Here is a 128,323-nt window from a genome sequence, read left to right as displayed (position 1 = left end):
CTGTGAATAGCTACTAATCTTTTGACTTCCTCTCTAAATTTGGTAGGATCCTCTGAGACAGGAGATAAAAGGGTTTTTATAACTTAAAGGGTCCCTGGCTGGCCCAGCTGGTAGAATGTATGGCTCTTGTGCTCAGGGTCGTGAGTTCAAGCCCCATGGTGGGCACGGAGCCTACTTAGAAATAAAGAGGGGGGTGGGGGAAGAAGTAAAAGGTCTACTGCTGTCCAGAGTACATGAACTCTTTGCAGCCAGCATCCAGGATATATCTGTGAAGGGCACTGCATGGGAGTGTCAGAAAACAGGAGGAAGGAAAAGGCAGCGCAAAAGGAGCTTTACTGTCCCTCCTGGGTGCTCTTACTAGATTCAGTTCCTGACATTCAGCATTTACCCAAGAAACCTGCATTCCCTGTGCCTGGAGATCCGGCTGAGGCGCTCTCTGTAAAGCTAGTAAGGAAAATGAAGTGACAATAGGCAGCTGGTTCCCTGAGGGTTCTTTGGAGAGGTTGGGGTTTTAGGATTTAAGGAAACTGACTGAGGAGCTGAGGTTGGGTTTGAAAGGGGAGGTCTAGACAAGGCGCCCAGAGATCCAGAAGTCAAAAGATTTTCTGGAGGGTCAGGCATAGGGGGTTGGGAACAAAGGGAGGTATAAGAAGGGGGTTTATGTCGGATTTGTCTTTTGGTTTTTCTTGTGACTTCTGTTCTTTCATTTTATTAAGGGATTCCCTAAGGCCAACCGTTATACTTTTTTTGTGTGTGCGTTTTCCTTTCAATTTGATCTTCCCATAAATACCAATAAGGCAGCTACTTGTAACAAGAGCTCTCTACAATTTTTTCAAATATGGACGTTTTTGTAGTTCAAAAGACCCATCGTCTGGCCAGTGATGAGTGGGATCACGTTAGAATATTTATGCTAATAGCAACTGAATCCGGTAAGTCTTTTCATGGAAAGACGTGGAGGCAACTTTCCAGGCTTAGAATAAATCTTTACCATGGATACAAGAGGGGTCCCTGGAGAGGGCATAGACGATGTAGCCCCATGATCCAACATTGACCCCCAAGAATAGCCTAAGAAAGCGAAGACCTTTGTTGCATACGTGGTAAGAGAGGTGTAGGGAAAAAGGGGTCTCCAATGTCCCATGAAAACGTGAGACACCTCCAGTCACAGACCCGCTGGTCTGCGACACCAGGCAGGTGCTACCAGAATGAGACTTTCTAACGCTAACGAACAGTGAGGGTTGAGATGACAAAGGCCTTTATGGACTGGGACCTCTCGGGACAAACTTAAGTAAGTACACGCTCTGGATGGCAGAGACCAGAGAGAATGTTCTCGCTGGTCACAAGCTCTTAGGACACAGAACACGACCAAAGGGGAAACCTCATCCAGTTTTCAGAGGGAAGCCACAGCAAAGTTTGTCAGACAGACGCAGATCTGCACTCAGTGGGCTGGGAGGTTATGGGGTCTGTGCCTGCGTTCTGCTCTGCGGTGATTCCTTTCTAGGACAGAGGACACCAGAGGCAGACAAAGGAAGGCAAAGACCATCTCTGGGAGGATTAGTAACTGAAGGGTACTCTACCAAATTTTTGCCAAGGGTCGTGAAGCCCCAACGAGTTCCACAAGATTTCATCCTGCTAATCTAAATTCAGAGACAGAAAAAAAACAATTCTCCCTACTCTTGCTGCACTGGACCCCACAGACAGAGATTCTGGGAGGCCGACACGGTAAGAAATCTCCCCTTCTGCTGGCTGGACGTCAGATGTCCCGGGACCTCTGGGCTGTGTCTGGGTGAGTGGCGTCCAGTGAGTTAAAGGATCCTGCCCGCTACGCTGGTCATAGGGGAGGGAGAAATCTTACTCGTTCTCCCTGGATTCTTCGAGCTGGCTTAGGAATTAAATCGATCTGAGACAAATTAACGGGAGGGAAAGCCAACGTTTTATCACGTGTGCACGGAGGCCCAGCAATGAAACCGAGACCCAAAGAAATGACCAACACAGGCAGTTTTTATACATTTTAGCAAGGAGACAATACATTTGTGAGGAATTGACGAGATAAAGGAAACCGGTGCTTGGAAGTTTTAATTAGTAAGGGATTCTAAGCAGAATTTAGGCCGATGGATTAGAAAAAAACCAGTAGGGTTGTTTCTACAGCTTTCCTGACTTTTTTTTTTTTTTAATGTTTCTTTTTGAGAGACAGTGTGTGTGCATGTGCTAGTGGGGGAGGGGCAGAGAGAGGGAGACAGAATCCAAAGCAGGATCCAGGCTCTGAGCTGTCAGCACAGAGCCCGACGCGGAACCTGAACCCACAAACCGTGAGATCATGACCTGAGCCGAAGTCTGACACTTAACGGACTGAGCCACCCAGATGCCCCAGCTTTCTCAACTTTCAAGTCCCTCACTCTGGTGAGAAGGATGTCTTTTTACTTCTTAGTACAGGGAGGGTGTTTCTCCTGTGGGAGATTCACATCCTGCTCCCAGGGGGACAGAGGAGGGTCCGAGTGACTTTGTACCACGGGTTGTTTTAAGTAGCTTCAATTCAAGGTAATCAATATGTCATTTTGGGGTGGCCTGCCTGGATCCTTTTGGTGGCCACCTGCAAGCCGAGGAGAGAGACCTCAGGGGAACCCAGACCTTGATCCAGGACTTCCAGCTACCAGAACTGCGGGAAAATTAATTTCTGTTGTTTCAGCGCCCCCGTCTGGTATTTTGTTACAGCAGCTGGAGCAGACTGATACACAGGTCAGTTACTTTGTAAACCATCTCTCGGCTTGGTTCTGGATCATTCTTAGTTGTCTCTTCTTGCCATCCAAGATGCCCTGGATGGTTCCTCTAAGACATCGCTCCTTTATCAAGTGAAAATTTATTCGAAATTTTGCTCACCTTGCGGAATACACGCAGAACTAGTTACTTGCAATCCAGAGTTCCACTGTATCTGTATTTCAGGGCTCGGCTGACTCAACACCACTTTGAATGAAGCGACTCTTAGGACTGCTCCCCACACCGGGCCCTTCTTTCCTTTTTGGAACCTATTGGGATAATAATAGCTATTATTTGTCGCTGATCTACTATATGCTAGTATATAAATATAATTCATTTAATGCTATAACAACGCAACCTAAGAGGGTACAAACCCACTTTACAGATGATGAAGGCAGAGGAGAACTCACCTGTCCAGATCTTACATAAGACTGAGTGCTTCTCCAGGATGGGGCTGGGTGGCTTTGTGAGCACGTGACCTATGTGGTCACACGGGGCCCCACACTTAGAAGGCCCCCACGCCTGGTTTGCCATTTTGAAAACCCTAGTCATTTTTGAGCAAGGGAATGCATTTTCATTTTGCACCGGGCCACAGGGCAGCAACCAGTCCTGTGTTTGGCTCCCGTGACCTTGCATTATTTCCGCTCTGCACCCAGTGAAGCCACTGGAGTGCTAGCAACACTTGTTTATTCACGTGAGTTTTCCTCCCCAGCCTGGGGCTTAGGAGACGGCAGGAATGATATCTGAATCATCTCCTGTCCTCAGCGCCCAGGACAGAGCCCCGCACGGTAGAGATGAGCAGGAAATGTTTGTTGAACGAATTGACTAATGAATCAACTATTGATTCAAGACAAAGGAGGGCCAGCATCCAAGGTAGGGGTGTTCCCCCAAGGCTGGCTTGGCAGTAACAGTCATGTGCCACGTTGGCCTCTTACCTGTCTCCAGAATCAGACTGGGGAGAAGGGCAAGGGGAGTGATCTGGAAAGGACTGCCTCTGTGAAAGAGACAAAGGCTTCTGTTGTGGATGGGGGGGCGGGGGGGCGGGGAGGAGGGAAGTGCCTGCTGTTCCGCATAAGAACCCGAGCTGCTCTCCAGTCACCCAAGCTGCGGGCACTCCTCCTCCTGGAAGGCAGCCTGGCTTCAGAAAGCTCACCTGCTTCCTGGCTTCCAGCACACAGATGCTGTTTTCAGAGGGTGCAGAGGCCAACCAGAGAGCCCCCGATGGATGGATGCTGGAGAGTCAGCCCGTCCTTCCTCGTTTTTCAAGCCCTGGTTGAATGCCACCTTCTCCCCGGGGGCCTCCCAGATCTCTCCGAGGCAGAGTGGCTCATCGTGTCCTGTGTGTTCATCGCTCTGGGTTTCTAATGAATTCTAAGTGCTGGTTTTGGGCTGCCTTCACAAGAATGGATGCCCAGGATGGTGAGGATACCAATTATCAGCATGGCTACGTTTGATTCTGACAAAAAGATCCTGCAAGTAGGGATGACCGCAACGTACCCAACCCCTAAGCCCCCAAACCTCTCCATCTCTACCAGCCTTACTCCCTTACCTCTCCTGTCACCCCCTCAGTGAGGCCTTCTTGGAAGCCCCATTAACCCTGTGATATCGCCTTGCCCCGTTCTGCACCCTCCACACACACTCTTTTTCCTTCTTTGCCTTATTTCCTCAGTTGCACGTCTCATCGGACTCACTATATTTAGTTTGTTGTCTATTTATTCTCCGGATCTCTCTGCTGAGAGTCTCTGAGTACAGGAATTTGTCTGCTGCGATCCCGGCACCTAGGGCAGGGCCCAGCCCATAGTAGGTGCTCAATAAATACTTACTGGGTGAGTCAATTCCCACTCTACAAGACAGGAAACTGAGGCTTGGGAAGGTCAAGCCACCAGGCCAAGGTCATGGGACTTGGTGGGGGGGCATCCAGTCTTTCTTTAACCCCTGGGGGGCCTCAAAAGTTTCCACATGGAGTTCCCGTGTCCTAGCAATTCCGCTCCTAGTCACACACCCAAGAGAAATGAGAAGGTATGTCCACACAAAATCTTATATGCAAATGTGCATAGCATTATTCATAATAACCAAAAAGTGGCTCTCAGCTTATGAAGGGAAAAACAAATGTGGCACATCCATATCCTGGAATACTATTTAGCCTTAAAAAGAAATGAAACCTTGTTACATGCTGCAACATGGGTGAATCTTGTCAACACGTATGCCAAGGGAGAGAAGCCAGACAGTGAAGGCCACACATTGTAAAATTTCATTTATGTGAAATGTCCAAAAATAGGCAAACCCATAAAGGTAAAAAGCAGATTAGTGGTTCGCCTGAGTTAGGGTGGAGGGTGGGGGAAAATGGCAGGGTGACTGCTAATAGATACAGGGCTGATTTTTTGGAGGGTGATGAACATGTTCTAGAATTGACTGTGAAAATGGTTCCGTGATCATGTGAATATACTAAATACCACTGAATTGTACACTCAAAATAAGTGAATCGTATGACATGTGCATTATACCTCAGTAAAGCTGTTATAAAAAATACTCCCCGGGGAAGGGGTGGATGTCCAGCAAATCTAGGCAGAGACCCTGCCCTCCCATCTCACATGTGGTGAAGAGACAGACACAACTCACTGGTCACAAAAGCAAATCCACACTTGTGGGGATGTCCTATAGGAGAAGGTGGGGTGTAGCGTGTGTGGTGGGGAAGAGGGGATTTGCCCAGGGCAGGTGGGGTCAGTGGTGTTGAGGAAGCCATACTCGAGAGGAGAAGGCCACCTAGGATCCCTGTCCCTCACACTTAGAAGCCTCAGGTTACACTGTCCCCAGGGGACCAAGCAACTTGAGGAACTGGGCTTTGTGTCTCTTGACCTCCACCTGGGGTCGGCAGGGGCCCCTCCCTAGGGGCTGGCATCTGGGCACCTGTGGGGGTGCCTTATGCTCTCAAATCCTACTGGAGGGAGTTGAAAGACGACCCCTTGAAAGATATGCCCACATCGTCATCTCCTGGATGTGGCCTAATTTGGACAAAAAAAGTCTCTGCAGATGTGCTTAAGCTAAGAATCTAGATCATCCTAGATTACCCAAATGGACTCGAAATCCAATGACAAGTGTCCTTATGAGAGAAGAGAGGTGCACAGAGAAGAAGAGAAGCTTCAGGAAGGAAGGCAGAGGCTGGAGCGATGCGGCCTCAAGCTGAGGAACCCCTGAGCTCACCAGAGGCTGGAGGAGGCCAGGAGTGATTCTGCTCCAGAACCTTCCCAGGGAGCATGGCCCTGCCCACACCTCGGCTTTTGGACTCCCTGCCTCTGCAACTGTGGGAGAATAGATTTCTGTTGTTTTAGGCCGAGTTGGTGGTAATTTGTTACAGCAGGCCCTAGGAGACCCATACACCTGCCTTCTCCACTTACCCACTATTTTACCCGGAACACATTTCTTAGTGCTGCTGAGCCTGGGTTTCCACGTCTGTGAAGTTTCTACATCAGGGACACGTGAGGACGTGAGGTGATAGGGCTGAAGCTCTCAGAGAAAGGCCTGGCACCCCCTCTGGGCCCCTCGCTTGGCAGCGAGCATTTAAGGTTCTCCTACTGACCAGTTCTGTCTCCTGCGGGGGCACAAAGGAACTTTAGAAGCCCCCATACCTGCCTCCTTGCATGGTTTGTCACACCTAAGTCAGGACCCGGGCTCGTCAGGGGCTCTGGAGGCTGCGTGGTATGAGAGGGTGATGATGAACCATTGTGACGTCATGATTAGCCCCATGAAAGGGATGGCAGGATCTCACAGTGGTCAGAGTATGCGAATTGGTGGCAGTGACCCCAAGGATGCCATTTTTAACACCCATGAAAGGGATGGCAGGCTTTCACAGGTGGTCGGACCACAGTCTCTGGGTTAGATTCCTTGCTTTGCTACTTCACTTGCCACATGGTCTTGGATAAGTTACTTAACCTCTTGTGCCTCAGTTTTCTGACCTGAAAAATGGGCATGATGTTCATTATGCTGCTGGCCTATAATGTTTCTAAATGCTTAGATTCGTGCTAGAGAATGCTATGTTGTTGTTAAACACGTATCCAACTCAATAAAGAGGACATTCCTTTGAATCTGAAATCTAACTACATTCCCACTTGAGGCAAAACTGCCTCTTCACTGCTCGCCCCACCTTGCCTCCAAAGGGGTGGTCACCCCTGCCCCCCACCCCCCCCACCGGAGGGTTCTTGGCTGGGTTCTTGCTTAGGGTTTTCCCAGCCAACACTTCTGAAGGCTGGGAGAAGTGGATAATTGCTCTGGCCCTTGCCCCAGCGTGCCTGGGTCTCTCTCTCTCTGAAAGAAACACCCGGCTTCGAGTTGCGAGTTGCACCTGCCCCCTGAATTCTTAGAATTCTTGGCTATCCAGGAGTGTCCCCAAGGGGTCTGCTTCCAGGGCTGGGTCCGCTGGGCTGACTTACATTGCAGGGGGCTCAGGCTTCAGTCTAGGGAGGAGGATGGAGTGGGGAGGGGGCATGTAGGACAAGGATTCCCATTGTCCCGTGAGGCCCCGGCATCTGGGCTGGGCTCAGGCCCCACCTCATCTTTGCCAGCAAGTTGACATTCCAGGATTTCACCCTGTGCAGAGAGGGTGGGTGGTGGGCACCACGCAGCCCGGGCACACCCCAGAAGACACTGCACCACTCCTGAGGGAGGGACCCCGGGCCCTTCGAAGAGGGAGCGAGGCCCTGGACTACTGCCCACTGCTTTGCTTGTGATCCGGGCAACTTTCAGCCTCCCAGAACTTCATCTTTTCACCGGTAGAATGAGGTCCGTGACATCGCCCCTCAGCACGGGGTGGGATTCTGGGCCACCACCTCACTGTTCTTGGCGTCCCCAGGGGACTCTGGGGCTGTCTGGGGAAGTCAGGGTGAGGCCCGTGCCCAGCCAGGATGCCCTGTCCTCACAGCACGATGAAGACCTCGGCTGGCTGTGTGTGGGGACGTTCTGATCTGCCACCCAGAACTCCCTGTGTTCTCCTCCCTCCGGAGTTTGTTTTGGGACCTTGATTCCAAACCCTGCTGTGATCAGGGACGCCCCATGTGTCTCCCAGTCTCGAGTTCCAGAAAGCCACCCACTCACGAGTTCAGGCGTGTTGAGCCAGCTTCAGAGAGCATCTCTGTGCGGGGCACTGGCCTCGGAGGCAAGAGAGTCCTTGAAGGTAAGCTTCCTTCTGTCCATGTGTTTGTCCATCTGTCTATCCATCTATCCATCAGAGAAAGGATGGGCTGAGCCGTTCTACTTCCTGGGTCTGTAATATCGGTGTCCTCATCCGTTCAGTGAGGATTACATCAGTACCTACCTCTTGAGGTGCTTCTGGGCATTAAACAAACTCCATACAGCTGTGCCTGGCTTACCGTAGGCACTAAGCCAACGGCGGACCTTATTTTCATTACTGTTGTGAGCGTTGATATTAGCACTGTGTTGCTATGGGAACCTGCATAAAGTTAACACACAGCCTCGTGCACTTGGTGGGAGCTTCTTCAACTTTGGCTGTAATCTTGGGAAGCCGATGATAAGGGTCTGCTTCTTATCAGTTTGTTTACCCCAAATGGCTCTTGGCAGGACCCATGCTTGGAGGTGCTCAGTCAATGTCAATGGTTTACCGGTTGCACTGCTGCCTTGACCGCCCGAAGTTCTAGCCTCAGCAGCCCCCCTGATGTGCTCCTCAAACAGCCTGCGCTTCTCCAGCAACGCTGGCTTGGGAAATTTCAAGACGACACCACATAGTCCCACTGCTGTCCCCTCGGCTCCCTGACCCATGTCCCCCACCCAAGCTGGAGCTAGGGTCTCAGTGAAGCCACACGGGGTGGAGGTTGTGGGAAGAGAATGGTCTGGGAGTTAAAAACCCCAAAGCTCTGAACTCTCCTTGTCCTGTTTGTCCCTTAGAAACTCTATATTGGGAGGAAGAAAGACTCTTGGTTAAGGTTGTGGACTCAGGGTCAAGCTGCTCAAATCAAAACCCCTGCTTCTAATGCTTATTAGTCCAGGGCTTCCCCTCTTTTTGCCTCAGTTTTCTCATCTGTCAAATGGGGATGAGAGAATATGTATTCTCCGGGCTTCTACTGAAGAGTCAATGACACGACATTCTTTTAAAAATTTGCTTAATGTTTATTTTTGAGAGAGAGACGGAGAGCGAGCAGGGGAAGGTAAGAGAGAGAGGGAGACACAGAATCTGAAGTAGGCTCCAAGCTCTGAGCTCTCAGCACAGAGCCCGATGCGGAGCTCGAACTCACGAGCCTTTCAGCCATGAGATCATGACCTGAGCTGAAGTCGGCTGCTCAACCAACTGAGCCACCCAGGTGCCCCTATGACATGACATTCTGAAAGAACGTGGTGCGGTGCCTGGCGCTTCATAGGTGCTCAGCGAATGCTGTTCTCTAGTAGGTTCAACCCCAGCCCTTTCTTCTCTGGAACACAACATGGCAGAGGGTTACTGCCCTGTCTGCTGTCCTTTCTGGGTCCAGTGGCTTCTTCCTCCATTTCCGGGCGTCTCTTCCCTGGGAGGGAGCCCCCCTGTGTCTCAGGCACCCTGAGGGAGCTTGCCAGACTGAAGCCACAGCACATGCTAGTGTTTCCCAGACAGGGCTCCACTCCGCACATCTCCCATGCCTCCCACCACCCATAATGTGCTAACTAACCCCCTCTGCTTCTAGGCTGCAAGTTATTCCTTCACCACTAGTTATTTACCTCCGAACTCCCACGGAAGAGCAGGAGGTGTAACTACCTCGACCAATGTGTGTTGTCTTATTTGATACAATGAGGCACTATTATTCCCACCTTACAGATGATGCAACTCAGACACAGGGGGTTAAGTACCTTGCTCAAGGTCTCAAATATAGTCAGAGGTGGAGCCTGATACAAACGAGCTCACGTTCTTGATTCCATACAAATTTTAGGATTATTTGTTCTAGCTCCGTGAAGAATGCTGGTGTTATTTTGATAGGAGTTGCATTGAATAGGTAGATTGCTTCGGGTAGTATCGACATTTTAACAATATTTGTTCTTCCTATCCAGGAGCATGGAATCTTTTTCCATTTTTTGTGTCTTCTTCAATTTCTTTTATAAGCTTTCTATTGTTTTCAGTGTATAGATTTTTCACCTCTTTGGTTAGATTTATTCCTAGGTATTTTATGGGTTTTGGTGCAACTGTAAATGGGATCGATTCCTTGATTTCTCTTTCAGTCACTTCACTGTTGGTGTATAGGAATGCAACCGATTTCTGTGCGTTGATTTTATATCCTGCAACTTTGCTGAATTCATGAATCAGTTCTAGCAGTTTTTTGGTGGAATCGTTAAGGTTTTCCATATAGACCTTATGTCATCTGTGAAGAGTGAAAGTTTGACCTCCTCCTGGCCGATTTGGATGACTTTTATTTCTTTGTGTTGTCTGATTGCAAAGGCTAAGACTTCAATACTATGTTGAATAACAGTGGTGAGAGTGGACATCCCTGTCTTGTTCCTGGCCTAGGGGGAAAGCTCTCAGTTTTTCCCCATTGAGGATGGTATTAGCGTTGGGTCATTCATATATGGCTTTCATGATCTCGAGGTATGCTCCTTCTATCTCTACTTCCTTGAGGGTTTTTATCAAGAAAGGATGCTGTATTTTGTCAAATGCTTTCTCTGCATCTATTGAGAGGATCATATGGTTCTTGTCCTTTCTTTTACTGATGTGATGAATCACATTAATTGTTTTGTGGATATTGAACCAGCCCTGCATCCCAGGTATAAAAATCCCACTTGGTCGTGGTGAATAATTTTTTTAATGTACTGTTGGAACCAGTTGGCTAATATCTTGTGGAGGATTTTTGCATCCATGTTCATCAGGGAGATTGGTCTATAGTTCTCCTTTTTAGTGGGGTCTCTATCTGGTTTTGGAATCAAGGTAATGCTGGTCTCATAGAAAGAGTTTGGTAGTTTTCCTTCCATTTCTATTTTTTTGGAACAGTTTCAAGAGAATAGGTGTTAACTCTTCCTTAAATGTGTGGTAGAATTCCCCTGGAAAGCCATCTGACCCTGGACTCTTGTTTTTTTGGCAGATTTTTGATTACTAATTCAATGTCCTTACTGGTTATGGGTCTGTTCAAATTTTCTATTTCTTCCTATTTCAGTTTTGGTAGTGTATATGTTTCTAGGAATTTGTCCATTTCTTCCAGATTGCCCATTTTATTGGCATACAATTGATCATAATCTTTCTCTTATTATTGTTTGTATTTCTGCTGTGTTGGTTGTGATCTCTCCTTTTCATTCTTGATTTTATTTATTTGGGTCCTTTCCTTTTTCTTTTTGATCAAAGTGGCTAGGGGTTTATCAATTTTGTTAATTCTTTCAAAGAACCAGCTCTGGTTTCACTGATCTGTTCTACTGTTTTTTTTTTGGTTTCGATAGCATTAATTTCTGCTCCAATCTTTATTATTTCCTGTCTTCTGCTGTTTTGGGGTTTTATTTGCTGTTCTTTTTCCAGCTCTTTAAGGCATAAGGTTAGGTTGTGTATCTGAGATCTTTCTTTCTTCTTTAGGAAGGCCTAGATTGCTATATACTTTCCTCTTATGACTGCCTTTGCTGAGTCCCAGAGGTTTTGGGTTGTGGTATTATCATTTTCATTGGCTTCCATATACTTTTTAATTTCCTCTTTAACTTCTTGGTTAGTCCATTCATTCTTCAGTAGGATGTTCTTCAGTGTCCAAGTATTTGTTAGCTTTCCAAATTTTTCCTTGTGGTTGGCTTCGAGTTTCATAGCATTGTGGTCTGAAAATATGCATGGTATGATCTCGAGTTTTTTGTACTTGCTGAGGGCTGATTTGTGTCCCAGTATGTGGTCTATTCTGGAAAACGTTCCATGTGCACTGGAGAAGAGTGTATATTCTGCTGCTTTAGGGTGAAATGTTCTGAATATATCTGTTAAGTCCATCTGGTCCAGTGTGTCATTCAAAGCCATTGTTTCCTTGTTGATTTTCTGATTAGATGATCTGTCCATTGCTGTGAGTGGGGTGTTGAAGTCTCCTACTATTATGGTATTACTATCAATGAGTTTATTTATGTTTGTGATTCATTGATTTATATATTTGGGTTCTTCCACATTTGGTGCATAAATGCATACAATTGTTAGGTCTTCTTGGTGGATAGACCCTTTAATTATGATATAATGCCCCTCTGCATCTTTTGACACAGTCTTTATTTTAAAATCTTGGGGCACCTGGGTGGCTCAGGAGGTTAAGTGTCTGACTTTGGCTCAGGTCATGATCTCGTGGTCCATGAGTTTGAACCTTGCATCAGGCTCTTTGCTGACAGCTCAGAGCCTGGAGCCTGCTTCAGATTCTGTGTCTCCCTCTCTCTCTGACCCTCCCCGTTCATGCTCTGTCTCTCTCTGTCTCAAAAATAAGTAAACATTAAATAAATAAATAAATAAATAAATAAATAAAATCTAGATTGTCTGATATAAGTATGGCTACTCCGGCTTTCTTTTGTTGACCATTAGCATGATAGATGGTTCTCCATCCCCTTACTTTCAATCTGAAGGTGTCTTTAGGTCTAAAGTGGGTCTCTTGTAAGCAGCATATAGATGGATCTTGTTTCTTATCCATTCTGTTACCCTATGTCTTTTGATTGGAGCATTGAGCCCATTGACGTTTAGAGTGAGTACAGAAAGATATGAATTTATTGCCATTATGTTGCTTGTAGAGTTGGAGTTTCTGGTGGTGTTCTCTGGTCCTTTCTAATCTTTGTTGCTTTTGGTTATTTATTTATTTATTTATTTCTCTCTCTGTATATATTTTTTCATCTTTTCTCCCCTCATAGAGTCTCCCTTAAAATTTCTTGCAGGGCTGGTTTAGTGGTCGCAAACTCTTTAATTTTTGTTTGGGAAACTTTTTATCTCTCCTTCTATTTTGAATGACAGCCTTGCTGGATAAAGAATTCTTGGCTGCATATTTTTCTGATTCAGCACATTGAATATATCCTACCACTCTTTTCTGGCCTGCCATGTTTCTGTGGATAGGTCTGCTGCCAACCTGATCTGTCTTCCCTTGTAGGTTAGGGACTTTTTTTCCCTTGCTGCTTTCATGATTCTCTCCTTGCCAGAGTATTTTGTGAATTTGACTATGATATGCCTTGTTAATGGTTGGTTTTTGTTGAATCCAATGGGAGTCCTCTGTGCTTCCTGGATTTTGACGTCTGTGTCTTTCCCCAGGTTGGGAAAGTTTTCTGCTATGATTTGCTCACATACCCCTATTTCTCTTTCTTCCTCTTCTGGGGCCCCTGTGATTCTGATGTTCCTTTTTAATGAGTCACTGATTTCTTTAATTCTTAAGTTGTGCTATTTTGCCTTAATCTCCCTCTTTTTTTCTGCTTCATTATTCTCCATAAGTTTGTCCTCTATATCACTGATTCTCTGTTCTGCCTCATCCATCCTTGCTGCTGTGGCATCCATTCGTGATTGAAGCTCATTTATAGCATTTTTAATTTCATTCTATTTTTCACTTCTTTTATCTCTGCAGAAAGGGATTCTAATCTATTTTCAACTCCAGCTAGTACTCTTATTATTGTGATTCCAAATTCTCATTCAGACATCTTGCTTGTATCTGTGTTGATTAAGTCTCTGGCTATCGTTTCTTCCTGCTCTTTCTTTTGGGGTGAGTTCCTTCGTTTCATCATTTTGAAGGAAGAAAAGGAATTAATGAGGTAGAAAAATTAAAATAAAAAAATATTAAAATTAAAAAAATATTAAAATTAAAAAATCAATCCCCCCCCAATTGAGTAAATGATGCTAGATCCTAGATGTGTGTTGGCCTGGGTGTTGCAAGTGGCTTGATAGATTAGAGAAAAAAGGGGGAAAAAAGAAAAAAAAAAAAGGAAAATCATTTGAAAATTTGAAAAAAATCAATACACTGAAGTAGACTAAATTGAAATGATGGAAGTAAAATAGAATTTGAAAATTTTACACAAAATGAAAGAATATAGTAGAAAAAAGTTAAAGAAAAATATTTTCAATAAAAGTTAAAAATAAAAAAGAATTTTTTCTCTTTCTGTATTCAAGAAAAAGAAAATAAATGAAAAATATAAAAAGAAAAAAAGGAAATCTTTTGAAAATTTAAAAAGGTGAATACACTGAAGTAGACTAAAATAAAATGATGGAAGTGAAAGAGTTTGAAAAACTTACACAAAAGTAAAAAAATATATAGTAAAAAATTTAAAGAAAAATATTTTAATAAAAATTGAAGGTAAAAATGAAGTTTTTCTCTTTCTGCATTCAAGAAAAGAAAGTGAAACGAAAAAGAAAAAAAAAGAAAAAAAGGAGATCATTTGAAAATTTGAAAAGGTGAATACACTGAAGTAGACTAAAATAAAATGATGGAAGTAAAATAGAACTTGAAAAAATTTACACAAAAGTAAAAAATATAGTAATAAAAATTAAAGAAAAATATTTTTAATAATAATTGAAAATAAAAATGAATTTTTTCTCTTTCTGTATTCAAGAAAAAGAAGTGTAAAAGAGAAAAAAAAAGAAAGAAAATTGAATAGATGAACCTGCTAACAGATTGAAGTAGGACTGAAATTGCTTCATTTTCCCCTAGAAGTCAGACTAGGAAGTGCTTTATAGTCCATAAATTAAGCCGGCGGTGAGACGTGTGTTCTTAAAGAGCGAGGTTGGCCCGGTTGGGCGGGGCTCGGTGTAACGGCTCCGCTCTCCACTAGATGGCGCCGCCAGCCTCCTGGGGTGGGTTCTTGTGGCGCTCGTAGGTGCGTATGCGCATGCGCGGGAGCGGTGACATGACGCCACCCAGCTACCCGGTCTGTTCTCCCCAGTCAGCAGTCGCGCACCCGTCCTCTGTCTTCAGCTCTCGTCCGCTCCCCGCTTCTTCCCTCTCCGTGACCAGGCCCCAGGCAGTACCTCTCCCCGAGTTTTGTCTCAGACGCGGCTGTTTTCCCCGGCCCCTCACTTCCGAAGGGCTGCGGCTTCAGCCCCTTCCGCCCCTCTGCAGGGGGTCTCCCCGAGCAAGGGCCGAACGCCGGCCGCACCCAGGAAAGTTCGCCAAACCGTGCTGCTGCGAAGCCCAGAGACCGCGGCCGGGTGCCAGCCGCCCCAGAAAAAGTTCGCGAGCTAGCGCAGCAGCAGCCTTTCAGGGATTATGGAAAATCGCAACACGCGTCTGGCACCAGGCTTCACCCTTAAGGACCTTGTTCCAGCACCAGCGATCGGGGCCGTTCCCTGGGGTCTGCTGGGTCCAGGTCGCCTCACAGCCTCTACCGAACGCCCTTCCGGCAGTGGAACCGCTTCTCCCCGTGTGGCCCGAGAACCTCCCGGACCCCGCTCTGCTCCTGGGGATTCGCCCTTCCCGCCAGAGCACCCACCGCCAGGTATCGAGCGGGGGAGTTGCAGCCTTTGCGCTCCCCCTGTTTACAGTCTTAATGGAATTTAAACCCTCTTCTTTCTCCTTTCTCCCTTTTTACTTCAGTCCCTGCGGCTGTTTCCAATTTTCCACTTTCTCTCCAGCTGCTTTTGGGGAGGGGTGCTTTTCCCATATTCTGCCCCCATCTCCGTCGCAAAGGCACCCCCCTGCCCTCCGCAGCTTACCTCCCCCCAAGTACCTGCGCCGCGTACCTGCTGTATTCTGTGGTTCAGGTTGTGCAGATTGTTGTGTTAACCCTCAGATCAGTTTTCTAGGTGTGCAGGATGGTTTAGTGTTGGTCTGGCTGTATTTCATGAACACGAGACACACACGAAACTTCCACGCTGTTCCGCCATCTTGGCTCCCTCCACAAAAGCCAGAGCTCACGCTCTTGAGCCTCAGGTTACATACTGAGTGACCCCATTCTCCAGCAGCAGCAGCACTGCGGGCTGCTGTGAAGATGAACTGAGAATACACACCTCCTGCTAACTCAGTTCTTGTCATATTGGGAAGAGCTCACTGGAACTTAACTCTATGGGGACACTGATAACAACAGTTTCTAGTGTTATGGCTCCTGCCATTCCCACCCCCCCTACACTGAGATCATGTAGGAGCCTTGATCACAGGACCTGCCTGCTGTACATTCCCCATCCTCCTCCCCTATCCAGTTGAGTCCATACATAGTAAACCCCCTGGAAAATGGGCAGGTGCTGGAAGCCTGACTGCAATGCAGAAATGCAGATTTAAGATAAATTTTTTATATTAAAATTTTTAATGCTTATTTATTTTTGAGACAGGGAGAGAGACCTTGAGCAGGGAAGGGGCAGAGAGACAGAGGATTCAAAGCACTGACATCAGAGCACCTGATGTGGGACTCGAACTCATGAATTGCGAGACCACGACCTGAGCTGAAGTCGGATGCTCAACCAACTGAACCACCCAGGTGCCCCAGAAACGCACATTTTCATTAAGTTTAGGAAAATCACAAAATGCTTTCTTGATGAGAAAGTTTATAGTCATGCGATGATTGTAGATCTCAATGCCATTAGATGGAGCCAGTTTATGCACCATGGTTCTGGGGGAGGGTCTGGGAGGTCAGACCTACTTGGCTGTTCAGATTTGGGCAGGAGAAGCCACTGGAGTGGGGTTAGGAGGCTGGGCATGGAGTGTGTGTGTGTGTGTGTGTGTGTGTGTGTGTGTGTGTAAGTGTGTGTGTAGTGGGGCATACATGGAGTGGAAGGCAATGGGGTGGGGTGGAAGCTGGGAGCCAGGAGCCGCATGACCCTCCCTCTTGTTCCTTCGCACCCCAGCGAGGTTTCTGAACTAGCAAGAAGCCGAAAGTAATTGGGTTTCATATGGCAGAGATCGACAGGGCTGAGGCAGAGTTAAGTCTAGACAACACAGTGGAAGGCAGGAAGGCTGGAAAGAAGCAGAAGAAGACATCAAGGATGTGTGAAGCAGGGCTTTGCTCTGGATTGGATGCTTTCAGGAAGGAGGGCAATTCTTAACACATCTTATTTAGAAGCAGGAGATTAGACAGAGGCTAAAGAAGCAGCAGTCACTCATATTAGCCATTTTGGGTCATTATATGGTGACTCAGACCATCTCCATACTTTGTTTGTGTTCAGACATGATTACGGAGGGGTTTTGGTTTTGCATGAATCCATCACGGTCACCGGGTGGACTTGTCTGATGTCAGTGTTCTGTGACTTGTCTATGTTCCTCAGGAAACTACCAAGGCCCGGGTGACAGTTCCAGGGTCACTGGCTCCTGGAGGTCAAGAGCTTCTTGTTTCTTTCTCTGAAGTGAGTTATAGACACTTGCAGAAATCGGGAGGAGACTGGTTTCCACGTGCACTGGAAAGAGATGCACAAGGTGCCTGGCATATGATGAGCATTAAAGTGTGTGCTCTGTATAGTTTGGTATTTTAGTTTTCGCTAAGCGTGTGTCTAGAGTATCTTGTTTTCTCATGGGTGTGCACATCCCCGAATGAGACTTGGCACAGAGTAGACAGTCAATACAATTTGTTGAATGAATAAGTGAGGGAATTTATTTAACCATCCTTCTATCGTTGGACATTTAGGTATTTCTTATTTCTGGTGTAAATTACACAGTGCTTTGCACACATTAAGTAGAACGTGTGCTGTCCAGCTGCCCTAGTCCCCACCACTCCCTATCACCCCTGATGCTGGGATTGTTATATTTCATCATACATGCACCGTGGTTTTTCTTATAGAAATATTACTCTGTACCCATGTCTCTACCAAAAATGGAAAGATAAAAGTAGGACTGAGAGAGTCGTCCATTTCTAGAGAAACAGAAGTGAATCGTTGGCAAAATTGATGAGCATCTTGTGGGTAAAGTACACAAGTTGCGTAAACCGTCCTTGTCTTGTAACCAACTTGCCTTGTCTGTTGGCATATTGCCCTTCACTTACTGGATTTGAAAGAGCATGCTTTGTCTTCTCTGTGTGAGAACACCCCATATGGCAAACACCCAGCTGAACAAGTAAAGCAAGGCCAGCATCCAAAGCAATATCCACCCTCAAGGGCAACCTGTGTCCTGACTTACAACACCACAGGCTAATCTTGCCTATTTGAACTTTATATATGTGAGACCATACAGTTTGCATTCTTTTGTGTAAACCCTGTGTTTATGAGGCTCATCTCTATTGTTACAATTTGTTCGTTTACATTGCTGCATAATATTCCACGGTATACATATGCCATCAGTCATCCATTTCCCTGTGGGATGAACATTTGGGATTTTGTTTCCAGTTATGGCTTCTCATGAGTAAAGCCTTTAGAAACATTTTTATACGTCTTCTGGTGAGCATATGGGTACTTTCTGTTAGATACATTCTTAGGAGTAGAATTAAGCCCGTTTTTTTTTTTCTTTAAGATTCTGCCAAACGTTTTTCCAAAGTGCTTAAATCCATTTGAAGCATTTTAACATGGAGTGTTCATGTGGTGGTAAGTATGATTAGTGTCCCCATTTTACAGATAAGAAACCTCGGGAAGAGAGAGGTGAGCTAACTTGGGTCGTGCAGCTGGGAAAGGCTGGAGCTGTCCTTCATCACACACCATATTGTTTCTCATGAAGGTTCAACCTGGTTCCTATAAAATGTAGTGTCTGAGACATAGGAGGTGTTTAGTGAGGGTTTGTTGAATAAATGGGCCACTGAAAGAATGGGTCCTCCAAAGGAGGGGCTGAGGGGGCCTCTCAGTCTACTCTGGCTCCGCGGTTGATTTTTAGGGAACAGAACAGTTTGGGTTGAAAGATCTGCAAGGGCTGCCATTACAACTGCTTACACCTTTTGAAGAATTTTGGTCTCTTATCTTTTTTTATAAATAAAACTTTTTTTTAGCGTTTATTTATTTAGTATTTATTTTTGAGAGAGACAGAGTGCCAGTGGGGGAGGGGCAGAAAGAGAGGGAGAGAGAGTCCCAAGCAGACTCCATGCTGTGAGCGCAGAGCCCGACGTGGGACTCGAACTCACAACTGTGAGATCATGACATGAGCTGAAGTTGGACGCTTAACCCACTGAGCCACCCAGGCTCCCCTGAAGAATTTTGTCTCTTAAGTCACATAAATAGTACATCATCATTATGGATGTATTGATAACTCCACCCAGAGAGTCACCGGGAAGATATAATTGGTTATTTCCATATAAATAAATGCTGTTATGTAGTTGAGATTATCATTCATTTCCTCTGTGATTTCTGTATTAAATTTTTTTTAAATGTTTATTTTATTTTTGACAGAGAGAGAGAGAGAGAGAGACAGACAGACAGACAGAGCATGAGTAGGGGAGGGGCAGAGAGAGAGAGAGAGAGAGACACGGAATCCAAAGCAGGCTTCAGGCTCTGAGCTGTCAGCACAGAGCCCGACGTGGGGCTTGAACTCATGAACTGTGAGATCATGACTTGAGCCGAAGTTGGACGCTCAACTGACTGAGCCACCCAGGCGCCCCATGTATTTTTAAACATAGTTAGAAAGTTCTTTTCCTCTCCAAAGTTGTAAGAGTTCTTCTGTGTCTTTTTCTGGTGCTTTTACAGTTTTCATTTAAAAAAGTTTATATTTGCCCCATTTGGAGTTTATCATGGGGTACAGCCTATGACATGGGTTCAATTTCATTTATATTTGTCATCTGGTTACGCAACGATCGTACATCGTTTGTTAAAAAGCCCTTATTTACTCAAATTGTTAAGGCTTTGAGATATGTTTTAATATCCTAGCCTGGCCATTTTCCTTCTATTGTTCTTCAGATTTTCCTGGATGAATTTGCCTATTTTCCATTTGAGATTCTGAAGTAGCTTTTGTAAATTTCAGGCAGGGGGTGGGGTGGGGAGGAAGATCTATTAGCATTTTGTTGGGATGTCATTAAATTTTACAATTATACCAGAGGAAATTGGCAACTTTATGATATTGAGTCTTCCCACCCAAGAACATACTATGTAGCCTTCTTTGTTCCTAAGTAGTATTTTAACGTTCTTATTGTAGATTCATGTATGATGTAAGGAAAGGATATAAATTCATTCTTTTGCATGTGGACATCCAATTGTCCTGGCACCATTTCTGGGAGACTGGTTATTTTTTCTCCCATTGAATTATCTTGGCATGCTTGCCAAAAATCAGTTGACCATAAATGAGACGGTTTAGCTCTGGACTCTTCAGTTCTATTCCATTGATTCATATATTTAGCCTCATTATGCCAGGACCACACAGTCCTGATTACTATAGCTTTTTACAAAGTTTTGAAATAGGAAAATGTGAATTCTTTTTTCCAACTGTGTTCTTTTTTTCAAGACTGTTTTGGTATTCTGGATCTGCTTGTTTTCTACAGGAAGTTTAGGAGCAGCTCGTCAATTTCTGTAAAAAAAAAAACCAACATAGTTGGGATTTTGCTGGGGGGATGCATTGAGTCTGCAGACCAAGTTGACAATATTGTCTTCAGTATCATGAACAAGGGGTTAAATTCATTTAAGTGTTTTGTAATTTCTTCCAACAGTGTGTTGGGGTTTTTAGACTACCTGTTTTGCAACCTTTTGTTAAATTTCTTCCTAAATATTTTATTCTTTTTGATGCTATTGTGAATGGAATTGTTTTCTTAATTTCATTGCCAGCTTGCTGAATTCCTTTATTAGCTCTGATAGTCTTTGTTGTGGATGCTGTGGGTCTTTTTTAAATATATATATATATATATATATATATATATATATATATATATGTAGATAGATAGATAGATAGATATAGATAGATGATGTCATCAGCAAATAGAATTAGCTTTGCTTCTTCCTTTTCAACCTGGATGTCATGTATCTATCTATCTGTTTATCTCTATTTCTCTTTCTCTGTCTCTCTAATTATTTGTTTTTGTTTGTTTTTACCTAATTGCCCTGGCTAGAACCTCCAGTACGATATTGAATTGAAATGGTGAAAATGGACTTCCTTGTCCTGTGCCTGGTCTTAAAGCAAAAGCCTCTTACCATGGCAGGGAGAATAATAGCCCCTTCCCTCCCCAAAGATGTTCATATCCTAATCCTAGAACCTGCAAATGTAAACCTTGCATGGCAAAGGAGAATTAAGGTTGCAGATTGCTAATAAGTATAGAACAGGGAGATTATCCTAGATTATCTGGGTGAGTCAAATGTAATTGCAAAGTCCTTAAAAGTAGAAGGAGAAGCAGAGGAGGGGGAACCAGAGAGAAGGCAGTGTGAGATGGACCTTGCCCAGTGTTTTTTTGGCTTTGAAGATGGAAGAAGAAGGTTGTGAGCCAAGGGATGTGGGTGGTCTCTAGAACCTGGAAAAGGCAAGAAAACAGATACTACCCTAGAGCATCCAGAAGGAATATAGCCCTCCTGACACATTGATTTTAGCCCAACGAGATCCATGTTGGACGTTTGACCTCCAGAACTGTATAATAAGCTTGTATTGGTTAAGCCACTAAATTTGTGATAATCTGTTACAGAATCAATGGAAACGAATACACACCATTAAGTGTAAGGTTAGGTATGGCTTTTTCATCAATGTCCTTAACCAGGAAGTTCCTTTCTATCTTGGATTTTTTTTTTGAGTGTTTTTATCTTGAAAGGGTTTGGATTTTGTTAAGTGCTTTTTCAGCATCTACTGAGATGATCACGTGGCTTTTGTTCTGTATTTTCTTGATATGGTATATTATATTAGTTGAGTTTCACCAATTGAGTTAATCAACTTTGCTTTACTGGAATAAATCCCACTTGGTAATTCATCCTTTTTCTATGTTGCTGGATTCGATGTGCTAGCATTTTGTTGAGGATTTGTGTACATATATTCATAGGGGATATCGGCCTGTGGGTTTCTTTTCTCTAGTTGTCTTTGTCTTTGACATCAGAGTAATACTGGATTCACAGAATAATTTGGGAAGTGTTCTCTCCTCTTCCAGTAGAAGAGTTTGTAAAGAATGGGAATTAATTCTTCTTTAAGTGTTTGATAGAATTTCCCAGTGAAGTTCTCTCTTTCTATCGATCACACTTGGAGTTCACTGGGCTTCTTGGATGTGTATAACCTTTCTCATCAACTTTAGAAGGTTTTCAACCATTATTTCTTTGAATATTTTCCTGTTCCTTGTCCTCTCTTCTCTCCTTTGTACCCCCATGATATGTACATCGGTGTGCCTAACGATGTCCCACTTTTCTCGAAGGCTCTTTTCATTTTTCTTTATTTGTTTTCCGTCTGTTCTTCAGGTTATGTAATCTCTATCAAACTACCTTCAAGTTTGCGGATTATTTCTTCTTCCATCTCAGGTCTACTGTTAAGCCCCTCTAGTGAATATTTCATTTTGGTTATTATTCTTTCCAATTCTATAATCTTAGTTTGGTCTTTTAAAAAAATGTAATGTGTATGTCTTTGTTGGTATATGGTATAGAAAATATTGCCACCATACCTTCTTTTATTTCTGTAAGTGTGATATTCTTTAGCTCTTTGAACATACGTATGATAGCTGCTTTGAAGTCTTTGTTAAGACATCTGGGTGCTCTCAAAGGAAGTTTCTGTTGCCTGTGTTTTTGCTTTTTCTTCTGTATGGATCATATTTCCCTGTGTCTTAAAATGTCTCATTTTTTGGTGATGTTGAAAACTAAGATATTATAGGGGCGCCTGGGTGGCTCAGTCGGCTAAGCATCTAACTTCAGCTCAGCTCACGATCTCACAGTTCGTGGGTTCGAGCCCCTCGTTGGGCTCTGTGCTGACAGCTCAGAGCCTGGAGCCTGTTTCAGATTCTGTGTCTCCCTCTCTCTCTGACCCTCCCCCGTTCATGCTCTATCTCTCTCTGTCTCAAAAATAAATAAACGTTAAAAAAAAAAAAAAAAGAAAAAAAGAAAACTAAGATATTACAATGTAGCAACGATAGATTTCCCTAACCCTTCTCAGAGCTTTTTGCCCATATTGTCTGCTTGTTTGTTTAGTGACTTGGATGGACTATTTCAGTTACATGTGTTTCCCTCAGTGTGCAGTTCCTTTTTTTTTTTTTTTTTAATTTTTTTAATGTTTATTTTTGACACACAGAGAGAGACAGAACATGAGTTGGGGAGGGGCAGAGAGAGAGAGAAAGAGAATGAAACACACACACACACAGAATCCGAAGCAGGTTCCAGGCTCTGAGCTATCAGCACAGAGCCCGACGCAGGGCTTGGATTCACGGACCATGAGATCATAACCTGAGCTGAAGTCGGGATGCTCAACTGACTGAGCCACCCAGGCGCCCCAGCTTCTTCTTTTTTAAGTTTATTTATTTTTGTGGGAGGGGGGGAAGGGCAGAGAGAGAGGGAGAGAGAGAGAATCCCAAGCAGGCTCTGCACCATCAGCATGGAGCCGGATGTGGGCCTCACACTCACAAACCGTGAGATCATGACCTGAGCAGAAGTCAGACGCTTAACCCACTGAGCCACCCAGGCGCCCCTCAAGTGTGCAGCTTCTGATGTCACTCCTCAGGGGGTACAGCCTCGGGCCGTGTACCATCAGCCTGGGATGACACTGTTTGCATTAGAGCTCTTTTTGACCTTCGCAGATCTCTCTTTAAGTTAAGCTACCTGCCTCTGTGAATTGCAGGCTGGTGACTACTGCTCTCAACAGCACCCTGGGGCACAAATTGCCTCACAGGGTTCTGCAGGCTCAGCTTCCGTACTGGGGGTGGCTCCTCCAGTCCTCTAATCCCGTAGTGCATGTGGTTGCGTAGTTCCAAGCTTCCGTGGTGTAGACAGCTGCTCTAACCCCGGCTCCTGCGGTAGCTTTCCCTTTGCAGCCCCCGGGGTAGTTTCATTTCAGAGTGCTCCCAGCAAGACACCACCCTGCGGAAGAATGGCTTTAAAACGGCAAGTTTGGAGCTGAGAGGCAATCAATTGATGCCTGGCAAAGACTCAGATGTCCAGCAGCAGCAGAAAGAATAAAAAGTTGTGGTGTATTCATACAGTGGCATGCTATCCAGGAAGGAGCATGGGCGAACCCCTATACACGACGTGGAAGAGACATCCAGCAGGACGCTGAGTGAAAGAAGCCAGACGTAAAGGAGTCCCCTCTGCGTGATTCTATTTATATAAAATTCAGAAATCAGCCACATGAGTGTGGGCTGTTAAAGGAAGGAGAGTGGTTGCCTTTGGTGGGTTTAGTCATGGGCAGGGGGCGGTGGTGATGGGGAGAAGGGACCCCTAGTTGCTAGAGATGTACCGTATCCTGGTTTGGGTGCCGGGTGTTTGGGTGCGTTCACTGTGAAAATTCTTCGAGCGGTATATTGCACGATTTATGCAGTCTTCCACAGGCATTTGTGTGCATACGTTTATTTATGATAGGTAAGTAAGATTTGCTTGAAAAAGGATATTTGCATGCTCCTGTTCTTTGCCGCGCTATTGCCAATTCCTCAGCAGTCTATCTCCTTTCAGAGGAGGGCACCGAGATGCAGAGAATAGAGAGAACTTATCCAAGGCCACCGAGCCAGTAAGCTGAAAAGGCGGGATTCAAACCCAGGCAGGCTGGCATCTGAGTAAGTCCTCTTGACTCTCGGCCATGCTGCCTCTCCCCACAGCCTGGACTTGAATGCGGCCAGGGTGGCAACCTGGCATGAGATGTGCTTTGGCCAGCCCAACCATGCCATGGTGAGGAAAACTGGCCGATTCTGCATGGGAAGGTGAGGCCACAGAGGCCTGCGCAACTATGTGAGGCCTTTCCCTTAGGGGTCTTGGGCAAGACTGGTTTTCTTGGAGCTTTCATTGCTCAGAGAAATAGTCCCTCCAGCTCCCATTGGCCCTGTAAGATGCCACGTTAGCCCACTGAATCACGGCTAAGTCCAAAACCAGTGGGAGCAGAGAGAGAGCTGGTATAGCGGGTCCACGTTCTCCTAACACAAGTGTCCAAGCTCCTTTCTCTGGAGAGGCAGCTGCTAGCAACCTTGGGAGCATGCTCGTCTTGTGCCTGGTGCTCCTGTGCACCTTTTTTGTGGGAGTCTTCGTCTGGACTGTCCTCCAGCATTTCCTCACCGTAGATGTCCCCTCTACCTTGCAACATCCCGCCAAGTTCAGATTTCTGCATTGCCTGTTCCTGTATGCTTTAACTTTGGTGAGTTTGCTCTCGGGCTCTGTAGTGGGTTGGGTCTCCTTTCCTCTCTCCCCATAACTTGCCCCTCCTTTCCTCTTCAGACTCTCCCCAAGACATATTTTGTTACACTCTCTTTAGTGTCTGCAGCTCTGTTTCCCTTCCTTCCCTTCCTCTCTCCCTTCCAGCTCTCCCTTCCCTTCCTCTCTCTGCCCCTCCCTCCTTTTCTTCCTTCAAACACTTACTGAGCACCCGTCACCTGGCTGCTTTCTGAGGATTCTAAAAGGATTGCAGACCCAGCCCCTTCTTCTACAGGGTTTTCAGCCTGACAGGGAACCGAACCGCCTTAAACCACAGCCTCTTTTGCCCTCTGCGCACTCAGCTGCCTGTAGGCTGTCTCCTCTGAATACAGTGTAGGCACATGGAAGGCAGGGACTGCTTTAACTACCTTTGCGACATTGGCCACAGGCACAGACCTGCCACCTGGTAGGTGCTTTCCATTTGCTGATCAAGACATAGGTGAATCTATCCAGCATGTCAGAGGGGTCATGCTGGCCAGGCTCTGAGCAGGGACTAGGGTTGGGGATAGGACGGCACATATTTAGAGCTGCAACAGGTTTGGAAACAAAGGCTTGGCATGTCGTAGGAGGCAGACCACTGGTTTTAACCCAGTGTTCCATCCCCTGGGTGTTATCAGCCCAACAGTTCATACTGCTTACTTGGGATGGAGGGCAACTGTAGAAGGACGAAGACAGAAGGCCTCACTCAGCTGATAGCAGAGTGAAAGGTAAGGAGCCCAGATGGTAGGCAGCCTGCCAGCATGTGCATCCCAGCTCTGGCTGTGCAATCTTGGGCAATGCACTTGACCTCTCTGTGTCTATTTTCCCATCTGCGAAAGGAAACAATGGTGTCCATCTCATCAGGATGGCAAAAGAATTAAATGACACGTGATAAGGGCTTCCTATGTTTGGTAAAGAAATAAAATGTGTTTATGTGCTTCTGGAATGTTCCACCATGGATGTGGATGACTCTTAGAGACATGAACACCTCTAGTTTGTAATTTCAGAAATGTTACTGGCTCAAGGAGACAGGCTGAGGGCAAAACTCTCATCTCTGTTATTTTTCCTGGCCAAGCACTTCACTGGAAGTCGGCCTGTCTCAAACCAGTGGCTGCCATTGCACGGAATTATGGGCCAGTTTGAGACCCAGAAAAAACCAAGGCCTTTCCGACCTTGTTTTCTCCTAAAGAGTAGCCCATAAGCTGCAAGCACCTGCTGATGACCGTGGCTCTGAGGCACTCACAGGAGGCTCGCAGATGGACCTTAGAAGCAACACAGCCCGTTATTCTGCCAGCAAGGTGGGCTTATTCAGGAAGAGTAGAGGAATTGCAATTGGGGACCTGCAAGTTATGGCAAACCCACCTGCGAGTCCAGAGATCAAAGGAGAGAAGCTTCTTTGCGGAGAAGTGGAGGGAGGTGGGAGGGGCTGCTTTGAATGAAAGTCCATTGGAGGAAAGTGTGAGGTCAGGGAGGGGCAGTTTCTCATTGGCTGAGTTGTGGTATCTTCTTATTGGCTGAGCTTGTTGCTGGGCAAGAAGTTCCTTCCTTCCGCCTGTTGGAGGAGGCAAGCAGGCTTCTTCTGCCCACAAGGTGATGCAAGTCTTCTCGCTGGTCTCCAATCACGATGAGCAGCACCACGCGAGGGCTCCCCCTCTTCTTCCCAGGGGGTTTCCTTGTCCAGCTTCACGGCCCTGAAGCTGGAGCTTCGCTTGTGATGTCTCATCCTGATCCCTCCAGCGCTGGCTGGGTGCCCCCAGGACGCACTGCCCATCACGGGGTGTCCATGATGAAGATAATGATGTTCGGTGGAGGGAGACACACGGGTGACCACATCCATGTACTAAAGCCTTGAGGGGTTCTGAAGAAATCTGGGCAGGGTACTTAGGGCCTCCAAGGAGGCAGCAGCCATTGCTGTGAACAGGAGGATACAGCTCAGGGATGGCATCAGTCAATGAGAACATGGACTTGAGCTTGGATATCAAAGTCCGTTTGGTGTTTCTCCACCTGCTAGGCAGGTAGAAAGGCTTCCAGGAAACAATGTGAGCCGAGGGTGAGTACATGGAGCATGGGGGAACTGCAATGGAGGAGGTGAGAGCTGGAGCCCATCTGAGCCGACAGGAGGCATCTTGACGTCAGGGTGCTCGGAGCTGAGCTGGCCAGTGAAGGTCCGAGCTGGCTGAGTACAGAGGCCTGGCGTCCTCAGATGTGGGCTAAGCAGGCCATCTCCAACCAGTTCCTCACCTCACTCTCCTCCAGCTCAAGCAGGGAAATGAAGGTTTTGTTTGGAGTTCTCTTTGGAGAAATCAAAGCCTTGGATGTCTCCACGGAAGGAAGGCACTGGGGCATCCCAGGGGACCTGGGACAAGACCCAGTGGGTGTGAGCAGGGGAAGGACTGGGGATCACGCTTGCCAGGACCCACCAGTGAGACACTCATCGTGACTGGTCACGTCTAATCCCCAAGCCTCCTCCTTGGGCTGTGGACACCATTCTGTTTTGTAAAGGAGGGAAATCGGAGCTCAGAGACGGTTAGTTTGGCGATAAGCTAAAACTTGAGTTCAGATCTTCCTGACTCCAGAATCCAAGCTCTTTCTGGTTTAGTGGTTGAGAACACATGTTCTGCATGTTACTCCTTGGCAGGCAGGGCACTTGACCTTGGTTTGCCTCAGCTCCCCCATCTACAAAAGAGAGCTGATAACTCTGCTTGACTTAGAAGCATCACTGAAAAGTTTCATCCAGTTTATAACCACTCGGACCACTACTGGCATGCTATAGGTGACTCATAAATGATGCACTTCCCTTGGGACACAGACACACTTAATGTGCGGTCCTTGGAAGAGATGATTCCAGTGGTTGAAAGGCAGTGAGTACATATGCAACATGATAACTTGTAACTATATTTCATGATTTATTCAGACATTTGTTTGTTTATAGCTAGAGTGACTATATTAGTTTAAAAACAATGGAATTTTATACACATTTGGCAAACAAATGGCCATGTGCCATTGCACCCTTCTTCTGAGTCAACAGCAGGCATCCCTAATCCCATCACTTTCTTTTGTTGAACACAAACATGGCTTAAGAATCTGTCATGGCGCAGGCTCCGGGCGGGCAATGTTGGGTGTTGACCCAAGTGATGACCCTTTTTGCCATCTGAGGCTGGAGAGCCAAAGAGGAAGGTTGCCTGCCAGTTGCCTTGAACAGTTGACTTTGTTCAATTCAGTGCCCAACCAGTCAGCCTAAACATGGTCAAGATCTTTGGCCAATTCATACCGTTATTCAATCAAGATCGTTTGGGAGGAAGTTCTGAAACCCAAACCCTCTATGGGGACACAATCCAGAGCCTGTCCTTCCTGATGAGCCTTACCCAGATGAGACAGATAAGAAACTGCAAAAACATCCTAGCAATTACAGGTGACAGGAGTCCTCTACGATCCAGATGGGTCCTGACCTCTCCTAATGTCTCCCTTTCTTTCTCTTACGCCTGACAAGGGAATATATTTGAGAGGCTGGGAATCTGCTCCAGGCCCAGATTTACCCAGTTACTGCATAGTTTTGTGAGAACAAAAAGGATGCTAGACTTGTAGTGACTGACCTGTATTTTGGGACCATACCTGTGAGGCTGTTCCAATCCAAGGCAGAGTCCTCTAGCCCCTGGTGAAGCATCATCTTCTTCCATGGAGGAGGCGGGTTCATGGGGAACTTGGGTGAGGTGCTTCCCTGCAGCTTTGTAAAGGAAGAGCTTCATCTGTGTGTACAACTTGGCTCACTCTTCACTGAGAACCTTTTTACGAGTAACTCAAAGGAATCAGCGGTTGGAGGCTTTTTAAAAAAAAAAAAATTATTTATTTATTTAGAGAGAGAGAGTGCAGGGGAGGGGCAGAGAGAGAGAGGGAGACAGAGTCCCAAGCAGGCTCCGCACTGTTAGCGCAGAGCCTGACACGGGGCTTGAACACATGAACTGTGAGGTCATGACCTGAGCCGAAATCAAGAGTCAGGACGCTTAACTGACTGAGCCACCCAGGCGCCCCAGCGGTTGGAGATTTTTTATAGGAATCCCAGGCTGAGTGCTTTGGGCTCAAGTAAGCAGATGACACTCAATCTATGCGAGAAACGTTCTTTTCTGTACTGTAATGGTCTTGGTCAAGGTGAGGCTAGTGCGGTGTCTCAGTGGGGCTTTCACGATGCTGGGGTGTTGACTGCTCTCTTCCCTCGCCACCCACAGCTTTGGCCCGTCTTATCCGTTTTCCACCCACAGTACATCCCAAACCCATGCATGTCTCCCTGGCTCTGCTACACTACCATGATCCAAGACCCCATGTTCTCTCTTGCCTCGGCCCCCTTGACCCTCACACCCCACAACCCCCCACACACACACACACACACTTCTGTCGCCCCTCAATCCATTCCTTCCCTGGCAGCCAGAAAGAGCTTGTAAAACTACAAGTCAGAGCTTGTTGGTCCTGGGCTAAACCTTTCTTGTGGCTTTCCAGTGCCTTTAGATGGAACCGAGCCCTCGAGCCCTGACAGCTTTGGAGGTCCTGCTCACCTTTCCAACCAGGTGCACGGCGTCTCCCTCCTCCCAAAGCAGTTCATTGTGCTCTAGCCACACTGCCTGCCTCTCAGACACTCCAGGCTCCTCCCCTCTCTCTCTGAATATTTGGCACCTTCTGTTCTGGCAGCTTCAGACGATGTCTCTCCCCTCCTGACTTTGCATGACTGGTGGACCCTTATTTGTTCATTCAGGCTGACCTCAAATATCCTCTCCAGAGCGGCATCCCTGAACATCTTACCTAAGGCATAGTCCCTTAGAGTTCCATACCCGTCTCCATCCCTGACATCATCCCTTTAAATTTCCCTCATGACACTTGTCATGGTCTGAATTTATCTTGTTCCTTCGTGTATTTCCTCATTTTCTGTCTGTCTTCCCCAACTAAAAATGGAATCTCCCAGAGTGCCAGGAAGACTTGTGTTTTGTTTGCTGCCTTATCTCCAGCGCCTTCCTTGCCTGTGGATTTTAATTTTTGAATGACTATATGAGTTCATGAACACAAAGATGGATGAATGGATGGGTGAATAACTGGGTGAAAGGATGTGTTCATGGACGAACAAATGGGTGGACGGATGGCTGCCCAAAGTTGCCCAGAACTTCCCTGAGATTAGGGTGTGCTGCCACCTGGTGGTGGAAATAGCAATAGCCGCATTTGCTGCCGGGATGCTCTCCTTTTTTTCAGAAGTTAACAATGGATATCTCCCATCTACCGGCCCCCGAGGTCATGCTTCCCTTTCAGAGATCCCCCGGGAGCACCCCATTAGTTGGCTAGGACTGTTATCCCTCCTCTGTGGGGCATGATGTTATTTTAAAAGTGAAGCGAGGGGGCGCCTGGGTGGCGCAGTCGGTTAAGCGTCCGACTTCAGCCAGGTCACGATCTCGCGGTCCGTGAGTTCGAGCCCCGCGTCGGGCTCAGTGCTGACAGCTCAGAGCCTGGAGCCTGTTTCAGATTCTGTGTCTCCCTCTCTCTCTGCCCCTCCTCCGTTCATGCTCTGTCTCTCTCTGTCCCCCCCCAAAAAAAAAAACAAAACAAAACAAAAAAAAAACGTTGAAAAAAAAATATAAAAAAAAAGTGAAGCGAGGCTTCATTTGGGAAATATTCCCCCGGTATTTACCTTGTGTCATACATATCCTGTTCCAGGTACAGGGGACCGAGTGGAGAACACGAAAAACTCTCATGGAGCCTACTCAAACGAAGAGGCTGAGCAATGAAAGAGAAAGCCAATAAATAGGGTAATTCCACAGAGTTATGGCACAAGATGATGGGATAGAAAATGATTCATGTGCATCTTTAGTTTTTCCAGAGGAAGCTTCTCCAAAAAGGTAGAATTTGAACTCAGGTCCAAGCAACTGATGAGGAGGAATAAGCCCCATAGAGGCTGGGGAGCAGCATTCTAAGCCTGTAGGGATAGGGGCAGGCAAATGGGGCCCTTGCCTGGGGCTCGATATTTAAAGGGGCACCAAGAAACTCAGTCTTCAAGATAATTTTATGCACTATTTTCACCTTTTTAACGTTAATTTATTTTTTGAGAGAGAGAACGAGAGCGAGTGGGGGAAGGACAGAGAGAGAGGGGGACACAAAATCCGAAGCAGGCTCCAGGCTCCAAGTTGGGAGATCATGACCTGAGCCAAAGTCAGATGCCCAACCGACTGAGACACCCAGGTGCCCCCTTTTTATGCACTATTTTGAAAAATTCAATATTAATGCAAAAAATATATGGTGAACAAAATAACAACGTTTATCTAAAGGCGGGATCCAACAGGGCCAGGCGAATTGTACAAATGCAAAGTAGGCTCTTGTCTATGTAAGATTTTCATACGTCCTTCATCACAGATACTCGTGGCATTTGCTTTGATTACTTAAAAGATTGCACCAAAGTATTATTTATCTCAGCTGGAGTGTCTTGGTGGCCAAGACACTTGGTGGCTTAGTTTTGTGCCCAAGGCAAGTGCCTGCCTCACTCTGTCCCAGCCCAGTTAAGTCTAAGCAGAAGAAACAGCAAGTTCAGAGCTCCAAAACAGGGGCTCGAGGGAGAGAAAGAATGTCAGGGCAGCAGAGCAGGGAGGCAGGGGGATGATGTGGGAAAGGCCAGCAGCGGTCTCCACCCTGGCTGTGCTTTGAACCCCCGGGGAGGGGGGGGCTTTGAGTCATACCCACACCAAGGTCCTGCCCACGCCACTGTCAGTCTCAGGGGTGGGGCCCAGGCATCAGCATTTTAAAAAAGCTCCCAGATGGCGCTAATCTGCAAGCTAAGGCCTCCTTGGGAGCTGCCTGTCCCACTCAGTTTTGTCCCCTCCTCCGTCACGTCCCTCAAAGGGTGATGATGAAGCTGGGGCACTTCTCCCGGTCTGCTCAGTCATTCACCACCGCCCCCGAGGCTGGAATTTGGGAACTCCTGCTGCCCGTGCTCCCCACCCCAGAGACACTGGTTCAATTATTTGGGGCTCAGTCTGGGCACCAGGACTTGGAAAACCTCCCTGGTACTTCTATCTACAGCACAGCCAAGGTTAGAAACCACGGAATTAGAGGCTTCTTTGGCACAGATACTGTGTCTGGTGCTGTACCAGGATGGCCAATGGACTGTTGATAATGGACTTGTCTGAGAACCTCAGAGGTACCCCTCGGCTAATAGAAATGGCCCATGGAGTGCCTGGGTGGCTCAGTTGGTTAAACGTCCGACTTCAGCTTAGGTCGTGATCTCATAGTTCGTGGGTTTGAGCCCCACATCCGGCTCTGTGCTGACAGCTCAGAGCCTGGAGCCTGGTTCGGATTCTGTGTGTGTGTCTCTCTCTCTGCCCCTCCCCTGCTCATGCTCTATCTGTCTCTGTCTCTCAAAAATGAATAAAATGTTAAAAAAATTAAAAATAATAAAAATGGCCCATCCAACCATCCCATATTTCTTAATAACATACATTTGTGTGCATGCGTACGTAATTACCATTAATACTTTACAGCAGGCATGCCTACCCTCCCTGGCCTTGGTTTTGTCCGTTTCAAATCGCCAAGCCTTCCTGGTCCTCAGTTTCCCCCCCCACTGTGGAAGAAAATGTTGCAGCTGGTGAGCCCTGAGGCGCATTGGAGTCCCGACATTCAGGAGACCACGGCAGATGTCAGGTGTCTTACATGGCCTGGCTTTTTGGTTTTGCCCAGGCAGAGCCAGCTGGAGTCACTGCAGAGGAAGTAGGGAAAGGAACAGAAAAACAATGTCACACCCAAAGCGGACACTGCTGGCACGTTCTCCTCGGGGACTAGGGTGAACAGTGCTGGGCCCTGCATGGGGGTGTTGACATCCCTGCAGGCCACTCAGGGCAGCAAGACAGACTTGCACCACCACCTGTGCAATTTTCTGGCCCTGGAGACTGATTCTGTGCTGCTGTCTATTGGGTGAGCTGCTGGAGAAAGTCAGTGGGTGTCACTTGGGTGGAAGAAGGTAGGGAGGAGCACGTGGATGATTTGTAGAAGAGAGAGGGGGGCCCTAGCCCCCAAGAGGCACTCTCGCACGTACATGCACGGACACAGGCACAGCGCCGTTCAAGAGAGCAAAAACCCAGAAAGAAGTCAAATGCCCACAGCAGGGGTGTGCACGAACAAACTGGGGCATGAGACAGCAAGTGCTGGTGAGGAGGTGGAGAAAGGGGAACCCTCACGCACTGTTGGTGGGAATGCAAAGTGGTGCAGCCACTGTAGAAAACACTATGGAGGTTCCTCAAAAAGTTAAAAATAGAACTACCCTATGATCTAATAATTGCACCACTGGATACTTACAATTAAAAAGGATAGATGCACCCCTGTGATTACTGCAACATTTTTTTCAATGGTCAAATTATGGAAGTAGCCCAAGTGTCCACCGGCAGATGAATGGATAAAGATGTGGTGTATATACAACGGAGTGTTTTCCAGCCGCAAAAAAGAATGAAATCTTGCCATTTGCAATGATGTGGTTGGAGCTAGAGGGTATTATGCTAAGCAAAACACTAAGTGACACTATATTAAATGTACACACAAGTGATTCAGCACTTACATATAACACCTAATGCTCATCAGAACAAGTGCCCCCCTTAGTACCCATAACCCATTTAGCCCATCCCCCACCCACCTCCCTCCATCAACCCTCAGTTTGTTCTCTGAGCCTCTTACGGTTTGCTTCTCTGCCTCTCTCTTTTTTATTTTGCCTTCCCTTATGATCATCTAATTTGTTTCTTAAATTCCACGTATGAGTGAAATCATATGATATTTGTCTTTCTCTGACTGACTTATTTCGTTTAGCACAATACATTCCAGCTCCATCTATGTCGTTGCAAATGGCAAGTTTTTGTTCTTTTTGATCACTGGGTAATACTCCATTGTACATCCACATCACATCTTTATCCATTCATCAGTTGATGGACATTTGGACTCTCCCCATAGTTTAGCTACTGTTGCTAAGCAACAAATGCTTTTTAGTATAAGCATCTGCCATGTTTTTTTCTACTTTTTAAAAAATTTACATCCAAGTTAGTTAGCACATAGTGCAATATGATTTCAAGAGTAGAATCCAGCGATTCATCCCCCACGTATAACACCCAGTACTTAGTGTCTTCCTTAATTCCCCTTGCCCATTTAGCCACCCCACTCCCCAAACCCCTTCAGCAACCCTCAGTTTGTTCTCTATATGTAAGAGTCTCTTATGTTTTGTCCCCCTCCCTGTTTTATATTATTTTTGTTTCCCTTCCCTTATGTTCATCTGTTTTGTCTCTTAAAGTCCTCATGTGAGTGAAGTCATAGGATTTTTGTCTTTCTCTGACTAATTTCGCTCAGCATAATATCCTCTGGTTCCATCCATGTTGTTGCAAATGGCAAGATTTCATTCTGTTTCATTGCCAAGTATATGTATATATATATACAAGTATATACAAGTATATATATATGTGTGTGTGTATATATATATATATATATACTACTCCACCATATATATATATATATATATATATATATATATATATACTACTCCACCATATATATATATATATATATATATATATATACTACTCCACCATATATATATATATATATATATATATATATATATATACATACATATATATATATATATACACACCATATCTTCTTTATCCATTCATCTGTCAATGGACACTTGGTCTCTTTCCATATTTTGGCTATTGTTGATAGTGCTGCTATATACATTGGGGTGCATGTGTCCCTTCGAAACAGCACACCTGTATCCCTTGGATAAATGCCTAGTAGTGCAATTGCTGGGTCGTAGGGTAGTTCTATTTTTAGTTTTTTGAAGAACCTCCATACTGTTTTCTGTCCGAGTGACTGCACCAGATTGCATTCCCACCAGCAGTGCAGGAGGGTTCCCCTTTCTCCGTATCCTCGCCAACAGTTGTTGTTGCCTGAGTTGTTAATTTTAGCCATTCTGACTGGTGTTAGTTGGTATCTCATTGTGGTTTTGATTTTTATTTCCCTGATGATAAGTGGTGTTGAGCATTTTTTCATGTGTCTGTTAGCCATCTGGATGTCTTTGGAAAAGTGTCTATTCATGTCTTTTGCCCATTTTTTTCACTGGATTATTTGTTTTTTGGGTTTTGATAAGTTTTTTGTAGATTTTGGATACTAACCCTTTATCTGATATGTCATTTGCAAATATCTTCTCCCATTCTGTTGGTTGCCTTTTAGTTTTGCTGATTGTTTCCTTCTATGTGCAGAAGGTTTTATCTTGATGAGGTCCCAATAGTTACTTTTTACTTTTGTTTCCCTTGCCCCCAGAGACATGTTGAGTAAGAAGTTACTGCAGCTGAGGTCAAAGAGGTTTTTGCCTGCTTTCTCCTCGAGGATTTTGATGGCTTCCTGTCTTACATTGAGGTCTTTCATCCATTTTGGATTTATTTTTGTGTCTGGTGTAAGAAAGTGGTCCAGGCTCATTCTTCTGCATGTAGCTGTCCAGTCTTACCAACACCATTTGCTGAAGAGGCTGTCTTTATTCCATTGGATATTCTTTCCTGCTTTGTCAAAGATTAGTTGGTCATACGTTTGTGGGTCCATTTCTGGGTTCTCTATTCTGTTCCATTGATCTATGTGTCTGTTTTTGTGCCAGTACCGTACTGTCTTGATGATCACAGCTTTGTAATACATCTTGAAGTCCAGGATTGTAATACCTCCAGGTTTGGTTTTCTTTTTCAGGATTGCTTTGGCTATTCATGGTCTGTTTTTGGTTCCATACAAATTTTAGGATGTTTGTTCTAGCTCTGTGAAGAATGCTGGTGTTATTTTGATAGGGATTGCATTGAATATGTAGATTGCTTTGGGTAGTATTGACATTTTAACAATATTTGTTCTTCCTGTCAAGGAGCATGGAATCTTTTTCCATTGTTTTGTGTCTTCAATTTTATTTCATAAGCTTTCTATAATTTTCAGTGTATAGATCTTTTGGTTAGATTTATTCCTAAGTATTTTATGGTTTTTGGTACAATTGTAAATAGGATTTATTCCTTGATTTTTCTTTCTGCTGCATCATTATTGGTGTATAGAAATGCAACCAATTTCTATGCTTTCTATAATTTTATATCCTGTGCTTTGCTGAATTCATGGATCAATTCTAGCAGTTTTTTCATGGAATCTTTCAGGTTTTCCACATCATGTCATCTGCAAAGAGTGAAAGTTTGACTTACTCCTTACTGATTTGGATGCCTTTTATTCCTTTGTGTTGTCTAATTGCTGAGGCCAGGACTTCCAATGCTATGTTGAATAACAGTGGTGAGAGTGGACATCCCTGTCGTGTTCCTGACCTTAGGGGGAAAGTTCTCAGTTTTTACCCATTGAGGATAATATTAGCAGAGTGTATCTTGTATATGGTTTTTAATCTTGAGGTATGATTCTTCTATCCCTACTTTCTTGAGTGTTTTTATCAAGAAAGGATGCTGTATTTTGTCAAATGCTTTCTCTGCATCTATTGAGAGGATCATGTAGTTCTTGTCCTTTCTTTTATTAAAATGACACATCACATTGATTTGTGGATATTGAACTAGCCCTGCATCCTAGGTATAAATTCCACTTGATTGTGATGAATAATTCTTTTATTTTTTTTATTTTTATTTTTTTCAACGTTTTTTATTTATTTTTGGGACAGAGAGAGACAGAGCATGAACGGGGGAGGGGCAGAGAGAGAGGGAGACACAGAACCGGAAGCAGGCTCCAGGCTCCGAGCCATCAGCCCAGAGCCTGACGCGGGGCTCGAACTCACGGATCGCGAGATCGTGACCTGGCTGAAGTCGGACGCTTAACCGACTGCGCCACCCAGGCGCCCCAATAATTCTTTTAATGTATTGTTTGATCTGGTTGGCTAGTATCTTGTTGAGGATTTTTGCATCCATGTTCAGCAGGGAAATTGGTCTTTAGTTCTCCTTTTTTGTGGGGTCTTTGTCTGGTTTTTGAATTAGGGTAATGCTGGCCTCACAGAATGAGTTTGGAAGTTTTCCTTCCATTTCTATTTTTTGGGACAGCTTCAAAAGAATAGGTGTTAACTCTTCTTTAATGTTTGCTGGAATTCCCCTGGAAAGCCATCTGCCCCCGGACTATTGTTTTTGGGGGGAGATTTTTTTTTTTCAACGTTTTTTATTTATTTTTGGGACAGAGAGAGACATAGCATGAACGGGGGAGGGGCAGAGAGAGAGGGAGACACAGAACCGGAAACAGGCTCCAGGCTCCAAGCCATCAGCCCAGAGCCTGACGCGGGGCTCGAACTCACGGACCGCGAGATCGTGACCTGGCTGAAGTCGGACGCTTAACCGACTGCGCCACCCAGGCGCCCCTGGGGGGAGATTTTTGATTACTAATTCAATTTCTTTACTGGTTATGGGCCTGTTAAAATTTTCTATTAATGGGTCTCTTAAAATTTTCTATTCTTGTTTCAGTTTTGGTAGTTTATATTTTTCTAGGAATTTGTCCATTTCTTCTAGATTGCCCAATTTATTGGCATATAATTGTTTATAATATTCTCTTAGTATTGTTTGTATTTCTGCAGTGTGGGTTGTTATCTCTCCTCTTTCATTCTTGGTTTTATTTATTTCAGTCCTTTCCTCTTTCTTTTTGATCAAACTGGCTAGGGGTTTATCAGTTTTGTTAATTCTTTCAAAGAACCAGCTTCTGGTTTCATTGATCTGTTCTATTGTTTTTTTGATTCTGATAGCATTGATTTACATTCTAATCTTTATCATTTCTCATATTCTGATGGTTTTGGGTTTTTTTTTCTGTTCTTTTTCCAGCTCTTTAAGGTGTAAGCTTAAGTTGTGTATCTGAGACCTTTTCTCTTCTTTAGGAAAGCCTGGATTGTCATATACTTTCCTCTTATGACTGTCTTTGCTATATCCCAGAGGTTTTGGGTTGTGGTATTATCATTTTCATTGGCTTCCATGTACTTTTTAATTTCCTCTTTAACTTCTTGGTTAACCCATTCATTCTTTAGTAGGATGTTCTTCAGTCTCCAAGTATTCATTGTCTTTCCATATTTTTTCTTGTGGTTGATTTTGAGTTTCATAGCATTGTGATCTGAAAATATGCATGGTATGATCTCGATCTTTTTGTATTTGTTGAGGGCTGATTTGTGTCCTGGTACGTGATCTATACTGAAGAATGTTCCATGTGCACTTAAGAAGAATGTGTATTCCACTGCTTTAGGGTGAAATGTTCTGAATGCATCTGTTAAGTCCATCTGGTACAGTGTGTCATTCAAAGCCATTATTATCTTGTTGATTTTCTACTTAGATGATCTGTCCATTGCTGTAAGTGGGGGTGTTGAAGTCCCCTACTATTATGGTATGATTATCAATGAGTTTCTTTATATATGTGATTAACTGATTTATATATTTGGGTTCTCTCATGTTGGGGGCACAAATGTTTACAATCGTTAGCTCTTCTTGGTGGACAGACCCCTTAATTATGATATAATGCCCCCTTTCATCTCTTGTTATGGTCTTTATTTTAAAATCTAGATTGTCTGATATAAGTATGGCTACTCCAGCTTTCTTTTGGCAACCATTAGCACAATAGATGGTTCTCCATCCCCTTACTTTCAATCTGAAGGTGTCTTTAGGTCTAAAATGTGTCTTTTGTAAACAGCATATATATGGATCTTGTTTTCTTATCCATTCTGTTATCTTATGTCTTTTCACGGGATAATTTAGTCCATTGACATTTAGAGTGAGTACTGAAAGATATGAAATTATTGCCATTGTGTTGCCTATAGAGTTGGAGTTTCTGGGGGTATTCTCTGGTCCTTTCTAGTCTTTGTTGGTTTTGGTCTTTTTTGTTTTCTTTTTCTTTTCTCCTCTCAGTGAGTCCCCTTAACTTTTTCTTTCAGGGCTGGTTTAGTGATCATGAACTCCTCTAGTTTTTCTTTGTCTGGGAAACTTTTTATCTCTCCCTCTGTTTTGAATGACAGCCTTGCTGGATAAAGAATTCTTGGCTGCATATTTTTCTGATTCAGCATGCAGAATATATCCTGCCACTGCTTTCTGTCCTGCCAAGTTTCTGTGGATAGGTCTGCTGAGAACCTGATCTGTCTTCTCTTAAAGGTTAAGGACTTTTTTTCCTTGCTGTGTTCATAATTCTTTCCTTGTCTGTGTATTTTGTGAATTTGACTATTATATGCTTTGTTGATGGTTGGTTTTTGTTGAATCTAATAGAAGTTCTCTGTGATTCCTGGATTTTGATGTTGTGTCTATCCCCAGGTTAGGAAAGTTTTCTGCTATGATTTGCTCACATAACCCTTCTACTCATTTCTCTCTCTCTTCATCTTCTGGGACCCCTATGATTCTGATGTTCCTTTTTTTTTTTTTTTTTTTTTTTTGATGTTCCTTTTTAATGAATCACTGATTTCTCTAATTCTTATATCGTATTCTTTTGCCTTAGTTTCCCTCTTTTTTTTCCTGCTTCATTATTCTCCATAAGTTTGTCCTCTGTATCACTGATTCATTGCTCTGCTTCATCCACCCTTGCCACCATGGCATCCATTCGAGTTATAGCATTTTAATTTAGTCCTAACTAGATTTTACTTATTTTATCTCTGCAGAAAGGGATTGTATGCTTTTTTCTTTTTTCTTTTTTTTAATGTTCATTTATTTTTGAGACAGAGACAGTGCACGAGTGGGGGAGGGGCAGAGAGAGAGGTGCGCGCACGCGCGCGTGCGCGCGCGCACACACACACACACACACACACACAGAATCCAAAGCAGGCTCCAGGCTCCAAGCTGTTAGCACAGAGCTCGATGCGGGGCTTGAACTCACAGACCATGAGATCATGACCTGAACTGAAGTCAGACGCTTAACCAACTGAGCCACCCAGGCACCCCTATCCTTTTTTCAATTACAGCTAGTATTCTTACTATTGTGATTCTAAATTCTAGTTCAGACATCTTGCTTACATTTGTGTAGATTAAGTCCCTGGCTGTCATTTCTTTCTGTTCTTTCTTTTTGGCTGAATTACTTTGTTTCATCATTTTGGAGGAAGAAAAAGAATTAATTTAATAAAATAAAAATAAAATTAAAAAATTAAAAACAACACACAAAAATCAAATGAAGGAAGCTAGGTGTGTTTTGGTCTGGTTGTTGAAAGAAGCTTGATAGAATAGAGAAAAAAGGGAAAGGAAAAAATGTAGAAAAGAGGGAAAAATTAAGAAAATGTTTAAAAATTTAAAAAATGTATACAATAAAATAGAATAAAATGAAATTAAGAAAGTAAAATAGACTAAAAAATTTACAAAAAAATAATAAAAAAATATAGTAGAAAAAAATTAAAGAGAATTATTTTTTTTATAAAAACAGAAAATAAAAAATAATTTTTTTCTCTTTCTGTATCCAAGAATAAGAAAAGAAAAAAAAATGAGTAGCTGGACCAGCAAACAGAATGAAATCTGAGTGAAATTACATCCAGTTTTCCCTAGAAGTCAAACTATGAGCACTTTATAGTCTGTAAACTAAGCAGGCAGAGAGACTTGTGGTCATCCTCTAGGGCTTGGTTGGTGGAGATGGACAAGGCTTGGTGTAATGGCTCCATTCTCCACTAGGTGGCACTGCTTAGCTTACTGGGGTGGATTGTTGTGGCGTGTGGGCATGCATGTATGCCCGGGAGATGTGAAAATGGCATCACCCTGCTTCCCAGTCTCTAGCATCAGAACTCTGTGCTCTCCCCAACTGGCAATCAAACACCTCTTCTTTGTCTTGGACTTCCATCCACTTCCTGCTTCTACACTGTCCACAATCAAGCCATCAGCCTGCCAGGCAGCACCTCCTTCCCAAATTTTTTCTCAGATGGGACTGTGTTTCCAAACCCCTCACTTCTGAGGGCCCTGTGGCTTGAACCCACTCTGACCCTCGTAGGGAGGGTCTTACTGAGCAATAGCCAGGTGCTGGCCCATGCTGCTGCAGAGGCCCAGAGACTGTAGCCAGGTGCCAGCCTCCCTAGAAAAAGTTCACATGGTTGTGTGGCAGCAGTTGTTCAGAGGCTATGGTAAATCACAACACACACCTGGCGCCAGTCTTCACCACACCCTAATGTCCTTGTTCCAACACCAGCAACATGGCTGTAATCTGGGGTCCACTGGGACCTTTGCCTGTGGGGAGACTGCATGGCCTCTACCAAATGTCCTCTCTGCAGGGGAACTGCCTCTTCCCATGTGGCCTGATGACCCCTTGGACCTTGCTCTCTGCTCCTGAAGATTCGCCCTTCCCACCAGAGCAGCACCAGGTATTGAGCTGCGAAGTTTCTGGCTCTGTGCTCCCCTATTTATAGAGTTGTAATTGTATTGAAACCCTCTCCTTTCTCCTTTCTCCCTTTCTTATGAAGATGTTTCCTTGCAGGTGTTTCCACTCTTTCTCTTTGTCTCCAGCTGATTTTGGAGGGAGTGCTTTTCCTGTAATCTCCCCCCAAATCTCTGTCCTTTCTCTGCAAATAAAAACAGTTCCCTACCCTCTGCAGCTTCTCTCTCCCCCAGCTCACCTCTCTGCACCATGTACCTGCCAAGTTCTGTGGCTCAAGTTATGCAGATTGTTGTGTTTGTCTTCAGATCGATTTTCTAGGTGTGCAAAATGGTTTGGTGCTGATCTGGCTACATTTCAGGGGCGATTGAAGCAGAGAGCTTCCATGCTGCCTGCCATCTTGGCCTCTCTCCCCTACCGTGTTTTAAATGACCTTTGGGAGAGGAACAGGGAAAAATAAATCCATGTCATCTTCTTTCTGAAACCAGAAATTTGAGTAATTACTAACGTATCATATTCTAAACCCTTTTCAACATGAGTAAAAATTCTCCTAAACAAACAAAAACTAAGCTAAACTAAACTAAACCATGGCACAGTGAATATTATGTTACACAGCCATTAAGGTATTATGGATGATTACATAGCCATTTAAATAAATGAACTGGAAGGGCACACCAGAATGTGAATGAGTCTTGGCAGTATAAAATTAAGTGAAAAACATTAAAATAATTACGTAAGCCTGGTACTCTTTTTATCAAGTTAAAAACAAAATCAGAAGAGTATTTGTAAGGAATATGCCTAGACATTATAAAAGTACATGAAAAGGAAAGAAAGGGAATGGTGGATACAGGATTGAAGGTCAAGGTCACTGTTCCCTCAGATGGCGAAGGCAGCGAGGTGGGATGGTGGTGGGGGTATGATAGGGTTGGCCAAAGGTTATGGTCAAGGTCCTGGCTGTTGTTTGGGTCTGATGGTTCTTCAGGTGCTTATTTTGTTAAAACAACTACCTACCTACTTAACTTTGGGGTCCAATGCTGGGAGTGTCTCGAGACAGAAGAAGACAGTGGGCAATAGTTTCAAGAAGTTAGAGAAACTAAAAGCTGTCCTTTTAGATTCAACCTCTACCACAAGGCCCCTCAAACCCTGGCTGCCCCCAGGCATCTGTGCAGCTTAAAGCAACTTACTTGGCATCTCTGGTCTTCTCAAATGTGAGGAAGACAGTGTCTGACTGATAGAGGCTCTGTCACACTCTACATCTGAGAAGCCCTTTGTGATAATGAAAATGCCCCTTGAACACACGGAAATGTTAATAAACACCTGCATGAATATTTGTAGGAGATTGCTTAGGATATTGTTGTTTGATATATAGTTGAAAAGACTTAGGACATGGGTTTTGATAGAGAGGCTGGTGGAGGTTGGAAGACAGGTAAGGTTCTTCAATCTGCCAGGGTGACTGCAGGTCGGAAAAGATGTCCAGTGTCTGAAATGCTCCCTGGTTTCTCATCAAGACATAATGAGACTCCCTACCTAAGCTCCTGGAGAATCTTTTGACTTTCACCCCTACCCTGAGTGGGCAAGGGTGGGCATTTCTGCCTCTTTCTAGCAGGTCGGGATTCTGCTAATGGAAAACATGTAATATTTGTTATTTCTTTTATACTGCCATATTTGTATATTTAACATTTAGTAGGATGTGTATCCTTCTAGAAATAGAAAAATGGAGGCTGAAGTTTGTGTTTGCTGCTTCTAGGTGCTGAGCACATCTCAATACAAGGACCCTACTAAATAGTATATATTTTGCTAAGTTTAAATGGAAAGCTATGTTGATAACATTGATTTATTTATCAACATATTTGCTCATTGAGGCAATGTTGCAGGGTTGCAGTCAATGAAACCCTATCCTTAAAGATGATGCCTTAGAGCAACTTTTAATGGAAACAAAAATCAAGATCTAATAGGAAGTGGTGGCTTCCAGACTGGGTTGCTTAGGACACTGGGATTCCCTTCGTTTTTTTAGGGGTGGCCAGGGAGGTCAAAGAGGAAGAAGAATGAGTGAGGTGTTCAGATCCCTGCCCCTGGGCAAAGCTAGAATGACTGACCACTACTCACTTATTTTATACAGTGGGGGTCCTTGTATCATTTTAATAAGAAAAAATTAGAGGGTCTGGGTGGCTCAGCGGTTGAGCGTCCAACTTCAGCTCAGGTCATGATCCCACAATTAGTGGGTTCAAGCAAGCTTTGTGTCGGACTCTGTGCTGACAGCTCAGAGCCTGGAGCCTGCTTCGGATTCTGTGTCTCCTTCTTTCTCTGCCTCTCCCCTGCTTGTGCTCTGTCTTGCTCTGTCTTTCAAAAATAAATCAATGTAAAAAAATTTTTTTGAAGAAAAGCAATGTTGCTGTTCTAACGAAGTTTGAAAGCCACTAGTCTAAAGTGTCAGTTTTCTTTATGCGTGCCTTCCAAATTTAATCTTACAAGTAGAATGCACTTTCTTTTACAATGCTTTTAAATGATAGGTTGTAAGAAGAGAAAACACATTTAGCAACAACTTCAAACAAAAATTTGGGATAACAGCCATGTTTTTCATAAAATTTCTAATCAAAGCAGTTTAGCCAAAGGGTTTCTATTTTTTAAATTGATTTCTTTCTATTATCTCAGTCTTGATTTGTGCATTAGTTAGCTTGTGTTTTACTATTTCTGTAAGTTCAGCACCACCCCCAGCTTTATTGAAATATAATTGACATATAACATTGCATAAGTTTAAGGTGTATAACGTGTCAGTTTGAAACACTTATATATTGCAAAATGATTACCATGATAGCATTAGGAAACATCTCCATTCTGTCATGTAATTATTGTTTCTTTTTTGTGGTGAGAACATTTAAGATCTACTCCCTTAGCGCATATATATATTTATAGCACATATATATATTTATATATTTATATTTATATTTAGGGTTAGAGAGAGAGGGAAGGAGAGAATCCCAAGCAGACTGCACTGTTAGTGCCTAGCCCTGTGAGGGGCTTGAACTCGTGAACCATGAGATCATGACCTGAGGCAAAATCAAGTGCTGGCCACTCAACGGACTGAGCCACTCAGATGCCCCTAGAAGTTCATTTTAAAGTCCTTTCTCTTTGCCCTTGAATTCCTATGAGGAGACACACTTTGAGGGCTTAGAGCAGCCTTCAGGATGCTCTTCACAGCCAGAGCAGAATCTGTTTCCTGCCTGTTTACCTTTCCTCCACCTTCACCCTCAGGGCATCTCCCAAACCTCTCCCTCTTTCCCCAACCCCCAGAAAGAAGACAGCTCTTTTTTTTTTTTTTTTTAAGAATTTAAGATAGTGAAATTTATTTATTTATTTAATTTATTTTTTATTTTTTTAAATTTACATCCAAATTAGTATATAGTGAAGCAGTGATTTCAGTAGGTTCCTTAATGCCCCTTACCCATTTAGCCCATCCCCCTCCCACAACCCCTCCAGTAACCCTCAGTTTGTTCTCCATATTTATGAGTCTCTTTTGTTTTGTCCCCTCCCTGTTTTTATATTATTTTTGTTTCCCTTCCCTTATGTTCATCTGTTTTGTCTCTTAAAGTCCTCATATGAGTGAAGTCATAGGATTTTTGTCTTTCTCTGACTAATTTCACTTAGCATAATACCCTCCAGTTCCATTCATGTAGTTCAAATGCCAAGATTTCATTCTTTTCGATTGCTGAGTAATACTCCATTATATATACATAGCACATTTTCTTTATCCAGTCATCCATCGATGGACATTTGGGCCCTTTCCATCAACTTTGGCTGTTGTTGATAGTGCTGCTATAAACATGGGGGTGCACGTGTCCCTTCGAAACAGCACACCTGTATCCCTTGGATAAATGCCTAGTAGTGCCATTGCTGTGTCATAGGGTAGTTCTATTTTTAGTTTTTTGAGGAACCTCCATCCTGTTTTCCAGAGTGGCTGCACCAGCTTGCGTTTCCACCAACAATGCAAAAGAGATCCTCTTTCTCCACATCCTCGCCAACATCTGTTGTTGCCTGAGTTGTTCATGTTAGCCATTCTGGCAGGTGTGAGGTGGTATCTCATTGTGGTTTTGCTTTGTATTTCCCTGATGATGAGTGATGTTGAGCGTTTTTTCATGTGTCAGTTGGCCATCTGGATGTCTTCTTTGGAGAAGTGTCTATTCACGTCTTTTGCCCATTTCTTCACTGGATTATTTGTTTTTTGGGTGTTGAGTTTGATAAGTTCTTTGTAGATTTTGGACACTAACCCTTTATCTGATATGTCATTTGCAAATATCTTCTCCCATTCTGTCGATTGCCTTTTAGTTTTGATGATTGTTTCCTTTGCTGTGCAGAAGCTTTTTATTTGATGAGGTCCCCATAGTTCATTTTGCTTTTGTTTCTCTTGCCTCTGGAGACGTGTTGAGTAAGAAATTGCTGTGGGCAAGATCAAAGAGGTTTTTGCCTGCTTTCTCCTTGAGGATTTTGATGGCTTCCTGTCTTACATTGAGGTCTTTCATCCATTTTGAGTTTATTTTTGTGTCTGGTGTAAGAAAGCGGTCCAGGTTCATTCTTCTGCATGTCGCTGTCCAGTTTTCCCAGCACCACTTGCTGAAGAGACTGTCTTTGTTCCATTGGATATTCTTTCCTGCTTTGTCAAAGATTAGTTGCCCATATGTTTGTGGGTCCATTTCTGGGTTCTCTATTCTATTCCATTGATCTGAGTGTCTGTTCTTGTGCCAAAGGCAGCTCTTTAAGTCACTGGGAAAGAACAAATCTTGGTCATTAGATTAAAAAAAATTTTTTTTTAATGTTTATTTATTTTTGAGAGAGACAAAGCATGAGCAGGGGAGGGACAGAGAGAGAGGAAGACACAGAATCTGAAACAGGGTCCAGGGTCAGAGCTGTCAGCACAGAGCCTGACGTGGGGCTTGAACTTGTGAAATGGGAGATCATGACGTGAGCTGAAGTCCGATGATTAACTGACTGAGGCCTCCAGGAGCCCCTTGGTCATTAGATTTTGATTAAAAAAACCAAAAATTCATCCTGAAAGAAACTTCTGCTTTATTTGAGCTTTACTTTGCTTAGCCTGTTCTCTTTGGGCAGCCAGTGGGACAGCCAGGAAGTTCCTTTGTATCTCCCAGCATCACTAGTTGTTTTGCTCCCACTTCAGATGGCTCAGATAGCTTTCAAGTTGCATAATCTTGTGTGGAATGTCTACACCTATGGACAACAGGCAGAGCCTAGTGTTGGAGTCCAGAACCCCTGCCTGTAGGACTAAGGGGAGGTCCTTCATGCCCTCATATGCAAAAGAAAAAAAGAAAAGAAAAGATAAAAATCCCCACCTCACCGGGCCATTCTGGGGATTTAGTCAGAGACAGTCTTGCAAGGGGGAGTTGAGGACATGGTTAAAATGGCTCCCAGTGACACCTGTCCACACTGCTACACTTTTGTTCCCTGCTTGCTCTTCAGGTACCGCAAGCTTCCTGATCATCATTACCCCAGCATTTTCTGAGATTGCCTGAATGCCTCCATTCACTTCCTGAAGGCCCTGGAAACCTACAGGGTGGACCCCTCCCGGGTTGTGATCTGTGGAGACAGCACTGGGGGAGCGTATGTGGTCTGTGTCACCCAGGCCCTGGTGGGCAGATCAGATGTTCCCCAGATCCGGGCCCAGGTCCTGATTTATCCACTTGTTCAGATCATCAGTTTGCAGCTGCCATCTTACTGGCAGAGCAGAAATGTCCCATCCTGCCCCAGAAGTTCATGATGACATGTATGTTTAAATATATGGTTATCGACTTTCACTGGTGGGAAGCCATCTTGGATGGTGCCTTCATGCCCCCAGACTTCTGGAGGAAGTACAAGCAGTGGCTCAGCTCTGACAACATACCCAGGAGATTCAGGAAGATGCACCACCAACCTGTGTTTCCCAGCCCTTTTAATGGGGCTGCCTATCTGGAAAACAAACATCTTTTGGATGTAGACAATGCCCCTCTGATAAGAGATGATGAGACCATTGCTCAGCTTCCCAAGGCCTTCCTGGTGAGCTGTGAGCATGACATCCTCCGTGATGACACCTTGCTCTATATGAAGCGCTTGGAGGACCAGAGGGTCCCCGTGATGTGGTATCATGTAGAGGATGGCTTTCATGGGTCCCTACTGCTTTTTGACAAGGAAATTTTCTTGTTCCTGTGCTCCCTGAAAATTGTGAATGCTATAGCCAATTATATAAAGAGCATATAGCGACCCTGGGGTGCTGATTAAGGAGATGCTGAGTCAATGCTCTGGTCACATGAAAAGGATAAGTCAGCTTAGAATGGTTTTGCTTAGTATTCCAGAAAATCCAAATTGTGAGCAACGCTTGCTAACATTCTCACTCAGGTGAAATAAATATCAAAGGGAGAGACAAATGCCTTTAAAAACTTCTCAAAGCCCTAACACACAAGGTCTGTGAAGAATAAATGCTAACAACTGGTTATTCTGTCCGTGTGTCTCTAATCATGGTGCATCTATGCTCATGATGCCAACGCAGGGCTTGGGGCCATGGTGCCTGTTGGACGAGGGGGCACCTAATTGTTCTTGGGATCATAGGTCACCAGCCAAATTCCAACACACCAGTTATAGATCAGTCTCCAGCAGGAGAAATGCTCTTGCAATGAAACTCTTGCCTCACTTTAGCCATCCTTGGACAGGACTAAAGGCAGGTTTCAGGGGAGGTGGTGGGAAAAGGAGATGGAGAAGAGGGAAGGGAGAAGCAGTGAGGGAAAGAGTGGGCTCTGGGGGGCTGTGAATGTGGTCTGGGCTCAAGTCTTTAATCCGAATTCCAAAATCAGATTCCTGGCTACCAAGAGGCAGGTTCTCAGAGCTAAGTCTGTCCTGGGAACCTCCAGATGCTATCTGGAATATGAAAACTGCATTCTCCAAGACAGACAACTTACTATACATTCTTTCTTTGGTGAGCTTATGTATTGTTTCCACTTTTACAAAGAACCTTGCCTTAGGGGCGCCTGGACGTCTCCATCAGTAGAGTACAATCCTTGATCTTGAGGTTGTGAGTTCAAGCCCCACATTGGGTGTAGAAATTACTTGAAAATAAAGAAATAAAATCTTACAGAAAAGAACCTTGGCCTTGCTTAGTTCATACCACTTTCTCTGCTCATGGGGTAAGGAAAGAGAATCTTGGTACTGCATGCTGGTATAGTCCACATTAGTTTTTCCACTGGGCTCATGTTTGCTAGATACATCTGTAATGACACTGGGCTTCACTGCTGTCTAGACCCACCCAAGCACTGGAGTTGGAGGCTCCCTTCTGTTCAACCATAGCCTCCCTTGGTACCAAGGACCCCGCCAATGGTCAGTGGAGGAGGGAGTCTTACAGGTGTCTTGGATCCTTGCAAAGAAGGCAAATATCTTTTTCCAAAAGGTATTTCATTTTACCAAACAGGCAGTTTGGACTGGGATTCTCAGGACACAGGCAGACACAGAGTGGGAGCAGGGGAGTGGCAGAGAGAGAGAGACATACACACAGAATCTGAAGCAGGCTCCAGGCTCTGAGCTGACAGCACAGAGCCTGATGGAGGGCTTAAACTCATGAACTGTGAGATCATGACCTGAGCTGAAGTTGAACACTTAACCAACTGAGCCACCCAGATGCCCTCAAATTTAATGTTTAAAAAAAATTTAAAAATTAATGGGAAAAGATGAGTCAGGCATTCTTTCTTATACAGTTGATCCTTGAACAACATTGGTTTGAACTGCTCCAGTCTGCTTATATGTGGACTTTTTACAGCCCAGTACTGTAAATGTATTTTCTCTCTCTTTTGATTCTCTTAATCACATTCTCTTTTCTCTAGTTTGCTTTACTAATTTTTAAAATTTATTACTATTATTTTTAAAGTAGGCTTCACACTCAATAGGGAGCTTGAACTCATGACCCTGAGATCAAAAGTCAGAAGCTCTGGGACTTCAGAGCCAAGGTGAGTAGAAGCTAAGATACAGTATGTTTTGGTGGTTGTGCCGGAAGTCATACAAGTCTTTGAATCTGCACAAGGTATCATATGTTTCCTGACAGTGTCCATGACACTGGGGCAGGCTAGCTGGGTTGTCTGCAAGTAGAATAAAATCTCATACCTATTTCACAGTTCTTGATATGCCCTTTACATATTTCCCCTTTGCCACCAGGTTTGTCAGTAGAGGATGCTGGAGGAATACTGAAAATAGATGGAGACTCTTCCTGGTTCTGGTGCACTCCCTTGGCCAGACTTCTGCTGCCAAAGAATGGTTTCTCTAGGGACACCTGGGTGGCTCGGTTAAACATCCGACTCCAGCTCAGGTCATGATCTCATGGTTCATGGGTTTAAGCCCCACATCGGGCTCTGTGCTAACAGCTCAGAGCCTGGAGCTCACTTTAGATTCTGTGTCTCCCTCTCTTTCTGCCCCTTCCCTGCTCATGCTCTCTCTCTCTCTCTCTCTCTCTCTCTCTCTCTCTCTCTCCCTCAAAAATAAAGAAACATTAAATTTTTTTAAAATGACTTTTCTGGCACTGGGCTCCTGCAGTATTCAGTTTTTCCAGCATATGGGTCCTGCGGTGGATGGTTTCTCTGGTGCCTGGCTCCTACAGTACATGACGACCATCACACTCAAGTGGTCAGCAGCTTTCCTGGGCACTTGTACAGCAGAATGCCACCAATAAGGCATTTACCCATGCATGGCTTCCTTGACACCCTTTCCAGTTAGCCATGGCCATGTCCTCTAAAATAAAATCTGGATCTTGCCCTAGGGATTCACTATATCTGTGACTCCCCTTTTCTGTCTCTTGGCTGGACCCTGACTAATACAGAATCTAAAGTGCCTTCCACTCTGTGTTCAGATGATCCAATCAGCACAATGTCACCAATGCAAGGGACCACTGTGATGTTTGGTGCCATGATTGTGACCTCTGCACACTGTATGCTGTCACAAATGTTCTCTATAGGTATCACACTATAGACTTTCTTGCAAGCGGGAGAATTGACAAAGCCCTGATGAGAGACCGTAAAGGTATACTGTTGGATCTGTCAGATAAAGGCAAATGAAACCTATATTCCTTACAAGATGGTATGGACAAAAGGGCGTTGGCTGGGGCCATGGCTCCATACCAAGTGCCAGGAGCTGTGTTTGTGGGCTCCAAGAAAGAATGACAGCTGGGGGAGCAGCTGGGGTTGGAGTCACTGCATGAATAAGTTTAGAATCATTCATAGTCATCCTCCAAGATCCACCTGACTTCTGCACAATGCAAGCTGGTGAGTTACACTGGGGTGTGACAAGTGTTTTTTCAAGTGTTTTAGGATGACAGCAGCCTTTGCGGTCCCTGTGAGATTCAGCACTGCTTCTGGTTTACTATCTTGGGGGGGGGGGATGGTGAAGATCCACTGCCTTCCATTTAGCCCTTCCTACCCCAGACTTTGATCACAGAGCCAATGTGGGGACTCAGCCAGTTTCCAAGGATATCTACTCCAATTATGCATTCAGGAAGTAGGGGTATAACAAACGTGAGTCTGTGGACCAATGGATGCACTGTGAGTTGGACTTGAGGAAGACCTTGCCTATCTCCTGAGTACAGGAAGCCCCCACTTTGACCCAGGAGTCACAATAGTGTTGTGGGTCCACATGGAGAGGCACCATGGTCAGTCAGGAGACAGAAGGAGATAGGGAACAGCAAGCAAGAGCCTTTATTGTGGTTTCCATGGGGAGGAGCAGGAAAGAAAGGGTAAGCAGGTTAAAGATTGGTTGTTTCGAGTAACTTCAGTGGGTTCTGGGGCCCAAGGGCTGTCCCTAGTTATCTGATGTCTCGCCTAGTTGTCTGGCACCTGACCTTGGTCATGACTGGGGGAAGGGAAGAGTGGCCCAGAGTGTGACAGCTGGGGACAGAAGGTAGTTGGGGAGTGGTGGCTCTGAATCAGCTGGTTTATATTTGAAAATTGCAGTCCCAAGTGGGTTATTTACTATCTTTAGGATTTGACTAACCTTGGGAGGGACAGTCGCTTCTAGGTCAGTTGGGCCCTAGATGCCAAAGCATCGGAATACAGAAAGTTAAAAAACATGTTTAATAAAAGGAATCGTGATGAAGCTGAGTCCTTAACTTGAGAAGATCGGGCCAGTGAATAAGAGGAGAGGTGAGAATGGGGTGGTTGACTACCTCACAGCCTGGGATTTGTTCTTTCTCACCCAGGCTGAATGTGGCACATAGGCCAGCTCTCTTATCTCTGATTTTACAACTGAGGGCCACAGAGCACCTGATGTGACTTTTGCAAGGTTCCCAGTCTCCTAGGAACCAAGCTGGGGTTTGGGCTCATCACCCCGAAGGCTCCCCCTACCCCCCACTCTGGCAGCCCATCTCCCGACCAGATGGTTGTGGTTAAGCACACCTTCCCCTGTGGACAAGGTGCCAGGTCTCCACTCCCTCAGGGCCAAAGTCTTCCCAGGTGGAAATCTGACCCTTTACATGGAGACATCTTGAATTTGCCAAAGCCTCTTCCTGTGAGGGAGAGACAGGCCCTGGAGCCACCCTATGAATTACAAGGTCTACAGGTGAGAGGGTTTCACTAGGTCTTCTCCAGGTGAGAGTTTTTCCTCAGCTCACAGTCCAGGAAAAAGAGCATCGGGGTTGCTTTGCTGCAGACCCTTCTTACCACTTGGTGCATCTTGGGCCTGAGAGTCGGTGTGTGTGGGTTCTTGGTAGGCACATCCCTCCTCCCATCAGCCACCTGGTGAAGTTTTGGCTTCTGCCCTGCATTTTCCTATTGGCAATGAAATGGTTAAAGTTTTGCTTAAGGCCCACATCCTGCTAAGGGGATGAGAACCTGAGGTCAGATAAGAGGGGCTTAGGGAGGGCAATGCATAGGGCTACATAGGATAACAGTGCTGGCTAATGTTTATTGAGCATTTATTATGTGCCAGGCACTGTACTGAGGGCTTGTTAAAGGAAAGACAATGGCCTATACAGTGACCATCAAAATGAGCTCTGGATTCGCTTATTTGTCAGGCAAGGGAGCCATCGACAGTGAAGAAATTCATGGAGAATTTAACTCTGGGAAATAATTAGGAGTTTGTATGTACTAGAAACTGAGAAGGGGGCGTGCATGGTGGTCCTGCCGGGGTAGGGCAGAATGAGTGTACAATTCCAGACCCAGGCATCGCTCATGTGAGCAAAGGTATTGTTCGTTGGTTAGGAAAGAGCCTTTGGTGTGGGAGATGAGAGTTCAAGATGCTGGGACAGCTCAGGGTTCATGGCCGTTCCTCAGTCTTGGATGGTTGGAGCCACAGTCATGAAACTAGGTGCTGAATTTTAGTGTCTCCCTGGCAAGCATTAGCGCCAGTGGAGATTGTTTTTCATGACATAGGAGAGGAAAAACATTCTTGCTGTACGCCTTAGCTTCTGCACCTGGATCCTGGAAGTTAAACTAACAAAAGACAGGTTCCAGGAGAAAAGGCATACATGTTTTGTTTGATATTAATATTTTTACATGGCATGGGGGGGGTCTTTTTAGAAAGAAGGGAAAACCCTAAAGAAATGGTTAGGGCAGAAAGCTTATGTACTACTGTTTGACAAAGGACAATATATTGCAGAGAAGTGACAAGACAAAGGAAGGGGGGTCAGGCTTTTAGGGGCAGCAGACAACTGGAAAGCAAATGTATGGGGGGAGCTAATGAACAAGAGAGTCGGGTGTTTGACTGAGATTTGTTATCATCTGGCAGTGCCTCTGGGCTGATGAGGGTCTATGGTTATCTCCTGCTCTCCTTCCTGGTGTGAGAGAGAGGAGGAGAGAGATCTACACAAAGGAGAATTTGTGTCCTACATTGAGGCAGATGGGGGAAGAGCAGAGAGCTGTTTTGGGGTCACTGCCCTTCAGTTGTCTTCAGCTCACAGAAGCCCTTATGCCAAAGTGGCCCATTTTGGGGTGGCATCTTCTGATCCCCTACAGTAGTCTTTGTATATTTATTTTGACTTAATTTCCTGAGTCTGATAGTATTATCATTCTTCTTTGTCAGAGTGAGCAACTCATCCAAAGTCAACAGCTATTTGGGCATAGAGCTAGGACTTGAACCTCGGTGTTCCAGCTGAGGAACATTAAGCAGTTCTTTTTATACCAAACTGAAGGCGAAGTAGGTTCTGTGTTCTTCAAGGGGGTGCATGAGGTGGGTCTGTGTTGAGTAGCATCCTGTGTGATGGGGTCAGAGTGGCATTTCTCAACAGGGGCAAGGGTGTTAAGCCCCCAGGGGACATTTGGCAATATCTGGTGATGTTTTTGGTTGTCACCCCTGAGGAGACCCTACCAGCATCTGGTAAGTAGAGGCTAGAGGCCAGGAGGTTGCTAAACATCCCAACAGTGTGCAGGACGACCCCCACAAGAGTTGTTTGGTCCCAAATGCCAAGACCACCCAGGTTGAGAAACCCTAAGTAATAAAAAGAGGTTATATGGATCTTGTTTTGAGGTTGGACAGACTAGCTGGGTTCACATCCCTTTCTACTGGACACCCTTGAGCTCTACTGAGTCACAGCTTCCTCAACAGAAAATGCCCACCTGGAAAGTTCATTGTTGAAAGGAAGGGAAATAATGTAAATGGCCTGCACACCGCCACTGTGCAGGTGGGTGACATGGCCTTACTTCCTGGCCTGGACAGTGAGGTGACTCAGGAAGGTTGTGAGGGACAAAGGAGCAAAGATGTTCCATATAAGATGGAAGGAGGGGGGCACCTGGGTGGCTCAGTTGGTTGAGCGTCCTACTTCGGCTCAGGTCATGATCTCACGGTCTGTGAGTTTGAGCCCCATGTTGGGCTCTGTGCTGACAGCTCAGAGCCTGGAGCCTGATTCTGATTCTGTGTCTCCCTCTCTCTCTGCCCCTCCCCTGCTCATGCTCTGTCTCTCTCTCTCTGTCAAAAATAAGTAAACATCAAAAAAATTTAGTAAGAAGGAAGGAGGGATGGCAGGCCAGCTATGGAAAGTAAAGACACATTCTAATATTTGTTAGTTCTCATGCTCAAAGCCTGACTTAAAAGTTGAGGCATCTGTGGACAATGGAGAGATGGCTGAATTAGCCAGCTGAACTCTAAATGTGCTAGCTGCTAGCTGGGTGACTCAGAACAAGTTTCTTAACCACTCTGGAACACGGTGTTCTCACTTTTTTGATTTTGAACTTTCTGCCTTTGATGGAAGAACCAAAGCTGGGCTGATTTCATTTTGCTGCTCACTTTCTGGCTGGGGGAAGGGTCCCTTTTGGGATCTGTTGCACATCCATGTTTATCCTCTCTTTTGTTTGGACTCAGCTAATCAGTCTTCTACTCAGTGAACACTGACCGGGCACCTGCCCTATGAAGGGCATGGGAAGGGTCATCTGGAAATGAGTAGCAGAAGTGCCAAGGCCTTGCCACTGGCCTTGCCGGCCCAGTCCCAGGACAAGGCCCAGGAAACCCTCTGTTCCCAGGACAAACTGAGAAAGGAAACAAACAAACAAAAAATGAGCCATCTTCCAGCATTCTTAAATAAATGTAAAGATGTAGGTCCCTGAGTCGAGGGCCTTGCAAGGATTCCACTGTGGGAGTATAGAATAGTAGAATTATATATCATTCAACAAGTATGTATTGAGCCCATGCTCTGGGCCAGGCTCTGCTTGAGGTTCTGGGAACATGGTGGAGAAAAAAAGGACAAGAAAATCTCCATGGAGCTTACTTGCTAGTGGGTATGTGGGTAACCAATGAATGCACTCAGCTGCCCACTAAACTAGACAGTGCTGGGTGGGGCAGGATACAATGGAGAAGAAAAGACCGACAGGAGGATGGAAATACCTGGCTTGGGAGGGCTTTGGTTAGAGGGGGCACTTTGAGCAATTGGCCAAGGGGGTGAGGGAGTCACCCACATGAGTCTCTTAGAGGAAGAGTGGTCCAGGAACATGTTCATTTGGGGGATGGCAAGGCCAGCGTGGTTAAGACAGAGTGAGGAAGGGGCAGGGAGGGCTGGGGTGGGGAACTGGGTAGGGTCTGAGAATGCTCAAAAGTCTTTGGTGTTTTCTTGAGTGAGATGGGAAACCACGTGGAGGGGCCACAGGTAGATATACACCAACGACAGTCAGCTCCCCGTGCTTTGCATCAGCTTTGAGCCATGACCCTGTTTGCAGAATAACTGATTCAGCTCCTTAATTCAGTCCCAGCCATGGCTGATCAGCTAGTTTCTGTGGAACATCAGTGGCCAACACACCTTTTCCATCTTCACAAATCAAAAGTTAACCTTACCGAGGGCTTACCTTTGGCCTTGTACCCTTGAGCATTGCCTCTATCCCATTCAGAAGTGTCATGCTGAGTTCCCTCCAGGCACATGGGAGATGGTCAAGAAATCACAGGAAAGGTAACTAGCCTTTGCAGAGTGCATTGTATGGCAAGTTACAGAAATAAATCTATTTAATCTGCTCAGACACCCTTCGAGGTACATTTAATTACTTCCTTTGTTGGTAGAATAACTGAGAGGAAAATGCAGTTGGTTTAGGTTGGGAAGAAGTGGGAGTTAAATACAGATCTTCCAGCTTGCAAAGTCTGTGCTGCAAAGAGCGTTAAGTCAAGGGCAAATTCTGGGTCAGCGCTTTGGCTTTGCTATAGACCATGAATGGAGGAAGCAGCCCATGAAAGCAAAAGTGCTTATGGTCCATGAAAGTCATCACGGTGTCCCCAGGCCTAGAAAATAGCAGCTTCCACAAATGTTTATTGACTGGATGGAAAAGAAAAAATGAAGACACCAAAGTGCTTTGGAAGTGAGGTGTTGGGTGATCAGAAATGAGTTAAGAGCCCACACAGAATCAAGACAAACTGGACCAAGGGGGGTTTGTACAGAGGCCAAGGGGAAATTTTGTACAGAGGCCAAGGGGAGTCCAATAAGAAGGAATCACTCCCTCTTCTTTTTTTTTTTTTTTTTTTTAAATTTTTTTTTCAACGTTTTTTATTTATTTTTGGGACAGAGAGAGACAGAGCATGAACGGGGGAGGGGCAGAGAGAGAGGGAGACACAGAATTGGAAACAGGCTCCAGGCTCCGAGCCATCAGCCCAGAGCCTGACGCGGGGCTCGAACTCACGGACCGCGAGATCGTGACCTGGCTGAAGTCGGACGCTTAACCGACTGCGCCACCCAGGCGCCCCCTCTCCCTCTTCTTTTTTTAAAAAAGTATTTATTTATTTATTTATTTATTTATTTATTTATTTATTTTGAGAGAGAGAGAGAGAGAGAGAGCACGTAACTGGGAGAAGGGCAGAGAGAGAGAGAAAGAGAGAGAGAGAGAGAGAGAGAGAGAGAGAGAGAGAGAGAGAATCTCAAGCAGGCCCTCTACTGTCAGCACAAAGCCCAATGTGGGGCCCAAACCCATGAACTGTGAGATCATGATCTGACCTGAAACCAGGAGTTGGAGGCTTAACCGGGAGACTGAGCCACCTAGGCACCCCATTCCCTCTTCTTTCTTGTTCACATCCACCCCACTTCTTAGAGCTATATAAGCAAATTTGTTAATCCATCCTCCAGAGGGGAGAGACAACTCAGAGTACATCCAAAATAGTGGTTTCGTCTTTGAAAGAAAACTCACCTGAAACAGGGCAGCAGTCTGGGCAGTACCAGTTGAATGAAAAAAATAGCTTCATCCTGAGACCAATCAAGAGCTTTCTCTCCTTCCCCCTCTCATATAGGAGCATATTTTTGAGAAGGTGGGAATTTGCTCAACGTGCAGATTTGTCTGTTTTGTACATGATAACATGAAAATCAAAAAAGGACCCCAAACCATACCCATGAGTCAGTTCCAGCCCAAGGTGGTGTCCCCCAGCCCCACCAAAGTGCCATCTTCTAGCCTAGAGGGGGCAGGGTATTCAGGAGCCCATGTAAGGTGCTTCCTCACCCAGCTTCATAGAGAAAAGTCCTCATTTGCTAGCACATAGTAGCTACTCAACAAGTATTGGCGATGCCTGGGTGGCTCAGTTGGTTAAGCATCTAACTCTTGATTTTGGCTTAGGTCATGATCTCATGATTCATGACATCGAGACTCGCATCAGGCTCTGAGCTGACAGAGAGGAGTCTGCTCGGGATTCTCTCTGTGCCTCCCTATCTCTCTCCCTCTGCCCCTCCCCTGCTCACTCTCTCTCTCTTTCTCCCTCTCTCTCAAAATAAATAAATAAACTTAAAAAAGAAACAAGTATTTGTCAGATGGATGAATAAGTGAATGAATGAAGAGTATCTTTTACCAGCCTATCCTCTCTACCATTCATTGAGTCGATCAATGCCAGTAGTGCCTTAATAGAATTAGGGCATTCAGAATAATTTATCAATAGGCTCCAAATTTTTTTATCTGCAATTCCAATATCAAGACAGCTGGGAAAACAGAATTTTTTTCATTACATGCTTGGTAGCCAAATTTGACCTGAGCTCATTTGTTGGCTTATTTAGATTTAAATTGGGATGAGGATACTTGTTGCCCTTACTTATTCCACTTAGGTGAATGCTCATAGATTTGCTGCAGAAATACTGATGTGTGTAATAATGGAATTATTTTCCTGTGTTCCACTGGGATGATATATACTATACAGTTTATGCACTGTTTATCTCATCTTGTTATAAATATTAGATCATCAGACACACATAAGAAATCACAATGAGCCATCACTCTGCTCCTACCGGGTTGGCCACAAGAAAAAATAGCGATAACCTCAAAAGTTGGCAAGGATGCAGAGACACTGGATCACTCATTTCGTTGTTCGTGGAAATGTAGCACGGTACAGCCTTTCTGGAATACCCAGTATTAGAGGGCTTAAAAAAAATACAAAGCCAAAATGTATAGCTGTAACAACCTGAACTTGCTGAACGGAGAGTCAGCATTTGATGATCTTGGCTTTTGGATCTTTCTTTTTTGGTCTCCATCAGCAATGAACATTGTTTCTTTTAAATTCTCATGAGCTTTTGGGGCGCCTGGGTGGCGCAGTCGGTTAAGCGTCCGACTTCAGCCAGGTCACGATCTCGCGGTCCGTGAGTTCGAGCCCCGCGTCAGGCTCTGGGCCGATGGCTCGGAGCCTGGAGCCTGTTTCTGATTCTGTGTCTCCCTCTCTCTCTCTGTCCCTTCCCCGTTCATGCTCTGTCTCTCTCTGTCCCAAAAATAAATAAAAAACGTTGAAAAAAAAATTAAAAAAAAAATAAATAAATTCTCATGAGCTTTTTAACCTTTATTTTCATAACCAAGTTCCAAGCAACTCCAGCAAAGGAAGAGCTGTGTCTTTTGAGTAGCACCTTTTTCCTTTACCATTTGTTCGTTCCCCATCAGTCCTTGTCATAACCATCGTGGATCTGATGTAAATCCCCCTCCCTCATTAATGGACACAACGGAGCCCACTGAAGTTAGGAAGCATCCTCTATAAGAGAAAGCTTTGACCAGGTTCTATTCAGATGCTTATGCAAGGAGCTCATAGACAGAAGACAGATGTAAGCTTTAGCCTGACAAGGAAACCATTGATTTTTGCCCCATTTTCAACCTTACAACAAATACTTGTGAAGTGTCTGTGGCATGTCCTGTGCCAGGCACTGTCCTGGCTCCAGGATATAGGACCAGGTAAAACCAAACTGGGTCTATTGGTTGTCCTTTGTTTTTCAGATGTTTACCATGAGCCATGTGTTCATTTATCCAAAGGGATGAGACTACGCACCTCTGTCACTTGGGTGAGTGAAAAAGCATGCGCCAGGTGAGGTGCTGATGGGCAAGAAGGGCTGGGGAGGGAGGAAGGAGCTCAGGTCTTCTTGTTTGGGCCCCAGGCAGAGTTGATCTGGCTTCCTACACCCTGCAGTCAACAGCAGCAGACCAAATCATCAGGGAAAGGTATGGTTAGGTCAGTTCAGAAAAGGAAGAGTAAAGAGGAGGGATTTCCCCTACAGGAGGCTGAAGGAAGCTGAAGTCAGTCAGCAGCACAGGACTCTGAGCAGGACGGCCAGACTAGGACAGGAGCCTGGGCCCCATGAACGGGATTGCGTCAGGATGATGAGGGATTCATCAGGGGCCCTCAGAAACCTCTGAGTCCAACTCCCTCGTTTTCCAGGAAGGCTTCTGGGATTGGGGGGCGAGTGAAGGGTCTTGTCCTCAGAGCCACCAGTGGCAAAGACAAGACTAGAAGCCATGTTTCCTGATTCCTAGAATCCAGAGGGATTTTCCTTCTGTGCTTTGTCTCTTTTGCCATGCGAAGTGTTTCCATGGGGTGTCCGTATTTTTAAGGATGATAGATGACTAGCCAGACTGATAAGCATATGGATAACCACAAGACCGCTGAAAGGGGTGGCTGGTAGTGGTAAGACGGGCTAGTTCTCTAAGGACAATATGCAAAGTAACCAATAATCGCCGTTGAAATAACATGACACAGAGGTAGACCATCTTTGCTGACTAATCCTGAATGAGACATGGTGCAGTGGAAAACATCTGGCTACACCACCTGTGCAGGGAAGAGTTCAAGTCCTGGTTCTGCTCTAAAACACAGGTGGCCCTGGGCAATGACCTACTTGGTTCAACCATATACATTGTTGAATATATATGTGCCAGGTACTGTCCGATGGTGAGGTATGAAGCAGACAAACTTCCTGGCCCGTGGGGACTCCCCTCCCAGAAGGTTCCTGGATAGTTGTTGTGGATGAAGCCATCACAAGTTGGGGACATTTTCTCAAGCTTTGAAGAAAGACTCCTTTGTTAAATTGTTATCTGAGCCAGAAAGGTGCAATCTGTTGACACTAATCACTAGACCTCCCTCGTGGGAGTGGATGGCTGGTTCTGGGAGTCTAATTTAGACTGAGAAAAGTTATAAGGCAGTAAAGTCAGAGTAGCCTGTTGCTACGTGATCTTGGGTCTCCCTGAGACTCTCCCTGAGTCTCACTTACTTGTTTTGTCATTGGGTCTTTTTTTGGGTCAACGTCTTATAGGGCCATGGTGAGTATTAAATAAGAAAACAAATACCAAGGACTCTGTTTCCTTTCCCTCCAACATTATATTATGACCTATGGGATTTCACAGGGGAACCTAGCCAGCACAGGTCCAGATGAAGGCAGAGAAGGCTGGGACTCAGAATTCAGCCAGACAGAAAACAAGCTGAGGTAACAGGTGGCTGATTTCCAGGGAAGGTGTTACAGATGAAGGCAAAACCAGACAGGGAGTAGATGACCAGTCACATGGACAGGGATCAGTTCTGGGAAGTCAGCTGGGTCAGCAAAGGGTAGGAAGTGTGCACATGTGGCTGAGCAGACAAGTGGGCAAGTCTAGAAAACCCAGTTGAGGGAGGGATCAGGGACCCAGTTGGACCAGGCACTTGATATGGGAGTTCATGAATCCGGAGGTGGAAGCTGCTTCCTGATGTGTTTATGTGGCAGCCACATGCACCCACCCATCCACCACCTGTCACTTCCACCTGCAGGATGTCAGCTTCTGTCACTTGTCTCCCTACAGGGAAGGAAGCAGGCAAGTGCCAAGGACAGAGAAGCTGGGGGTTGGAAGCTGGGTCCGCCAAAGGAAACCAAAGGGACTGAGCCTTTGGAAGGCAGAACAGAGAGAGCATCTGGGGTGCAGGTAAACCACAAACCTCCCCCAGGTCTTCGGAGAGTGATTCAGGGGGGGACAATGATGGTGAACAGGAACAGACACATGGCTCCAGCAACAAGGGAGGGACCTCAACCCCATGCCTGTCTTTCTGGGCGGTGGCTTTCCTTCCTGACTCTGGTCAAAGACTATTCCATCTGGTCAGGCCCCAGGCAGATGACTGGGAGGATGGGCGAGCACTGATTGGCTAGAAGTGGGGATGCGGGAGGCAGGGTGAGGTGGAGAGTTGGTTTACATGTGGTGGTCTTAGGCAAGCCCCTATCAGTTGAGGAGGCCAGCTGGAACTCTGGAGAAAAACTGCCTGGTTTTGCAGTCTTGGTTCCATTGTTATTTCCTTGTGACCTTGGGCAAGTTATTTAACCTCTCTGGGGCTCAGTTTTGTCATCTTCAAAATGGAGGTAATGATAGCACTTACCACATCGTATGTGCTCAGTTAAGCTTCAGAGTCATTACCAATATCATCGTCATCATGATGTCTTCATAAAACTTGAACTTGCCCTTGAGTTTACTAGGATCCTTGTCATGGTTATGCTAGTGAAACCAAACCTGTGCCAAGGAGGTTTTAGTCATGCAAGAGTCTCTTTCTCTTTCTCTGTTTGTTCAAATGAAGGTGGGCAGGACCTCCTGTGGTCCCAGCACTTAACTCCTCGTTCTAGCAATTTTCTATTGTTGGTGGGGGTCTTCTATGTCTCCTCCTTCACTGGGAAGGCTTCTCTGTCTCCAAATGCTTGTCTTCCCCTCCTCCTTGTCCAGCAGACCACCCTCCATACAGTTGGGTCAATAGAAATAAGCTGGTGTTCAGAATGTTAAAAATTATAATAATGTCACATATGGAATGACAACTTCTAAGAGGGATTTGAAATATAGCAACAACAGCCCCCTTTTTAGTTATAGAAACTTTTTATCAAGTGAAAGTGAACACGGCACCCTGATGTATAAAACAGAGAAAAGCAGAGTTGTCTGGCTGAAGTCTAGATAGGAGGTCTGCCTAGTCAGCCTCTCCCTTGAACCCAGACCAGCCCCAGAGCCCCTTGAAGCATGGTTTATAATCACCAAAAATGACCGACTGAGACAAGACAGAGTTAGCAAAACTCATCTCCATTTCTGTTTATGGAACATCAAGTTTCTTTTCTAAGTCTTAGGTTCTTGCCTTTGGCTTTTCATTGCAATGGCTTTCTCCACAACCATCTCAGTCACTAACTGGCCAAGAGGCTTCTGTGCTGTATGTACCCTTAGGAACCTTGTCATTTCCCTCTTTTTACTCCTTCATGAATGCAAAAGAGAAATAGCTGTGCCTGGGGCTCCCCTACCACTTGGTGGCAGTGTACTCTAAAATAATTTCTAAATTTATTTAATTTGTAAATTAAACCTAATTATAGGTTTAAATTCCTTTAAAAATTTTGAAAAATGTTTATTTATTTTTGAGAGAGAGAGACAGAGACAGAGAGACAGAGTGCGAGTGGGGGAGGGGCAGATAGAGAAGGAAACAAAAAATCCGAAGTAGGTTCCAGGCTCCAAGATGTCAGCACAGAGCCTGACACAGGGCTCGAACTCAGGAACCATGAGATCATGACCTGAACCGAAGTCAGATACTTAACCGACTGAGCTACCGAGGTGCCCCTACAGGTTTAAATTTCTAAGGAGAATATGTTTTGAAGGTTGATTCTGCAACCTCAAATTAGAAATAATAGCAGTAAGATGACAGAATGATACACAAGATGACAAATTTTGTTAAGTAAGACAGTGTATGGAGGTAAGAAAGTTTCATCACCTGAGTAAGGAGCAGATTTTGAGGGAGAGAATCCAGGTGACTATGAGGCAGCATGCAGGCGTAACAAAGAAAGCAAAAGGTCATAGGAAAACTTCTAACCCACAGGTTTGTTCAAGGTCAGCCGTGTGTGCTGTGGAAAATTACCCTGATGCAATGTAGCCCCAAATATTAGCAGGCAGGGAATTCTGAAGGTCACTGAACAGAAAGGCTCACAGACCAAATTAAGATGGTGTAGTCACACGGTTTAAATCCATTTAAAACACAGCAAGAAGCAAGGGGAAAGTTAACCCACATAGAATAAGGTGCCAGAAGGTAGAAACTTTATACCTCCTCTACCCTGGGTCGTTCAAAATCCATATATCCTATCTGTATGCTACATGTGTCTTCCCCTCTGCTGGTGTGGTTAAAAAGACCAGGGGGGTTCCAGCAGATGGAGGGTGCCTAGAACCAAGATACATATGTCATGGGGGAGAAATGGGAACAGTTAAACCTGGCCCCAGCAGTAGTTCATCCATTAGCTTGCTGAGTAGCTGTGAATTTTATCTGCATTCTTTGGGAGAGGACATGTACAGCCAGAATGGGGCCATGTTTGGTGTTACCAATGGGAGACCAATATAGGATGGTGTGGCTGTCAATCCAGACACAGCATGCTCATGACTTATGATTTAATCTTTCCATCCCCTTCTTTTTATAAGTGAAATTTTGTTTGTTCCATCAAATATTTTGTTTATCCACTCTATTTTTAGTATATTATACAGTTACTGTCTTACTTCTATCTTGAATGTGTGATACGAATTCTTCCTACGTCTCCAAGCTCCTCCTTTATTCGTGATCTCTATTTAACAGTCCCGATGTGTTTTATCCATGTCTAAAGTTACCAGCTTACTTTCCATCTATGCTTCACCCTTCTTATGGGTTTCATACATCCTGTTTCTCTCTCTCTCTCTCTCTCTCTCTCTCTCTCTCTCTCTCTCTCTCTCTGGTGCAGAATTGAATATTCCTAAATGATAAAGCAAACACCCATTACCCCAAGTTCCTCTTTCCAATCTTTACAATAAGTAAGAATTTTTGCCCAGTCTGTCCTGCAGGAATGTATTTTCAAAAATCATATGATGGGAAATCATTAAAATGTGAGTGGGTCAAGAGAAGCGAAGGGAGGGCATTCAGTGGCTGCTATAAGCTTTGTGATATGTGGGCTGTAGTGGTTTTTTGGAAAGCGATGAACTTGGCCTTGGAGTTAGATTTGGATTGAATTGGATTTAGATCAAATTGGATTCATATTGAATTGGATTTGAATCCCAGTTATTTCTGCCTCTGAATGTGGACCAAGTGCTTAATTAAATGCAGCTTCTCTTTCCTCATCCATGAAAAAAGAATTAATAGTGTTTCTAGTTCTGGAGCTCTCCCCACCCCCACCCCGCCCCCAGCGGTCAAAAGCTCATTGGGGCCTGAGGCAACATAAAGGAGACAAAAGCTGCAGAATCTGAAGAGATTTGAGTCCAAGATGGTTTCAAAGAAATAAAATTCCCACAGATCTCCTGTGTATTGTCTCTAGACTTTTCCCAATTTCATCACCTTTCATTTCCACCAGCAATTTCTACTTGACAATATTATCCTACAATAAACAACCAAAGCAGCCAGAGGATGCATTTTCCCTGGTATCCCTGTCACGTATCATCATTCATTCATCCATTCAGTGATTATTTATGGAGCATCTACTCTGTGCATTAGATACTAGGGATACCACAGGGAGTGAAAAAGGCATGGGTGCTTGCTGGAACTGTAATTTCCTTGTGGAGACAGAAAATAAGCAGAAAAGCAAACACATGTAATTCCAAATTCTAGCATGACTGGAAGGGAAGGTGTAGGGAGCCATTATTGAAAATGTTGAATAGAAATTGATATAGATGTGTTTGAGATCTAGGATCTAATGGCCCAGGGATGGCTTGGGTGTGAGGGTGGCAGGAATGCACAGCACCATGGAGAACTCTGGGGATTCTGGCAGAAGCAATGAGACAGGAATGAAATGGAACAGAGAAGCACATGTCAAGAGGGCAGAAACTCTGGAGAGAGTTAGGGGCTAAAGGTATGAATGTCCACGGTGGTCCTTACAGCCGTGGGAGTGCAGATTGTTGAGGAAGAGAAAAGAAGGAGTTCTAGGACTGATCCCTAAGCCCAATGTTGGGAAGGAAGTGGAGGAAGAGGGAGAGGAGGGAAGGAGCCTACCCTTTCACAGTCCATGGTTTACAAGATCAACAGGTAAGTCTTGGCTAGAATCCTCAGTACAAGCCAGATGTAGAAATCAAGACTGCATAGAGTTACCAGTGAGAGTGACTACAGGCAGCAGGAGGCTGAGCTACAGGCTTTTTATCTGCTTTCTGCTCCAGGGAGGCATGGAGCTTTGCTACCCCCAGCTCCACTGGCCGAATGAGACCCACTGCCCGGTGCCATGTAGGCCACCCATAGTCTGAGTGTGTCTGGAGGCCCAGCTGATGGTCACTGTCAGTAAAACCTTCTTGACACTGTGAAGCTCACCAAACTGGCAGACCTCACCTGAGGCCCTGAGACCCGTGAGCCCGAAGGAAAGGAAGAAAGGAAGAAAGGAAGAAAGGAAGAGGAAGAAAGGAAGAAAGGAAGAAAGGAAGAGGAAGAAAGGAAGAAAGGAAGAAAGGAAGAGGAAGAAAGGAAGAAAGGAAGAGGAAGAAAGGAAGAAAGGAAGAGGAAGAAAGGAAGAAAGGAAGAAAGGAAGAGGAAGAAAGGAAGAAAGGAAGAGAGGAAGAAAGGAAGAAAGGAAGAAAGGAAGAAAGGAAGAGGAAGAAAGGAAGAAAGGAAGAAAGGAAGAGGAAGAAAGGAAGAAAGGAAGAAAGGAAGAGGAAGAAAGGAAGAAAGGAAGAGGAAGAAAGGAAGAAAGGAAGAGGAAGAAAGGAAGAAAGGAAGAAAGGAAGAGGAAGAAAGGAAGAAAGGAAGAAAGGAAGAGGAAGAAATTAAATAAATAAATAAACAAACAAACAAACAAATAAATAGGTAGGATCTACATACCATATGAAAATAACATGAGTTTCTCTTAAGAAAGCCATAAAGTGCAAACTTTGGGCAAAGATAGTTGAAAACAAATGGTCTAGGACAAAGAGCAAACTCAGACTCTTTTACTTTTGGCTAGAGAAAAATCCAACCCCAGTGACTAGGGGAGGAAGTGAATTTAGGTCTTCCCTCCAAATCTTTCCTCTTCAAGCTAGGCAACCAGCACGAGGCATTCCAATGCTAGCTCCCTAATGAGTCCTCTTTATGTTTCTCAACAAGCAATGCTCACGATGTATGATGCTATGAGGATAGAACAAATCATCGAAGTACCTGGTACAGTGCTTGGCTGGCCCGTTGATGGAGGTCAACGGGAACATGAGTTTTCCCTCTTCCAATGCAGGATAAAAGATGGCTCCTGGTGGTTGGAAGTATTAGTAAGAAGAGAGATGGTGATGTTGATCATTAGTCTTTGATTCCACCCCAGATTCCAGGAAGTCCCTGAAAGTTCCTGTCTGGGAGAGATGGTATTTTGAATGGCATTCATTTGTGGACAAGAGGAAATGAGGACAAGATGAGGGAGGTGGCCAGACTCTAATGACATACCTTGAGAGCTTCAAGGAAAGAAGCTATCTTCAAGGAGTCTGGAATGTTTAGGGAGGAAGCTCATCTGGTGAGCACAGAGATCCTTAACTTAAAACATTCACCTCTTGTTGCTGGTGATGACATCATCCATCTCTCCCCCAGAACTTGTCTTGTGAGCCCTGAGCGTGATGTCCTTTGAGATGACACTCTAACGTAGAAGAAGAGGATGGGAGACCAAGGGGTACCAGTGGCTTGGTGCCACGTTGAGGGTGGCTTTCATGGAGCCATCAATACTGTGGCATTAAGTGGGCTTCTTTCCCTTGTGCTGAGGAGATTATGAATGTTGCTGCCAGTGTCATAATAAATCTGTGAATGTTTCTCCTCTTCACCAAAGCCAAGAATGGGAGCTCTCCATCTATGATGGCAGGTCCTTTTCTCCTGCTCTGATTGGAAGATGTCTGTGCTCTCTACACAGAGAGTTGCTGGTGATAGAACACAATGCCAATGGGTCCCACCTTCTCTAACCCTCTGTGGACAACAATTGCAAAGATAAAGGAGAAACTGTCACTGTTAACAGCTGGGTTAGAGCCCTGCTTCTCAAATAGTGGCCCCTGGGCCAGCAGCACCATCATTGCCTGGGAGCTTGTTAGAAATGCAAAATCTCAGGCCCCTTGCAGATCTACTGAATCAGAATCTGCATTTTTAACCAGATTCCCAGGTGATTCATGTACTCATGACAGTTTGAGCCACATTACCCCTGGGGATAGAGAAAGGCACTGGAATCAGACAGGCCTTGGTGAGCTCTGACTCTGTAGATTCATTGGTCAACTTTGAGCAAGTTATTTATCTGCTCCTGGCCGCGGCTTATCTCTAAAAGGGGGAAATACCATGCTTTTCTCAGATCAATCTTTTTTTTTTTTTTTTTTAAGACAGAGAACAAACTGAGGGCTGGTGGAGGGTTGGGCTAGATGAGTGGTGGGTATTAAGGAGGGCACTTGTTATGATGAGCACTGGCGGTTGTATGATGAATCACTGAACTCTACTTTTGAAACCAATATTGCACTGTTTATTAACTAACTAAAATTAAAAAAAAAAACACCCTTAAGATCAGTCTTTTTTATTGTGGTAAAATATACATAACATAAAAAGTCACCACTTGGGGCACCTGGGTGGCTCGGTCAGTTAGGCGTTTGACTCTTGATTTTGGTTCCAGTCAGGATCTCATGGCTTGTGAAATTGAGCCCTGAGTCGGGCTCTGCACTGACAGCATGGAGCCTTCTTGGGATTCTCTCTCCCTTTCTCTCTGTGCCCCACCCCCAATCTCTAATAAACAAACAAACAAACAAACAAACAAACATTTAAAAAAGCCACCTCTCTAAACTGTGCAATTAGGTGGCATTCCATGCATTCACACGTTGGGTAACATTCACCACTGTTTCATTCCAGAACACTTTCATCATCCCCAAAAGGACACCCTGTACATTAAGCTATCATTTCCATTCTGTCCTCCCTCCAGCCTCTGTTAATTTTCTTTCTGTTCCTATGAACTTGCTCGCTCTGGTCATTTCATATAAATGGAATCATACAATATATAGCCTTATACTTCTGGCTTTTTTCAACCTGGTCTTTAAAAAGAAAAAAAAAATGTTACCAGAGGAGAATAAATCTAGAGAAAAGTGCACAAATCCTAAGTGTACTGTTCAATGCATTTTCGCACCAACTAACCCAGGTAATCACTACCCAGATTTAAAAAAACAGCATTTCAGTGTCCTGGAAGCCCCCTTCCTGCCCTCTTTCTGCCACCATGTTTTGCTTGCCGTTGAAATTTATAAAATGGAATCATAACTGTACACTTTCATATCTGGTGCCTCTTGCTCAACATTGGTGAGATTTATCTACATTGTTTTATGTCCTTGTGCTATAGCTCCTCGTTATGTGAACAAAGGACCACTTATTCATCCCTTTGACTCTTGATGGGCATCTGGGTTGTTTCCAGTTTTTAGCTATCATGAATAGCGCTGCCATAAACATTTCTGTCCATATCTTTTCGCACACATGTCCAACTTCTGTTGGCTCCATACCTCAGAGTAGAATTGCTGGATCAGAGGGTACACATGTGTTCAGAATTAGTAGATGCTTCCAAACAGCTTTCCAGAACAACTGTGCCAAGTTACCAGTGTTGCATGAGAGTTTGGGGTGCTCCGTATTGCTTCCCGCCCTTCTTGATATCCAGTTCTACTGGAGAGTATTAGAAGTGGTCTGTTGAAAAGGTCTCATCCATTCTGGATGTATACAGCTACTCTACGATATGGAATAGCAACAGAGAATCCAGTAATTGTGTTTTTCAATATGGCTTTTTGTTTTATTGCCTTTCTTTAAGTTAGAAGTATTTCTTTTTTTCTTTTCTTTCTTTCTTATTCCTTTTTTTTTTTTTTTTTGGTTTCAAGAGTGGAATTCAGTGATTCATCGCTTACATTCAACATCCAGCGCTCATCACAAGTGCCCTCCTTAATACCCATGTAGCCCATCCCCCACCCACCCCGCTCTATCAACCCTCAGTTTGTTCTCTATCATTAAGAGTCTCTCGTGGTTTGTTTCCTTCTCTCCTCCCCCCCCCCATATGTTTATCTGTTTCGTTTTTTAAATTACACATATGAGTGACACCATATGGTATTTGTTTTTCTCTGATTGACTTATTTCACTTAGCATAATACACTCTAGCTCCATCCATGTCATTGCAAATGGTACGATTTCATTCTTTTTGATGGACAAGTCATATTCCATTATATATGTATACTACATCTTCTTTATCCATTCATCAGTTGATGGACATTTGGGTTCTCTCCATAGTTTGGCTATTGTTGATAATGCTGCTATAAACATCAGGTTGCATTCAAATCTGTATTTTTGTATCCTTTGGGTAAATACCTAATAGGGCAACTGCTGGAACATAGGGTAGTTCTATTTTTAGTTTTCTTGAGGAGCCTCCATACTGTTCTCCAGAATGGCTGCACCTGTTTGCATTCCCACCAACAGTGCAAGAGTGTTCCCCTTTCTCCATATCCTCACCAACACCTCTTGTTTCTTGTGTTGTTAATTTTAGCCATTCTGACAGGTGTGAGGTGGTATCTCATTGTGGTTTTTATTTGTATTTCCCTGATGATTAGCGATGTTGAGCATTTTTTCATGTGTCTGTTAGCCATCTGGATGTCTTCTTTGGAAAAATATCTATTCATGTCTTCTGCCCATTTCTTAACTGGTTTGTTGTTTTTTGGGTGTTGAGTTTGATATAAGTTCTTTTTAGATTTTGGGTACTAATCCTTTATCAGAGAGGTTATTTGCAAATATATTCTCCCTTTTAGTTTTGTTGATTGTTTCCTTTGCTGTGCAGAAGATTTTTATCTTGATCAAGTCCCAATAGTTCATGTTTGCTTTTGTTTCCTTTGCCTCCAGAAATATGTCTAGTAAGAAGTTGCTACGGCCAAAGTCAAAGAGGTTGCTGCCTGTGTTCTCTTCTAGGATTTTAGTGGTTTCCTGTCTCACATTTAGGTCTTTCATCAATTTTGAATTTATTTTTGTGTATGGTGTAAGCAAGTGGTCTAGTTTCATTCTTCCACATGTTGCAGACCAATTTTCCCAACACCATTTGTTGAAGAGACTTTTTTCCATTGGATATTCTTTCCTGCTTTGTCGAAGATTAGTTGGCCATACCTTTGTGGGTCCATTTCTGGGTTCTCTATTCTGTTCCATTGATCTGTCTCTCTGTTTTGTGCCAATACCATATTGTCTTGATGATTACAGCTTTGTAATATGGCTTGAAATTCATAATCATGATGCCTCCAGTTTTGTTTTTCCTTTTCAGGATTGCTTTGGCTATTCAGGGTGTTTTGTAGTTCCATACAAATTTTAGGATTGTTGGTTCTAGCTCTGTGAAAAATGCTGTTGGTATTTTGACAGGGATTGTATTAAATGTGTAGATTGCTTTGGGTCGTATATACATTTTAACAATGTTTGTTCTTCCAATCCATGAGTATGGAATGCTTTTCCATTTCTTTGTGTCCTCTTAAATCTCTTTCATATATGTTCTATAGTTTTCAGAGTACAGATCTTTTACCTCTTTAGTTAGGTTTATTCCTAGGTACCTTATTTTTGGTGCAATTGCAAATGGGACTGATTTGTTGATTACTTTTTCTGCTGCTTCATTAATGGTGTATAGAGATGCAACCGATTTCTGCACGTCGGTTTTATATCCTATGACTTTGCTGAATTCATGTATTCTAGCAACTTTTTTGGTGAAGTCTTTCAGGTTTTCTACATAGAATATCATGTCATCTGCAAGTAGTGAAAGTTTGACTTCTTCCTTGCTGGTTTGTATGCACTTTATTTCTTTTTGTTGTCTGATTGCTGATGCACCAGTACTATGTCAAATAGTAATGGTGAGAGTGGACATTCTTGTCTTGTTCCTAACCTTCGGGAGAAAGGCTCTCAGTTTTTCCCCATTGAGAACGATATTAGCTGTGGGTCTTTCATATATGGACTTTATGATGTTGAGGTATGTTCCATCTTTCCCTACTTTGTTGAGGGTTTTTATCAAGTATGGATGCTATATTTTGTCAAATGCTTTTCCTGCATCTAATGACAGGATCATATGTTTCTTATTCTTTTTTTTTTTTTTTTATTAATGTGGTGTATCACGGGGATTGATTTGTGAAAACTGAACAAGCCCTGCAGCCCAGTAATAAATCCCATGTGATCATGGTGAATAATTCTTTTCATGTACGGTTGAATTTGATTTGTTAGTATCTTGTTGAGAATGTTTGCATCCATGTTTATCAGGGATATTGACCTATAATTATCCTTTCTGGTGGAGTCTTTTTCTGGTTTTAGAATCAAGGTAATGCTGGCTTTGTAGATTGAGTTTGGAAGTTTTTCTTCCATTTCTATTTTTTGGAACACTTTGAGAAGAATAGGTATTAATCCTTCTTTAAATGTCTGGTAGAATTCCTCTGAGAAGCCATCTGGACCAGAACTCTTGTTTGTTGGGAGATTTTTGATTTCTGATTCAATTTCTTTGCTGGCTATGGGTCTGTTCAAATTTTCTATTTCTTCCTGTTTCAGTGTTGTTAGTTTGTGAATTTCTAGAAATTTGTCTATTTCTTCCAGATTGCCAAGTTTGTTGGCATATAATTTTTTCATAGTATTCTTTTATAATTATTTGCATTTCTGTGGTGCTGGTTGTGATTTCTTCTCTCTCATTTGTGATTTTATCTATTTGCGTCCTTTCTCTTTTCTTTTTGATAAGTCTGGCTGGGGGTTTATCAATTTTGTTTATTCTTTCAAAGAACCAGTGTTTAGGGGCACCTGGGTGGATCAGTCGGTTAAGCATCTGCCTTTGGCTCAGGTCATGATCTTATGGTTCATGGGTTTGAGCTCTCCATCGGGCTCTCTGCTATACATATGGAGCCAGCTTCAGATCCTCTGTTTCCCTCTTTTTCCCTGCCTCTCTCCTGCGTGTGCATGCTCTCTCTCTCAAAAATAAATAAATAAAAACTTAAAAAAAATAACCAGAATTTAGTTTCATTGATCTGTTCTGTTTTTTTTTTTTTTAATTTCTATATCGTTTATTTCTGCTCTAATCTTTATTGTTTCCCTTCTTCTGCTGGCTTTAGACTTTATTTGCTGTTCTTTTTCTAGCTCCTTTAGGTGTAAGGTTAGGTTGTGTATTTGGGACCTTTCTTACTTCTTGAGATAGGCCTAAATGGCAATGTATTTCCTTCCCTCTTAGGACTGCCTTTGCTGCGTCCCAAAAGTTTCGGACTGTTGTGTTTTCATTTTCATTTGCTTCTATGTATTTTTTAAATTTCTTCTTAAATTTCCTGGTTAACCCATTCATTCTTTGGCAGGATGTTCTTTAACCTCCATGTATTTGAAGACTTCCCAATTTTTTTCTTGTGGTTGACTTCAAGTTTCATAGTGTTGTGATCTGAAAATATTCATGGTATGATCTTGATCTTTTTGTACCTGTTTAGGGCTGATTTGTGACCCAGTATGAGATCTATTCTGGAGAATGTTCCATGTGCACTCAAGAAAAATGTGTTTTCTGCTGCTTTAGGATGAAATGTTCTGAATATATCTGTTAAGTCCATCTGGTACGGTGTGTTACTCAAAACCATTGTTTCCTTGTTGATTTTCTGCTTAGATGATCTGTCTATTGCTCTAAGAGGGGTGTTAAAGTCCCCTACTATTATTGTATTATTATAGATGAGTTTCTTTATGTTTGTTATTAGTTGATTTATATATTTGGGTTCTTCCAAGTTGGGGACATAAATGTTTACAATTGTTAGATCTTGATGGATAGACCCTTTAACTATGCTATAATGCCATTCTACATCTCTCGTTACAGTCTTTGTTTTTTTTTTTAATTAAAAAATTTTTTTTAACGTTTATTTATTTTTGAGACGGAGAGACAGAACATGAATGGGGGAGGGTCAGAGAGAGAGGGAGACACAGAATCTGAAACAGGCTCCAGGCTCTGAGCTGTCAGCACAGAGCCCGACGTGGGGCTCGAACTCACGGACTGCGAGATCATGACCTGAGCTGAAGTCGGACGCTTAACCGACTGAGCCACCCAGGTGCCCCTACAGTCTTTGTTTTAAAATCTAGTTTGTCTGATATAAGTATAGCTACTCTGGCTTTATTTTGACATCCATTAGCATGATAGAGGTATCTCCATCCCCTTACTTTCCATCTGCAGGTGTCTTTAGTCTAAAATGAGTCTCTTATAGGCAGAACATAGATGGATATTATTTTCTTTTCATCCATCCTGATGCCCTATGTCTTTTGTTTAGAGTGTTTAGTCCATTTACATTTAGAGTGATTACTGAAAGATATGAATTTAGTGCCATTGTGTTGCTTGCAGAGCTGGTGTTTTTGAAAATGTTCTCTGGTCTTTTCTAGTCTTTGTTGCTTTGGTATATATATATATTTTTTTGTCCACTCAAAAAGTCCCCCTTAAAATTTCTTGCGGGGTTGGTTTAGTGGTCACGAAGTCATTTAGTTTTTGTTTGTCTGGGAAACTCTTTATCTCTCCTTCTATTCTGAATGACAGCCTTGCTGGATAAAGAATTTTTGGCTGCATACTTTTCCCATTCAGTATATCGAATATTTCCTGCCACTCTCTTTTGGCCTGCCATGTTTCAGTGGATGGGTCTTCTGCTAACCTTATATTGCTATCCCTGTGGGTTAAGGACCATTTGTCCCTAGCTGCATTCAGAATTCTCTCTTTATCTTTGTATTTTGCAAGTTTCACTATGATATGTTGTAGTGTTGACCTGTTTTTGTTGATTTTGAAGGGAGTCCTCTGTGCTTCCTGGACTTGAATGCTTGTTTCTTTCCCCAGATTTGGGAAGTTCTCAGCTATAATTTGTTCAAATAAACCTTCTTCCCCTTTTTCCCACTCTTCTTCTTCTGGGACTCCTGGGATAAGGATATTGTTTCACTTGATGGAATTATTGAGTCCCCTAAGTCTGCATTCATGATCTAATAGTTTTCTTTCCCTCTTCTTTTCAGCTTATTTTCCATAATTTTAACTTCTTTTCTATTTTAACTTGTGACTGTGTATTTAGATCTCAGTTGTAGCATTTTTATTTTAGCCAAGCTAGTTTTTAGGTCTTTGATCTCTTCAGCAAGGGTTTCTCTGGTGTCTTCTATGCTTTCTTCAAGCCCAGCTAGTAATCTTGTGACTATTGTTTTAAATTCTTGTTCAGATATATTGCTTATATCTGTTTTGAGCAAGTCCCTGGCTGTGAGTTCTTCTTGAACTTTCTTTTGGGTAGAATTCCTCTTTGTCTTGTCGTGTCGGCTAAGTTTCTGTCTTATGTGTATTTTGAAAGCTTGTTATGCTTCCTGCACCTGAGAGTACTACTATATTCAAAAGGGGTCATACACGGTCCAGGGCCTGGCACTTCAGGAAGTGTTTCTGGTGTCTGCTGTGTGCACTCTGCTGTTGCATTTTGGCTTTTCTTTCCCACTGTCAGTTCTCTGCAGAGCTCCTCTTTGCTTGCGTTGGGGAGTGTTTGGACCTTTAACTAGATGTGCTTTGATTTGTTAAAGTAATCCTGGAAAAAAAGTGAGGGGTGGGGGAAAGCCTGGTCCAAAACTGAGAGAGAGAGAGAGAGAGAGAGAGAGAGAGAGAGAGAAGGAAAAGGAGTGAAAAAAAAAAAACCCCAAACAATCAAACAACTGTAAGCCTGATTCCAAACAAAAGGAAAAGAAAAAGAAGGCTGATCAAAAAAACAAAACAAAAAACCAGAAAAGGAAATGAAAAAACAAACATAAAACTATAAGCCTGACTCCAAAGAAAAAAAAGAGATGGGGAAAAAAAAAAAGTAAACCTGGTCCTATTTCCACCAGCATTGCAGGTGACACTTTGAAGCACTCTGTTTTTCAGTACACTTGTTGCATGCAGAGTGCTGGCTGTGCTGGGCTTCTGGAGAAGACTTCTGTGTTGGCTCTGAGTCCCGCCCCTGTAAATAAGCAGTTGCTAGGCACAGGGGGTGGGGTTTGGTGTAAGCAGGTCCCTCATCCACTGGGGGCAGCAGTGTTGCTCTCTGAAGTCCCACAGTGTTGCTGTTAGAGGGGAAATGGTGCCACCCCAATTCAATCTCTCCTCCCTGGACCAGGGATCTCACATCCCCTGCTGTTCAGCCAGCCCTCACAGAATAGCGAGCACAGTCAGTGCGCCCTACATCATAGGTCTCCTGCAATTTTTTTTTTTTTTTTTTTTTTTTTTGGCGTGGGGCTGGGATTTAAAACTTGAAATCTTAAAGGGTGCAGCACCACATTGATCCAACCCATTCCTCCAGAATAGAGCCTCTTCACACTGTGCTGATGTCCTTTGTCCCAGAAAAACAGTCCCCCACCTTTGTGGTGCATGGAACCTATGGTGTAGCATCATGGAAAGCAGCAACCAGCTTATCTGCCCTCTGTGCATGCCTCTGTCTCTTCCTGATGAAAGGCTGTAAGGGGAATGTTCTCTCCCAGTGAGACCCAGATCCCTACACCATGCTATGCACCCTGGGGCCAGCACCCTCCTTCTCCCCAGGAGTGTGCACCACAACTTTGCTCAGGAGAAAGTCACGCAGTTCCAAAACCTCAGAGTTTGAGCTACACACTGTTTGCATAAAACATGACACTCAGTACCCCTCACTCCCCAGCCCCTGGTCCAGAGAGGCTGTCCTCTTGCATGAACCCAATGCCGCACTCTTTCAACCCCTCTCTCTTTCTCTTTCTTTTCTCTCTCCACAGAAAGGGTTCCCTCCCCTCCGCAGCACCACCATTTTCCTCTACCATCAATTCACTTCCACGTGCCTCTCACCTGCCATGCCGTCTCTCTCCAACCGTGGAGATCCTTCTGCTACTCCCAGATTGATTTCTTGGATGTTCCAAGTGATCTGACCTCAATACGGCTGTGTTTGAAGGAGAGGAAAGCCCACCCCTACTTCTCCACCACCTTAACTCCTCCCTCACTTAATTGTCTTTCAAATCCTGAATCAATTATTAGGATCCAGACCTGTCAAGCTACTAACCAGCTGTGGCTACAGAAGGGAGTGGGATTGTATTTCCCTTGGGGAACAGAGGGCAGGTATTATTTTCTAGTGGGAACACTTCGTTTTGCTGAGTACCTGAAACCAAGATAGCTTCTCATCTTTGGGAAACACCAAAAGTTTATTTTGCAGCTCAAATATTTTCAACAAAACTACTGTACCTTCAAACAGGGGCTCGGTGCTTAGCAGTCAAGTAGTCTTGAACTTGAATGGGGAAAGAAATCACACTTATTTTCATGAACCTCTAATTGAAATTTAGAATTTTTAAAAATATTTATTTTTGAGAGAGAGAGAGAGAGAGAGAGTATACGCAGGAGGGGCAGAGAGAAAAGGAGAGAGAGGATCCTAAGCAGGCTCTGCACCATCAGCACAGAGCTCGATAAAGGGCTCAATCTCATAAACTATGAGATCATGACCTGAGCCAAACGCTTAACTGACTGAGTCATCCGGGCATCCCTAAATTTTTTTTTTTCTGGCAGAAATGTGGGCCACAGGCCACAGTAATATTGCTTGTACGTGGGACTTTATCACCAGTAAGATCACAAATATTTTCATGTATTTCAGTTGTGACAAATATTACAAAACATCCTTTATGCTCATCATTATTTCAAAATGTGGCATTTCTAGATCTGCCACTAGGTAGTGTTATTTAATGTCTTTTTAAAGCACTTATATTTCATTTTTTTAAATTTTTTTTTAACGTTTATTTATTTTTGAGACAGAGAGAGACAGAGCATGAACGGGGGAGGGTCAGAGAGAGGGAGACACAGAATCTGAAACAGGCTCCAGGCTCTGAGCTGTCAGCACAGAGCCCGATGCGGGGCTCGAACTCACGGACCGTGAGATCATGACCTGAGCCGAAGTCGGACGCTTAACCGACTGAGCCACCCAGGCGCCCCAAAAGCACTTATATTTCTATGTTAGAAACTGAAAAAAAATCTCTACAACTCCATGTTAATATAATTAATTTTTCTTAGTAAGTCTATGTCTGTTTTGCAGTTATTTAAGAACATTGTTTTTATGAAAGAAGTACTAAAAATATTCTGAGAAAAAGTCTGTAGCACAAAAAGATTCAAGGATCAGCCCCCAACAACGAATGATCGGGAAGGAGTGGAACATTCCAAAGGGTTCCTGGGTGTCTGCAGGGTCACTCCACCTGTCTGCCATTATGTCCAACATCAAGCCATCATAAAATTAACATGGATGAACAAAGCCATTGTGAAGATTCAGCCAGGATTAGTTACTTCAGATTTTGGAAAGTTGACCTAGCCTTTAGGTCAAAGCTTGTTTGCCTGTTCTTGAGGCAGGAGGGGCTCCTGAAACGCAAGGTGGGTCCCTCCTTTCCTCCCCAGGGGCTTCCTCAGGAAGTATTACATCTCTGCCTGGAAGGCTCTCCCCAGAGAGTTGCTTGGAGAGTGAGCATCCTAAATGTTTACGAATGAGTAAATGAATGAGTGAGTGAATGAATGCATGAAGGCACCCTCTGATGCTGCAAACAAGGGCAATTACACAGAGACAGGTTTTTCCAAAGCTGACGCCATATTGGTGCCACATGCAGGAGAAGCTGGCACTGCTGGGATCTGGTCCAAGTTTAAATTCACGTGCCCTCTGTGGAACACTTCCACCTGGCTCTCTGCACCATCATGCCTGACTGTCACCCCTTTGATTTGTCTGCATCTGAGATAGAGACCCAAAGGCTCAGGTGGCCTGATGTGGCTTTCACAGCCTCTCTGGCCCTGCAGACCCTCGTGTCCACCTGCTACCAACACTGTTCTCCAAAACCCTTTGCTAGGGACTCAGTTGGGCTCCAGGGACTTCCCTCTGGGAGTTTCAGCCTCTGTTTCTCCAAACCCAGGAATGTGTTTTCAGGAAACTACTTTTAGCTCATTTTTCCCTTAAAATGTGCACCACACCCCGAGTCCCTCAGCCCCTCCACCCTCACTTCCTTCCCCTCTACCCTTCAAAGCACATATGGATTTTCCTAAGGGATTAAGAGCCCCTCCATGACGTGAAAGGTGGGGAAAGAGACAAAGGTGTCCTTGGTATCCATTTATGGAGCCGCTTTTAAGGCAGAAACTATACTAAGGAAGATTAGTCTAGTAATTTTTTCATACCCTCTGTCTTTATTCACTTGGAAGATAGAAAAGAAAGTCAAAGATTCCTGATGGCTCTTTTCACAGAGGGTTTGTGACAACTTACAGCAAAAGCATGTGCAATGAAGTCAAAGTAAAAGATGCACAGAAGTGGACACACAACCGGAAGATAGAAGATAAAAGGGAGGAAGATAAGAAAGCAGCATGTTTCCCAAAGGAGCCAACAACATGCCACAGTCCAGGCAGGTAATTATTATTATTATTAATTTATTGAAGCATCATTGGCATACAGCATTGTATTGGTTTTAGGTATGTGACATAATGATTCGATAGATGTATGCACATACATTGCAAAATGACCACCACAAAAAATTTAGTTAGGGGCACCTGGCTGGCTCAGTTGGTGGCGGCTCAACTCTTGATCTTGGGGTCATGAGTCCGAGCCCCACGTTGTGTGTAGAGATTGCTTAAAAATACAACCTTAAAAGAAAGTTTAATTTCATCACCACACAGAGTGACATTTTTTTTTCTTGTGATAAGAATCTAGCAATTACTCTTAACAATTTCAACATACGGTATTGTTAACTGGAGTCCGCACGGCACATGGCATCCCTTGGACTTATTTACCTTGTAAATGGAAATTTGTACCTTTTGACCACCTTCACTCATTTGGCCTGCCCCCACTCCCTGCTTCTGGCAAACACCAGGCAGGTAATTCTTATCTTGAGAAAGGAGAGAATTCTACTAAGTCTTTAGATGATGCACCGAAAAGAGTTTCAAGTGGGAGTTATATTGATGATAGTAACTGCTATAGCAAAATACACACTGAGTGCATTTGCAAAAGCAAATTGTATGTGCCTATTTCCCAAAGCCAAGGGGTTTTGAAAAGGGTTGGTTCACTGGTCCCTTCACTGTGGTGGGCTGAATAACATCCCCCCACCCCCCTCCCAGAGATGTTCATATCTTAATCCCAGAACTTGCAAATATGTTACCTTACATGGCAAAAGGGACTTTGAACTTGTAATTAAGGATTTTGAGGTGGGGAGATTATCCTGGATCATCCAAGTGGGCCTAATGTAATCACGAAGGCCCATATAAGAGGGAGAGATAGGAGGAGGCAGCATCAGAGAAGGAGGTGGCATGACAGAAACAGAGAACAGAGTGGTGCTGGGAGGGGATCCTGGGATTCCTTGGCTCAGGAATGCAGGCACCTCTAGAAGCTGGGAAAAGGGAGGAAACAGGTGTGAGCCTCTAAGAGGAATGCAGCCCAGCTGATACCTTGATGTTAGAACTTCTGCTTCCAGAACTGTGTGAGAATAAATCGGTATCATTTCAAGGCTCTAAATTGGTGGTAATTTATTATAGCAGCAGTGGAAAATGAATACATTATTCCTCCCTTCCTCCATGAGCTCAACACTAACCAGAAAACAGAATAGGAGTCAAGGATTTGGAGATGAAAATACCCCTGTGCTGGACATTTTCCTTTTGTCCGTCCCCCAGGTAGGCTCCCCACCTTCCTCCACCCACTCTGTAGCCCTGGGAAACTGACCTGCATGGACCCCGCCAAGAGCATCCTTTGCCCTCTGCTTTGCTGAAGGGCCTGGGCAGAGGAGCACAACAGCATGAGAGCCTAGGAAGGAAGGGGAGTGACAGTGGGGCCAGCTCTATCCCCGTGGGTTTGCCATGTGTAAGCTGTGTGCCTCAGCTCAGCTCACAGGGAGCCCTTTCCACACAGCCTTGGTTCTGCTATATTCCCTCCCCTCTGGGAGGGAGAATGGAGCCCTGCTGTTACCGGCTGTGCTATCCTGTGGGCTCTTTGCAAACTACCCTAATATGAGGGTCTTAGTCCACTCAGGCTGCTGTAATAAAATTACCATAAACTGGGTGGTTTAAACACAATAGAAGGCTGGGAAGTCCAAGATCAAGGTGCTAACAGATTCTATGTGTGAGAACCCACTTCCTGGTTCATTGACAGCTGTCTTTTCTCTGTATCCTCACATGGCAGAAGGGGCAAAGGAACTCTTGGAGGTCTCTTACTAGGGCACTAATCCCATTCATGTGGGCCCCACCCTCATGACCTGATCACCTCCCAAAGGGCCCACCTCCAAATATGATCATACTGGGGATTAGAGTCAGCATATGAATTACAGGGGGACACAAACATTCAGTCTATAGCATGAGTAAGCCATCCAATTCCTGCTAGGACCCTGATACATCACCTTTCTTTCTGATAAAGCTGATTATCAGAGCATGTGGCTTAGGTGTGTGGGCAAGGGTGCTGCCTGATATTAGGAACAGGGTCCCAGGCAGCATTGAACATACATACACCTCTCTCTGGAGGCACCTGGCTACAGAGAACAGGATGCCCCTTCTCTGCGGGCAAACAGATGTCACAGCGAGCTGAGCATGCCCAATTCCTTCTCCATTTCACAAAAGCCACTTCTCCTCCAAGGGGAAGAGTGAGTGCAGGAGTAGAGGGAACATAGAGTGTTATTTTTCTAGAGATTGCTTGGCCCAGGGGAGAAGTACACTCAAATACTTCTTAGCTTCTGCCTTTGGGCAAGCAGAATTCAAGGCAGGAAACGTATCGTAAAAGAATACCATTCGATGTTAATAAGGGTGCTGTTGTGGGTTGAATTATGTCCCTCTAAATTCATATGTTGTGAGTTTTTAAATTAAAAAAAAATTTTTTTTTTAAGTAATCCTTACACCCAACATGGGGCTCAAACTCACGACCCTGAGATCAAGAGTCACATGCTCTACTCGACTGAGGCAGCCAGGCACCCCTAAATTCATATGTTGAGCCTAACCCCCAGTGCCTCAGAATGTGACCTTACTTAAGAGGTAAGGTCTTTGCAGAGATGATCAAAATGAGGTCCTCAGAGTGGGCCTCACTCCAATACAACCGGTGTCCTTGTAAAAAGGGAAACTGGACACAGAGACATGCGTAGAGGGAAGACAATGTGAAGATACAGGGCGATGACAGCTGTCCAAAAGCCAAGGAGAGGGTCCTGGAGCAGACCCTTCCTGCACAGCCCTCAGAAGATATCAGCCCTGGTGACACCTTGGACCTCCAGCCTCCAGACCTGGGAGACTCTAAGCTTCTTTTGCTGAAGCTCCCCTTCCCCCACCCCCACCCCGGGGTCCTTTGTTTAGGGCAACTCCAGCACGCTGAGAAAGGCGACTTCCGCAGTAAATATATAACTCTGTGCCAAATGACATCGCAGCAAGATACACAAAAGAAAAGACTGCTAGAAATTCTCTAATGAGCGTGCAGGAGCACAGACACCACAGAGACGGAACAGGAGTACTTGACCTGACCTTGGGCTGGGGACTCCTTGGCAGTCTGTGGTTGGACTTCAAGGGCCCTAACATCACGATCAAACTATTTCTTGTGCCAGATGCTGGCACTCAGCACCCTCCTTACTGTTCTGAACCCTCTCCTGTGTCTGGGGGTTAAATGCAGGAGAATGACGCTTCCTAGGCCATCTTGCCCACAAGGCTCCAGTTTGTCTCAGGAACATCGGTCCCGGAAGCTCTGGAAGGCAGCTAGGAGCGGAAGCCACTCTTCCCGGGCAGCGCCGAGCATGCGCACGTGAGCACCAGCCGGTAGAAGCCTCCACGTTTTGCATGCGCCTCCTGGTGTCCCCTGGCGGGTCAGCCCTCTTCCTGTTCCAGAGATCAGTCAGCAGCGTGGTTTCTTGTGACACCTGGGGTGCTGTTTACTGAAAGCCTGCCCTCCCTCCACCCTGCCTACAGTGTTTTGAATTCCCTGTATTAAATCTCCTCTTGCTTGTTGGACAAAAGGCTGCGTGGCAGAACGATCCTATGAATCCGCCAAACTCCATTTCATTTTCATCGTTAGGTAGATGGAAGGTTTGCCCCCCCCCCCCCCCCCCCCCCGAGTCCCATGCATTTCGGTGAAGCCATGTGAATGCGTTCCGGCCAATGGGATGTATTTCCAGGCCTGGCCCTTAAGTTCACCTCCACGGGTTCTTCCACGAGCATATCATTCCTGGGGCTCCTGGCAAGGCACGGAGGATCGGCGGAGGTCCTGGAAGATGGCAGAACATCAGACGGAAAGAAACATGGATCCTGTAATCACCAAGTGGTGCGGATGTTCATCAAACACGCCGTGTCTGTGTTGGGAGGGGAAAATTAGTCTTTATTCTACCAAAATCTTTTGTTATAGCAGCTGGAATTACTGATCCTAAGTAATACAACCAGGAAATAAAAAATGGTTCGGTGCTTATATGTAGGCATTCCCTCATTCTCCCTGTGCTTTTGCATAATTTCTGGGTTAAGTGTTTATAAACCTCAGTGGTAACAGACTCTAATCCTTCTCATAGTAATTGATCTATGCGTATTTTCTATTTCTTGGGTGAAATTCATATATATATTTTAAGTTTACTTATTTATTCTGAGAGCAAGAGAGCACATGTGTGAGTAAGGGAGGGGCAAAGAGAGAAGGAGAGAGAAAATCCCCAATGATAGTGCAGAGCCTGACGTGAGGCCCCATGCCATGAACCAGTGAGATCATGACCTGAGCTGAAATCATGAGGCGGATGCTGAACCGACTGAACCACCCAGGCGCCCCCAGATATTTATATTTTGACAAAGAAAATCTTCATTTTCAAAATCATTGCCATATAGTTTCATGTACTGTAAAAAAGATCTTTCTCAGCATAATAAGAGAACAGATGAGAGATTTCATTGTGGAAAAATTACAAACGTCAATGCAGAAAAACGACATTAACAAAGTTAAAAAAGCAAATAACTAGAAAATAATCCTTAAAAATATTTAAAAAAATTTTTATTGAAGTATACACTCCATACAGTGTGATATTAGATTCAGATGCACAGCATACTGACTCAGCAATTCTATACATTACTAAGTGCTCACCACAATATGTGTGGTCACCGTCTGTCACCAATGTTATTACTACAAATATTTTTTCAAGTCAGTGCAAAAAGATAAACGAAAATAGAAAATTTTAGATACAGAGTATGAAGACACAAAATAAATTCACATGAATCCGTAAAGGAAAAACCTCAAATAATGGATAAAATATGAAAGAATGTTCTACTTCATTGGATTCAAAGAAATACACACTGAAAGCTAATGGAGTTACTATTATTATCCCCATCTTACAGTCTCGGAAGCTGAGGCTCAGAGAGTGTATTGTAACTCGCTCACGATGAGAATGCTGGATGGGGCAGAGCCAGGATTCAAATCCAAGTCTTACTAGCTCAGGGTTTTTCATCCTGGGCACTACTGGCCTGTTGGACCAGGTACCTCCTCTCTGTCGGGGCCATCTGTGCATTGCCGGATGTTAAGCAACATCTCTGGAACCTACCCCTGCGGTGCCAGTAGCAGCCCCACCCTGCCCATTTTGTTGTGACAACCAAAAATGTCTCTAGACATTGCCAGGTCTCTCCCGGGCGGGTAGGATCTCCCTGTGCTCTGACACCATGGTGGGGAGGTGGAAGAGAGGGCAGCCATCACCGTTATTACTGCAGATGTGGGACTTGTCATTAGGGAAGATTTTGAACGGCGACATCGATCTCGACCTAACCTGAAAAGGCAGGTAAGCTCAAATTTTCCTGCTTTACAATGAAAAGGACAGAGCTTGTTCATTCATTGCTTCATTCGGTAGACATTTGCTGAGCACCTGCTAAGCACCAAACCCTGACCTAGCCTCTGAGGATAAAGCAAGGAACAAAGCAAAAATTCTTGTCCCCACAGAGGTGCCACTCCACAGACAATAAACAAACAAGTGAAGTATGCGATATTTCAGGTGATAATAAAGGCCATGAAGAAATGGAGGGTGGGATGGGCATAGGGATGCTGGTGGGGAGGTATACCTTTAAATCAGGTGTCCAGGCACAGCCTCACTCAGAAGGTGACATTTGACCAGAGACCTGCAGTAGGGGAGGACCTCCTTGGCAGACTAAGGAACAGCGAGCATGGCCAGAGTGTAATTAGGGGATGAGTGCCACCAGAGCACAGGTGGAGGGAATGGTGTTTGTGACATCCATGGTGACTTCTCCAAGGCCACTTCTTTTTTTTTTTTTTTTAAGTTTATTTATTTATTTTGAGAGAGAGCGTGCGTGAGGGTCCGAGGGAGAGAGAGAGAATCCCAAGCAGGCTCCGCAGTGGTAACACGGAGCCTGACGCGGGGCTCGAACTCACAGACTGAGATCATGACCGGAGCCGAAACCAAGAGGTGGGCACTTAACGAACTAAGCCACCCAGGTGCTCCTCCAAGGCCATTTCACGTAGCAGTGCTCCAGGGTGTAGCTGGAACTTTGGAGCCCTCATTTCCAGCTGAGTCAGGCTGCATGAACCACTTTCTCCTCTGCATGGGCCCTGCCCTAGAATTATGTCCTCACCTGAGTCTGTGACTCACCTGGGCTGGGCCAATGCTGTGGAGATGGGGAGGTGGGGAGGGCAGGTTGTGGTGTATAAGTGGAGGAGGGCTGCTGACTCCTGACCGTGTCCGGCACCGAACAACCTCTTCTCTTAGCCTCCTCTGTGTTGAAAAACAGCATGATGGCAGTCCTGCTCCTGCCCCTTCTCATGGCAGCCTGTGCGTTCTTGGGGGTTGGTCTGTGGGTAATCTGCAGCCATTTCCTTACTGCGGACATCCCTGCAGCCATCGGCCACCCGGTGAAACTGCGGGTCCTGGATTGCCTTTTCCTGCTGTTGTTGAGATGGGTGAGTTCCCTCTCCGCCTGAGGGTTCAAGGAGGAGGTTGGGAAACCACATGAGAAGATTCTAGTTGCATTGACGCAGCAGCAGAGACAGGCTGGCTGCATTTTATTCTCACATCTGAGTGATCCCTATTAGGGAACCTATTAACTAAGAGGTTCTCAATTTCTTCCTAGTGTTTCTCAAGCTGTACTGGGCTCAGAGCCAGAAAATGAAAAAAGATTTACTTCCTCGGTTAACAGGAAAGAAAGATCAATTCCAGTCCCACCCTCCCTGCCTCCTGTCTTACTGTCTTCACAGCACACACTATGAAGCTGTGAACACAGGAATGAGTTACTGCGGATTTTGAGCCCCCATTACCACCTACCTAGCTAGAACCAGCCAACAACAAAGACACATGCAGCCAATTAGTAAATTAGTACAAATGAGCAAAACTTCAGAATGTAGCTTTAGATACACACACACACACACACACACACACACAATCTTTTTACTATTGAGAGATGGAAAACTGTTTATGTCATATAGTCAGATTCTGCTCATTGCTACTGGTGTGTGAATTTAATAGAATAGATACAAATAGATCATGGGGAGAATTGTGTCAAAGTTGCCAATGGGGACTGGTTGTGCTTTTCCAGAGGGCTGACAGACTGAATACAGAAAACACGGTTAACTCTCTTATGTAATGGAAGGGACTCCCTGGTGTCTTCTTTGCTTTCCTCAAGCTCAGCTGGTATCCTCATGATTGTTGTTCTAAATTCTAGGTCAGGCGTATTACTTATATCTGTTTCGATTCGATCCCTGGCCGTGACCCCTTTTTGTTCTTTCTTTTGGGATGCATTCCTCTGTCTTGGCATTTTGTTTACGTCTGTGTCTTCTGTGTGTTAGGAAAGCCTGTTCTGTTTCCTGCTCCTGAGAGTTATGGCTATAATGTTCATTTATTTATTTTGAGAGAGAGCAAGAGAACGAGCGGGGCAGAGGGTGAGAGGGAGAGAGAGGGGGAATCCCAAGCAAGTTCTGTGCCGTCAGCATAGAGCCTGACACAGGGCTCGATCTCACGAAGCTCGAGGTTGTGACCTGCGCTGAAATCAAGAGTCAGACGCTTAACTGTCAGAGCCAGCCAGGTGTCTCGAGAGTAATGGCTATACCAAGAAGACCTCATTTACTGTTCAGGGCCTGGTGCTTCAGGAAGGGTCTCTGGTGTATGCCGTGTGCACTCTGCTGCTGTGTTTTGGCTGCTCTTTCCCTCAGGTCAATCCTCTGCGGAACTTCTCCTTGCCTGCAGTGGGGTGTTTGGACCTTGTCTAGTGTATGGCGAGCTTTAACTAGGTGTGTTTTAGTCTGCTTGTTAAAAGAAGCTGGATCGTATTTCCCCTAGAGCTGCGTTCTGTGATCAGTAGACCTGGTGGGGGTGTGTGTGTGTGTGTGTGTGTGTGTGTGTGTGTTGGGGGGGAGTTGCACTGGTCTTCTGGGGGAGGGGCCTGCTGCACTAGCTCTCAGGGGGACTTGCCCTAGTTCAGAAGCACCTGCAAGGCGCAGGGGGGAGGGGCTTGGAGTAAGGGGCTCCAGCTTCCCCTGGGTGATGCTGTGCTGCCCACTGAAGTCCGGCAGTGTGATGGGCTGGGGAATGACATCAGTCCTTCCTCTCTCTCTCTCTCTCTCTCTCTCACCTGGAGGAGGGAGTTCTCCCCTGCTGCTGCTCAGGAAGCCCTCACAGAAGAGTGAACAATCTCCCTTGTGTGTCCCAGGTGTCCCTCAGATGCCCCTGCCTCCCTCTGTGTCCTGGCTCTCTGCTGCCTGGTGGCACAGTACTCTTGTGTTTTATCTCAGGTACCCGGCTGTGTTTCACAATTCCAAATTCAGGGACCCAGTGTGGCACGGACCCATGCTGATCCTCTGGGGTAGGGTCTCACTGTGCTGTGGCCGGTGCCTGTTTGTCCCAGAAGGGCAGTCGCATGACCGCGCAGGGCTTGGAGTCTGTGGTAAAGCGCAGCAAAAAGCCAATGCCAAGGTTTGCTGCCCTTCTGTCTCTGTTCCTTTGCTTGTGATGCTTGTGAACGGGGCAGCATGTGGGCGCCTGGGGCTCTTTTGTCCCCTGAGAGGCTGTGCCACCTCTCCCAGATGCACTCCAAGCAGGAAAACTGTGTCTCCCAGTGTGACCCAGGGGATCCTCAGACCACGCTGCCCACTCCTGGGCCTCCTCCCTCCTTCCCTGAAGCACCGCTAAGCCCACCAGGCCGTGCCTCTGACTTCTTTGCCTTCTGTGGGTCCCCCTGCTTGTGCGACTTGCGATGTTCGGCCCCTCTTGATTTCCCCGTCAATGGTTTGGGCAAATCTTTTTCTTATGTGGTCCCCTGGGCCCTGCTCTCTCTCTCTCCCCCTCTCTCTCTGTCTCTCAATCTCTGTCCTCTCTCTCCATGATCAGGGCTCCCTTCCCTCTGCAGTATCTGCAATTCTTTTCTTCCCCAAATCACGTCTCTGCACCTTCCTACCTTCCACGATGTGGCCTCTTTTTCTCCTTCTTGTTGTGCAGTTTTTTGTGTGAGTCCTCAGATCAATTTTCCTGGGTGATTTGACATTATCTAGCTGTGTTTGAGGGATGAAGCAAGCCTAGGGCCCCCCTACAGCTCCACCATCTTAGCCACCCCCCCCAGAGGCTGAGGCTTTCTCAACTCTCTTACATAATGAAAAGCAAGTGCAAACACCTGTTCCCATGAAGACCCCTTCCTGGAGAAGAACCCACTGGCCGAAGGCTTCCTATGTCCAGCTTTCACAAGGCCTGATGATTTGTCCCCTGGCTTTCCTGACCTTGACCCTCATAGTCTGTAGTCTGGGCTCCCAAATACGGTGACTCAGTTTCCTCATCTGCAAAAGAAGGGGAAATACTAGTCCAGACTCCATAGCATGCTATGGGCTGTGATGAGCTAAACCGTCCCGAGTGCAGGTTACAATTCCTGGCATAAAGGAAACCCTCAATACATATTAGCCTTATTACTGTTTGTTGACTTGCTTTTTTTTTTGTTTGCTTGTTTTGGTTTTGTTTTTTCGTTTTTACGAAGATGTGTCATGTAACTACGATGTGTCGTCCACCAGTTGTGGCTCTGGGATCAATGAGGGGCAAGAGAAATAAAGTCCCAGATAGAGTCTGCCTTCAGGGAGCTTATAGTCTCATGGCAGTGTTGGTGGGGAGACAGAGAGAAGAATCAGGCAAAACCACTATAAACCAATCCACTTACAGAGTGGCAGGTGCTTCCAGCAAAGCGAAAGAGGGCTTCTTCATCCGGGGTTCTCTGAATCCCCAAGGGGACCAAAGACAAGGGGTCCGTGAAAGTGGGTGGGGTAAAAAAAAACGCTCCATTTTCACTCACCTCTAAAGGAAATGCGGGGTTCCCTTCCATGAAGAATGAAGGGGACAGACCACAGTTGTGACAGCACAACCTGGGGCTTTGTCACCAAGAGGAATCCCGCGTATTTCCAGAGCGGATTACAGCCATCGCAGATATGGTGAAAAATTGCACGGATGCCTCATTTCTTCGAAGTAATAATGGTATTAAACCAGCCGCTAGATCTCGCTGTTGTGTGCTCGTATGTAATCCCACATATTTTATTTTAGGTGTCAAAAACATTCTGTGATGAGGTCCACAGGCATCGCGGAAAGCCAAAGTGGCATTGGTGCAGAGAGGGTTAGGAACCACTAGAAAGAGGGTGCCTGGGTGAGAGACACTTTGTTTACTTTTATTTTGTTATCATGCAAACTTTCAGATATGCACCAAAGGAGACAGAAAACTATGGAGATGCCCCACGTACACTCCCCCCAGTGCTGATTGCTGACTCCTGGCCAATCTTGTTTCACCGGTGCCCCCACCTTTTCCCCCTTCTCATTCTCAGGAAGTGGACCTCAGACATCATATTATTTTATCCAAAAGGTTTCAGTCATTATCTCTGAAAGACCAGAATGCCCTCACCTTTTAAAAAACATAACCACAGTGTAGTTATCACGTCTTAAAACTAGCAACTGATGCTTGGGACGGCTGCATGGGCTGGGCTGGTCCAGGAGGACCTGCCCCGGGAAGAGAGGTCACGTCCAGGCCACGGTTGGGGGTGCTCTGGGGGAGAGGGACCCTCACGGGGTGGCCAGAAGCTTGGTTTGTGGGACCGGGTGTCAATTGTCTGGGGAAAGAGGATGAGGGGGCAGCGTGGGCCAAGGTGGGGTGGACTTACTGCAGTGTTGCAAGGGTGCACGTGGACACGTGGTCCAGCCTGCCCTCCAGCCACTCCGCTGGGGGCACGGGTGGCGGCTGCACCCGAGCGCAGCACAGACTGAAATCCTTCCGGCCTCATTTCCTCCTCTCTCACCAACAGGGGATGATTTTCGAGAAACTGAGAATCTGTTCTATGCCCCGATTTGTCCGTTTCATGCATGATCTGAGGCCACTGAAGGAGGATCCGGATGTCGTGGTCACAGACCTCCGCTACGGGACAATCCCTGTGAAGCTGTACCAGCCCAAAGCATTTTCCTGCATCCCCAGGCCTGGCATCGTGTTCTACCACGGCGGCGGGGCGGTCCTGGGGAGCCTGAGTAAGAGTCTTTCCCTCAGACCCCACCCATAGTATGACAGTCCCAGAGCAGAGCTGGGTGGCCACCCACCTTCCAGCAAGAGGTGGCACCCCAGTCTATAAGCCGCTGTAGGACCCGGACAGTTAGCGGGTCCCAGATCATCCAGGTGGCAAAGATATGCAAGGTACTGATCTCTTTCTGGAACTAAGGAGACCTATATATGCAACATATATATTCATATATACATATGCTATATAAATATATATATTCATATATATGCTCTATTTACATTCATATATTCATATATACACATATGTGTATATATTCACATATACACATATGTGTATATGTGTGTATCTATGGATATGTTTATATCCATATATATATATGAAATATCCATATATATATATATATATATATATATATGAAATTCACACCACATAAAATTAACCACTTTTTTTCTTAATGTTTATTTATTTTTGAGAGAAAGTGTGTGAATGAGGGAGGGGTGGAGAGAGGGAGAAACAGAACTTGAAGCAGGCTCCAGGCTCTGAGCTGTCAGCACAGAGCCTGACACGGGGCTCGAACTCACGAACTGCAAGATCATGACCTGAGCAGAGGTCGGACGCTCAATCGACTGAGCCACCCAGGCACCCCAATTATTTATTTATTTATTTATTTTTATTTATTTATTTATTTATTTATTTATTTATTTATTTATTTTTGATAGGAAGAGGTCCCAAGCGAGAGAAAGGCAGAAAGAAAGAGAGAGGGAGAGAGAGAGAGAGAGAGAGAGAGAGAGAGAGAGAGAGAGAGAGAGTCCTAAGTGTGGAGCTCGAAGTGAGGCTCAACGAACTCACCCCACGTGGGCTCAAACTCAGTGAACTGTGAGATCATGACCTGAGCCAAAGTTGGATGCTTAACTGACTGAGCCACCCAGGCACCCCCAAATTAACCACTTTAAAGTGTACAATTCAGTGGTGTTTAGTACATTCATAGTGTTCTACAACCAGCACCTCTATTCAGTTGGAAATAGGATTTTTTAAAAAGTGGAAATAGCTAAACACATGTCCTTTTGTTTCATACCAGCTATCGTCTGAGACAAATTCTGGTACAGACAGGAGAACCAACAATTTGAGGAAAATTAATGACAGAAAAAACTCAAAATCGAGACCGTTTTATTATCTTACCCCTCCCCCACACACACACACTGGTGCCCCATGAATTCAAGGGAAAAAACCCTTTTATTTGGTTTCAGCCCTGCCTTCTAAACTGTGGAATGTCAGAGGCACACTGCGGTAGCTTTTGAGAGTAAGGGATTTGATGCAACCATGGTTTTGGTTTGGTCTGCATAATGGATGGCAGTAACAGTCAGTAGGTATTGATAAATATTATTAATAATTAATATTTACACAGCAGGCACTGTGGAAGCCCTCTATGTAATAGTTATCTCATTAACCACCCCCCCAAAACAACCCTGTTGTTATTATTATTGTACACATTTTACAGATGTGGCAGTCAAGCCTCAAGGAGGTGAAGGCACTTGCCCCAGACTACTTTGGCTCAAGCTAAAAGGAGGCAAAGTCGGAATGTGAGCTCCGGTCTGAATCTAGAGCTCGCACCCCTGTGCTCTATGGCCAAACGGCATCTCAGATATTTTGAATGGATTGCAGAATCAATGGGGATGGGGGGAAATCTTAGAGGAAGTTCTTCAGACAGGATCTCAGAGGAGAAGTTCCAGAAGGTGGGGAGGAAGGACTGCTCCACAGCTGGAAAGTTTGCAAAAGCTTGTTAGGATCAGCCCCAGCTCTCTGTCTGTGGTGGTTGTCAGAGAGAAGGGGGAAGCTCATGGTGATGGCTGGCAAAGGAGGCCACTAATCTTCCTAGTGAATGTTAAATACCTTTTATTTTCTAGAAACCCATCATGTCATATGCTGTCATCTGTCCAAGAAGAGTGGCTCAGTGGTCCTATCAGTTGGGTGAGTAAAAGGCGGAGGGGTGGTGCTGGATAAGGGGGGTGGAGAGCCGGGCTTGGGGCGGGCAGGGGGATGCAGGGACACCAGGACACCGGAGCAGGGGATGATGGGCTGTGAGCAGCGGTGAGGAGAGGGACAGGGAGAGGCAGAGAACAGCACTCCTCCCTGTGGGTGGCCCTCGGGCGTTCTGTGCATGGTAACATCTGGAAGCTGTGTGGGGAGTGGTCTTCTCTGGGTAGATCAAGTGCAGGCCTTTGCAAACATGAGCCCTGTTGGTGGCACAGAAGCACGTTCCAGACACTTAGCACCTCCTATGCGAAATGCCACAGTGCCCTGCACGGTAACAGGCAACCTCGGCCATTGCCGTAGAATTCCCAAGTGCTCCCGAGAGGGACGTCCACCCCGGTGAGACACGGGGCAGGGGCAGGAGAGACCTGGGGTGGCCCCTCCCCGGGCAAAGTGGACACATAAGAGGAGCGGTCACTGTGGTCAAGTGGCCTCATCCTCCCTCCCCTGCCACCTGACACCTTGTCCCAAGGGGGCAGGATGGTTCCTTCCTGATTAATCTTTCCTGCGGTTTATTTATTTATTTATTTATTTATTTATTTAATATATGAAATTTATTGTCAAATTAGTTTCCATACAACACCCAGCGCTCATCCCAAAAGATGCCCTCTTCAATGCCCATCACCTCCCCTCCCCTCCCTCCTACTCCCCATCAACCCTCAGTTTGTTCTCAGTTTTTAAGAGTCTCTTATGCTTTGGCTCTCTCCCACTCTAACCTCTTTTTTTTTTTTTTTCCCTTCCCCTCCCCCCATGGGTTTCTGTTAAGTTTCTCAGGATCCACATAAGAGTGAAACCATATGGTATCTGTCTTTCTCTGTATGGCTTATTTCACTTAGCATAACACACTCCCTGCGGTTTCATTTAAAAACGCATTCCAGGGGCGCCTGGGTGGTTCAGTTGGTTAAGCATCTGACTTCAGCTCAGGTCATGATCTCACGGTCTGTGGGTTCGAGACCCGCGTCGGGCTCTGTGCTGACAGCTCTGAGCTTGAAGCCTGCTTTGGATTCTGTGTCTTCCTCTCTCTCTGCCCCTCCCCACTCCTGCTCCTAAAAAAATTTAATAAATGCACATTCCATAGAGCAGTACCAATGCCAATGTCTTGGTGGGAATACGTTTCCCAGCTTCCGTGTGGCACAGCTGGTTGAGTTAGAGTGAAAGATACAGAAATCGGTCCTGGATGAGGCAGAGGACCCCAGAGAAACCACTCACTTTACAGTTCTCAGCTCCCAAACCGTGTCTGCAGTGGGGTAGACGTCTTGATCCAAGTGTTGGCCATGATATGCTTTACAACTCTGGTCACTATAGTATGCCAGCAAATCTCTGCAACAGAATTATTTTATGAATCCAAGATAGATGAGGCTTTAGAGTAGAAACATTGCTGTCCTGGCATGAACTCAGGGTGGCTTAAAAGAGGAGGCATCGCGATGGGATTGGTTGGCAAAAGTTCGTGGGTCCCACAGAATATTTTTTTTCTTTCTTTTTTAAATTTGAGACCAGCATTTAAAATGGTAACATTTCTCACAACACCCAGGTTTCTGGAATCTCTTGAGAAACCGGGAGGTCTCGCATGCCACGCTGCTGACCTCCATGGCAGTACGTGCATGGTGCACCTTTAGGACAGCAGTGGTCCGGAGTGGACGTGGGTGATCTGGAGGAGACCCGTACGTTAACTGCTGGCCCCTGGTGGTATTTATGTCTGCAAGATCCTCCCACAAAACCTGCAAGCACGGCAGGGTTAATTGGAATTGAAACCCAGGCAAATCTGGAGTTGCTCATACAAGAATCATAAGAAAAGGGGACAGCTGTGAGCCAGGGAAGGACCCACGGGTAGGTTCAGAAAGATGGGGTTCATGTTGGTGATTGCTAAGTTGTTGACCCATAGGCAGATGACAGGGCTCTCGTGGTCACAGCCTGTCCCCCAAAGGGTCATTGAGATGGAGGGAACAGCAACCGCCACTCACGGATCCTGTGTGCCAGGCTTCATGCCTATCACCTCATGGAAGGCTCATACCGTGAGTTCACTTTCTTGGGCTTCAGAAAGAGAGACTAATGGATGAAATTTGGCCTAAGGGATGCTAGACACGTATTGTTGGCTCTCCTAGGGCGATGAGCATAAACCGTGTTCCTTGGTTCTTTTTTAGATACCGCCGCCTGCCCCAGCATAAATTCCCGGTGGCGGTACGAGACTGTATTGCAGCCACCATCCACTTCTTGAAGTCCCTGAATGTGTATGGGGTGGATCCAGATCGGGTCGTGGTCTGTGGTGACAGTGTGGGAGGGGGAGTGGCCACGATAGTTTGTCAAAAACTTTTGGACTGTCCAGATCTCCCCAAGATCCGTGCTCAGATCCTGGTCTACGCCATCCTCCAAGCTGTGGATTTTCAATCCCCTTCCTATCAGCAGAACAGGAATATCCCACTGCTCAATTGGAATTTTGCCTTCTACTGTTGGAGTTGTTACCTGGACATCAACCCGTCCTGGAAAAGCACCATCATGAAAGGTGCCCACTTGCCTGCTGAAGTCTGGGAAAAGTACAGAAAGTGGTTGGGTGCAGAAAACATCCCGGAGAGGTTTAAGAAGAAAAGCTACCGGCCGATGCCCCGTGAGCCCCTAAACGAGGCTGCCTACCTGGAGACAAACCTCGCTCTGGATTTGATGAACTCACCCCTGATCGCAGAAGATGAAGTCATGTCTCAGCTCCCCGAGGCTTGCATTGTGAGCTGTGAGTATGACCTTCTCCGGGACCATTCACTGTTGTTCAAGAAGCGGTTGGAGGACTTGGGAGTCCCGGTGACATGGCACCACATGGAGGATGGTTTCCACGGAGTGCTTAGCACCTTTGATATGGGCTACTTGCAATTCCCCTGCTCCACGAGGATTCTAAATGCCATGGTCCATTTTCTAAATAAGTTGTGACCGTCTTTCCTTCCTGTTAGAGCTGCGGAAGTGTGCATTCAGCCACGATCTGGTTCCCCAATGGGACTCTTTGTTGTGATGTAGGTGAGGCTGAGTGGGGCTGGGGAGGGTGTCGAGGTTGCCATGTTCTTCTCGCTTCAGCTTCTAGAACTGCAGAATGCATGTTTCTGATGTCTCAAGGGAGAGCAGTAGGAGAGACAGGTTTGGGGGGAGGGTGGGACTCTGTTCATGTTCGTGGTCAGGAAAACTTGAGCTGCAGTGGCCATTGGAGAGAGTGAATGATCATGTAAGGGTTGCCTGTGGCTTCCCTGAGGGAGAGTTCAGGCTGATGTAGGCTGTAGGTAGCACTTGGCTAGCCTTGGAATGAAACGGGCATCATGTGCAATCCCATGGGCTTTTTTCAGCCTAGCTCAGAGGATGGGGCTCTGATGTTCTAGACTGCTGAATGGAGGTGGGAAACTGGTGTCACTCTCTCCCTGTGGGTACACAGTAACATTTCTCCTGCTGTTCCTCTGCCTCTGTGCTCAGAGTTTTGACTGTCTGGGCTTGAAGAGTTAGGACAGAATGGATAGGTTTTCCATAGTGGTTGGTACCTAGAGGCTGATGAAGATAGCCAAGAGCCATCTGGCCAGGGAGCTCTGGATCTCCTGGAGTCAAAGGAGCCAAAGGGCTGAAGATGTATTAGCAAAGACGATTTCTGTCTGAAGACACACAACCAACTCAAATTGGCCTAAATCAGGGAAAGAATGTATTGGTTGATGTAGCTATGAATTCCAAGGATAAATCAGGTATGGTTTGATCTAGGAACTCAGACGATGCCACCAGCTGCCTTCTCTTCTCCTCTGCATTTACTTCACCTTCACCTCTGCATATGGGTGGCCCTGAGCATCTCCATACTTACATTCTCTAGAGTCAAGTCTGTCCTTATAGACTTGCCTCATTCTCAGCCATGCCAGAAGAAGCCACATTGTAACTCAATAGCTCTGTGGGCATTTTGGGTGGTGTGTCCAGGTGCCACAAGTAAGGGAATGGAATGTTCTGACTGGCCAGGCCTAAGTCCCATACTGGCCTTGGGGTGAAGGATGGGATCAACTCCACCCAGTGCTTGGACTGAGCATGAGGGAAGGAGAGAATATTTTCCTCACATCAACACTCACTCTTCTACAGTAGACATCAATACTTACTCTACTGAGTGGACATCAGTGCCAACTCTGCTGGGTGGACATCGATGCTTACTCTACCACAGAAGCTAAATGAACTCTGAATCAGAGTACTTGGATGTGGCAAGGGATGTCAAGGACCACTCAACAAGTTGGCCACTTGTCCGTGAGGAATAAAAATTCCAAAGAAGGGGCGCCTGGGTGGCTCCGTCAGTTGGGTGTCTCCGACTTCAGCTCAGGTCATGATCTCGCAGTTTGTGAGTTTGAGCCCCGCATTGGGCTCTGTGAGCCTGCTTCAGATTCTGTGTCTCCCTCGCTCTCTGCCCCTCCCCCACTCACACTCTGTCTCTGTCTCTCTCAAAAATAAATAAATGTTTAAAAAAATTCCAATGAAAGGGATGGCCCAGGTTCCCAGGCTGGCCCTACCTGGTCTTCAGGTTGGCTAGCAGCTTTTATAGGCCAAGATCCAAGTCTGCTGCACAGAGACCCCCGTGCATGACCTTAACTGGCTTTCAGATGAATGCTCGTGCTGAAACATGGGGCAGAGAGGAATCCCATGTGGTGGCTCCTCAATCCATTCACAGCAGGAGACCAGCAGGTGTCTTTGTTGGAGAATTAGGAACCACTCACTGAAAGCACCTCGTCTGGTGGCCCCTCAGCTGTTGGGCAGCACTGGGATCTGAGGAGCATGGTCCCTTCTAGAATAGGTCTCTGAGCTGAGTCTGGGTAGGCTCCTCTCCTGGAATGTGGCCTTCATTGTTTTATGCTGCCTCTGACTGAGCTGGCCTTCTGGGGAGTTGGGTGGTTAGCTCTCCTACTGTGGGATGGCAGGGGGTGTGTGAACCCGTGGAGGACCATACCCAAGGGAGATGAGTCAGTTACGTTTTTGGGGCTGGGTTTGAATTTCCATTGCCCTGTGATAAGAAAGCAGTTGCTTCGAGCTGCTACCCTAGCATTTTCCAGCACGACAGCCCTGCTCACACCCACAGGCTAGACATTCAGATAAGAACCTGGAGCTTAGGATTCTTGCTGTAAGTTCCCACTCTACTTTTCCTGGGCCACCTTTAAAAATAGCCATGTAGGGTTGAGTCCACAAGAAATTAGTGACCTCTGCCACAGCCACCTTATCAGTAGCAGGTGCTTACTACCCTGCTCTCTCTCCTGCTCACTCGAGACCTGAAACAGAGGACTTGGCTCATTGTACATCACAACCCCATTTCTGGGATCTATAAGCAATAAATCTTGAGACTTTACTACCTTTGTGTGAGCATGTTGAAACTGTGCCTTCAATCAAAAAGACCCCCAGGTTTCTACATCCCCAAGGTCGGAGCTAGGAAACCGAGGGAGCTGCCTGCCCACCCTACGAGGGAGGCTCACACCTCCTCACTCAGCAGGTCATAATCTGCATATCCTTAATGTGATACACCAGCTATGGTCCCCCCAACAAGCTCGTGTGTTCCTCATGTGAATTCTACAAAGTAGGTTTTCTTTTTTTTTAAGTTTTATTTTATTTATTTTCAGAGAGAGAGAGAGAGAGAGTGAGGGAGCTGGGGAGGGGCAGAGAGAGAGGGAGAGAGAGAATCCCAAGCAGGGTCCACACTGACAGTGCGGGGCTTGAACCCACGAACCATGACATCATGACCTGAGCCAAAACCAAGAGATGCTTAACCAACTAAGCCACCCAGGAGCCCCCAAAGTAGATACTCTTAAGCCCATTTTACAGATGTGGACACTGAGGCTCAGAATCATTAATAACATTGCTCACTTCCTGTCTCTTTGTGGTAAGGTTCAAGGCCACGTGATTGGCCAGGTACTGTGCATTGTAACCCTGATCCAACTGACGACACCCCTTTTCTGCTGTGACCCATGACCCATTAGCTCGTTCCTTTCCTCCTCATTCAGAATTAAAAGACACAACTGAGCCACATGACCTTATTTGAGTCATTTGCCATCCACCTAGGTGCTGGCTCCTGTCTGATCTGAGTCATGTTGAAGAAGCTAGGTGTTTTTGCCTCCTGGTTTCCTTTGCTTTTTCAACTGTAGCTTTCTTAAAGTCTGAATGACTTTGGAATTGGTCATCGTAGGCCTTTCCAGCTGAGGTGCCCAGCTAATACCAGCTCAGGGGAGGTGGGCACCTATGTATACCATTAAACCTGGACGCTCTGCAACTGTTTTCTCAGTAATCTGCCAGGACGTCCCTGAAAAGATCTGCCAGTTAGCCTAGGGCAAGTGCCATCTGATAAAGGGCAACATGTCGCATCCCAAAGTGCTCTCATTGGTCGGGGGGTAATTGAGGACAAGGTCCTAAGGCAAAGTTGAAAAATGGGCAAAATTAGCATCTGCTGCTTTTCGGTCTACTTCCCTTTCAGTGTCCTCCTTGGGGTCCTCCTCACCCCCACCCGGGACCTCCAGGCCTTTCTGACCCCAAACCTTGTCTCTGTCTCTGCTCCAGAGTGGCTGCTACTCTCTGTTATCCCTGGGCTTCTCTGGGCTAGTCTAGGTTAGGTTCTGCCACAGTGACAAGTGGTCCCCACAGTCTCAGTGGCTTATAATAGCAAAGGTCTATTTCTTGCTCCCATCACACGTTGCATGGCCTTCACAGGTTGGCTGGGGCTCTGCTCCACATTTGTCTACTCCAGGATCCAGGCTGATGGGACAGCCTCTCTCTGATATGTCTCCAGTCTTGTGGCAGAGGAGAAAAGAACACGGCAAATCACACACTGACTCCTCAAGCTTCCATTCTCCTTTCATTGACCAGAGCAAGTCTGACATTGATAGCACAGAGAAGCATCATCCTCCCCAGAGAGGGGCAGCAGATATTTTTTTTGGACAATATTACAGCTTACCATGCCCTCAATCATAATATTTCCATTCTACCTTTAAAATTTAACTTTTTTTTCAACATTTTTTTTTTTTTTTTTTATTTTTGGGACAGAGAGAGACAGAGCATGAACGGGGGAGGGGCAGAGAGAGAGGGAGACACAGAATCGGAAACAGGCTCCAGGCTCCGAGCCATCAGCCCAGAGCCTGACGCGGGGCTCGAACTCACGGACCACGAGATCGTGACCTGGCTGAAGTCGGACGCTTAACCGACTGCGCCACCCAGGCGCCCCTAAAATTTAACTTTACATTATGTAAGTGATAGACAAAGATATTATCTTAAAAATTTTTTTTAATGTTTTTTTTTAAGTTTATTTTTGAGAGAGAGACAGAGCATGAGTGGGGGAGGGGCAGAGAAAGAGGAAGACACAGAATCCCAAGCGAGCTCCAGGCTCTGAGCCATCAGCACAGAGCCCGATGCGGGGCTCGAACTCATGAACCGCGAGATCATGACCTGAGCCGAAGTCAGAAGCTCAACCGACTGAGCCACCCAGGTGCTCCAAAGATATTATCTTTTTAAATAAAACCTTCAAATACCAGAGATAAGGCTAAAATCCTTTTTGACCACCCTCCCTTAAATCTATCCCCTTTTATCTGGATGTATCCACTGTTACCTTTTTTGGTTGGGGGTGGTCTTTCAACTCTTTAAAGCCTCTTTCTATGGTTTTACATCCACAGATATGTACCCATGGAAAATATGAAGCATTATTTTGTGGGATGGTTTTGCTAGATATTAGTACATAAAAGATATTCTGTACATGTTGTTACACTTGAGTGTTTTTCAATGATATACCAGAAATCTATCCTAGTAAACAATACAGATTTACCTTACTCTTTCTAGCTACTGCATAAAAATATTCCCCAGTGTGGCTATATTATAGTTCTTAGCCATTCCCAACTAGTGGGAATTCCCAATGTTTGGTCTCTTTCCGGTTTTTTACAAATAAATCCGTAGTGAATGTGTCTGCATACACCCCCCCCCCCCCACACACACACACACTTTTACACATGTGATTCTGTGATAGATTCAAGAAGGAGAAGTGTTGACTGGGCATATTTTACCTGTCGGTGGATGTTACCAAAATGCCTGTCCCATTCCCTTTTTCTCAGCAGATCTCAACTGGGAGGGAAATAGATCATAACCACCCATCCCAAAGACAAAAAAAAAAAAAAAATTGATTGGCTTGACAAGCAGTAGGGTGCGACCAAGTTGGCATGGCATGCCTGTATTTAAGTTCCTTAATTCAAATGAACCTCTATGAGAATCAGCTGAGGAGTCAAGGGAAGGTTGCAATATAATCGGTCTCTTGCCTCCAACATCTTTGCATCTCGTCTAAGAAAACAATGGATGTCTGAATCAGAAGATTGGCTCCTCATTCCCATGGTTGCCATGGTTTGCTCTGTTCCCCAGCAAGAACATCTCTGCCCCAACACTGTAGCTGGCTGTCTTGCAAATTGCTGCACAAAGTTGAATCAGATAAGTCAGTGCCTGGGGTTCAGTTTCAAAGCATTTCTAGTCATAGGGAAAAGCCCTCAATTTCCCAATTTCCCAAATTATGATTCTCTAATGTAGGGAAAGGAATGGATTTTGCCACCAACATAAACTGGGTTTAGGCACAAACAGAAGAAGGGGTTGAATATTTATCTACCCCTTATATGTGACAAACATCTTATGAAGTGTTTTATAGGTGACATTACAGTGAATTCTCATAATCTCATAATGCACATGATATTTCCTCCCAATTTATAGATTAGGAAACCAAGGTTGACTTAGGCAATCTTCAAGTTGATGCCAAATGTGTCTGAGTTCCAAATCTACCACCCACCACCATCCCATTGCCTGTGAAATAACCCGAAGCAAATTGGCCATCTTTTAAGAAGTGTTTCTAGGCCATGCTGGACAAGGAGAGGAGAAGTCAATCTATGATCCCTCTCTCAGGTTTCACCTTCTCTGGAAAGCCAAGCAGGGTTGGATCCTTCTGTGAGCTTGCAGAGTATGCTGTATTTCCTCTAACAATACCTCTAGCACACAGTATTGGGGTCATACAATGACCAAAATGTCTGCCCCTGGATGAAAGTGATCCCCAATTTCTAATGTCCACAGGAGACTGGAATAGCAAATGGCAATAATCTCTGCAGGAGGATGAGTCATCCTAGACCTACATTATTTTTGCAAGTAATTTTTCATGCACCAGGTACATGAGAAGAGAAAAGCTAGCAAAAAGAAGCCACAGAAATAACAGTTTAAGTTAGGCACCAGTCAGGGTTCCTGAGTGGCTCAGTTGGTTAAGCACCCAACTTTGGCTCAGGTCATGATCTCATGGTTCGTATGTTCGAGCCTCCCATTGGGCTCTTCGCTAACAGTGTGGAACCTGCTTTGGATTCTCTCTCCCTCTCTCTCTGCACCTGTCCCACTCACACACAAACACACACACACTCTCTCTCTCTCTCTCTCTCCCAAAATAAATAAACTTTAAAAAATTAAACAAAACAAAATAAAATAGAAAAAAGAGTCACACACTGTAAAATAGTTCTGCTTACATTCTCCAAGGAGATAAAAATCTGTATAAATATATTTATAAGTATAATTATATAAATATAACAAGTAAATCTATATGTACGTCTATAAATATAATCCATAAATTTAAAATTTAATCTATAAATCCATAGATTTGAAAATTTGGAAGGCAAAAAGTGCTAATTTAAAAATTCAGGGGCACCTGGGTGGCTCAGTCAGTTAAGCGACCAACTTCAGCTCAGGTCATGATCTCACAGTTCATGGGTTTGAGACCCACGTTGGGTTCTGTGCTGACAGTTCAGAGCCTGGAGCCCGTTTCGGATTCTGTGTGTGTGTCTCTCTCTGCCCCTCCCCAATTTACGCTCTCTCTCTCAAATAAATAAACATTAAAAAACATTTAAAAACTCAAAAGGTAGAAAAATTAAAAATTGGAACTATAAAACACGACGTATATATAAATTGAACAGAAATTTTAGAAGTGAAAAATGCAACAAATCAAACTAAAAATCCAGTGGGTGGGCTTAATTGTACACTTGATAGAGGATGTGTGAGCTGGAATACAGGTCAGAAGAAACTATTCAGAATCAGGCACAGAGAGACAAAAGGGTAGAAAACACAGAGGAGGGGACGAGAGGCATTGAAAATTCAGTGAGAAGGTATAGCAATATGTAGTTGGTGGTCCAGAAAGCAAGGAGAAAGAAAGGAGGCAGAAACAATATTTGAACATATGGTGGCTAAGAATTTCCTAAAGTGGTTGAAAGATTAGCATTAAAAAGTATTTTATAGGGCCGCCTGGCTGGCTCAATCAGTGGAGTCAGCAACTCTTGATTTCAGAGTTGTGGGTTCAAGCCTCATGTTGAGTGTGGAGATTATTTAAAAATAATATCTTTAAAAAATTATTGTGTAGTTTTCAATGTATTTGTTATCTTTATATATATATATATTTTTTTTCAACGTTTTTTATTTATTTTTTGGGACAGAGAGAGACAGAGCATGAACGGGGGAGGGGCAGAGAGAGAGGGAGACACAGAATCGGAAACAGGCTCCAGGCTCCGAGCCATCAGCCCAGAGCCTGACGCGGGGCTCGAACTCACAGACCGCGAGATCGTGACCTGGCTGAAGTCAGATGCTTAACCGACTGCGCCACCCAGGCACCCCCTTTATATATTTTTTGTATCATTGGGGCAAAATTTCTAAAATATAAAATAACCACATGGTAAAGATCATCAATATTGCCTTGTTTGGGCTCTTTGAAAACACTGAGAAAATTGGTAAGCATCTGATGGGACCAATGAAGAGAAGGGGGGCACAAATAGAAAATACTTGGAATAAAAAGAGACTTCAGTACAGATCCTAGAGATATTAAAAAGATAATAAGAGGAAATTATGAGCAACATATACTAAAAATTTGAAAATTTGGATGCAATGTGTGAATTCCCAGAAAAATATAGTTTACCAAACTGACACCCACAAAAAAAGACAAAATATGATTCATTTTATAATAAAAGATATTGAATCAAAACAAACTGAAACAAAATGTAAATCTCCTGGCCCACATGCCTTGATTTACTTAATATTAAGGGGAAAATGAACTTAATCCTACATAAATTGACCTAGAGAATATGAAAAGCAGGTAAACTCTTTCTGTGAGGCTTGCCTAGTAATAAAATTCCACAAGGAGAGTGGAAATGAACATGACAGGCTGTGAGAATCTTACTCATGGGTATAAATATTTTTTAAATATTTATTTAGTTTTGAAAGTGAAAGAGAGAGAGAGAAAGAGAGAGAGAGAGAAAGCATGAGTTAGGGAGGGACAGAGGGAGAGAGAATACCAAGCAGGCTCTGTGCTATCAGCTCAGAGCCCGATGCAGGGCTCAATCTCATGAACTGGGAGATGGTGACCTGAGACGAAATTAAGAGTTGGACGCTTAACCCGACTGAGCCACCCAGGCGCCTCTAGATATAAATATTTCTAAAAAGTATTTAGCAAACTAAATCCATCAATATATACAAAGGATAATATATCATGACCAAGTTGGGTTTATACTAGAAATGCAGGATCAGTTTAACATTGGAGAATTTGTTCATATAACAAACTCAATATAATTTGTGATACTTAATACATTCAATGAAAGAAACTGTGATTATCTTCATAGATGCAAAAAATTAAGCACTTATTTATGGGGGAAAAACCTGTCAGCTATTTAGAAGAGAAGAAAATTTCTTTAACCTAATAAATGGCATTCACAAAATCTACGTATAGCAAACATCGTACTTAATGGTGAAACACAGAACTTTCCCCCTTGGTATCAGAAACAGGAAAAGAGTTGTTCCCTAACATTTTTACTTAACATCGTACTAGTGGTCCTAGGCAATGCAAAAAGACAAGGATAAACCAATAGGGATTGAAAGGGAGGAAATAAAATCGTTATTATTTTCAGATGCTGTGATCTTACATGTGGATTCTCAAGGAATCTACAAAAAAAAACCCAGTAGAATTAATAAGAGTTAACAAGGTTGATGGATATAAAGTTATCATCTGTAAAAAAAAATCAACTGCATTTTAATATGTAGGCAAGAATCAGAAAGTGAAGAGAAAATAATCCATTTAAGTAGCATAAAATGTAAAATACATAGGAACAGACAATATCAAGAGAGAAAAGATAACACATTGAATATGAGAAAATATTTGTAAATCATGTATCTGATGAGGAATTAATATCAAAAATATACAAAGAATTCCTCCAACTCAACCACACACACACAAAAGCAAAAGCAAAAAAAAAAAAAAAAAAAAAAAAAGAAAAGAAACCACTCTCAAACAACCCATTTAAAAAATGGGCAAATGACTGGAAAAGATATTTTTCTAATGATTAAGGAGGGCACTTGTTGGGATTAGCACCAGGTGTCGTATATAAGTGATGAATCACTGGGTTCTGCTTCTAAAATTGATACCACCTTGTATGTAAATTAACGTGAATTTAAATAAACTAAAAATAAATAAATAAATTGTACCCACAAAACTAAAAAAAAAAAAAAAGATGATGCACAAATGGCCAATAAGCACATGGAAAGACGTTCTACATCATTAGTCATTAGGGAAATGCAAATCAAAGTCATGATGAGATGTCACCTCACGCCCATTAAGATGGGCTATTAATAAAAATGAAAAACAACAAGGGTTGGCAAGGATGTGGAGAAATCCTCACCTATGCATTGCCGGTGGGGATGTAAAATGGTGTGAGCACTGGGGGAAATGGTTTTGTGTTGCCAATTCCATCCCTAGGTATTTCAAAAGGTTGAAAGGGGAAAAACTCAAGCAGATACCTATACACCAATGGTCACAGCAGCATTATTCCCAATAGCCAAAAGGTGGAAACAATCCAAATGCCCATCAACAGACAAATGGATAAACAATGTGTGGTCTACGCATATAATGGAATATTATTATTCAACCATTATTCATTCTGAAAAAGGACATTCAGAGTGAAATTCTGACACATGCTATAACATAGACAAACCCTGAAAACCTTAGGCTAAGTGAAAGAAGCAGGACCAAACCAACCTGAACCAAAGCAAACCAACAAACCAAAACCAAAAAACAAACAAACAAAAACCCTATATGGTTTCCCTTATATGAGGTACCCGGAACAGGCAAATTGATACAGACAGAAAGTAGAACAGGGTCTAGGGGAAGTAAGAATGGGGCGTTATTGTTTTGATGGGTACAGAGTTTCTGTTTAGGATGGTGAAAAATTTCTAGGGTGTGGCGTGATGGAAACACACACTCATACATGCTGATGGGGGGAATACAAATTGACATTTTGGAAAACAGTTCGGCACTATCTAGCAAAGTTGAAGACACACATACTCTATGACCCAACAATTCCACTGCTAGGTGTATCTATGTATCCTAGAGTGGAGGTTTCCAAAGCAAGATCCTCAAGCTTCCTTCAGGAGACCTGCAAGGTCAAAACTATTTTGTTACTAATGCTAAGATGTTATTCACTCCTTTCCACAATGTCGGCATTGGCACTTGGGCTGTAGAAGCAGTGGTGGGTAAAACAGTTGGTGCCCGATGCATGAATCAAGGCAGGGGCATCAGTGGTGATCGCGGTCGTGTTCTCCATCACCACACGCTTTGCAGTGAGATAACTAATAATGATCACAATGCTAGTTTCCCTTAAGGATGTCCTTGATGAAGAAGTAAAAATTACTAACTTTATTAAACCTTGACCTTTGAGCGGTTATCTTTCTAACACGCCATGTGATGAAACAGAAAGTAGGTATGAGTTAAGCTCTGTTGTTGCGCACCCAAGAATGATGTTCTCTTGAAAAAGAGAGCTGTGTGCAATTGCTGAAATTGTGAGCAGCATTAGGTAGACTTTTTTTTTTAAATTAAATACGACTGTTACTTGAGAGCATGATGGGTGGACAAACCATGAATATTCAAATTGGAACACTTGGCAGATGTTTTCTTAAAAGTGAACGAAGTAGGAGCGCCTGGGTGGCTCAGTCAGGTAAGTGTGCAGTTCTTGATTTCAGCTCAGGTCATGATCTCACGGTTTGTGAGTTCAAGCCCCGCATCAGGCTCTGCACTATCAGTGCACTATCAGGCTGCTTGGAGTTCTCTCTCTCCCTCTCTCTCTGCCCCTCCCCTGCTCGTTTTCTCTCTCTCTCTCTCTCTCTCTCTCTCAAAATAAATAAATTGAAAAAAAAAGAACAAAATAAGTCTGACACTTCAGGGAAAACAGTGGACATTAGCTGTTGCCAATGACAACAGTTTAGCTTTCAAGCTAAAATTAGAATTTTGGAGAACTTGTATCCATCACTGTGAACTTGTCAACTTCCTAACACTTAAATGCTCTTCTGATGAGATCACTAGTGATATTTAAGATCCTACAGATTTTTAAGATATCGTATAATAGGTCAACATTTGAAAGATCTGGACAGCTCAGGTATTCAAATGACACCATGATGTAACAAAATCACAAATAACTGGAAGGTCTCCTCAAAGCACAAAATCAACAAGTAGATTTTAATGTAACAGAGTTCAAAGAGTTGCCTGAATAGGTTCAGATTCCACCTTGTAACTAACCTTTAAGAAACTACCGCTGAGTTTTCCTGTAGTATTGAAGAATATCCACAATTAATTGCAAAGTCTATTAAAATACCTCTCTCTCTTCTAACTACATATCTATGTGATATTAGATGTTCTCCTTTACACAGGACAATATATCATAACAGATGGAATTTTTTTGAAATCAATAAATAATAGTCAATATATTTATATTAACCCGAGTTTGCCTGTTCTGTGGTACAAATGTTCCCACCATGACTGATGTTGAGCTACTGATGTGATTTTACAGAATATGGTGTTGGGAAGAGATGGGCACAGTTGGCTCTCATGCACTGCCATGATCTGGCTCCAGATCACCAATACAATTCATATTTTATTTTATTTTATTTTTTTAGTTCTTTTAGTTTAAAATTTTTTTTTTATTTTAGAGAGAGAAAGAGAGCATGAGTGGGAGAGAGGCAGAGGAAGAGAGAGAGAGACAGAGAGAGAGAGAGAGAGAGAGAATCTTAAGCAGGTTCCATGCTCAACGCAGAGCCCGACATGGGGCTCAAACCCACAACCCTGGGATTACGACCGGAGCCAAAATCAAGAAGTTGAATGCCTAACCGACTGAGCCACCCACATGCCCCTCAATCCACATTTTAAAAAGCCCCTTTGGGTCCTCAATAATTTTTAAGAAACTAGAAATTTGAGAAGTACAGCTCTAGAGAAATGGCTGTATCTGGGTACCAGGAGACACATACTAGATCCAAAATAGTCATAGTAACCACAGCTATATGCAACATGAATGAATCTTAAAAACATTAACCATATTGAGGAAAGGAAACCAGACTCAAATGAATACATGCTCTACGGTTGCATTTATATCAAGTCCACAAATGGGCAAGGCTAAGCATTAGTGTTTGGGAGCACACCCTTTGGTGCTCAGCCTATTAAAAAAAAAAAAAAAAAAGGAAGTGACAACTACAGGAGTCAGGTGGTAGAGGGAGGAGGCACGTGTGGCCTCCACGTGTGGTTTCCAGACTCCTTTGCTTAGTGAATAAACAAAATAATAGTCTTTCTCCCATCGGACTGGGTTCTGTGGGGATGGGACCCTGGTCTAGTCACTGATGCATTTATAGCCGCAGCTCAGTGCCCAAGATGTAGCATGTGGTCAGTGAGAGGATTGTGGGATGAATGAGGACTAACCAAATGAACCATATACAGCATCAGTTTGAGCACAAAGATAGGATTCTCTGTGGAAACTCCTTGGGCAAAGGGGCAGACAGGCACTGAGTGGAGCCCAAGGGTCTAGGCCTGAATCAGACTGGATTTAAATCCCAGCTCTCCCACACGTGGGACTTTCAACAGCTACCTGGTCTCTCTTTGCTTCACTGTTCTCATCTGTAAAAGGGTGGAACGATGGCACCTGCTTCAAAGGGCTGCCGTGAGGGTCAAATGGGTGAATGCACACAGGTATCTCAGAGTGGGCCTCACACATCAGTACTCATTACGTAGTGGTAGACTGCGACCATCTCAACTCACCCTTGTAAAGAGTGCCTTAAAGATGATGCCTCTCACGGGGTCACAGCACGAACACCAAGCCCTTCTGGCTCCTGCATTTGTGGTGGTTTTTATGAGGTCAGTTTTGCTCCTGAAGAATCAGCTTCTCCCTTCAGGAGAGTATTTATACACAATCTATCACCATGGAGACAGTCAACAGTAGGGAATCCAAGATCACATCACCTCTCCCCGGAGGCAGAAAGCAGACTCTCAGGCCCATCTATTTTGTGAAGTTGGCAGGGCGTCGTCTCTATCCACTCAGAAGAGTGGCTGGGACGATAAGAGAGAAAGACACCCTACAGTCAGCAACTTCATAACATCTACCCACCCCTAAAGCCTGAAACTGTCTCAAGTCTAAAGACTCGGGGCAAGCACTTACCATGCAGTTTTTGACTGCGGTAAGTCCACAGTCGTTCTCTACCCCAGGCTGGAAGGTGGAGACCAAGTATTCAACCCGAGTGCTCACTGGAAACTGGGTGGAAGAGAGGAGGAAGGTAAGGAAAGGGAGAGAGTGGACAGAGGGCTTGGGGGATGGACTGGCAGGCAGAGGTAGGAGTGAGGTCATTACTATTTCCAAATTAGGGGCCATAGATAGTTACATCTTAAGAATGGGGCATTAAGGGGGCGCCTGGGTGGCGCAGTCGGTTAAGCGTCCGACTTCAGCCAGGTCACGATCTCGCGGTCCGTGAGTTCGAGCCCCGCGTCAGGCTCTGGGCTGATGGCTTGGAGCCTGGAGCCTGTTTCCGATTCTGTGTCTCCCTCTCTCTCTGCCCCTCCCCCGTTCATGCTCTGTCTCTCTCTGTCCCAAAAATAAATAAAAAATTAAAAAAAAAAAAAATTTAAAAAAAAAAAAAAAAAAAAAAGAATGGGGCATTAGGGTCTCTGTGCTCTTCAGAGAGGAGTTACATTCAAGTAATCAGCAAGGTCCCTGGTATAGCTTGAAAACACGATAGCACAGGTATGAATATAGCTGTGCCTTACAGTATTATTTTCAGTGGAGTGTTTCTAGGCATCTGGTGCTCCCTGTCTCTAATTCCTCTGCATCTTGACCTGAAGAACATCCGTTCTCCCTGGCCTGGCCCTTCCCAGAGTGTGGTACTTGCCAGGGAAGGCTTGCCACTCTTCTACATTGATGTCCAGGGATGGGCTGCTGCTCTGTGGCACCTGTTCCACAACCTTGCCCGGCCTGTGCGTTTCAGTTTTTCTTTTATTTTTTTTTTTAATTTTTTAATGTTTTTATTTATTTTTGAGACAGAGAGAGACAGACCATGAGCAGGGGAGGGGCAGAGAGAGAGGGGGACACAGAATCTGAAGCAGGCTCCAGGCTCTGAGCTGTCAGCACAGAGCCTGACGCAGGACTCGAACTCACAAACCGCGAGATCATGACCTGAGCCGAAGTCGGATGCTCAACCGACTGAGCCACCCAGGCGCCCCTCAGTTTTTATTTTCAAAACAGAACGAATGGGCTCTTGGTGTTCCCGTGTATTTTAAGGCCACAACAAAAATACTTTGCCTGAATTGGCCTACTTGAAATTAAATATCTTCATTAGTGGCAATCAAGACTGAGCCACTTAAATGTCTGCAGAGACATGTAGACATCCTCATTTCTTCTTGGGAAATGAGCAAAGAAAAGAGAGTGAAATACAATTGGAGGCTTTGGTTTAAGTGTGGAGAAGGTTGGTGGTGACTTCTGAGAATCGGTAAAGACTGTTTTCGGGGAGAACATTGGAATTCACCAGCCCTCTGGCTAGATGTGGTCTATGGCCATTGTTAGCTCTGACTTCACTTGGCCTTATTTGGGGAGTAAGGGTGTGTGTAAGAGAAGCTCCAAGGGCAAGAAGAACTGGCTGAGCAATCCTCCAGGCTCTTGTGGGTGAGGTAGTATCCAGGAATACTATGGGTTGGTCCTATACTTAGAAGAGATTGCACAAAGAGAGCAGAGTTGGAGTGATATCAGAAACCTGGTAGACGAGAAGCTCCAGCTCCTTATTCTCCCATGGAAACACTTAAGAAACAACTATGGCCTGTCTAAAACAACTATACAAGAGCTCTGGGAAATAGTTAAAGGTCCACAGTGAACAAAAAAAGGCCCAGTTTAGAAAAAGTCACATTGGGGCGCCTGGGTGGCTCGGTCGGTTGAGCGTCCGACTTCGGCTCAGGTCACGATCTCGCGGTCCGTGAGTTCGAGCCCCACGTCCGGCTCTGTGCTGACAGCTCAGAGCCTGGAGCCTGCTTCGGATTCTGTGTCCCCCTCTCTCTCTGCCCCTCCCCTGTTCATGCTCTGTCTCTCTCTGTCCCAAAAATAAATAAATGTTAAAAAAAAAATTAAAAAATAAATAAATAAATAAATAAAAAAGAAAAAGTCACATTCAAAATGGTAGGAAATTCTAAGGTATTTTTAGTTGCTTTTTTCCCCCATTCTCTCCTTAGAACAGCATAGTTCAGTTTCAGAGAAGCAGTGGCTTAGCGGCCATTCCTTCTCCCTTGAGCCCAGAGAGAGTAGAGGCACATTTTTTTTTTTTTCTGCAAAGAGGAAAAGAGGGCTAAAATTTTATTTTTTTATTTTTTTACTTTTTGGACATCAAACTTTTTATTTTTATTTTTTTAATGTAATTTATTGTCAAGTTAACTAACATACGGTGTGCTCTTGGTTTCAGGGGTAGATTCCCGTGATTCATCGCTTCCATACAACACCCAGTGCTCCTCCCAACAAGTGCCCTTCTCAGTGCCCATCACCCATTTTCCCCTCTCCCCCACCGCCCCCCATCCACCCTCAGTTTGTTCTCTGTATTTAAGAGTTTCTTATGGTTTGCCTCCCTGTCTGTTTGAAACTATTTTTTCCCCTTCCCTTCTGCCATGGTCTTCTGTTAAGTTTCTCAAGTTCCACATATGAATGGAAATATATGGTATCTGTCTTTCTCTCACTGACTTATTTCACTTGGCACAATACCCTACAGTTCAATCCACGTTGTTGCAAATGAGAGGATTTCATTCTTTCTCGTTGCCAAGTAGTATTCCATTGTGTATATAAACCACATCTTCTTTATCCATTCGTCAGTTGATGGACATCTGAGCTCTTGCCGTACTTTGGCTATTGAATGGGGCAACGTTTTAATCTGTCTGGAGGCTGCCTAAAGAACTGGTCTCTGTTTTGCTTGACTCAGAGCTCAGATGGGGAAAAGTGTCATAGTTCATGTTTCAGGCCAAGAAAGGCTGTTGAAAGCAGACTGGTTACAGTGAGCAAAAGTTGCCAGGGGACTACAAACCAGTGAAGGTCTGAGGCCTGAGATTACAGGTAGAGGAATACAACGGAACATAAAGGGCCTTGAGAAGAAGCAGGGGAGACACTCTTTGGGAAATTAAGGCATTTTAAAGTAGCTGTGAATACAGACTAAATACAAAGGTACACACACACACACACACACACACACACACACAGGCCCAGGCGAGATGCATGCTCAGAAAACTCCTGAGAACTTAAGCCTTCCTTCATATCAGGCTGATTCCAAGCCTCAGAACATGCCCTGTTAATTAGTGGAGATCTTCCCTTAAATGGAGCCAGTTTGCAAAGACTATGATAGGGGGCTGTTTTTACAAATGTCCACGTTCAACAAAAAATTACAGGACATACAAAGAAATAGTCAAACATGGCCCACCGAAGGGAAGAAAACCAAGTGGGGAAAACTGCCCTGGGGAAAGACAGACATCAGAAGGACTAAACAAAAACTTAAAAGTCTTAAATATGCTTAAAGAGCTTAAAAAAGACATGAACAAAGGAACTAAAGGAAATCAGGAAAATGATATATGAACAAAATAAGAATATCAATAAAAAATAGAAATTATAAAAAGAAATCAAATAGAAATTATGCAGCTGAAAAATTCAATAACTACATTGAAAAAATTCACTAGAGGTGTTCGGAGAACTTGAAGAGAGATCATTTGAAATTCTTGAGTCTGAGAAGACAAAAAAAAAAAAAAGAAAGAAAGAAAGAAAGAAATGTGAACAGAGTCTAAGGACTTATGAGACACCGTTATGCAGACCAGTATACACATTATGGGAGAAAAAAGAGAAAGGAGTAGAGAGAGTATTTGAAGAAACAATGGCTGAAAAATTCCTAAATTTGGAGAAAAGATACAGATCTACAAATCCAGGAAGCTCAGTGAATTGCAAAAAGATACATCCAAAGAGACCCACACAAAGACATATTATACTCAACCTGTTGAAAATCAAAGACAAAGAGAGAATTTTGAAAGCAGCAAAATCAAAATGACTCATCACTGTACAAAGATGCCTTTATGAGATTATCTGTAGATTTCTCAGCAGAAACCATGTAGTCCAGAAAGGGGTGGGGTGATATATTTAAAGTGCTAAAAAAAAAAAAAATCCACAAAACTTATCAACTGAGAATACTATAGCTACCAAAACTGTCCTTCAGAAATGAAGGAGAAACTAAAACATCCCCAGATAAACCAAAGCAGAAGGAGTTCATGACCACTAAGCCTGCCCTGTAAGAAACAGAGCAATGCTAGACAGTAACTCAAAGTCATATGAAATAAAGACCTCTGGTACAGGTTAAACACATGAACAAATATAAAAACCACTATTATTGTGATTTTGGTTTGTAACTCCACTTTTTTTATGGGATTTAAAGACCAAATGCATAAAAATAATTATAAATCCATGTTAATGTGTACAAAATATATCAAGATGCCATTTATGACATCAGTAACATAAAATGGGAGATGGCAGGGCTGTACAGGAGCACAGTTTTTATGTCTGAGCTGAGTCAAGTTGGTACCAGTTTAAAGTAGATTATTAAAAAGATTATTATAAGTTTAGGATATCATATGCAATCTCTATGATAACTACAAAGAAAATATCTCCAGAGCATACACAAAAGGAAACGAGAAGAAAATAAAAATGTGTCACTACAAAAAGTCAACTACACAAATGAAAGTAGTAATGGAAGAAATGAGGGACCAAAAACCCTGTAACAAAATAAATAACAAAGTAGTTAAATGAAGTCCTCCCCTGACAGTCATTACTTTAAATGTAAATAGATTAAACTTTCAACCAAAAGACATAGATTGGCAAATGGGGGGAAAAACGCAAACCTGGGATGCAAGTATATGACACATATGAGACAGTCTTTAGATCTAACGTCATGCGTAGGTTCGAAGTGAAAAAAGATATCCATACAAATAACAATCAAAAGAGAGTGGCATGGCTATACCAACATCATAAAAAGTAGACTTTAAGTCAAAAACTGTTACAAGAACCAAATAAGGAGAGTACATATTGAAGAAAGGGTCACAAAGAAATAGAAAATTTGAATAGTTCTAGAACTAGTGAGCAAATTGATTCAGTAATAAAAACATCTCCTGGGGCACCTAGATGGCTCAGTTGGTTAGGTGTCTGACTCTTGATTTTGGCTCAGGTCATGATCTCATGGTTTGTGGAACTGAGCCCCGCACCGGGCTCTGTGCTGTCAGTGAGGAGCTTGCTTGGGATTCTCTCTCTCCTTCTCTCTCAAAAAATAAACAAATAAACGTTTAAAAAAAATCTCCCAAATGAAAGTCCATGACTAGATGGCTTTTCTTGTGAATTTTACTCAGTATTTTACTACTATAACATAACAAAGGCCATAAATGAAAAGCCCACAGCTATCATCGTACTCAGTGGTAAATAACCCAAAAATAATTTCCTCTAAGATCAGGAATAAGACAAGGATGCCTGCTTTGCCAGTTCTATTCAACATAGTATTAAAAGTTCTAGCCAGAGCAATTAGGCAAGAAAAAGAAATAACAAGAAATTGGAAAGGAAGAAGTAAAATTATCTCTGTTTGCAGATGATGGGATCTTATATGTACCAACCTTAGAGACCACACATACAGAGACAAAACAAACAACAAAAAACCCCAGAAAAACCTGTCAAAACTAACAAATGAATTCATCAAAGTAGCAGGATACAAAAATCAAATTGCAAAAGTCAGTTGCATTTCTATACACTAAAAATGAACTATCTAAAAGGGGGATTTAAAAAATTCTATTTATAATAGCATCAAAAAGAATAAAATAGTTAGGAATAAACTTAACCAAAGAAGCAAAAGACCTATACAATGAAAATTACAAAATACGACTGAAAGAAATGAAAAGTTTATGCCAATAGATGGAAATACCTCCTATGTCCATGGATTGAAAGATTTAATATCATTAAGATGTCAATACCACCCCAAAATGGCTACACATGCAATGCAATCCTTATGATATTTTTGGCAGAAATTAAAAAATCCACCCTAAAATTCACTTGGAATCTCAAGAGACCATTCTCAAGAATAGTCAAAACAATCTTGAAAAGAAGTACAAAGTTGGAGGATTCACATTCTCCAATTTCAAAAATTATTACAAACTACGGTAACCAAATATTGATATATTGGCATAAAGGCAGTAATATAAACCAATGGAATAAAATAAAGAGCTCAGAAGTAAGTCCTCACATATCTGGTCAAATGATTTCAACAGGGATCATTCAATGGAGAAAAAACAGTGTTTTCAACAAATGGTGTTGGGAAAACTGCATATCCACATGCAAGAGAATGAAGTTGGACCTTTATCTTACACCACATACAGAAATTAATTCAAAACGGATCAAAAAGTTAGATGTAAGACTTAAAATGGTAAAACTCTTAGAAGAAAACATAGGAGGAAAACTTCATGACATTGGATTTAGCAATGATTTCTTGGATAGGACACCAAAATCATAGGTAACAAAAGAAAAAAATAGATAAATTGGATTTCATCAAAATTGAAGTCTTTTAGGCATCAAAGAACACTATCAACAGAGTGAAAAGGTGACCCATGGAATGGGAGAATATGTTTGCAAATATTACATATGGTAAAGGATTAATATCCAAAATATATAAAGAACTCCTAAAGTTCAACAGCAAAAAAGCAAACGAACAATTAAAAATGGGGAAAAAACTGGAAAAGATATTCCTGCAAGTTATGCAAATGGCCAAAAAGCACATGAAAAGATGCTCAACATCACTGGTCATTAGGGAAAAGCAAGTCAAAACCGTGAGATACCACTTCACACCCATTAAGATGGCTAATATTGAAAAAAAAGAAAGAAAAAGAAAATAATAAGCGTTGGTGTGGATGTAAGTGAAATCAGAACCCTTGTACATTGCTAGTGGGAATGTAAAACGGTATAGCTACTGTGGGAGACAGAAGCTATGGCAGTTGCTAAAAACAGTACACATAGAACAACCATATCATCTAGCAACTCCAGTTCTGGGTTTATAACCATCAGAACTAAAACCAGGATCTGGAAGAGAGAGGTTCATACATTATGTGTGTAGCAGCATTATTCAAGGCAGCCCAAAGGTAGGATGGGTAAGCAAAAGTTGGCATATACATACAACGAAACAGTATTCAGCCTTGAAAAGGAAGACAATCCTACCTCGAAGACACTATGCTAAGTGACATAGGCCAGGCCCCAAAGGACAAATACTGTAGGATTCCACTTGTGTGCGCTCCCCAGAGGAGTCAAATTCATAGAGACAGAAAGTAGAATGGGGGATGCCAGGGGCTGGGGAGGGAGCCATTTAATGGGTTCAGGGTTTTAGTGTGAGAAGATGATGTTCTGGAGACTGATGGTGTTAATGGCTGTACAACCATATCAATGTACTTAATGCTCCTGAACCGTGTGCATAAAAATGGTTGAAATGGTAAATTTTGTTACGTATATTTTACCACAATCAATGTTTAAGAACTGAACCAGGAGACATAAGATAATGGGGGGAAAAAGAGTGGAACTGGGAAGAGCGAGGAAAACAAGAAGAAAAGAAGGAGGCTAGCAGGAGTGGATAGCAGGGAGAGAGAGGACAAAGGGAACAGGTGCAGACCATGACAAGTGGTCGGGTGACCCAAGGAACAGCTTTCCTGAGGCGTGGGTCTGGGCAGTGGGGTGCCAATGGCCTGAGCATGTTCCTTTCCAAGCTCTGGGAGGGAGGGGGCAAAATGAAGCCCGGCTTGTGTAGGCTGTTGCCCTGGGGTCGTGTCTATCCTTCCTCTTCCCAGCCTCCCGTAGCCCAGGAGGGGAGGGGACACTACAGAAGCATGAGAAGGTGCATCACAGAAGTTATCCTGAGTATTTGGTCTTTTTCAGTTCACCAAAGCCATGGAGGAAACACCTCAGTCCATTTACAGAAAAGAGTATGTCCCCTTCCCGGGCCACAGACCCGACCAGATCTCCAGGTGGTATGGCAAGAGGAGAGTGGAGGTAAGTGGGGGAGGTGGGGGCCCCCACACTCAGGCCTGGGATCCCCTCCAGAGCTCAGGAGACACCACCTCCTTCTAGGCTCGGTTCCCTCTGGGGACACAGGAGCAGTCTCGCGGGCATCCTCCCCCACCCGGGGGCCACTGATGGCATTCACCTTTATTTACAACCCACCAAATCTCAAGCCAGTAGCATTCCCTCTGCCCCGTACCCCAGCACTTTCTTGGATCATTTTCCCCGTTCCCCCACACTTTCCCAACAGGAGGTAGGCAAAGGGTAAATACTGAATTAGGTGAACATAGTGAGGAAATCGGGGAGGTCCTCCAAAAACAAGTAGCGGTGATGCTTGAACGGCAGTGTTTTGCATCATCTATGCCCCAACTTCCTGTTCTTTTGTATAAAATCAAGGGCCATTCTGTCCTCTCTCACTCATTGAGGGCCTATGTGCATCATTGTGTCACAGGCCTCCAGAGCAGGAAGCAGGGCACTGCATCCTCAGGACACGTCCCCCACCATGACCCATCTAACTCTTACCTGCCTAAACTCAGGGTGGGGGCCCACAGTGAGGGGTGGACATTGTCAGATGGAAGCATTTTGGAGCTGGAAGGGATCTGAGAGATAGTTCAGCCCAGCAACCTCCTTTTCAGATAAAAAGGTGTCCCAGGTGTGGTCAATGGTTTGTCCAAAACTGTTTGGCTGGTTGGTAAGGGACAAAGCAGGTGGCCGGTCTGTAAATCAAGCAAGAAGTATCTTCATATTCCTTTACGCTATCTGCTGGAGTTGACTCTGTCTTCTGCATTTTGGGGGTCCATCTTAGTATAAATAGCAGCAAATTTTCAGCTCTGTGCTGGCACCGCTGGGCTGTGTTGGAATCTCTGGACAATCCTGGCATCTTTGGATTGCACTGACTTTCCTGGAGCACGCTGGCATCCACAGACCCTGCTGATGGTCTGGAGCTGCTAGCCTTTGCCACTAGCGTGCCAAATGCCTGTTAATGTAAGGAAGTCAAAATAAAAACCCATGATCTGGGGATCCTGGTCCCCAGTTATCAATACATAAGTACTTAGGCTAGTTCTCAATACACATTAGGTGTCCTCTCTTTGGACTCATAACAAACCCTGATGAGATAAACACACACACACACACACACACACACACACACACACACACAGTCTGTTTAAAATTAAGAAGCCCCCTGCCAACATATACACAAAATAGAACCAAGCAATCAGATATTCGCTTCTAAGGACTCTGTTCAAATATCTGTGTGCCAGGGACCCTGGACACAGCGCTGCTTCTGAACAGCCGTTTCAGTCCGTCAGCTGTTCTGTGGATTTCATTCTGCACCTCTCCCATCCCCCACCTCACACGTCCCCCTTCTTAGGCAAATGCTGATCTCCCTTCAAATTGACTTTGGATAGATGGGGTTAACATTCCCCAGGGAAAACCCCCTTCCTGTGCTTTGCCCCTAGGCAGGTGTATTAACCAAACTTTCTATGTTCTGTATTTTATTTTATTTTATTAATTTCTTAAAGTTTATTTATTTATTTTTGAGAAAGAGAAAGAGAGAGTGAGTGGGGGAGGGGCAGAGAGAGAGAGAGAGAGAATCCCAAGCAGGCTCCCCACTGTCAGTGCAGAGCCTGATGTGGGGCTCGAACTCATGAACCGTGAGATCATGACCTGAGCCAAAATCAAGAGTCAGACGCTTAGCCAACTGAGCCACCCAGGCGCCCCCTATGTTTTGTATTTTAGATGGCTCGACATCTTAGGGGACTTGCTGATCCTGGAGAGACTGTCTTCCCAGGGCTTGCTAATTCCTAGAGATAGTACACAACTTGCCTATAAACAAGCTTGTAGGATACAAAGCAACCAACCCAGAGCCCATATCCCAACCACCTCTTTTATCTAACGCTTCTATGCCAAGTCAATATCCTTTTGCCCCAAATCACTCCAGGGCCTGGCACCAAGAAGATGGGCACCCCTATAGCTCAGAGCCTGCTGAAATCATTCAAACTCTGTAATCCTCAACTCAAACTTGACTATCCTGCCTCACCTGTTCCTTCCCTTGGAAACCACATGGACAACCTGGGTCATGCTCTCTCTCGTCCTCTCCTTCTGGGTGTTTCCCTAATGTGGCCCCATGTGGTGTGGCATGTCTTTCAAAACTGTTTCTTTCAAAGGCAGTTGTCTCCCTCTCTGCCACCTGACCATACCTGATCAAAACAAAAATCCTAGGTACATAATCCAGACAGCAGGGCCACACCCCAAACCAAGAGGAACTTGTGGCTTTCCTCCTTTCCCTGCCATGATGCCCCCCCCAACACTTCCCTTGGTTCATGGGAACCCCCGCCCCCCGCCAATGTGCCCTCCCTGGCGCTGGAAATGTACTCTGGGCACCCAGTGATACGGATCTTGGGAACCCCTGCTTAATGTCTGTGCCTCCCCCCTTGTCTCCCTTCGGCATTGTGATCTGACTTATTTATGGAACCACTAACTTGAAATATTATGTGCAGTCAGCGTTTCCAGACCATAGCAGACACAGACCTCCCTGTTTGGTCCAGACAAGAGAACAGGCATGGAAATCCACATTATCTTCCCCTGTAAATCAGCCCAGTCCTCCAAGATTCCCTTGCAGGGCCAAGAGGATTTTCTTAGGAAAAGCACTGATGCAGGCAAACGTCCCAGAATAAGGAGAACATGGCTTTCTTCTCCTTGTAAATAACCCCCACCAAAGAAATCGCTCCCCAAGTTTCCAGCTGAGGGAGCCGTAAATCCTTTGCAGGAGAAGGCAATTTATGGGACATGCTCTGATTCTTCCCATAGTAACTGATTGAAATACAAGGTGCATATGTCAGGCTCGGTATTCAACGTCTTTCTCTCGCCATGGAAATAGGCACTTGGATGGATGAGACTCGAGACAAATCAAAGGGTATAATTTCAGATCACAGGGCAGCACTGAGATGGTTCTGACTCTTCCCATTCATCTGGATGTCCTGACTTTCATTTTAATGTGTCCCCACTGCCCATTCTAGGGATGAATTGACTTGGCATGGGTTGGGGGCCCTCATATGGAGAACGGACTGCAGCCAAGATGGAATGTGTGTGTGAAGGTGAGCTGTGTCGGGTGGGCCAGACAACCGCGTCTCCCGTTTGGTGGCCCTGAGGGCCCAGGCGGCAGACCCTCGCCGCCGGCCCCCGTGGAGGCCTCCTCGCCATCAGCACCACGAGCCTCGGTGGCAACAGTTTCTGCCTCCGTCCACCGCCCCGTGGATGCCTTGCTCTGACCAGTAACACACCCGCTGTGTCTGTCCTTCCAGGGGCTCCCGTACAAACACCTGCTGACGCACCACCAGGAGCCCTCACACTGCCATCTGATTAGCACATATGACGACCATTACAACCGGCATAATTACAACCCCAGCCTGCCCCCGCGTCGCACCTGGAGTGGACACAAGTTGCTGTGGCTCCCGGAGAAAGCAGACTTCCCCCTTCTTGGTATTTGTATAATTCAGGATTTCCCCCCTGTAGTGGGCTGTGAGGGGCCCACAGCCACGTAGGGCTGAGGTGTGCCGGGCACAGGCTGAAAGACGCGCAGCGAGGGCATCAGAATGACCCGAGAGCGGGAGAATCCCGTTTCCCCCCAGGGCTGCTGCCTGCCCCCGCCCCCTGACACAGAGGTGACGCTGGCCGTGCACTGGAGCCCTCACCTGCGTGCACCATGGAAACATGGTCACCTGAGCACAGGTGGCAGGAACAACACCGCTGCACGTTCGGATCAGGCAGCTGTGCTAAATGGGGACTGTTACTTCCCAGGGGCCCTGCCCTGCGGGAGCACCTGAGGACACAGGAGTGACACACAGGGGAGAAATTCCTGCCCTTGGGGAGTCGTCATTCCAGTGGGTCTCAGATCAGACGCCATGCATGCATAAGATACCTTAAGATCTAGTAAATACGGTAATTTTGGACAGGGATGTGCGTCGTGAAGAAAACTTATAGGTAAGCAACAGAAAATGAGGCGGGTGTTTGTGAATTTCCTTTGGGTGGAATGATGCCGGATGGTCTTTCTGGGAGAGATAGCTGAGTCGAGAAGGAGGGAGCCATACAGGAATGGGGGGGTGGGGTGGGAGAGCATTCCAGGCAAGGGAATGGCAAGTGAAAAGGCAGGAGTACGGGAAGACCACATCAGGGCTCGGAGGCCACAGTGAGGAGGGGGACCGTGTCCTTCCAGCGGAACTAGGACTTTGGAGTGATTTTTGTAAGAGAGGGCCTTGATCTGATTTACATTTCAAGCTGCCCCTTGCCTCTTTCCATGCCTCTTTCTCTGCACCCTATGCTTTGTACTCCCACCCTTCCACGCAAAGGGGTCCGATGGTGAGCTGCGCGCCACGCCCCGTTACCCTGGGGTTTGTCCTCGACATCGGCCTTCGCACGCCTGCACTGCTCGCTTCGCCGCTGGGGCAGGACGCTCCCCTCCATCCTTAACCAGTCACGGCGCTGACTTCTCCGAGGCCCACAGACCGGCGCCTGGTCCCTCCTGAGGACACAGGGAGCCGGCCCCCCGCAAGCCCTTCTTCCCTCCGGAGCCCGGCCAGCCTCGCTCCGGGAAACCCCCAGGGCCCCCGCCGCGCTGTCCCCCGGCCAGTCTACGCCCAGTCCCGTTCACGCAGACCCCGGTTTCTCTTGCAGCTCCCCCTACCAACTATGGACTCTATGAGCAGCTGAAGCAGAGGTGGCTCACGCCCAGGGCTGCCCCGAGGGAGAGCATTTACACCTCGTCCTACCCGAGACCGCCGCTGTGTGCCATGTCCCGGCGGGAGCACGCCATCCCTGTCCCTCCCCCTCGCCTGCACCCTGTCCCGCGCTTCTGAGAACGGCCACGGGCTGTGCAGGTGGGTCCGACCGGAGCCCCAATGTGCTGTTGGACCCGCCAGGCCGCAGGTGGCTGCAGACACACCCAGAGTGCTAAATCCAGCCCGGCTGAGGCCCCTAGTTCATGGTCTGTGTCCTCCAAACCCTCAGGCTCCTTTCTTTTCCATCCCATAATTAAAGCTCTTCCAGGCAATGGAGTGACAGCTATATGCACAACTCTGCAGAATGTCAGGACTCTTAAGTTCCTCCCCTGGCCTTTCATGTGAGGGGGAACTGAGGCCCAGAGAGGTGACGTGATTCCTGCAGGTTCTCACCACATAGACGCCCTCCAGGAGTGTCTGGTCCATGGAGAAGGGGGTCTGACCACGAGACCCGCTGCAGAACTCCAGGGAAGGGTCGAATGTGGTTATGGGGAGGGCAGGCACCCTGCAGGAGCTGGCCATCCGTGGTGGGGGGGGAGGAGGGGTGCCCAGCACGTTGTTGTCTCCCCAGGGGCTCAGAAGAAGGGAGACACACAGCATCTCCCCTCCACCTCCAAGCTCTCAAATCTTTTCCAGAATTGAGTTTGAGGATGGGGGATTTTTTATTTATTTATGTAAAGATTTTTTTTTAACATTTATTTATTTTTGAGAGACAGAGAGGCAGACAGAGCACAAGCAGGGGAGAGGCGGAGAGGGAGGTCAGCACAGAGCCCGATGCTGGGCTCAAACCCATGAACCGAGAGATCATGACCTGAGTTGAAGCCAGACGCTTAACTGGCTGAGCCACCCAGGCACTCCAGGGAATGGGGGCTTTTTCGGTGAGTGTCTTGGAACAAGGGTGGACCCCCTGACAGAAGGACAGGGCGCTGTCCTGGCTCAGGGACTTGGTGCTGTCCTCGCCCAGGATGGAGTCCCTAGAGGCATGTTCTGCCACCTGGCGTGGAGTCCAGCCTCTGGTTGAGAGTGGCCGGCCTCCTCTGTCCTCTCTCACTGACACAGTTGGATGGTTATAGCCTGCTTTCTCTGCATGGCCTTCCCTGCCTGATGCCTCCACCCTGATGATCTGCGTTCATTATTGTAGGTGCAGTGCTCCGTGGAGAGTTGGTGCTGAATAATCCTTGGCTGGACGGATGAATAAATTGTTGTCTCTTTGGGGGCTCCTCTCTGGACCCACGCTGTACCCCACTCACCACGACCCAGTCCGGTTCCACACTTCGAGCCTCCATATAGCTGCTCTCCCCAACCCCTGTCTGCAGGGTGGACCTCCATCCAGACCCCAGCCCATCCTGATGTCCAAAGACCCCTTATTCTTCCAAGATCTTGGCTTCTCCCACCTCTTTTTTTAAAAAGTTATTTGTTTATTTTTGAGAGCAAGAGAGGGAGGGGAGGAGGGGCAGAGAGAGAGGGAGAGAGAGAATCCCACGTTAGGAGCCTGACACGGGGCTCGAACCTGTGAAATTATGACCTGAGATGAAATCAAGAGTCAGGAGCTTAACTGACAGAGCCACCCAGGCCCTCTCACTTCTGACTCAGGGAAAAGCGAGCCCACCTAGAATCCTTCTGTCAGCATCAGAGAGGAAGTCGCTTTTCTGCTCCTCCATACTTTAGAACCCGGCCATCTGTCCATGGCGGTGCATCAACGCAATTCTGAGTCTCTGCCAGCCCATCTCACATCTGCTACGACAAACAGTTGTTTTCTCTGCTTTGGAGAAAAAGGAATGCGTAGAAGTATTTTCCGTGATGCTTTTCCTTACATTTTTGGCACCTGCTACCACATTCTAGCAAATACTCAAGAAAAAAAAAAACAAGCTGGGGCGGGGAAAAACCCAAGTTAATATTTATTCTGGGTTGAAGGCCCGGGATCTGGGCCTAATTTAGATTATCTCATTGCCTTGTCACCACCACCATCTATATAGTACATGCCCCAATAGGGATTATAAATGCCATTTCTGTTTACAGATGAGGGAACAGACCATAGAGATTAACCGCCTGGTCTGCAGTTGCACAGGGAATGAGTCCTAGGCAGGCTGGTCACAGAGCAAGCATGCTTAGCTCTGGTGCAAAACTGTCTTTTCAAAGAAATGCCAGCAGAAACCCTTGGGACCAGCTGGACACGTCGATCCGCTCCGCCGTGCGGGTGGCTCAGGGGCACGTGTGTGTGGTTGACTTTAATTCTGTGCCACAGGTAATGTGACTCAAAGTGGAGGAAGACTGGGTTCCGACTCTCCCTGCCAGGGACACCTGCTGGCTCCAGGCTTCTCTAGATTGACCTCAGCACACTTCAGAGCCATCACTCATTTCTCCAAGAGTCTGTTCAATGACCTTGTCTTCCCTACGAGACTCGAAGATTCCTGAAGTCAGAGCCTGGCACCACATGTGAGGTGCTGAGCCGTGTTTGTTGAATGAGGGATGGGCCAGAAGAGGAAGAGGAATAAAGGATGTTGTGCCAGGAGAAGAGCTGGCGCCCAGCTGGACTTCCTCACCCCTCCAGGAGCCACTCATTCATCCCGTAAACATCCTTTGAGATCTGGTGGAACTGGTGCCAATACAGAACCTTCCATCAGGCAGAGGAGAGGGCTCTTCAACCAATACAGGACAGGATAGAGAGAAGTTGGAGACAGGTGTATGGAACTCGGGACTTTGGGGACCAAGGGGTCATCAGGGAGATCAGTGGGGGCAGGGGTGCTGAAGTGAAGGGAAGCCCTAAGAGCAATAATGGGGGCATGGGGACAGGATATCAGGGAAGCCTATCCCGAAGAAGGGACATTTAGGCTGAGGCCGGGACATTGAGGGGACTGGCCTCGTGCAGGGGCAGGTGGGGAAGGGGGTGGGGCGGCCCAGGCTGCAGGAATAGCCTGTGTGTGTGGCTCCGTGTTGGGAAGGAGCTTGGCAGGTCTGTTAAGAGCCCAGAAAGCTGGTGTACGGGTTTCCTACTGCTGCTGTAACAAACACCGCAAACTTAGCCGCTTAAAACTTATTCTCTTGAGGTTCCGGAGGTGAGAAGTCCACTATGAGTTGGTCTGGAAGCTCTAGGGGTGACTGGGTTCCTTGTCTTTTCCTGCTTCGAAGGGACACCTACATGCCTCGATGCATGGCCCTTCTCTCTGTTTCCAGAGCATCAATGAGACATCTGTCTCCGCCTCCCTCTCAGGAGGACCTTTGTCATTACATTGGGCCCTGGATAATCCAGGATAATCCACCCCCCCCCCCTCCATCTCAAATCCTTAGCCACATCTGCAAAGTCCTTTTTGAATATAAACTAACCTATTTAGAGGTTCAGGGGGTGAAGGTGTGGACTGTGGTTGGGGGCTGGGAGTGCATTATTCACCTGGAGCCTGGATGCAAGGCAGGTGCCCTCTGCACCCCACGTGTATTCCATCACTTAAGCCCCAAGACATATCTAGTCCTTTCCAGACAATTGGGGAGGTGGAGGCTGGGACTGAACAGACCCAAGGCCTGTGGCTGCCCGTACCAGTCAGTGCTCCCTCGCCTTCCACACTCACAGATTAAAAAGTGGCTGTAAACACTACGGTCACCGGAAGCACTAGAACCAGATTAAGTGTTCAAAAATCAGACTACAGCATTTGTAACCAGATTAATAAATTGGGCCGCACAACCAGTAGCCGTGGCCCCGGTTAGACCAGGGTGGAGGATGGCCCAATCTTTTCCAAAGGAGTGGAAAGGAGAGAGAAACTGAGGCAGGGAGGCTCTTTTTCCCACATCCCCGCCTCAGCTCGCTTCTCCAATTTAAGCAGCATCAGCATCGCTGGGCAGGGGTGGGGTTCTTGTCCTGTGAGTTTGTGGCTCAGTAGGTCTCGGGTGGGCTGGAGAAGTCCCATTTCTAACAAGTTCTCGGGTGATGCGGATGCTGCTGGTCTGGGGAACACACTTTGGGGACCGCTCTAGCAGGCTGCCCTCTTACTTCAGCTGTGGGATGTCTTTGGAATGACAGATTCTGCAGTGAAAACAGTGTAGCAAACACCTGGACCTGATTCTCTGCAAGGCTTCCTCCAGCTGCACTAGGAGGCCGGGTGTCCAGAATGTATTACAAAGTATAAAATGAGCAGTGCATTCCTGGGTGCTGGGACAGCATAGTGAAAGGTTCAAGAGCACTGGCAGCCAGCCATGCCTTAGAATTCCAGTTTCACCAGGGATAGGCTGTGTGACCTTGAAGTAGTTACTGCCCCTCTCTGAATCTCTCTTCCTCCACCAATGGGTGCAAATAACTGTCTCTAACGCAGATAGAAATACTGAGGCCAGACCTTAGTACGTAATATATCCTCCATAAATGGTGGCAACTCTTGTTCAATAAAGACAACAGTCAAGAAAACAGCCAAGGCCACAGAGAACAAGTCTAGCCAGCCGTTCCCTCCATCAAGACACGATGCTTTGATGTTTTTACTCTGCAACCTAGCACTTCAGGAGCACAACCCAGGAGCCACCCCTGGTGCTGTCCCACTGGCTGGGACCAGCCTGCCCCCTACTGGCCAATTTGACACCAGTTTACAGTTGTCTATGGTTCTGGGTTCAGGGTTTCTCTGGGATTGACACTAATTCTGCAGACGTGAACATAATTCAAAACCAGATTCTCTGTTTCTTCTCTTCAGCTGGTGGTGAACCTGGGTGTACCGATGCTTAGAGAATTCAGTAATGAATTTTTTTAAGTTTTTAAGTTTTTTTTTTTAAATTTTTTAATTTTTTGAGAGACAGAGAGAGACAGAGCATGAGCTGGGAGGGGCAGAGAGACAGAGGGAGACACAGAATCCGAAGCAGGCTCCAGGCTCCGAGCCGTCAGCACAGAGCCCGACGCGGGGCTCAAACTCGCAAAACCGTGAGATCATGACCTGAACTCAAGTCAGATGCTTAACCGACTGAGCCGCCCAGGTGCCCCTAAGTTTTTATTTTTCATCACCTGGGACTCATCACAAGTGCTATTTCACCCATCCCCCTCCCACCTCCCTTTTGATAACCATCCAGTTTGTTCTCCATAGATACGAGTCTGTTTCTTGGCTTCTCTCTCTTTCCCCCTTCGCTCATTTGTTTTGTTTCTTAAATGCCACATATGAGTGAAATCATATGGTATTTGTCTTTCTCTGACTTATTTCACTTAGCATTATACCCTCTAGCTCCAACCATGTTGCGAATGGCAAGTTTTCGTTCTTTTTAACAGCTGAATGATATTCCATTGCATACACGCCACATCTCCTTTAACCATTCACCAGTCGATGGACACTTGGGCTGCTTCCAAATCTTGGTTACTGTAAATAATGCTGCTGTAAACATAGGGGTTCGTGCACCCCTCTGAATTAGTGGTCTTGTATTCTTTGGGTAAATACCCAGCAGTACAGTTGCTGGGTTGTAAGGTAGTTCCACGTTTAACTTTTTGAGGAATCTCTATACTGTTTTCCAGAATGGCTATACCAGTTTGCGTTCCCGTCAACAGTGCAAGAAGTTTTCTTTTTCTCCACATCCTCGCCGGCCCTAGTTTCTAGAGGTTTTTTGTTTTTTTTTTTAACCATTTTCACACGTGTGAGGTGATATTTCAATATACTTTTGACTTGCACTTCCCTGACGATGAGTGATAATGAGGATATTTTTACGTGTCTGTTGGCTATCTGGATGTATTCTTTGGAGAAATGTCTGTTCGTGTCCTCTGCCCACTTTTTATTGGATTACTTGTTTGTTTGTTTGTTTGTTTGTTTGTTTATTTGTTTGTTTGTTTTGGCGTTGACTTGTATAAGTTCTTCATATAGTTTAGATTCAACCCTTTATCAGACATGTCATTTGAAAAGATCTTCTCCCATTCAGTAGGTTGTCCTTTAGTTTTGTTGATTGTTTCCTTTGCTGTGCAGAAGCTTCTTACATTTTTTTTTAATCTTTATTTAGTTTTGGAGAGAGAGACAGAGTGTGAGTGGGGGAGGAACAGAGAGGGAGATACAGATTCCAAAGCAGGCTCCAGGCTCTGAGCTGTCAGCACAGAGCCTGACATGGGGCCCGAACCCACAAACCATGATATCATTACCTGAGCCGAAGTTGGACACTTACGAGAGAGAGACAGAGAGACAGAGAGAGACAGAGAGAGACAGAGAGACCAAGCACGAGCAGGAGAAGGGCAGAGAGAGAGAGAGAGAGAGGGGTCAGAGGATCCGAAGTGGGCTCTGCGCTGACAGCAGCAAGACTGATGCAGGGCTTGAACCCACGAGCCGTGAGATCATGACCTGAGCCAACCAGGAGGCCCTCTTCATTGATTTGTTTCAGAGAACCAGTTCCTGGTTTCATCGATCTGTTCTATTGTTTTTTTAGTTCCTATATCATTTACTTCTACTCTAATCTTTATTATTCCCTTTCTGGATCCAGGGTTATTATTCTGGATCCAGGGTTCATTTGTTGTTCTTTTTTTAGCTCCTTTAGATGCAAGCTTAGGTTGTTTGAGACCTTCCTTGCTTCTTGAGCTAGGCCTGTATTGCTATAAACTTCCCTCTTAGGACTGCCTTCTGCCGCATCCCAAAGGTTTTGGGCTGCTGTGTTTTCATTTTCATTTGTTTCCATGGACTTTTAAATTTCGTCTTTGATTCTCTGGCTGCCCCATTCATTCTTTAGTAGGATGTGCTTTAACCTCCATGTATTTGTGCTGTTTCCAATTTTTTTCTTGTGCTCGTCTTCTTGTTTCATAGTGTTGAGGTTAGAAAAGATGCTTGGTATGACTTCGACCCTTTTAATTTGCTGAGGCCTGTTTTGTGGTCTAATATGTGATCTGTTCTGGAGAATGTTCCATGTGCACTCCAGAAGAATGTGCATGCTGCTGTCTGAGGATGAAATTTTCTGAACATATCTGTTACATCCATCTGGTCCTCTGTGGCATTCAAACCCATTGTTTCCTTGTTGGTTTTCTGCTTAGAAGCGTGTCCACAGATGTAAGAGGGGCATTAAAGTCCCCTACTATAGTTGTATTATTATTGATTAGTTCTTTTACGTTTGTTATTAACCCTCTTATGTATTTGGGTGCTGCCATGTTGGGTTCAGAGAATTCGGGCATGAATTTGAAGGCATATCCTTGTTGACTTGCAAGTTTATGTAGGGCTCACTTTGAGGCCCCAATTCCGGCCATCTGAGAAATGGGATGTCTCTGAGGTCTCTGGAGAGATGGCAGTGGAACTGTGGTTATAGTCACTCCTCCAGACCTGAAACCGACCTTGGCTGGGGGCCTCGGCTTTGGATGGTGCTGGTGCCCCTCCAACCCTGCAGCATCAGGTAAAAAATACAAAATCAACCGGAGACATTTGCAAATAGTGATTGAATGAGTATATATATATATATATATATATATATATATATATATATTTTATTTGAATAGAATTCTATTGCATTTGCTATTCTGTACTTAATTTTTCACTCAGTGATAGAATTGTCTGCAATCTAATACAGTGCAGCCAACTTCTTAACTTCTTACCCCCTCCCCACCTTTTTTTTTTTTTTGATACACCTGCTCCCTTCCATTCCTCTTAATCTCAGAAAGTCAGGACCGAGCTTTAGAGGGTCTCTTGACCCCTCACACCTGCCATTTGCTCTAAGCAAGTCCCAGTGATTCCACCTTCAGGATGTCCACAAAGCTATCCCCAGGGCCACTCAAGGGCAAGCCAGGATCCCCCATGGGGGAGAGCAGCAGACAGTCTCCTGGCTGGTGTCTCTGCTTCCCTGTTTAACTCCCCCGTGGGACATAATCCAGCCGTAGTGTGGGGAGGGGAGCGAGGAGGATTGGCAAACATTCATCAGGTCAGGTCACAGCCCTACTTACAAACTTCCAGTGAGACCCTAGCCGGCCTCTGCCCTTGTGGCTACCTTCTGCCTTCCTAGCCTCCTCTCCCTACGCTCCCCCCTAGTTGAAGCAGAGACCAGTGCTTTCCAGGGCATCCTCCACTGCCGCCAACTCCGGGCCCACAGTGCCCCCTGGTGGACGGAGACACAAGATGGTCCAGACAGAGAGGTGCGGGACGAGGCAGATGAGGCGGGACAGGA

At 45.0% G+C, this 128,323-nt stretch overlaps 3 protein-coding genes and 1 long non-coding RNA gene across 11 annotated transcripts; 3 read left to right on the top strand and 1 right to left on the bottom strand.

Moving 5' to 3' along the window:
* Positions 1-14,745: 14,745 nt before the first annotated feature.
* On the top strand, positions 14,746-96,046 carry AADACL3 (arylacetamide deacetylase like 3). 7 transcript variants are annotated; one of them, XM_058719016.1, is made up of 6 exons: positions 14,746-15,114; positions 58,720-58,784; positions 77,856-78,014; positions 88,843-89,059; positions 90,954-91,017; positions 93,222-96,046. In XM_058719016.1, the coding sequence occupies exons 3-6, from the start codon at positions 77,973-77,975 to the stop codon at positions 93,994-93,996; spliced, it is 1,098 nt and encodes a 365-aa protein (XP_058574999.1). In that variant the 5' UTR covers positions 14,746-15,114; positions 58,720-58,784; positions 77,856-77,972; the 3' UTR covers positions 93,997-96,046. The 7 variants fall into 7 exon arrangements, with proteins under 7 accessions (XP_058574999.1, XP_058575000.1, XP_058574998.1 ...); XM_058719015.1 differs by lacking the exon at positions 14,746-15,114 and adding an exon at positions 49,686-50,355; XM_058719017.1 differs by lacking the exon at positions 58,720-58,784.
* Positions 23,906-48,717, top strand: AADACL4 (arylacetamide deacetylase like 4). Its single transcript, XM_058719023.1, is given in 7 exon segments — positions 23,906-24,734; position 25,026; positions 28,260-28,328; positions 28,331-28,474; positions 32,641-32,704; positions 46,544-46,818; positions 46,821-48,717. Coding segments are annotated over 7 exon segments (1,209 nt in total). The 5' UTR covers positions 23,906-24,575; the 3' UTR covers positions 47,318-48,717.
* A 3,190-nt stretch (positions 96,047-99,236) lies between the features above and the next one.
* Positions 99,237-107,249, bottom strand: LOC131505452 (uncharacterized). Its single transcript, XR_009258401.1, has 2 exons — positions 107,159-107,249; positions 99,237-99,494 (listed from the first exon to the last, which is right to left on the bottom strand). It is a non-coding gene; the product is annotated as an uncharacterized LOC131505452 (long non-coding RNA).
* A 70-nt stretch (positions 107,250-107,319) lies between these two features.
* Positions 107,320-121,640, top strand: CFAP107 (cilia and flagella associated protein 107). 2 transcript variants are annotated; one of them, XM_058719021.1, is made up of 5 exons: positions 107,320-107,670; positions 115,347-115,460; positions 118,775-118,952; positions 120,144-120,346; positions 121,389-121,640. In XM_058719021.1, the coding sequence occupies exons 1-4, from the start codon at positions 107,557-107,559 to the stop codon at positions 120,323-120,325; spliced, it is 588 nt and encodes a 195-aa protein (XP_058575004.1). In that variant the 5' UTR covers positions 107,320-107,556; the 3' UTR covers positions 120,326-120,346; positions 121,389-121,640. The 2 variants fall into 2 exon arrangements, with proteins under 2 accessions (XP_058575004.1, XP_058575003.1); XM_058719020.1 differs by lacking the exon at positions 121,389-121,640 and having other exon boundaries at positions 120,144-120,519.
* Positions 121,641-128,323: the final 6,683 nt, after the last annotated feature.

This window comes from Neofelis nebulosa, chromosome 2, assembly GCF_028018385.1.
Source record: "Neofelis nebulosa isolate mNeoNeb1 chromosome 2, mNeoNeb1.pri, whole genome shotgun sequence".
Taxonomy (NCBI): Eukaryota; Metazoa; Chordata; class Mammalia; order Carnivora; family Felidae; genus Neofelis; species Neofelis nebulosa.
Note: the sequence above shows the minus strand (reverse complement) of the source record. Positions and strands in the feature narration are given on the sequence as shown.

Excerpts from the sequence above, each read along its gene's own strand:
- AADACL3 (XM_058719013.1), top strand. The coding sequence starts at position 88,516 with ATGGGCTGGGCTGGTCCAGGAGGACCTGCCCCGGGAAGAGAGGTCACG. Across the intron at positions 89,060-90,953 it reads GGCGGTCCTGGGGAGCCTGA|AAACCCATCATGTCATATGC; the intron begins GTAAGAGTCTTT and ends TTTATTTTCTAG. Across the intron at positions 91,018-93,221 it reads TCAGTGGTCCTATCAGTTGG|ATACCGCCGCCTGCCCCAGC; the intron begins GTGAGTAAAAGG and ends GTTCTTTTTTAG.
- CFAP107 (XM_058719021.1), top strand. The coding sequence starts at position 107,557 with ATGCAGTTTTTGACTGCGGTAAGTCCACAGTCGTTCTCTACCCCAGGC. Across the intron at positions 107,671-115,346 it reads GGGTGGAAGAGAGGAGGAAG|TTCACCAAAGCCATGGAGGA; the intron begins GTAAGGAAAGGG and ends GGTCTTTTTCAG. Across the intron at positions 115,461-118,774 it reads ATGGCAAGAGGAGAGTGGAG|GGGCTCCCGTACAAACACCT; the intron begins GTAAGTGGGGGA and ends CTGTCCTTCCAG.